The 144,179-nt window shown below is 37.6% G+C and overlaps 1 protein-coding gene and 4 long non-coding RNA genes across 5 annotated transcripts; 3 read left to right on the top strand and 2 right to left on the bottom strand.

Moving 5' to 3' along the window:
* Positions 1-19,263: 19,263 nt before the first annotated feature.
* On the top strand, positions 19,264-19,603 carry LOC119766612. The gene is made up of 3 exons (XR_005277010.1): positions 19,264-19,369; positions 19,435-19,506; positions 19,559-19,603. It is a non-coding gene; the product is annotated as an uncharacterized LOC119766612 (long non-coding RNA).
* Positions 19,604-24,058: 4,455 nt separating this feature from the next.
* Positions 24,059-24,620, top strand: LOC119767513. Its single transcript, XR_005277559.1, has 2 exons — positions 24,059-24,508; positions 24,573-24,620. It is a non-coding gene; the product is annotated as an uncharacterized LOC119767513 (long non-coding RNA).
* Positions 24,621-28,265: 3,645 nt separating this feature from the next.
* On the bottom strand, positions 28,266-132,101 carry LOC6037001 (GYF domain-containing protein gyf-1). Its single transcript, XM_038258265.1, is given in 7 exon segments — positions 28,266-28,440; positions 28,443-28,496; positions 32,288-32,443; positions 33,333-33,482; positions 37,299-37,654; positions 104,425-104,508; positions 131,251-132,101. Coding segments are annotated over 7 exon segments (912 nt in total). The 5' UTR covers positions 131,327-132,101; the 3' UTR covers positions 28,266-28,404.
* Positions 39,858-41,813, top strand: LOC119768010. The gene is made up of 3 exons (XR_005277851.1): positions 39,858-40,027; positions 40,312-40,572; positions 41,705-41,813. It is a non-coding gene; the product is annotated as an uncharacterized LOC119768010 (long non-coding RNA).
* Positions 40,645-41,431, bottom strand: LOC119768009. Its single transcript, XR_005277850.1, has 2 exons — positions 40,944-41,431; positions 40,645-40,790 (listed from the first exon to the last, which is right to left on the bottom strand). It is a non-coding gene; the product is annotated as an uncharacterized LOC119768009 (long non-coding RNA).
* Positions 132,102-144,179: the final 12,078 nt, after the last annotated feature.

Genomic DNA, 144,179 nt, shown 5'->3' with positions numbered 1-144,179 from the left:
TCAACAAGCTCGATGATTCCAGTGTGGCTGTGGTGATGGCGGATGGGAACTGCTCCATGTCAAGTGGAACCGGCGGCGGAACTGTGGTCGGCGTGAGCGGTGCGGGAAAGCCGAAGGACATCCATCTGGAAAATGTCCTGTACGTGCCGAAGCTTGAGAACGGGCTGCTGTCGGTGAGCAAGATCGCCGAGAAGGGGTTCAAGGTGCTGTTTACTCGAGACAGCGTGAAGATCATCGACGGAGAAGACAACGTAGTGGCGCTGGGTGAAAGATCTAGCGGCGTGTACGTCCTGAAGGAGTCTGCGGAGGTTGCGGCTGTAGCTGGAGGAAGCTGCCACACACTGAACTGCCAACATACGTGGCATCGGAGGCTCGGACATCGCGACGTAGCAGTGCTCGATCGCATGAAGAAGGAAGATTTAGTGTCCGGAGTGAAGATTGTTGACTGTGGAGGCAGAGGAAAGTGTGAGGAGTGCTTGGAAGGCAAGTCGGCCCGATTGCCTTTCCCTCAAGTGTCCGTGAAGAAGACGACGCAGCCGCTGCAGCTGGTCCATACGGATCTGTGCGGACCGATGCCGGACGTGACTCCAGGCGGGAACCGGTACTTTATGTGCATCGTCGACGACTACAGCCGGTTCGTGAAGCTGTATCTGCTGAAGGACAAGGCAGAGGCGAAGGAGTACATCAAGAACTACGTGCGGATGGCGGAGAACCAGTTTGGTCGGAAGCCGGCCATCATTCGCTCTGACCGGGGCGGAGAGTTCGTGAACAAGGAGCTAGCGCAGTTCTACCGGGAGGAGGATCCAGTCTCAGTTGACCGCTGGATATTCCCCGCAGCAGAACGGGACTGCAGAGCGTCGGAACCGCTACACCAACGACATGGCGGTGTGTATGCTGCTGGACGCGAAACTGCACAAGCGCTACTGGGGAGAGGCCGTTGCAACCGCAGCGTACATCCAGAACCGTACGCCGTCTCGGGTTGTCGAGAAAACTCCCTACGAACTCTGGTACGGCCAGAAGCCGGATTTGAGCAACCTCAAGATCTTCGGCTGTGAGGCGTACGTGCACATCCCGGATGAGAAGCGCGGCAAGTTCGACAGCAAGGCGGAAAAGCTAACCTTCGTTGGCTACGACTGCAAGGCGAAGGCTTATCGTTTCCTGAACAAGCGAACCGGCAAGATCATCATCAGCAGGGATGCAAGATTCCTGGAAATCGGAGCAGGGCTTCAGGAGGAGCCTCACGACAGAACCTTTGAGGTGGAGCCGCCGATGACCGATGCTGATGATAAGTCGCTGGTGGGGGACGACGACGAAGGCAATCGCAGCTTGGACGAGGAACCACTCTTCGAAGGTTTCCTCGACGTGTCGTTGTTCGAGGGTGAAGAACCGGGCCAGCCAGCACCAAGAAGGACGCAGCGCTCGAACGCTGGTCAGTTGCCGAGACGATTGGAGGATTACGTCGTCGGCAGCGCGAAGCTCGAAGTGGTGGAACCGAGCAACTACAAAGAAGCAACCACCGGTGCGGAAAAGGACAAGTGGCGGAAGGCCATGGACGAAGAGTACGAGTCGCTGTTGTCTAACGACACGTGGACGCTCGTACCGCTACCCCCTGGACGTCAAGCCATCGGATCAAAGTGGGTGTACAAGCAGAAGAGAGACTCGGCTGGGCAGGTCGTGCGCTACAAGGCAAGACTTGTTGCTCAGGGATACGCGCAGCGGTACGGTGTCGACTTCAACGAAGTGTTCGCGCCGGTCGCAATGCAGCAGACGTTCCGGGTGCTACTCACTGTGGCTGGACACCGCAAACTTCGAGTCTGGCACATTGACGTCAAGAACGCATATCTGAACGGGAAGATGGACGAAGAGCAGTACATGCGACAACCTCCCGGATACGCGGTGCCTGGAAAGGAAGCCCTGGTGTGCAAACTCAACCGTTGCCTTTACGGACTCAAGCAGGCGGCGCGGGTTTGGAACACTACGGTGAAGCGGATTTTGCTGAGCTTGGGATTCAGGCAGTCTACCTCGGACGCGTGCCTGTTCTCGAAGCGGCTGGAAACTGGTGAGTGGATCTACTTGCTGATCTACGTGGACGATATGATCGTGGTGTGCAGGGACAAGAAGCACATCGTCAAGCTGGAGGAGGAACTCAAGAAGGAATTCGAAATTTCGTCGCTGGGCGAAGTCAGTCAGTTCCTCGGGATCAAAGTCAGCAAGAACGCGGATGGCTACTACTCGATCAGCCAGCGCGCGTTCATTCGGGACATCGCACAGCGATTCGGTCTCGAAGGAGCAAAAGGAAGCCAGTTGCCGTTGGATGCCGGCTACTACAAGCTGTCCAGTGAAACCTTGGCCGACAAGGAGCAGTACCACAGCTTGGTCGGAGCGCTACTCTACGTGGCGATGAACTCGCGGCCGGACATCGCAGCAGCTGTATCGATTCTCAGCCGGAAGACCAGTTGCCCACGCGACTGTGATTGGTTGGAACTAAAGCGAGTCGTACGATACCTGATCGCAACGGAGGACTACGAGTTGAAGCTGGGAAGGAGCGTCAAAGACCTCACGCTCGTTGGATTCAGCGACGCAGATTGGTCTGGAGACTCGACCGATCGGAAGTCCACGAGCGGATTCGTTTTCGAACTCGGCGGCGCAGCTGTTAGCTGGGGAAGTCGGAAGCAGAACTGCGTGGCTACATCAACGATGGAGGCCGAGTACGTTGCGCTTTCGGAGGCGGCGCAAGAAGCGGTCTGGTTGCGCAGATTACTGTGCGAACTGGGCGAGGAGCAGAAGGAGCCGACGATCATGAACGAAGACAATCGCAGCTGCATCGACTTTGTGTCACAAGATCGTCAGAACAAAAGGAGCAAGCACATCGACACGAAATACTACCATGCGAAGGACCTGGTTACGGGCGGTGTGATCCAGTTGAACTACTGTCCGACCGACAGTATGGTTGCAGATGTGTTTACAAAGCCTCTCGGGGCGACCAAGATGAAGAAGTTCGCGGAGAACCTGGGGCTCACACAGAAGTCCTAGGACCGGAAGTTCAGCAATCAGCGAGGAGGAGTGTTGGCGGCAGACGTTGCTGAAGGGCGCTGATGCGCTGAACACCAGAAGTGAAAAAGGTTTTCACCCATAACACGATTTCTTGTCAGTTAGAATAAAACCACGCTAAAGCTAACAACGCGTTTTCGATTCATCCGGAATCCGGTCCTCGTACGTAGAAATTCCACACTAAGGACGGTTTTGGCCATTGCCAATTCCTACACTTTGTATCGATAGAATTGAATTTTCGTTGGAATTTAGAATCAACCCGGAATTACGTCGTCGGAAAATCCGCCGGCATCCGATCCGGTCCTCGTTTCATAAACAACCCTGTGTGCCATCGGAAAGGGCATACAATCCGATCTTTTGATACCCAAACATCTAGGTTTTCTATAAAACCCACGTTTTTAAATTACTAGGTAAAAATGATGTTATGGTTTCGTTTGAGCAACCTGCTAAAAATGTATGGACTTTCGTAATTTTTGTTTTCGTGGATCAAACTTACTTTTTGCTCAGGTATTTTAAAACGTGAGTTTCATAGAAAACCTAGATGATTGATGTTCAAAAGATAGGAAATTTGATGTCTTTTCCGATGACACATAGGTTGACCTGTGAATCGTGGACCGGTTCGGATGCCGGCAAATTTTCCGACGACGTAATTCCGGGTTGGTACGAAATTCCAACGAAAAATCAATTCTATCGATATAAAGACCCCCAAAACGATATTATATCCACTCCAAAATGTTTATTTAGCAACTCTATGGTAATATATTGACACTTAGTCTACAAAATTAAGTTTAGATAAGTTTTATCTGAATTTCCAGAGTTATATAAACACTTATACTAAGTAGTTAGTAAACTTTATATTCAATCTTAATTATATTTTTAATCAGTCGAGGATGCATTTTTGGAGTTGAGTGTCATCACAAAATGTGCATAGTGCCTAAGGGGTGTAAGTACTTTTTTACATACTGTAAGTAATTTTTTTCGTAAAAACGATCAATTTTTTGGTAAAATATTATTATTTAATCTAAAAATGAAAGAAACGTATCAAATACATTCTAATCTGATGTGTCTAAGTGATAACAGTAATTGTTAGCAAATTAACATGTTGTTTCATGCATTGTACCTTTTGCCCCAACGGGTTGTTCGCCTTGCTATTTGTCTTGTTGAGTAAAACGTACGGAAAATCAAAAAATTTAAAATCAATTTTTACATTAAAAAACAGGATTTTTTCAAAACTTGTTCTATCAAAGTCTTTGTCAATGTACCTGGAATAAGATGATGATAAAAAAAATCCGGCAGATTTTTAAAGTTTTCAGTGGGTTTTTAGGGCAGCGAATGACCAAGAAGGTTAAAGCTGCCAGAAATAAATGAATTAACAACAACAGTGGGTTTGAACGAACATTTCCTTAGCTTGTTACACTTGCCCCACCTTCCCCTACTGGTTTGCAATAAGCAACAAATTTATGACTAAGTGAGGTTAAAAAAAAAATGCTTGTGAAATCTATTATGCAAAAAAGAATTAACCAGTCCGTTCTTAACACGCACAGAAAACAGTTGAACTTACTTGGTGCGTCCGAATTTATCTTCAAATTAGTAATTAAAATATTGTATCTTCAAAATGAAGCTCTCCCTTTTGTTGATCGCCGCAGCGGCAATGATTTACACTTGCCGACCCTCTAGTTTACTGAAAATCCTGCACCAGCTACCAGTTTCAACCACGCCGCTTTACTGCATGGTTGAAAGCTCGACGGATTGTAGCACTCTCCAGGAAGCATTTTATGACAACTCGAACCGAATCCAGCAACAGGTGATCATTTCCTCAAACAACTCTATTCTCCGAGGGAAAAAGTGTACCCACTTTTTGATTGCTGTAGACGATAAGGGCTGGAAATTGGCGAAAAGAATATTCGCGAGGTTGTTCAATTACCGGGGCTGGAATAATCGTGGATATTTTGTTTTCCTAAGTGGATCCGATTTCAATGTAGAATCATTGCAAATGTACGGTGAATTGATGAAAAGTCTTGGAATAACCAACTCTGTGGTTATGTTATTTTGTCCCGCCCGTGTGGATCAATCGGACCGCGCACTGGACTCCAATCCAGAGGTCGCCGGTTCGAATCCCGCGGCGGGCGCTCTAAAATTCTTTGTGTAAATATGGGTATTCGGCGCCGTCGCTCCGTGCCATACTTTCATACACTTAGGAGCCCAGGGCGGCGAAGTCCTTGTAGATAAAAAGGAAGACACTAGTGGTTGGTACTAGCAATGGTGGCCGACAGCTATAAAGTCAACTTCGTTTTTTTTCGTGGTTATGTATCGGAAATTTGAATTTTATGGATATGAATATTTCTTTGGAAAATGTATACACTTTCAAACGGTGACGACCATGCTTGAGAATCTGCGCAAGGATCATCTTAAGAATGCCCAAAAATACGTTTTTAAAATAATTATCAGCAATATGCTACCATTGATCATTATATCATACAACCCTTTCAAAGTGGAGGGAACGCTCGCATTACTTCTGGATACTTTCGCCAATCATCTGAACGCCACAATTAACTGGCATGCGGAATATGGTCCTTTACCAGCCAAGGAGCTGAATCGTATTCTAGAAAACACGGACATTATTCCGAACCGCTACTTTCAAAGTCCCTTAATTGAACCTGTTTATGAAACACAGTACGATAGCATGGTTTTGCTCATTCCGGAAAAGCTGCGCGGATCTTTTTTCAAGCAGCTCATGATTCCATACTCGGTAGCAGTTTGGATTGTAATTATTGCCCTTGTCACAAGTTGTACTGTGCTGAATATCCTGCTGAAACGGCTTTTGCCCCACAACATTCTTTTGATGCTATTTTTCGGCACTGCTAGAGCGGAACATCGACTCCCTCGCGTTGAAAGGTTCGTGTTCATCGCGATGTCAATTCTCCTGTTTCTGTTGAGTGAAGCTTATCTTGCTAAAATGCTACGCCATATCATGAACGTTCTACACGAGGCACATCTTCAAACCTTGGAAGACTACGACCGTGCAATGATGCCACTTTGCACCGACTTTGCCGACATACCCGCCTCCTACACCAACTTCCTGGACAGTGTTTCTCCGGGTCTAACCAAACGTCTTACCTATCGCAACAAAAGCAAACACTGGTTCGACTTTGAAGAGTGCTCCTGGCTTCTAAGGGCATCTCCAGCGCTGGGTGCAAACATCGAAGCAAAGCAAATTTGCACCCGACGTCAACCCCACCGCGGTACCTGTCGCGGTAGCAAATTTGCTCTCAGTTCTTCAGGATTTCACTTTGCTACCCGCTATTCTGCTGTTTTGCTACGGAGGCAAATGGAATGATGCACGGAAAATCGAATCATGCACGGAAAAAAAATTAAATTGTTTTTTTGTGCAAAAAACAAAACAAATTAAATAATAAAAAAATTAAAAAAAAATTAAAAAAATAAAAAAAAAATTAAAAAAATAAAAAAATTAAAAAAATTAAAAAAATTAAAAAAATTAAAAAAATTAAAAAAATTAAAAAAATTAAAAAAATTAAAAAAATTAAAAAAATTAAAAAATTAAAAAAATTAAAAAAATTAAAAAAATTAAAAAAATTAAAAAAATTAAAAAAATTAAAAAATTAAAAAAATTAAAAAATTAAAAAATTAAAAAATTAAAAAATTAAAAAATTAAAAAAATTAAAAAAATTAAAAAAATTAAAAAATTAAAAAAATTAAAAAAATTAAAAAAATTAAAAAAATTAAAAAAATTAAAAAAATTAAAAAAAATAAAAAAATTAAAAAAATTAAAAAAATTAAAAAAATTAAAAAAATTAAAAAAATTAAAAAAATTAAAAAAATTAAAAAAAATTAAAAAAATTAAAAAATTAATTCAATTCAATTCAATTAGTTTTTATTAGTAAATAATCAATTCACAATTTCGTAATTCTTATAACCTAATAGAGTTTTGGAGTACCTTTCAACTATGATTTGTACTATAGTTCATTTTGATGTAATTGGATATTCTAACAATGGATTTGCCAACAGAAGGAAAAATTATTTTAAAAAACCTTCTAAATTTGCTAAGGAAAAGGATAGAGATAGAAAAGCTTAAAACTAGATCACAGTTTGTTTTGTCTTTTGACGTCGAAAACTTCGCTGCACAAGGCAGCTTATCCGTTGTAGATATACTTCATCATAAGCTCACTCAGAGCTTGGAATTGTTCTGCCTTGTTCCGGCAGGCACGAAAGCGCGTGAGCATCTCTCCAGCAAGAGCGAAAAACTCGGGAAGCGTGAAGAGATCATCTCCGGTAACATCTGCTTGTCCCGGTGAAGTACCGCTCCCAGAAGCGGCTACTCTAGCGTAAGAACCTCCCCAACCGGGAGGGAACGCTGGGTTGGTCGATGGAACCGCTCCGCCGCCAGCTGCTGCAGCGTTCGTGCTCGAAGTCTTTGGAGGTTGGCGGGACGCTGGCGCTTTCTTCTTCTTGTCCTGCTCCTCGAGGTACTTTTTCCGCGCGGCACAGCCACGGAAATTCGCCGTGTGGTTTCCACCACAGTTCGCGCACTTGACGCGCGCTTTGTGCTGCTGGGCGTTTTCCCCCAGCTGGTCTTTCCGCGGAAGATTGCACCTTTCGGTGAAGTGGGTCTCACCGCACTTTACGCACCGGGGTGGAAGATTGCAATTTCTGGAACCGTGTCCGAATTTCTGACAGCGGTGGCATTGGGCTGCGTCGGCCGGATTCTTCGTATAGAATCGCCACGTCACAAAGAAGCCGTCCAGTGCTTTGATCCGCCGTAGGTCCTGGATTTTGACGGACCCGCGATCGAAGTACAGGAGGTACAAGGTGTACGTACCTGTCACCGTAGTCGATTTTGAGAGCACCTTTATCTCTCGAGGCTTTACCTTGACGCCCGTCAGGTGTTCTTCCAGGTCGGAGATCGGGCGGTCCGGATATCCCTGAAGGACGATCTTCACTGGGACCTTCTCTGCAGGGTCAAATGTAAAGAATTTGAAGTTTCGCAACTTCAACTTCTTCACCACCAAGTCGAAATGCAGCTTCTTGTGGGTAATCACTTGCACAGAAGTTTTGCTGATTTTGAGACAATATTGGAGTCCCTCAAGCAACTCGTCAATATCGTCCGCCAACGTATCCAAAACAAAAATTGGAGGTGGTCGTCGTTCCTTCGGAGAGTTACACTTTTTCTGCTTTCCTTGCTTGCGCGCAAGTTCATCATCGTCATCGTCGTCGCCAGCACTTCTGCTGTCACTGGCGGTGTTGTTTTCTTCTCCACTCAGCATCTCAAATTCGTTGCTGGTGGGAACGTTGGAAGTGGTTGTTGTCGTAGTGCTGGTGGACTGCTGCTGCTGCTGCTGGTCGGAAGTGCTTCCGGATGCCCGGTCGATTGTCTCGTCCGTACTGGGGACTCACGTGGACGGTATGACACGTGTAAAAAGAAGGATCGGTGACGTCACCGGGCACGCTCCGTGCGCGATGGCGGTCGATGCGGCGTTGGTGTGTTTACCTTTCTGCACTCTGCCGGTAGATGAACTTCGCGGGTTTTTCGAGGCCGCACTCGAATTGCCACGGCCACGGCCGGCCCTTGGCATGCTGGAGCAGCAAACTCGCGGGTAAACACTGTTAATTACGGCGAAAAAATCGAAAAGTTTGAGGAGCTCCGAACAGTTGACTGTTGCTGGCTGGTGTTGCCAGTCCCGATGATTAAAAAATTAAAAAAATTAAAAAAATTAAAAAAATTAAAAAAATTAAAAAAATTAAAAAAATTAAAAAAATTAAAAAAATTAAAAAAATTAAAAAAATTAAAAAAATTAAAAAAATTAAAAAAATTAAAAAATTAAAAAATTAAAAAATTAAAAAATTAAAAAATTAAAAAATTAAAAAATTAAAAAATTAAAAAATTAAAAAATTAAAAAATTAAAAAAAAATTAAATTAAAAAAATTAAAAATTAAAAAATTAAAAAATTAAAAAATTAAAAAATTAAAAAATTAAAAAATTAAAAAATTAAAAAATTAAAAAATTAAAAAATTAAAAAATTAAAAAATTAAAAAATTAAAAAATTAAAAAATTAAAAAATTAAAAAATAAAAAAATTAAAAAAATTAAAAAAATTAAAAAAATTAAAAAAATTAAAAAAATTAAAAAAATTAAAAAAATTAAAAAAATTAAAAAAATTAAAAAAATTAAAAAAATTAAAAAAATTAAAAAAATTAAAAAAATTAAAAAAATTAAAAAAATTAAAAAAATTAAAAAAATTAAAAAAATTAAAAAAATTAAAAAAATTAAAAAAATTAAAAAATTAAAAAAATTAAAAAATTAAAAAATTAAAAAATTAAAAAATTAAAAAATTAAAAAATTAAAAAAATTAAAAAAATTAAAAAAATTAAAAAAATTAAAAATTTAAAAAATTTAAAAAATTTAAAAAATTTAAAAAATTAAAAAATTTAAAAAATTTAAAAAATTTAAAAAATTTAAAAAATTTGAAAAATTTAAAAAATTTAAAAAATTTAAAAAATTTTAAAAATTTTAAAAATTTTAAAAATTTTAAAAATTTTAAAAATTTTAAAAATTTTAAAAATTTTAAAATTTAAAAATTTAAAAAATTTAAAAAATTTAAAAAATTTAAAAAATTTAAAAAATTTAAAAAATTTAAAAAATTTAAAAATTTAAAAATTTAAAAATTTAAAAATTTAAAAATTTAAAAATTTAAAAATTTAAAAAATTTAAAAATTTAAAAATTTAAAAAATTTAAAAAATTTAAAAAATTTAAAAATTTAAAAATTTAAAAAATTTAAAAAATTTAAAAAATTTAAAAAATTTAAAAAATTTAAAAAAATTAAAAAATTTAAAAAATTTAAAAAATTTAAAAATTAATAAATTTAAAAAATTTAAAAAAAATAAAAAATTTTAAAAATTTAAAAAATTTAAAAAATTTTAAAAATTTTAAAAATTTTAAAAATTTTAAAAATTTAAAAAATTTAAAAAATTTAAAAAATTTAAAAAATTTAAAAAATTTAAAAAATTTAAAAAATTTAAAAATTTAAAAATTTAAAAAATTTTAAAAATTTTAAAAATTTTAAAAATTTTAAAAATTTGAAAAATTTAAAAAATTTAAAAAATTTAAAAAATTTAAAAAATTTAAAAAATTAAAAAAAAATTTAGGCCGTTGCAAATATTTTTTGAAGTTTATGTCCCTCGACTCTGGTCCAGGTCGAGGGGGGGGGGGGCAAAACAAAATAAAAATTGAAATAACAAGCTATGTTCTCAACAATTGAATGAAAAAAGTGTTTTAAAATGCATTTCACAACTGCCCAGTTGTTTTGCAATCATTATTTTTCAAAATATCCAATTATTGTAGAGATTTTTTTTTCGCCGAAAAAAAACTTTTTGCGGTGCTGTACATTGGAATTCCACAAAAATTGAAAATATTTTTGACCGAACCCAGACATGCTAAATATGGTTTTAAACGCATGAAAATGCATTTCTAATTGTTTTCAGTTGGATGGACTTATATTTCCTTTAAAATTTTGAAGTTTTTTGAAAAATGTATTTTTTTGCCGCCTGGTTTTTCGAACCGGGGTTGACATAAACTTTGAAAAATATGTGTAACAGCCTAAAATAATTGAAAAAAATATTATTTTTTTTAAATTAAAATTTTGTAAAAGATTAAAAAAATAAAATTCGAGCCAAACATTTCATTAGGGCACAAAAGCAAAAACCGCGATTCGAGAAAATCGCTTGCAAAAAATGGACAACTTGTTTCAATTCCTATTTAAAAAATAAGCTTGACTGATGGTATTTTTACTGATGATTCGATAAAACACATCATTATCCTCAATTCTGCTTTACTGCTTCTTAATTTATGTTGATTTTCACAATAAAACTCATAATTTTAAAAAATCTCGTTATTAGGCCCTTTTAGGCTTCCAACTGCTGTTCATAATGGGCCCTTTCTAAATGCAATTTCGAAAAGAACTAAAAGGGCACTAAAGCGCTGTCACCGGATTGTTGTTTTGAATGATGTTTATGGGACCTTTTGTTCAGTTAGAAATAATGAGGAATTCAGCGAACATTATGTTAATTGGTGATGTTTTGTGATCGAATGGTGAGAATAAGGCATATGAAACATAAAAATTCTTCAAAAGTGCACTGAACAGCATCCGCGGGACCGTATTAAATATTGTGTTTCGACGAAGTTTTTTTCTGCAGAAATCCTTGGTGAAACGTAAACCAAACATTGTTTTGAAGTGAATTAGTGTTAAGAATGTATGAAAAGTTCACTTTATATCATAGAAAGTTCCTCAACTACGAAAAACTAACGAAAAATAAAAGGGCACAATTGAACTTTTTTTCTGGTTCGGAGTGAACATTGTTATGGGCCCTTTTGTGTTTTTGATTTTTTCAATAGGAAATTGTTTGTTATCAATCTGATTCTTGGAGGGCATGTAGGGAGTGTACTAATGAATGGAATAGTGGAATAATCCCGAATGTTTACCTTTTGGTTTTGTGCCCTAATGAAATGTTTGGCTCGAATTTTGGAATTTTTTATTTTTAAATTTTTGAATTTTTAATTTTTTTAATTTTTGAATTTTTGAGTTTTTGAAATTTTTGAATTTTTGAATTTTTGAATTTTTGAATTTTTGAATTTTTGAATTTTTGAATTTTTGAATTTTTAATTTTTTTAATTTTTTAATTTTTGAATTTTTGAATTTTTGAATTTTTGAATTTTTGATTTTTGAATTTTTTGAAGTTTTGAATTTTTTAATTTTTGAATTTTTGAATTTTTGAATTTTTGAATTTTTAAATTTTTGAACTTTGAAACTTTTGAATTTTTGAATCACCCACAAGAGCAGACATAGAAAATCTCCGAAACACGCATTCAAAACTTTGCCCCCGGCTTGCCGGTACTTGTCGGGTATCAGAAAATGAGTACCCGACAGGTACCGACACATATTTTTCTTCTACAGATGAACTTGAGATCAAATTTGATACCTGCTTTGCTACGCGCGGTGGGAGACTCGGAGGCAAACTCGAGAGCAAATTTGGTGGGAATCAAATTGGGTAGCAAATGGTTTAACTTTCGACATTTTCGAAAAATGAAATTCTTTGAAATTTTCAATAGGATTAAAAAGTTTAATGAACTTTTAGCATTTCTAGGCATGAATCAACGCATAATTATTGATTTTGAAGGTAAACGAGAGCAAAAAATGATAAAAACCCATATTTGCCCCCCGCAGTGGGCTTGTTTCGGTGGCAAATTTGCTACCCTAGCGGTGGGGATGACGGAGTTTTTTCAAGGTGGCAAATTTGATCTCGGTATTCATGAGCCGGGTGCAAATTTGATTTGCACCCCAGCGCTGGAGATGCACTAACCACCCAGCTGGCCGACGTGTTTCTGAACTCTCGCGACAACTACGAGACGACTAGGTTGCGTCGAAAGATGTACATGCTGCCCCAAACCCTGGCCTGGCGCCAGCCACCCAAATTAATACGATTGCAAAATTGATACGATTGCAAAATTGATACGATTGCAAAATTGATACGATTGCAAAATTAATACGATTGCAAAATTGATACGATTGATTGATTGATTGATTTTACTGCGCCTTCTCCCGCCGGGGACCATTCGCAGGCAGGTTCGCCAGGATTAAGCAGTGGCTTGCGGAAGCCGGGATTCTTCATCAGTGGAAAGAACTGTCCAAACTGCGGTACGTTCAGCGCAGGTGGAATGTTTTAACCATTTTGGAGTTTGATGACCTGGTTTCGTTGTGGTACATTTTAGGATATGGGTTCGCAGTAAGTGCTGTTGTTTTTATAGGCGAGGTTTTCCCCAAGAAAATCAGCGAATTAAAAAAATATAAGCGTGGCAAGACGTTCAAGCAGCTAAATTCGAATCGTGTGAACGTAAATTCTATGACGAAATAATTATTTTAATTATAATAAATAACTACATCAAATACTCTTGTTCTAAGCTTGCTGCTTTTTTTTCAGAACAAGTTTATTTTTAATTTCAGTGTTTAAATTTAAATATTGCTAGAAAAAGTATTAAAAAAAAACTGCAGGCTGTAATAAATTATTATATGAAAATAAAAGCAATTGAGCACAACTATATTTTTTTCAGTTTAAAATTTTAAAGAAAACCAAAGAGAAGTTCATTGAAAACTAATTTAAATTCAATTCAATTCAAAAGAGTGAATTAACATGCGCAGCACCGTAAAAGTGTTTTTTTTTCGTAAAAAGATTATAAAGTAACTGCTATAATTCTGCAACAATATTTTTTGAAATTCGAATTACATGTTTTTGGGAATCCCGCTGGACTTAAACTTAAGCAATTTGAGACGACTTAAGAAGTTTGAATATTTTACATAAGTCTGTGACAACAGGTTTTTTCATTGCAATTGCCTGACACAATTTCGATATACAGTCCAGACTCGATTATCCGAAGGCCTTGGCAAAATTTCACTTCGGATAATTTTTCGCTGTCTTATTTTCGATTGTTCAGCTTTAGTATTACCCTTAAACCAGCCATGCCAGATATACAGATAAATCTGTATTTGATAGATTTTTCGATCCAAAAAATCACAAAAATCTGTTTATAAAAAAATGATTATACTTAAAAATTTCAACAATTTAGTGATTTCATTATGCTTTAATATGATTAAATAGCTTAAATCTACTGTTAAAAACACAAAAATGTCTTTTATGGCTTCGAACTCGACATGATACAGATAAAATACAGATTTATTTTTAAAGAAAATACAGATCTGTCATAAAATAAACTGGCATCGTTGCCTTAAACTACTCTAAAGTGATTTTTTATTTAAAAAATACATTTTTTTTATTTTACATGCAATCAACAATTCAAATTTGACTAAAATGAGGTCGCAGAATTCGAATTTGATGTTTAAAGTAAGAAAATAAAAAAAAACACGAAAGTTTTTTGCTTTGTTCGTGATTCGTGAACCTTCGGATAATCGAAATCCGGATAATCGAAACTTCGGATAATCGAGTCTGGACTGTAATTTTATACAATCCAAAATTGGAATTAGTCAAGAAATAAAAAAAAATCGATCGTTTCTACAAAATCAGATCTGGCCCACATGGCCAAAAGGTTGGAGTAGAGCGTCCAATTTCCAGGATTACAAATTTCCCGGGAAACGAGAAATTTTCAGCTAATTTCTCGGGAATTCCCGGGAAATTTTTAATTTTTTGAAAATTGTTATGATCTTGGTTTTAATTAATATTATGGAAAAAAAATGTATAGGACATCAACATTTATGGTTTAAATAAGTGTGAAGATCATGCTTGACTGCATGTAAAAAATCATTCAACTACAAGAAAATGTATTTTGGTATTTTTGGATGAGAAATATTTGTGTTGTGATTAAACTGTGACCATAATCCACAATCATAACATTTCTTTTAAACTTGCCTTTGTGACCAGTTCATTGAAATGAGAAAAAAAAACTAACTTAATCCACCTAAGTGGTTGATGCCTTCCTCACTTTTTACCAACAATGTGTAATATGAGTGGTTTGGACACATATTTCAGCTATTTTTTTTAGATCACGAAAAATAAGTACACAGATATAACATAAGAGGTCAAAACTCGAGACAGGGTTGCCAGATCATCAATGTTCTGGACCCGTTGGAAAGGTCTCTCAATTACCTAACCAACGATGGGTCGGATGATTGACCCAAACATCGTTTACATACATTTAAGTGAGATCCGGCTTCAAAAAAGTACATAAATGTCACTTAAGTGATCATAACTCGAGACAGGGTTGCCAGATCTTTAATGTTATGGGCTCGTTGGAAAGGTCTCTTAATTACCTAACGAACGATGGGTCGGATGATGGACCCAAACATCATTTACATACATTTAAGTGAGATCCGGCTTAAAAAAAGTACATAAATATCATTTAAGTGGTCATAACTCGAGACAGGTGTTCCGACGCGGCGCAGCTAATGTCACCGCAAAAGGTCCCCCGGCCGGTTGGCAAACGTAGCGAAGTTAGCTGCGGTGCAGATGTACGAAGAAACGTAGAACAGAAGGACGAGAGGAGAAGTTTGTTTACAAACAAGTAGTTGCGCGATCAGGTTGTGAATGTGAAGCCAGTTTGTGCGTTAATTGGTGGCAAATTAAGGAGTTTGTGCATTAATCGGTGGAAAGAGGTTGGAAGTAAGTCGGAGAGAACTATTTGAAATCCTGAAACTAATCCTAAAACTAACTACAAATAGGAGGCCCACAGGGAAAATTACTCTCACATCAGCCGCTCGTTTTAGTGGTCCATTTTGAGGTTATCTGTCCGTGAGTAAAAAGGAGTGAATTAGATAAAAATGCAATTAGTTAATATAAAAACTTACCTTATAGTTGCTCGCAAGTCCCGGCATTTGTTCTCTTTGGGAGATAGTTTTATTCAGAGTCAAAACTAGGGTGACCGATGTAAGTGAAAACTAAATGAAAATTGTACTGAATTCTAATTAAATTATTATAGCTTTTAGCAATACTTACCCTACAAATCAACGGTGTGTTATTTGCTGAAAAGAGCCCGAAATACGTCTCAACAAAATCTAAAAGATCGACCGAGTATCTACGATAGAGAATGGCCAATTGCCAAGTATGCGAGCAGCCGGACACGGACAGGATGGCGAACTGCTGCAGGTGCGGATCGTGGTTGCACTTCGAGTGCATTGCAACAAGCAACAGCGTCGTGTTGCAGGACCGTTCTGTTATCTGCCCCCGCTGTCAGTATCCAACCAATCCGGTGCCTTTGGTGCCCGAGAAGGCGAAAATCTCGAAGGCAGGTTCTGCTCGATCGGGTGCAAGTACTGTCCGGTCGGCTACCGGAGTACGAACCAGGTTGACCGAGCTGAAGTTGCAAAAGCTGGAAGAGCAGAAGAAGCTCGCGTTGCTGCGTCTGGAGATGGAAGAAAAACAGCAGGCAGCGGAGCTTGCGGTTCAAAAGCAGCAGCAAGATGCAGAGCGCGCGGCGAGGAAGCAACGGCAGGAAGCAGAACTCGCGGCCCTGAAACTGCAGGTCGAAACGGAAGCGCTCGAAGAGACTTTCCGGTTGATGGAGGAGATCGAACGAGCGGAAGAAGAAGACGACGGTAAGAGTGTGGCTTCGGAGCAAAGCTCACGCAGTAAGGTTAGGCTATGGCAGGAACAACAAGCTCTGAGCTCGACGCGTATAGGCCCGGCGGAGACCGCAGCTGGAACTGGTCAGCAGGGGAGAAACCCGACGACATCCAGGACAAGCACTAGTCAGGTGGAACGACCGGCTGGTGATGGAACCGTTCTGGATAGGGCGTTAGCGGGAATCTCCCTGAATGAGTCAGGAGTTCAGTCGACGTTAGGAGGGTTTATAGGAAGGGTATCAGATATCATTGTGCCGACACGTGCTACGAAGCCACTTGTGCCGGAAGTAGCTCCGGGACCAAGTACTGCGGATCTTTCTCCTCATCCCAAGCATTCTACCCCTCTTCCCCCCAACGATACCTCTGTCAAGCCCACCAGTCTGATCCAGAGTCTTCTGTCAAGTCTACCATTTGCGAAGCCGGAAGTATGTATGAATAGTGCCCAAGTGTATGCACAGAAAACGAACTCCGGAACTCAACCGGGTCCACAGCCGCCAGCTGGTGGACATTCGCAGTCGCAGACTGGGACTGAAGCAGTCCCAACAGGAGGCGATCTGACGCCCGTTCCGAAGTCTACTGGACAGAAGGAATCAACGCTGCCAGAGGGGTATCACAGCCACCAAGGGAATCGGAAAGCTGACTCCTTCGAAACCCCACCGGAAGTCTACTGTGGTCCGACGGCGCAACAGCTCGTGGCCAGGCAGGTGATCTCGAGGGAGTTACCCGTGTTTACGGGAAATCCAGAGGACTGGCCGCTGTTTATCAGCGCCTACGTCAACACGACGAATGCTTGCGGGTATTCGAACGCGGAGAACTTGTCCAGATTGCAGAAGTTTGTGAGAGGATACGCGTACGAAAGGGTGCGAGGTCGTTTACTACATCCGGCGGGGGTTCCACATGCGATCGCAATGCTGGAAATGCTGTTCGGCAGACCGGAGATCCTTATACACACGCTGCTGGAAAAGGTGCGTAGCGCACCCGCGCCGAAAGCGGATCGGCTAGAGTCGTACATCGACTACGGTTTGGCGGTTCAGCACCTGTGTGATCATCTGGAGGCCGGTGGACACGAAGCACACTTGAACAACCCGATGCTGTTGTTTGAGTTGGTGGAGAAGTTGCCACCAAGCGCGAGACTGGACTGGTCGTTGTATAAGGAGCGGTGCGAAAAAGTCAACGTCTCGGCGTTTGCGCGCTACACGTCGGCGTTGATGAAAGCGGCATCGGACGTGACGCTCAGCTACGGCTTCAAACAGCAACAACAGCATACTGCCCATGATCGCATAAATGTCCCATATGCAAAAACAGCAAGCTGAGAAAAACGCAAGGTAAGTTTGTCCCACACATAAGGCTACGTGTTAAGTTTTGACGAAAAAACTGGATTTCCTCCTGATTTCAAGAACAAAGTACTGGATGTTATAGGCTCTTTAGAAAGAGCACACGATTTTGAACCAAACTGCATTAATAACTCAAAAGTGATGAAAATGCATATGGGACATTTATGCGATCATGGGCAGCATACGCGATGTGCGAAACCGGACAAGGGCGGCAAGGATAAAGACTTCTGCGGTGCGCATTCTGCCGAAGAGATGCCACGGACGCTGATCAAAGAGGAAGCAGAGAAGAAAGTTGCAGCAGCATGCTTCGTCTGCAAGGACCTCAAGCACCGCATGAAAGAGTGTGCCGAGTTCGCCAAAAAGGCGCTCGAGGAACGCTGGAAGCTTGTCGATAAGTTTAGGCTGTGTCGCGGCTGTTTGGGAGCTCACGGGACAAAACCGTGTCGAACCAGCGATAAGTGTGGTATCGACGGGTGCCAAAAGCAGCATCATGTTCTGCTGCATTTGAAGCAGATGCCGGATGAACCGGAACCAAAGCACGCTGGGCCGAAGCGGGAGAATGATGAGTCGAAAGCGTTCGAATCAAACTCTGTCAACAACCATCATTACGGCGGGAAGACGACGCTGTTCCGTATCATCCCAGTAGAGCTGCACGCAAACAAACGATCAGTGTCAACCTACGCATTTCTGGATGACGGATCGTCGCGGACGATGGTGGACGAGGAGATTGCGAAGGAACTCGGCGTCGAGGGTGAGGTGCTTTCGTTGTGCTTGCAGTGGACAGCGAACGTCAAGCGCACTGAATCGGAGTCCCAGCGAATCACGCTGGAGATTTCCGATGGCAAAACGGGTGCCAGATACACGCTGAACGACGTGCGGACGGTCAGAAAGTTGGATCTGCCTCGACAGTCGTTGCGGTACTCGGAGCTGGCCAAGACATTCCCGCATCTGCAAGGCTTGCCGGTGAAGGATTACGACAACGCTATGCCACGCATTCTCATCGGCAACGACAACGTGCATGTGACGACGATGCTAAAGGTCAAAGAAGGGCAACCTGGAGAACCGATTGCGACAAGATCGCGACTTGGGTGGACGGTGTACGGGAAGCATGGCCCGAAGGAATTCAGGACGGAACCGGAGTCGGTGGAAGTCGAGAGGATCCAGCAGCAAAAGAAGCAAGCCAACCAGTGTCTCGAAACGCTGGAGAACTTCAAGGCGGTTCTTACACGGGTCGGGGCGCCCGATCGCGAGAAACGGGGGAAGCGTGGATTACGAGGAATCGGAGTGGCTCAGTGGAAGTCTAGGACGAACGAACCTGATCAGAGAAACATCCTGACACGAGAAGAAGGAGTTCTCGGTACGAGAGTCCAGACTGAGGAAGGTGACCTGCGCCGAAAAGTTGCAAAACTAGCGCGCTCGGAAGTGGAAGAGTGTAAGCTGAAATCGGAACTGCCGAACCAGCTTAACGGGTCGGGGAACTGTTCCGACGCGGCGCAGCTAATGTCACCGCAAAAGGTCCCCCGGCCGGTTGGCAAACGTAGCGAAGTTAGCTGCGGTGCAGATGTACGAAGAAACGTAGAACAGAAGGACGAGAGGAGAAGTTTGTTTACAAACAAGTAGTTGCGCGATCAGGTTGTGAATGTGAAGCCAGTTTGTGCGTTAATTGGTGGCAAATTAAGGAGTTTGTGCATTAATCGGTGGAAAGAGGTTGGAAGTAAGTCGGAGAGAACTATTTGAAATCCTGAAACTAATCCTAAAACTAACTACAAATAGGAGGCCCACAGGGGAAAATTACTCTCCACATCAGCCGCTCGTTTTAGTGGTCCATTTTGAGGTTATCTGTCCGTGAGTAAAAAAGGAGTGAATTAGATAAAAAATGCAATTAGTTAATATAAAAACTTACCTTATAGTTGCTCGCAAGTCCCGGCATTTGTTCTCTTTGGGAGATAGTTTTATTCAGAGTCAAAACTAGGGTGACCGATGTAAGTGAAAACTAAATGAAAATTGTACTGAATTCTAATTAAATTATTATAGCTTTTAGCAATACTTACCCTACAAATCAACGGTGTGTTATTTGCTGAAAAGAGCCCGAAATACGTCTCAACAACAGGGTTGCCAGATCTTCAATGTTGTGGACTCGTTGGAAAGGTCTTTCAAATACCTAACCAACGATGGGTCGGATGATGGATCTGGACATCGTTTACATGCATATAAATGAGAATCGGATTTATGTGAAAACACATTTTTATACATTACTTTTGAACTAGTTATCGAAACTTCAAACAATTCAATAGCGATGTATGGGACCCTAAACCAAGTCGAATGCAACTGGTTTGGTCAAAATCGGTTCAGCCAGTGCTGAGAAAACTCAGTGAGAATTTTGGTCACATACATACATACACACACACATACACACACACATACACACACACAGACATTTGTTCAGTTTTCGATTCTGAGTCGATATGTATACATGAAGGTGGGTCTTTGAGCTTTTAATAAAAAGTTCATTTTTAGAGCAGGATTATAGCCTTACCTCAGTGAGGAAGGCAAAAAATTCAGAAATTAAATATGTTTTTCATGACAAATACTGGTTTCAGCTCTTGAACAAATGGTTCAGCTTTTTAGTGTTGGTTTTACTCCAAACAACCCAATGTTTTCAAATATTTGAAGCAAGCTTTGAATATATTTTTGTATTTTTTTAAAACAAACAATAGAAAGTAATTCTTCAATGATTTTTTTTTATTATTATGCAACATAATTTAAATTATTCGATAAATTAACATCATTCGCATTCACGTTCGCATTATACGATAAATTAACATCATTCCACAAAAAGTCTTCTATTTTATCACATTTAACCCTCTAACACCTGTAGTTGCACCAGTGCTCCATAATTCTTTTACTTCAAATTGTAATTTCTTTAGTACTAGGTATTCAACCAATTGAATTAATTCTTTTTGCACAAATTTGATTTTCATCTCATTTGATCATGGTAAACAAAAACGTAAAAAAATCTCAATTTTAATTTGGAGATAATTATTGTTTTGATGAAATCAATCTGTTAAAAGCTTACCAAATTTTAGTAATTTAATACATTTTTTTTTTTTTTTTTTTTGAAAAGATCGAATTACGCAATTTCACAGCTTACTACTATACTGGAATTTTTCACCTACTTCAAGGTTTTGAGGTTAGGCTCGATAGTTCTTTTCTTTATTTGCAGTTATATTTTTTTCTGCAGTATTTTTTTTTTGGTAGGACAAAAGCACTAGGGCATAAAACCTACTATCTTTTCAAAAAAAAAAAAATACATTTAACATTTACATTATTTGCACATCTCAGTGAGCAAAGTTTGCTCTTTTAAGAGAGTGCTAATCTTGGCGTTCAAACGTTAATAAATAGTGTGTGGAATTTCAATTTGGTGGTGTTCAGACGAAAGTGTGTGTGATGGGCAGTGTAGGGTAACGGCTGGTGGTGGGCGGTGGGCGATGGGTGGTTGGCAGTGGGCGGTGGCGATCGGCGGTTGGCGGTGGGCGGTTGGCGGTGGGCGGTTGGCGGTGGGCGGTTGGTGGTGGGCGGCGGGCGGTCGGTGGCGGCGGAAACGACAAGAGCAGATTTTTTTCATATTGGTTAGTGGAGGATCAGGACAAAGCGTTCAGTAGATTGTTTTTTATATGTCGGCGTAAGTTCTTTTTGAATACTACTTTGGAGTTTAGTTCCTTCAGGTCATTGGGGAGTTCGTTGAACAATTTGCTTCCAACGTAGGTAACCCGGTTCTTGCAGAGTTCTGTGTTGGACCGGGGAATCCGAATATCCCCGTTTTGTCTTGTCATAGAGTTAATTATTTCGAACTCCAAATTGTGGTGGGTGGCATCATCCTTCAACATGTTCCACATGTGAACTAGTGTTTGCTGCATGTGTAGTCCCCGAACCGGAAGGACAGTTTCCGGAGCGTCAATATAGAGTTGGCGTGTTGGGTAGAGGTAGGGTTTTGCAAGAATTGACTTCAGGCAACGGTTTTGCAGTGTCTGGAGTTCACGTAGTCTGAAAGCGGCAGCTGTACCCCAGTTCAGTGCGAGATACTGCAATCTAGATTGTACAAGGGCGAAGTACAATTTCAACAACCAATCAGATGGTATAAAAGAGGCTAGTTTCCTGATGACTCCGCAGATTGGCGCTATACAACGTTTTAAGTGCTGGATGTGCGCTTCCCATGACAAGGTTTCGTCCAAGACAAGTCCAAGGTACTTGAAGTGGGAGACTCGCTCGACCACTTGGTTCCCAAACCTTATGGGACTCAGCTCTGGAACTCTTCGTTGACATGTATGGAACATAACAAATTTTGTTTTGCTTACGTTCAACGACAGCAGGTTCGATGCAAAGTACTGGTTAAGTATGGTCAGGTCTTCCAGCATGTTGTTCCTTATGGTGCGACAGTCTCGACTACTATAAAGTAGGAGCGTGTCATCAGCGAAGAGACGTATTTTCCAGTCAACTGTAAGCGAGACAGGTCGTTGATAAACACCAAAAACAACAATGGGCCGAGATTGCTCCCCTGCGGAACTCCGGTCGATATACGTCGAGATTCGCTTCTTGTGCCATTGACACTCACGTGCTGCATTCGGTTCGTCAGGTAACTCCTAAGAAGACTGTTTGCTTTTCCGCGAATTCCATAGAATTCTAGTTTTTGTAATAACAGCTCGTGGTTAATCGTGTCAAACGCCTTTTGGAGATCCAGAAACAGTGCACCACAAAATTTTCTCTCGTCCAAGCTGTCGTAGATGTCCTTGAGTAGCTCGCAGGTGGCTGTTAGTGTACTGGAGCCTTTTCTAAATCCATATTGCTGGTTGTATAGATGTTTGTGGGTATCCAGAAAGCTACTTAAGCGCGCTGCAACCATTTGCTCCAACAGTTTGTTAACCATGGATAGAGTTGAAATAGGTCTGTAGTTGTTCACGTCCGTTGGGTCACCAGATTTAAAAATGGGAACCACTCGAGCTTCTTTCAGGAAGTCCGGGTAAACTCCTATCTCAATCATCTCGTTGAAGGCATCTTTGAGGAGTTCAGCGAACAACAGATGATGCTTTTTGATGAATGAAGCTGGTATCCTGTCCGGTCCAGGTGACTTTTTCGGGTTCAATTGGCCAATCAGAACGATGACTTCTTGGGGTGTTGCAGGTCTCATATAAATGGTCAGGTCATGGCGGGTGAGGGTGCGGAAGTGGTTCACGTTTCTGTCACTTGGGATTAATGAGGCCAGGTTTTCTCCGACTTCACAGAAGTGCTTGTTCAACGTGTTTGCAGCTTGTATGTTGTCTTTCAATACTCCAGATTGGTCCCTTACAAGTATTTCCGAATCCTTCTTCTTTGATCTTCCAAGGACTTCGTTGATCAGCTTCCACGAGTTCGTCGGCGTAGATGTAGTAATTAGGTTGTAATAGTAATTCCTTTTGCTCTGGGCTTTTCTCTTGCTCAGCAGTTGCGAAGTGTGTTTAACAAGTTCTCGGAGGTGTGCATTGCTAGGGTGTTGTTTACTGCTTTTCAAGACTTGCTCCTTGATTTTGATCATCTGCCACAGCTCCAAAGTCATCCATGGACAGTTTCCCTTCACCTTCGCTTTTACAGTCACAGTCCTTGTAGCGGCCTCTAAGGCTTCCTTGTATTGGTTGATTGCAAACAGGAGACGCTCCGCAGCACTGACCTCCCCCGGAAATTGCGTAATCGAACGAGCAAACAATTCATCCAGCAACTCGTGATTTACTATGTCTGTGGTTAATGTTTTAGCCACCTTTTCCACTTTCATTTCCAGGGATGTCAGGATCATTGAATGATCACTCAATTCTGTCTCAACCGTTTCATTTGTTATCCTTCCTGGGATGCCCGTAGAACAAACCACGTGATCAAGAAGGTTTTGGCTGGCTGGTCTAGTGGTAATGTTGTTTGTGACTTGCAGATTGAACGAAGATAACAACCGAACGTACTCCTGCACAGTACTGTTTGCCTCCACGTTGCACGGAACGTTGGTATCTCCCAGAAGGATAACCTCTTGGTCAGATTGCAAGACTCCTAGTTTTGCTTCCAATTTGTCCAGAAAGTCGCCAGAAGGAAATCCAGGTGGGCGATATACTGCAATCAAGTTTAATTTCATCTTTCCCAGAGACAGCAGAAGGTGAATCAAGTGAAAACCGTTATGCGATTGAATGTCGACGATTTTCGCGTTGATATTACTGCGGACATATACAACTAATCCACCGTTTGACCTTGCTCGACAAGAAAATATGCTTTTGTAGCCCGCTAAGTTGTACATCTCCTGGTTGCCCTCCTTGACCCATGTCTCCCCTAGTACAGTACATCCCATTCCCAGTTGCATCAAAAATTAATATTATCAGAAATAATTGTGATATCATAATTTCTGATCTGATTAATTATACCTGCTGTTTATTCGACCGTATCAATAAATTTTAAGGTTAGGTTTTGGCTTTCGGTCTGTTTGGGGAATCAAAACACTTGTATGTTCTCTTCATCAAAAACACACAACATACTGTCAACAAGCGGACAGACACGGATAATCTGCATGCTGCATATGCCGGGATTTTGAACGAGATTAAGAACATATACACAAGGAAGAAAAACCAAAACAAAATAAATAAAAACAATAACAGTAGGGACAACACACACACTAACACATAATGCCAACACCTTAACACACTCACACACTAGAATGAGTTTTATTGCCATAGTTTGCGCGCCAATGGTAGAAAGTGTGTCGAATTTATCCGTGCCCCAAAAATTCTCGCGTTTCGTGTGGAAACGAACCCGTATGACGAGCGAATACCGGATAGCGGCTGAAACGTGAGTGCACGGAGAGAAAAATATTTGTAGATTTAGAAATATTTATTTGTTTTCTGAAACTACAGATTACCCCGCTACCAGACAGTTCTGTGCTTGACGGAGCATCCCCTAACGACAAACACTCCCATTTCGGTAAGCCTAGCATAAGTGTACATTTTTTATGTTTTTGTGCCTTACCCAATAAATCTACCCCTAGATTCCTTGAAAAAGGCCCAAAACGGGTCGAAACGTCGGATGAAGAGAACATACAAGTGTTTTGATTAATTATATATAAATCAAACAATACATTTAATTGAACAAAATCATGTTAAGTTTGTTCATTTATTATTTTTTCAGAGCATTTTCAAAAAAAAGTTCCAAAAATTTAAGAAAATGTATACTTTTGCTTGAATTTCGGGAATTCCCGGGAAATTTACAAATTTCCCGGGAAACGGGAAATATTTTTTTTCGGGAATTCCCGGGATTTTTTTTCCCGGGACGGGAAATTGGACGCTCTAGGTTGGAGTCCCTTGGCTTATAGAATTTACTTTGTGCACAACGGATCAACTGTTATCTTACCAAATAAATAATCTCATATCCACGTGATAAAATCATCGACTTTCCAGTATAGCAATTTTTCCTCACATTTTGAGAGCAATTTGTTGAAACCTGCATTGAATTCACTATTTTTGAGTTTTGACAGAAAGCATGTTTAGACATTCTTAAAGTAAAATAAAGAATAGTTTAACCCAGAATTACCCTGCCGACTGTTATTTCTCTTATTGTTTCATCAAATAAAACTCCAACTCGTTTTGTGTTTTTATCTTTATTTGAAATCAATTTGTATTTTTGATATTCCACTTGTTATTTCATTTTACTTTACACTAAGTTGTTGCTGTTTTCGATTTTAATTTTTAAATGTTTCACCTCTTTGTATTGTTTTTTTTCTGCATTTCATTTTTCATTTTTATTCATTTAGTTTTCAGCTATCATTTTTCTCATTTGCTTTTTGCTTGCTTGATTTTCTTTAATCATTAACGCTGGTGCGATGTTTTTTTTTCCATTGTTCAATCTTGCTTTAGTTGTTGCTGTTATGATTTTGTGTTTCACCTAAGTGATCGACGCCGCCTAGGTTGCTTTGTTGTTCTTTTGCTAGTTTTTGTGATGTTGGTTTCGCGCGTCGATTTCACGCATAATTTTGATCTTGCTTGCTTGCTCGCGCATGTTTTTTTGTTTTGCTTGATTGTTTTTAAAAATATGAATGAAACCCATCACAGAAGCTTGCTTGTGCTATATATTGTAGTATATATTTTTAATCATGATAGTTGTATATTCGCTTTTTTTTTTTGTTTTTTCAATAGATAAGTTTTGATACACTTTTGTTTTTACTTGTTTGTTTGTTGTTAAAGAGATTCTTTTTGCATGTTTTTTTTCCTTCTTTTTGTTACTATCAAGTGGATATATAGAGCGTTCGGAATCGACCATCCTCTCCGCAGGAGGATCGCAGGATCAATTCTTACACCGTGATTAATGTTCCGACAAGAAGCGTCCAACTAAAGAGTAAAGCGGTACCAAAATAAATTGTCCTTTAAGCACTCTTTTAATTTGTCCTTATTTTTTTTTTCACTTACTTTTTTGTTTCTGTAAACCAGTCTCCAGTTCCGTTCCGATTTTTTTTTCTCTCTTTTTCAAGTCAATTTGCGCGGGCGCGCTCGCGTGCACATTGATCGCTACCACTTTTGGTTACCTTTGAGCTAATGTATTAAATACCTTCTTTTTTTGTTGGTTGGTTTTGTTTTGCAATTTTAATCTCACAAGCACAACGCAAAACGTTCCGTTCATGGGTTCGCTTCCTGCTTTTCTTTTCTTTCGGTTGATTTCAAATAAAGCATATTATTGTCCGGAGTGGGACTAACTACTGGTACGGTTCTGCGCTCACAAAAGTGTGTTATTTATTTATTCCAACTTTTTAATTCTTCTCTGGCAAACTCGGCGAAGCGCGACGCAATCCAACGTTAAAAGAAAATATTTGGGAAAAATAAAATAGAAAGGCAAACACAAAGATATTTTTTTCAAGTTGTGAAATACTGACAAAGCGATAATGGCGATTTTTGTTCGATTAATTTGTTATATATGTTACACAAGGCGGGCGGTTTGCTCACAAAATTTAGCACTTATTTAAATTCTTAGCCTCACTTTTCCACTCTTCACTTCTTCCCGGTTCATTCCTATATTCACACATGGGTTACGATCGCAAATTTATGGCGCGCGCACATTCATCAATTCGCATTTCGTATCAATTTTTGTTCCGTTTTCTCGACTCGACTCAAGCACAACTTATATGCGGCATAATTAAGGGGGGTTTGCGTGCAGTTCTGTAAAACTCTCGCAGGAGGGGTTGGGGCTGAAAACAGAAATTGGGCGACCACGCTCGTGGGCAATAATGTGTTCTTACCAGGTATAAATATAATTATCGTTAATTGATATTAGAATTAAAGAATGCATAAAAGGCGGCACAGAGGCGATGTAATATGTATGTATATAATAATATTTTTGTTTGTTTGTCTTGTGTGTGTGTTCTTTTTAATGGTGTTTTATCTGTAAGTTTTTTTGTTTGCATTTTCCCATTTTTTGTTGTTGTGTTATTTTGTTTAATAATAATCAATAGTGTGTGTGTTAGCTTACAATTAAGAGTTGGGTTTTATAATTAATTTCAACACAAACTCGCTTCCTCACTTTATGGCTTCGGCTCCTTCTTTCCACGCTGGCAATCTCACATCTTCAATCGATCAATTCATTCGGCAATTTACTTTCCTTCCAAGAGAGACCAAGTTGTTTTTGAAACAAACAGCCAGATTCAAAAGATGGCACTGGAAATCAAACGAAATCAACGATATACTCAAATTTGCAGTTTAATTTTAATGATTTTAATTGTTTGCTAGACATTTTTACCTTTTATTTCTCTCTTTCTATGGACTTTGTTTTATTTCAATCTTTTTGTTGGAGGTTCTTTTTTTTTATTCTGGTTGGGCAGTTTTCAAGTTTGTTCTCCCCTTCTTTTGGTGCGTCTTTAAGTGTGAAAAATAGAAGCATAACTAAACAGTTCAAAACCACTCAGAATCGCTTCATTTTACAAACGGTCAGGCTATTGGAGTTACAAAGGTTTTAACATTTATTTAAGTTTTTTTTTATTACCACTTTTTAGTTCGGGGCTTCCTCCCCTAAACAGAAAACTAAACTTGTTCTTTATGCCGTCTTGCTTTTATTAGTACGCCGTGATAGTGGAAAAAACTGTGTTGTTTAGTGTGTTGTGTGTGTGTCTATGTGTAACTGTGTAAATGTATTCATAATTTTTAAGTAACTTCTTTCTATGTCCTTCGCGTAGCCTAGATTTTCGTGTTTTGTGTGTGTTCTGTTTAGCTTGTTTAAAAAAGTAGCAATATTTCACGTTTGGTTTGTTCATTTAGCATTTAGCAACCCTTTCTTTGCAAGAAACGTTGTTGGTTTGGTTCTATCTACCTATTGTTGAGTGATTTTTTTTCTCTCTCTGTGCAAGTTCAAGTTTTCAACTCCTTTTTTAAAACTGCTGCGCGCGCTGCTGGTGTCAATGCCTTCTTCTTTTGCTGTTCTGCGATTTTGGTTATATTGTTTCTTTAATTTGTATATTTGTTAATTTAAATTCTCTCTGCGTTATTGAACTTCCGCTTTCGCCCTAGCATGTTTGTTTCAACTTCCGTGTTTACATTAGTTTTCGGGACTCACTTCCGTTTGCTGCGATATCTATCAGGTGAGTGACAAAGGGGTGTATGAGAGAAAGAGATAGAGAGCAGGAGGAGCAGAATTGCATTTTTGTGTGCGGATTTTTTTCCTTTTCTTCTTCTTCTTCTCCAGTGGTGAACGAACAGGTAATGTGAAAGGTTACATCAGTTGTTGAGATTTTGGTGTGTCTTGATCGATTGGAGAAAAAACAGTACGTGTGTATGGGTGTGTGTGTGTGTGTGTTGCTAATAAAGAGAAGGAAGCTCGTTCGATGGTACCCGGGTGCGAACCTAACCGGATGATGCGGTGACGTTGACGTTGTCCTCGTCCTTTGGGTGGCGAGGGCGGCCTTGTTCTGGCGCACAATCTCCGCGCGTCGTTCCTGTAAAGTGAGAAATAACAATCATTTTAGGAGGATAGGATCTTTCTGGGATAGCACATCAAAACGAGCACACAAACATTATCTTGGTATTTTTTAGCAATTATTTGGTAGCTTTATATAATTATATAAATACGCAGTTTAACAAAATAGGCTGGGTAGTAAAAATATCAAACTTTTAGCTCTCAACGACTACAATTATCGTACCCGAAAACTCATCTCACAAATTTCAATGCTGTACTAAAATTTTCATAATTTGCAAATATCTAACGAAGCAAAATATTGTATGCATTTTAACTTTTTAAATCTCGTCACGAAATGAAAAATCTAGGTTGGTCAATGATGGATGACTTGTGTTGACCATTTTTTTTTATTTGAACATCATTTAAGTTTCATTTGACCCAATGTCACTCCTTCTAAGGGGTGATGTCAAGCAACAACTTCAAATTCGTTAAATTGAATTCGATACAGAGCATTTTAGAGTGACGATCAATATTCTTCAAAAATAATCAACGGCTTCACTGCCGCTCAAATCAAGTCCGTCCCATATGTAATTTCGTCAATTTTGAGGTAATGATGCAGTTTGGTTCAAAATCATGTAAACTATCAGAAAAGCCAATAAAATTTTGTACTTTGTTCTAGAAAACCGGAGAAAATCCACTTTTTCGTGAAATTCTAACACGTAGCCTTATTGCCAGTTGAAAAGGCTCAGCAACACAAATTTACGACCACATCAAATGTTTGGGTTGGATGACACTTTTAAGAAAAAAAAACCTTGAAAAAACAATTATCGGAGAATTTTGATATTTTCACAAATGTTAATTTTTTAAATTGAAAATCGGGCTTTTTGTCGAAAACATGAATGTAACGGCGCTCTTTATGGAAAATAATTATGCCATCCGTCCATAATTTTTTGCAGATTTTTCCAATGAATATTCCTCGAGAAATGCTAGGATTACGTAGATTAATCTTAAGTCAGTGATAACATCAAATCCTATACCTTTCCTCAGTAAGAAAGGCAAAATGAAGTCAGAAATCGTTTTTCACCATGGCAACGATGATATTTCGACGGTAACATTTCAAAAGGCATCATGTACATTTTGACACTTTCAGGGTTATTGCATATTCTGAAAGTACTCCTAATAAGCTACCTCTCCACAAAAAATGAGCAAAAGTTACTTCAGTAAAGTCTGTTTAATCATGATTTTAAATAAAGTAACATAAACAAAATCTCTGCCATCAGCAGTTCTTGTTTATATAGCCCTGTCAACCTGACAAACAAAAGACTACATGACCTCGCGACGAAAAAAAAGCAACATGAACAAAGCGTACATTCGGCGAAGAAAAGCAAAGATGAGTCAAAAACTTATACCTACAACTTTGCTACAGACAAAAAATGGTCAGAAAACTGCTTCTCAAGGTATAGAGTTTTGATCATTTAAAATGCATTTTTGTATAGATTCCACTAAAATTTATAAAAAAAATTGTAAGGACGAATGGATGATGAAAAATCGATCACAGATCGGAAAAAGACAAAAAAAATTGGACACGGCCTAAAATGAACAAAAGAAGATTATAATGATTTTTTTTATCATTTTTCTTTTTTAGATGAATTATAATTACAAATCATTTTATTTGATTTTTTTTATTTATGATAAATTTTCCATGAAAATCGTAAACTTACTTCATTTGTAATTTTTATTTTTAGATATCAGGTTTATCATTCAGCAAAAATGTGACCGTTTATTTACTTTTATTTTATTGTTTATCACAATGCCGTATTTATTTTTATATAATATCGAATTTGCAATCGAAAAACACTCAAAAAGATGAAGAAAAATCACATCTTAAGGAATTTTGGGGATTGCCTCAAAAGGCCGAAACTCAAAAGGCAGAATCTCGGAAGGCCGAAATTCAAAAGGCCGAATTAAGTCTTTTGCTCAGAAGGCAAAACGTCTCAAAAGGCCGAATGTCTCGAAAGGCAGAATGATTATGGAATTCAGAATTTTATTCATATTATAACGATTTTCATTGATAATGATGTTCAAAGATACAGTAAACCAACAAACTATGATACTTTTTGGAATTTTAAGCGAAATAAGTACATATTGAGTACATTCTGTTTATCTTTACCGATCATGTTGTTACCATACATACAAGTGAGTAGAGTAAAATTAATTAAAGCATTTCAAAAGTGTTTCAGTCTTGTTTATTGAATTATGGTGACAATAATCGAAATTTTATCATTCGTCACAAAGTATTTAAATGAATTCAAATAATTACAATTGTTTTTTTTGCGACAAATAAATTAAAACTTTAAAAATTTAATTAGCAGCAATGCTAGAAAGTTAAGCCTTCTTTATTTCGAAAGCTATTTTTGTTATATAACTATGGTTTATAAAAATAATAAAAGAAAATCGGGCGCGGTTTGCCTTATGGGATTCGGCCTTTTGAGCATTCGGCCTTTTGGGATTCGGTCTTATGAGAATTCTGCCTTTCGATTAATTCGGCCTTTTGAATTTCGGCCTTTCGGGATTCGGCCTTTTGAGATTCGGCCATTCGTAGGAGACCCAAAAAAAATGCCCAGCTGAAAAAATACTAGCATTTGAAAAAATATATTGCTCTTCACAAAAATCAGTACTGAATTTTATATAATTATGTTGTATAATTTATAAAGTCGCGTTATCTATAGAATTTTTTTTACATTTTTGAAATTTCGTCGTAATTTTGCCATCAACAAACCCCGTGGACACAGACCTAATTTTGTAATTTTAGTCCAACATATTTGTTTCACTACATATTCTTGTGATTTATATAGCAACAAAAATCTAAAAAATATGTCTGAATACAAGAAAGAATACAATTTAAATTTATGTTTAGGACGCTCGAACATCTGTCTTTTCAAACTTGTTATACTGTTTCAGTATTTGTATTTGTTCTGCATGGGTAATCATTACAGAAATTCAAACGTGAATTTACCCATTTTTTTCAAGAATGTCATGTAGTAAGAAAAAATGAAAGTTCACTTAAAACTAATTTAAGGTTTATATTGACCTTTCAGGAAAACGGGGTAACTTCATAACCCTTTTTTGAGCAATTCCAGCCCAAAACAGGAATTTTTTTGGGTACTTTTTTCTCGACCCTCTCCGATTTCAATGAAACTTTGTAGACTTGTTATCCTAGGCTTATATAAGCCATTTTTGTGTATATGGAGCCAGTTTGACTATTATAAGGGCGTAAGTGTTTTAAATATTTTTGTATTTCGTAATTTAAATGTTGCTGTATCTCGAAGCCGTTGCAAACGTGGTCAAAGACAAACTTGCAGGAAATTTGACGGGCCTTCCGAAAAAAAACACACTGAAAGAAAAAAACACGCCACTTCTATGAGATTCGCGCTGGCGCTGAACTAATAAAAAAATAGCGAGTCTCACTTATAAATACAAAATCAATAGATATGCTCGAGTTCCAGAAACATTTTTTAAAAATAACAGAATTCGTGAAATATTTGATTGGACCTTTTTATTGGAAAAAACTTAGTTTTCAACAAGAAAATAACAGCGATTTTTGTGTACGAAACAATCATTTTTTGTACATAAAAGTGTGTCAAATAAATTTCAAACTTAAACACATCAAACGACACACAACGAAAAGCTCAAACACAGGAAAAAAACCACACGCAACAGAAATTTATTTGGTGGCGTCACACACAATGAAAAAGCCTGCAGTTTTGAGGGAGCTGGTGGTCTCAACATAAATTAAACGAGAAACAAATAAAATAAACCGGAAAAACCTACGTGTTTGCGGAGCGTTTCCAGCTTTTTCTGGAGCTCCTTCTCGCGGTTCTGCTCGGCGGTGGACAGTTTGTTCTCGATAATGCGGGTCTTCTCCTCGGACTTTTGCGACTCGAGCAGATCGACGGTGGCTCGCACCTCGTTCAGCTTGTCCGTGTTCTGGATGGGATGATGATGGTGATGTGCACAGATGAGGATGGGCATGAGATTTTCGGTTTTTGGTCAACGGCAGCGGCAAAAGGCCAAACCCAAATGCAATCGATATCCCGACCGACCGCAGCATTATTGGGTGGCATTGGCGTCAATTAGTGTAATGGACGCAGCCAGTTCGCCAATTCGATATGATACAGGCCAGTGAGTACGTGTGTTTGTGTGTGTTTTATGTGATCAGCAGTGGATGATGATGGCGGTTGTTGATGACGATGATTATGGTCCAAATCCCACCAGGACCAGGAGTGACAATGTGATGATGGATGTTGTGGCGATACAGAATTAATGCACGTGTCGTGTAGGATGTCATTTTCGTGGTGGTGTTGATGATGGAACGAGGTGTGATTTTTCGTGACGAAGGAACAAACATGGAAAGAAAAAAGAAAAACGGAAATCGATAAGAAAACGAAGGTGCACGGTAAAATTAACCAAATAAACACAGACGACGACGACGTACAACTAATAAAACGAAATAATCCTACACTAAACGAACGAACCAAGTAGCAGCATTTATATGGCGCAACATCAAAATGTGCTTTCCTATGCTTTGACTTTGGCATGTGGGGAGGCGGCGCGCGCGTGAGTGCCGTCACGAAACGAGCCCCAAAATGAGCAAACAATCGCTTCCTAATGTACTCCCCCCGTAATACATAGGAGCAGGTTAGATGGCAGAATAATAATAATGACACACGTTTCCCGCTGAAGGAATGACCATTTCGTGACGACTAAACCGCGCTGTTTTGCTCTCCCCCTGCCGGTGATGGAGGTACTTAGAGTGAAAGAAAGAAAATTCGAATATTTTTTTTGCTGACGAAGGTTTCCCCTAGTCGTAACTTACATGTTCCTTTAATCGGTCCAGAATCTTCTTGATCTTGTCGTCCCGCAACGTGGCCGCGGTTCGCAGCTTCTCCTCCAGCTGCTTCTGCAGTTCCTCCGACTTGGTGTGTTCGAGGCTGTGCCGCGTCTTTTCGATTTCGGCCGCGTGCATCTGGAAAGAGGGAGAGGGGAGGTGAGCCAGTTAGTATCATAATGAAATTGATAATGCTGAAAGTTTGAAAGTGAAAAATCTAATTACAAGAAAAGTAGTTCTCTGAAAATAATTAATTATGATAGCTTTTTTATTTGCGGGTAAAACTACCAGATAAATCCCTTGAACATGATGCAGACATTTCTCTAATTTTCTTTCTATGTAAATATTTAAATCAGGTGATATTCAATAAACAGAGTGACCACTCAAATCCTATTTTTAAATTCCCGACTTTTCTAGATCCTCAAATTATAGGCATATGTTATCTAAAGAATGATTTCAATATTCGAACCAAAAACCCTTTATAAAAATAACAATCAACGAACAAAATGTCTAAATAAACTTTAAAATTAAACAATAAAATTGACAATTTTAGTAAAAATAGAAACATAACAATAAATTCCTAAAAAAATACTTCTGAAATTTAAGCACTTATTATTTTGATTCAGAACAAAAAAAAAACAATTGTTTTGAAAAATAACCGAAAGCTTTGCAATGTTTATTTTTGAAATTGCCGAAATGCCAAGAATACCGTAATCTGGGGTGAATCGGGACTACAGTCTGAATAGGGACAGCAGTTTTTAGAGCACCAAAAGCTTTTAAATTTGGAAATGGATGTACACATATTGTTGGCCAGAGTCTGTTCTAACCGAAACCAACCAGAAAAATCAAAATATTGTGCTCTAACATGGTTAAAACTGCTGTCCCAATTCGCCCCATGTGTCCCGATTGACCCCAGTTTACGGTACCTGCTTTTAAATGGAAATGAAAAAAGGGAAGGCAAAAAGTTGAAAATAACTGAATTTTAAAATTTATCTTTAATTTTATATGTTTTTATTTAAAGATATTTTTGAAGACGATTACAGTTGTTATATTTTCAATGAATTTTAAAATATCTAGGAATTCGTTTAAAAATGGTTTGGCAACACAGTAAAAAATTGTGTAAACTTCAAAGCTGTAATTTCTGAAGTTTGAATTTTACCTCTTTATTGATGTAATTTTACCTCAATTTAGACTGAAAAAGTATCATTACACCAGAAAAGTGGTAAAATTACCCATTTTCAGAGGTAAAATTACACATTTTTTCTGACATAAAAGATGTACCTTTTCCCAGATGTAATATTACCATGATCTTTTTTTTTACTGTGAAGTTACCTTTTAATTTTGTAAATTTCGAATACAGTCTACACTCGATTATCCGAAGGCCTTGGCAAAATTTCACTTCGGATAATCGAATCACAAAACAAAAAAATATTTCGTTGTCTTATTTTTGATTGTCGATCTTAAGTATGACCCCTAAGCTACTCTTGAGTGATTTTGAATTTTTAAATCGGCGGTGACGAAACAAAAAATGCATTTTGTAATTTAACATGCAATCCACCATCCAAATTTAACTAAAATTGGTTCGCAAAACTCGAATTTGATATTAAAAGCAAGAAAATAAAAATACACGAAAAATTTAGTCTGGACTGTATTGATTTATCGTGTTGTCAGTATTTAAATGTTTAATTTTCTTTCAATGAAAAATTTCGTTGATAATTTTCCTTTGCAATTTAAATATTTTTCGTATTATCGATGTTTTTTTATTCGAAACTATTTTTTTAAATTTTATTCGATATTTAAGTTTTCAGACACCTGAAAATCGAGCTTAATTTACCTAAACTCCTAAAGAGTTTAATGGAATCAAATGTTTGGAAAAATGACTCAATAAATTTAGCTCAGCGAAAAAATATTGCCAAACTCAAGATGGAATTGTTTTCAAAATATTTATGCAATGTGATAAAATCAAACACAATCATAAGCACCTTGGAAAATAAGCTTTATTTTCGTTACATTTTTTAATAGCTTTGTTTTTTGTTTAAAGTAAGATGATACCATTTGTTTGATAAACTTAGTCAAACATAAATAAAAAAAAAGATTCATAAAAAGTACTATGAAAATGTGTGACAAATGCATGCCATCATAATCATCTAATATTTATTAGAAATTTTTAAGTTGTTAACAGTCTTTTGATTCTCAAATGGATTGAAATAGTGAAAGGAATTTTAAATTTATAGTTAGTTGCTAAAGACAAATTTTAAAATTGAACAAAATATCGCAAAATAATTCAAGAGTTGGAAAATAATTTTCAAATTAGTAGTTCGGAATTTCCGACATTTTGACAAAAAATCACAAACTCCTGACTTTTTCCCGATATTTCGCGGATTTTGGAGAATTCCAGACCTTCTCGATTTCCCGACTTGAGTGGCCACCCTGAATATATGTAATTTTAAAGTTATCGCATAATTCGTCATTTTCCTAATTTTGCGCGTGGTGCATCGGAAAACTCAGTTTTCATTAAAAAAAATCATAATTCGGAAATGTACGGATCGACATCGTCAATTTTTTATATGTTATGTGAAATCTTCCGAGGAATCCGATAAAAATATTTTCAGACATAGGCTCTTTGGTACCAACACGGGAAAAACCCCTTTTTTAGTTTTCATAAGACTTTTTCAAATGTTTGGCTGGTTTTTCGGATCTCAAATTATTTTTCCTTGAAATTCAAATTAATCACCTTTCATTTGCTTCCATTTTATGAAAAATGTATTTTTTTTTTGCGTAAATTTACTGAAATTGTCATTTTTGGGACCACGTTACCGCAATGGCTAAAAATAGGGGTCCAAGGAACCCCTAGAAAAATGTTGAGCCCGATCGGAGACTTTTTGCGGCTTTTTTCAAATGGAATTGCTGATAAATTAACATAGAACACTTTTGCACGTCTTGTTTTTTTGCCTAAAAGCGTTTTAATTTTAGTGCAATTCGATTTAAATTTGCAACATGTCTGCTTAGTTAGGGGCCATCCATAAACTACGTGGACACTTTTTTGGAAATCTAAACCCCCCTCCCCCCTTTGTAGACAATTGTCCATACAAAAAAATCTTTTTTGTATGGAGCGTGGACAATCGCTTACCCCCCTCCCCCCCCTAAAGTGTCCACGTGGTTTGTGGATGGTCCCTTACCAATACGACGGAACAGCCATCGCGACCTCCGGAATTTATTTGATTTTTTCACTGAAAGAAGTTTAAATTTTTCAGTAAAAAATATTTAAAGCATTTTTCAATTTGATAATTCTTGAATTGATCGAACACCAATCGAAAAACGGCTTTGTTTGCATCTGACGCTTAATCTTTTGAAAATAACGTAAAATTAAAGTTTTGTAGCATTACATAGGTCCCACATAATGTAAAATATCCCACTGAAAAATATACCATCCAATTCAAATTTATTTTTTTAAATATTTTTTATGCAATTGCTATCTGTATATCACACCGGAGGTCGCGTACGTGTACTTTGTACACAGTTTGTAAGGGCACTTGTAAGAAAGGCGAAAACACGCGACTTCCCGAAGGATATCTGAATAACACGACAAATTCACCATTTTTAAAGTCATAACAAATAAAAAGTCAACATTGAACATACGCTTTCAGGAATTCTTACATATTTTAAATTTTATTTTGTTTAAAAAAATGTGACAAACAAAAAAAAGAATACTTTATTTGGAATAAAGTCTGGGAAACTGAGAACAAAATTCACAATATTTTATCAATGTTGATTAAAATAGGTAAAATTGATCCAAAACTGTATTTTTGGTGCTGAAAAATGTTAAAATTTGACAAAGACAAAAAAATAGTAAACCGTATTCAATATCAAAAATGATAATTTTTACAAAAATAGCCTTGACACTTTCAAAAACTCAAGAGATCCGGCGTCCCCATCTCCTCCCACCAACCCTACCTTTAGCTTCTCCTTGATCTCGCTGATTTGCGCTTCCCGCTTTTCCTCGTACTGTTCCATCTTCTGCTCGAGCACCACCTTCGAGTGCGTCTTGAACTCCTTGTCCAGTTCGTCCTTCTTGCGCGTGGCTTCCTCGATCTTGGCCATCTTGGCGGACCAGTCGGCCATCTTTTTGGCCTCGAGCGAGAGGCGCCGCTCCTCGGCCGCCTTCAGCTTCTCCTCGATCTCCTCGGCGGACATCGGCTTGCCGGGCGTCGGCGGCAGCTTCGGCAGCGTCACGTTGATGGTCGGCTCGGCCAGGATCACCTCGTAGCAGAGGCCGCCCTTGGACTTTTCCTGGCACCGGATTTCGGTCGCTAAAAGGGGGGAGAAAAGGAAGCAAAGAGAGGGTATTTTAGGGGGGTTGACCTTGCTTCGATTTGCGTTATTCACGAACTGGTGGGGTCTTGTTCATGCGACTTGACAAATATTTGAACCGAACCCCAAGCCAAGCGAAAAAGGGACGAAATTTAATACGCAGAGAAAGTGTATCCCGCTTGTACACGAAAAGAACCAATTTAGTTTGCTAAAAATAAACCTTATGATATGATGGCCTATCCGTAGTTCTAGAAAGTTTGCCGATTGAGTGAGCTAATCTGTTATTTATGTTTGCGTAAACGGACGATAATCTGCAAACAAGTTTCCTTCGGTTGTTTTTATTGAGGTTCTAAAAATAATATCGAGCCTTTTTTTCAGGAATTTGTCTTGAACTAGACCAGTTTGGTATGCCTACGAAAGAAATTTTTCGTCATGCATACAATTTTTTGTACACAGCAAATAATTATGGAAAAAACCGTAGTTTGTATATTAAAACAGCAATTCCATTTGAAAAGAACCTAAACCGAAAAAAAAGTTCTCCGATCGGGCTCAAAATTTTTCTGGGGGTTCCTTGGCCCAAATAATAAGACCCGTATTTTTTTGTTTGGCCATAAGGGTGACCTACATCGTGCTAGGGTGGTTCGAAAAATGGCAGTTTTCGTCATTTTTCGCAAAAAAAAACACTTTTTTCAAAAAATCATATCTCCGCGTCATTTCATCCGATTTTAGCAGTCTTAGACGCAAAAGAAAGGTTATTGTTTAAAGAAAATAGTAAGAAGTTTCAAAAATCTAGCTTAACATTTGAAAAAGTAGTATGAAAATTTGAAATGGCGTTTTGACCGTGTCTGGACCAACGAGCCTTTGTCTGAAAATATTTTTATCGGATTCCTCGGAAAATTTTACCTTAACATATCAAAAAATTGGCGATGTCGAACCGTACGTTTCCGAGATGTGATTTAAAAAAAAATAAAAACTGAGTTTTTCGACGCGCCACGCGCAAAAACAGGAAAATGACGAAATCGGCAGAAAATAAACTTTTTTCACTAAAACTGCGATAACTTAAAAATTTCAGCGATTACCTATACATGTTAGGGTACCAAAATTTTCGTAATTAAAATACGCAACTTTTGGTACCCAGACATGTATAGGTCATCGCTAAAATTTTAAAGTTATCGCAGTTTTAGTGAAAAAAGTTGATTATTTGCCGATTTATTCAGTTTCCTGTTTTTGCGCGTGGCGCGTCGAAAAACTAAGTTTTTATTTTCAAAAAATCGTATCTCGGAAACGTACGGTTCGACATCGCCAATTTTTTGATATGTTATGTGAAATTTTCCGAGGAATCCGATAAAAATATTTTCAGACAAAGGCTCTTTGGTCCAGACACGGTCAAAACGCCATTTTTAAGTTTTCATACGACTTTTTCAAATGTTAAGCTAGATTTTTGAAACTTCTTACTATTTTTCTGAAATAGCCAAACTAATCACCTTTCTTTTGTGTCTAAGACAGCTAAAATCGGATGAAATGACGCGGAGATATGATTTTTTGAAAAAAGTGGTTTTTGCGAAAAATGACGAAAATTGTCATTTTTCGAACCACCCTAGCACGATGTAGGTCACCCTAATGGCCAAATAAAAAAATACGGGTCTTATTATTTTGGCCAAGGAACCCCAGAAAAATTTTGAGCCCGATCGGAGAACTTTTTTTTCGGTTTAGGCTCTTTTCAAATGGAATTGCTAAATATGTAAATGAAGAAATAAATTTATTGAAAATATTTAACAAATTTATATTTTTCTGAAGTGTCAATACCAATACCTACAACTTTGCCCAGGACTTTATATCGAATCAATCAGAAATTTAGTTCACAATAATTGCTAAAAATTACATGACGATGAATCGCTCTATGTTATATTGTTTTATGGTTGTTGTGTACACCCCTCGTTCGTTGTACTAAATTAGAACACAAATGTCAAACGTAGAGCGTAACGTATTGAAACGACTTCGCTGTGAGGTGGAATAAATCTTTCCCTTTTATCATCTAGAACTCAAACCGAGCACATCTTTTCTTAAAAATCCGGACTTCTTCGTATTAATTGGCGACGAGGAAAAAAGAGTTTTCTCAGTTTTCCTCGGTGGAAATCGGTGTAGGCAAGCGCATCGGTTGGAGGAAAATTTGGGAGAAGTTTTACTTTGGTTACTGGGAAATCGGTGATAACTGATTGGCCCGTGAAGCAGCGGAATTTTTGTTTCGTGTGAAAAAGGCAGTCGGTGATAATCGATTGTCCCGGAAGACTACGGATTTGGTCCGTGTGAAAAGACAGTCGGTGATAATCGATTTGTCCAGAAAATACAGAATTGTCCGTGTGAACACGTCGGTAAGCAGCAAGTTGACGAAGGAAAGAACAAAAGGAATCGCACGAGGGCAGACAAAGAGAAGCCATTTTGTTTTCTTTCCCTGACGCGGAGCGTGGAAAAAGTGGTTTTTTTTCTGAGTTTTCTGTAACGGTTAAAAAAAAAAAAAAAGTGCAGTGTTCGTGGTGTAGAACCTCTTTTTATTATTGAAACTATAACATAATTAATTTTTAACGACTGCCTGTTTACGGCAGGTCTAACATCTTTGTTTCAAGAGTAATAAGAGTGTAATCTTTTGTTTAAACAGGGTCGATCCGAGGAGCCGGACATTTTGGTGTTTTCTGGCCGGGGCGGTGTGTTCTGCCTTTTGTGACGTGTCGGGAATCATCAACGAGGCGGTGGATTGTCCTTCCGGTGATTTCGGAACAGAACCAAGTGAATTCGACGTTGTCGGAAGCTGATAGGTGACCGGCTGGTGATTTCTGTCGCTACGGGTGAGCGGGGAACGAGCCACGTGTTGCGGTGCCTGGAAGCGCTGATTTTTTGAGGTTAAGTTGCCGCTGTGTGGGTGAGTCACTTCAAACCTATATATATTGATTTTGAGCCAGACTAATAGGTCTCTTTGTGCTTTTTTTTTTGATTTTTTAAAAAACTATTGATTGAAGTTTGTTGAAATGAGCCAAGGAGGAATGGTTTCATCCATCGAGCCGTTCCGCAAGGGTTCTTCGTTTTCGGACTGGATTTGCCGTCTGAAATATACATTCGACGGTAATGACGTGACAGATTCTAAAAAAACAAAAAGCTCACTTTATGAATTTATGCGGTCCTTATCTATTTACTCAACTTAAAACGATCTATAATGAGAAGGATTTGGCCAATGCCACCTTCAACGATATTGAAGCCAAACTTAAATTGAAGCTAGATAGGGTAGAACCTGACCTTGTTCAAAGATTCCGGTTGAGTCTGCGTAATCAGCAGCCTGACGAAACGGCAGAAGAATTTGTACAGGCCGTCAAACTGCAGGCGGATTTCTGTGGTTTCGGTGCCTTTCGTGATGTGGCCATCCAAGACCGCATTTTGGCGGGCTTAAGGGATGATCGGTTGAAGGAAATGTTGTTGAAGGAGGAAGGTTTAACGTTAGATAAAATGGATAAATTAATTACGACGTGGAATATAGCCAGGGATAACGCGCATGCATTGAACAATAACAACAACAACTTCAATTATTATAATCTTCCTGTCGGGTTTATCGATCAATATTCTCCACAACAACGTAATTTTCGTTCTTCTGGGCAAGTGAACAACTTTCGTAGACCGGTGCATGAGAGATTAGGTTTTCGTCCGTACATTAGGCAAAACTCACAATCACAAAATAACAACAATAATAATAACTACAGACGTGATGCGAACAATTTTATCATCGTAATCAAAATCATCGTTATTCTGGCAGATACAACACACAATACAATAATCGCAATGACAATCACACAAACAACAACAACAGAAACAATCAACAACAGAACCATTACAATAACAAAAATTTTAGAAATAATGAATCAAACAATAGATATGGGCAAGGTTCTCAGCCAGAGTTAGAAGAGGAATCTGTGGTAGTCTGTGAATATTGCGGGTTCCTGGCCATGTGAAACGCAAGTGTTTTACTCTCAAGAATTTGAAGCGTGATGTGGTCAAATTTGTAGATCTAGCGAAACCTGGAACCAGTTCAGAGAAGCAGCTCACGGACATGATGGGTCGATTGACAACAGCTGGCGACATGGCTGGAAGTGACAGCGATGATCAGGGTTGCCACAAATACAGATTTATCTGTATTTTACAGATTTTTGAGGTAATTAGGTCATACAGAATCTGTATATGGGTCATTCCATCTGAAGCGGAACAGCATTTGAAAATTACCCTCTCCGATCCTGCTCAAATTTGGCAGGGCTGTTGATAATATCAAAACATGCAAGAATCCCGAATTTCATCCAAATCGGACCACCCCCTCCATTTTTGTACCCTCCCAAAAAATCGACTTTTTGCCGATTTTTGAGCAAAACCCCTATCTTCAAACGGCGATAACTCAGGAACCACAAATCTTAGAGGGTCGGTCTTAGACTCAATTTTGAAGGAAATTGGACGTAGAATCCATTTCTGTGATCGAAATGTTGATTAGTTTATTTTTTCTACCTGTATTGCGCAATTGAAAACTTTAAACGGCCGTATCTCAAAACACCCCAACTTATTTTTTTTATTTGACCTCACCATCGTGTTCCCCGGCCAATTTTACATAAGAATCACTTATCGACAGAAATGAATATGTTTCGTTCCAGAGATATCGAATTTTAAAGTTTAGTGTTTTCGAGATTATCTACATCAGCTTCATTCGCCGCATCTGCTAGAAGCACACAAGCGGGCTGATCAATAACTGCTACCTGGTCATTTATTGAAATAATATTTCATCATAAATAATCTTTATCAAATTGGGCAAAAAATAACTGTATAACACTGTAGGAAACTGGAGTTTAATCGCGAATGTTTATTTGCTCAAAAAAAATAATTAAGTGAATTTCTGTGCTAACCCACAGGACAGAGCTTTAACGACACACAGTAAAGGGCAGAATTGGATTCCGACGGAGCGACTTTGGCATTCAATTACAGCTGATTAAAAGCGTTTTCAACTGAAATCGAGAGATAAATAGCTCAATAAGAAGTGAACAAGCAAGTTTCTATCAAAAGTTTTGCAAAATTTGTTGTTTGAATAGTGAAAATGAGCAAATTGGACGAAACTAGGAGCGAGGACTTAATCTGCCAAACATACGAGAATTTCCCCTATTAGCCATTTTAATAAATATTTGCGTAAAATTATAAAAATATAAAATTTAATCATCTCCCAGAACACCAGGTAGCAGTTATTGATCAGCCCGCCTGTGATGCGGCGAATGAAGCTGATGTAGGTAATCTCGAAAACGCTAAACTTGAAAATTCGATATCTCTGGAACGAAACATATTCATTTCTGTCGATAAGTGATTCTTATGTAAAATTGGCCGGGGAACACGATGATGAGGTCAAATAAAAAAAATAAGTTGGGGTGTTTTGAGATACGGCCGTTTAAAGTTTTCAATTGCGCAATACAGGTAGAATAAATAAATTAATCAACATTTTGATCACGGAAATGGATTCTACGTCCAATTTCCTTCAAAATTGAGTCGAAGACCGACCTTCTAAGATTTGTGGTTCCTGAGCTATCGCCGTTTGAAACTAGGAGGATTGGTCAAAAATCGCCAAAAAGTCGATTTTTTTGGGACGTACAAAAATGGAGGGGGTGGTCCGATTTGGATGAAATTCGGGATTCTTGCATGTTTTGATAGTATCAACAGCTCTGCCAAATTTGAGCAGGATCGGAGAGGGTAATTTTCAAATTTGCACTTTTTCGTGCACAGTTGAGATGGAATGACCCATATACAGAAATACAGATTTTAAGGAAAACATACAGATATACAGATTTTAACGAATGTTTAATTAAAATTAAATAATTTTCAATTTTGTTTGAATTGCTGAACGAGCCCAAACATTAAATTTTTGATTGTATGGCATTTTTACGCATTAAAAAATGATAAGGAATGTTTATTTTTCAAAAAATTGTTTGAAAATGTCAATACAGATTCCAAATACAGATTTTCGTCCCCCTTATACAGATATACAGATTGTTGACCCTCAAAAATACAGAGTTAAATGTGGCAACCCTGGCGATGATAGTTACTCCGAATGGAACTCAGGTGAATTGCAGTGTATGTGTGTGGAGTCCATTAATAAGATTAGTGAGCCATGTTTGATGAATGTCAAACTTGATGATATTTTGGTGTCGATGGAAGTAGATTGTGGTTCTACGGTTACTGTGATGGGCAAGAGCCAATATTTTACTCTTTTGACAAACCTTTGAAACAATGTGATAAGCAACTTTTGGTGGTGAATGGGAACAAGCTGAAAATTGAGGGAGAAACAGATGTGTTAGTTGAGCTTAATGGTTCTAGACATGTTTTGAAGCTTCTTATTTTGAATTCAAACTTTAAATTTATTCCACTTTTTGGCAGGAACTGGTTGGATATTTTCTTCTCTCAATGGAGGCAATTTTTTTCTAGCAATTTGATTGTTGATGAACAAGTCAATAGTTTAACTACACCAAAACGTGAAGAATTGATTGAGGAAATTAAAAATGATTATGGTGAGGTTTTCATTAAGGATTTTTCTACTCCTATTAAAGGTTTTGAAGCTGAATTGGTTTTGAGGAGTGATGTGCCCATTTTTAAAAGGCTTATGACGTACCCTACAGGTTAAGGGAGAAAGTTTTAATTTATTTAGATCGATTGGAGAAACAAAATGTGATTACTCCGGTAAAGTCGAGTGACTGGGCGTCTCCTGTTATTGTGGTAATGAAAAAAGATAATCAGATTAGATTGGTGATTGACTGCAGGGTCTCAATCAACAAGGTGTTGGTTCCAAATTCCTATCCTTTGCTGGTTGCATGTGATTTATTTGCTAAATTGGCAAATTGCAAGGTTTTTTGTTGTTTGGATTTGGAGGGAGCTTATACTCAACTTGCTTTATCGGAGAGGTCCAGAAAATTTATGGTTATTAATACTATTAAAGGTTTGTTTACATATAATCGTTTACCACAGGGGGCTTCTCCTAGTGCGTCAATTTTTCAATTTGTCATGGACCAAATATTGGGTGGCATTGAAAATGTTTTCTGTTACTTGGATGATGTGTTAATAGCAGGAGAGAATGTTGATGATTGTCGTCAGAAGCTGTTAATTGTTTTGGAAAGACTTGCGAAGGCAAACATTAAAGTAAATTGGGAAAAGTGCAAATTTTTGTGCCTGAATTAAATTATTTGGGACATATTATTGGGGAGAAAGGTTTAATGACCAGCCCTGACAAAATTTCAACTATACAAAAAGCTAAAGTGCCTACAAATGTACATGAACTAAAGTCTTATTTGGGATTGATTAATTATTATAACAGATTTGTGCCTAATTTGTCTTCAAAGTTGTATCATCTCTACAATTTGTTGAGGAAAAATGTTAAATTTGTCTGGAGTCATGATTGTGACACGGCATTTCAAGAAAGTAAACAATCTTTGATTAAAGCCAATATTTTGGAGTTTTATGATCCCCATAAAGAAATTGTTGTGGTGTCTGACGCCTCGGGCTATGGTCTGGGAGGAGTAATTGCTCATGTAATTGACGAGGTTGAAAAACCAATTAGTTTTACCTCTTTTAGTTTAGATGACGCACAAAAAAAGTATCCAATTCTGCATTTGGAAGCTTTGGCATTAGTTTGTACTATTAAGAAATTTCATAAATATTTATTTGGACAAGAGTTTATTGCTTACACTGATCACAAACCCTTGCTGGGGATTTTCGGCAAGGAGGGCAAAAACTCAATATTTGTAACGAGACTTCAACGCTATATTTTGGAGCTGTCCATTTACAAGTTTGAGCTCAGATACAGGCCTTCTGCGAAAATGGGAAATGCGGATTTTTGTTCGCGATTTCCATTGGAGCAGGCGGTGCCTGCTGAGTTAGATCAAGATTTTGTTCGGAGCATAAATTTCAGTAACACATTGCCAATAGATTATGTTATGGTTGCGAAGGTGACAAAGGACGACGTTTATTTACAACAAATTATTAACTATCTGCGTGATGGTTGGCCGCTTAAGTTTGACAAACGCTTAATGGACGTTTTTGCAAATCAGAAAGATTTGGAAGTAGTTGAAGGGTGCGTTTTGTACCAGGACAGGGTGGTAATACCACGTTTAATGCAAAGCGGAATTTTGACACTTTTGCATGCCAATCACGCAGGGATAGTGAAAATGAAACAGTTAGCACGAAAACATGTCTATTGGTTTGGTATAAACAAAGATATTGAAAGTTTTGTCTCAACTTGTGATGTATGCGCTAGCATGGCAGTGGTGCCAAAACCAAAAATTTTGTCTCAGTGGACTCCAACAACAAGACCATTTAGTAGGATACATATTGATTTTTTCCATTTTTCTCATAGCAATTTTCTTTTGATTGTGGATTCAAACACAAAGTGGTTAGAGATTGAGTGGATGAAGAAAGGTACGGATTGTGCCAAAGTATTGCAGAAATTGGTTGCATATTTTGCAAGATTTGGGTTACCAGATGTTTTGGTATCGGACGGCGGTCCTCCATTTAATTCTCATGCATTTGTTTCATTTCTTGAAAAACAGGGCATTAAGGTGTTGAAAAGTCCACCATATAATCCATCTAGTAATGGCCAAGCTGAAAGGCTGGTGAGAACTGCGAAGGATGTATTAAAGAAGTTTTTACTAGAACCTGCAATGGCTGAGATTGATTTGGAGAACCAGATTAGTTTGTTTTTGATGAATTATAGGAACAATGTAGTTTCTAGTACCGGGCAACTTCCTGCGGAAAAGGTGTTCAATTATAAACCTAAAACTTTGCTTGATTTACTTAATCCCAAAAACAATTATAAGCAGCATCTTCTCAAGCAACAATCCTCGCCTGATGAAAACCTAGATGATTGTCTTAGGGATGTGGAAGTTTCTAATGACTTTTTAAAAGATCTGATTCCAGGGGATGTTGTATGGTACAAAAACCATAATGCGCATATCCCAAACAAATGGATTAGAGCACATTTTCTAAAACAATTTTCCAAAAACTTATTCCAGGTGTCGGTTGGAAGCGCTCGGGTGATGGCCCACAAGATGCAGCTTAAACCCCATCACGAGCGTCAGGAGCGCCCGAATGTGCACCTGTTTCCGGTGGTGCACGGCGAATACGAGGGCGAGGAGGAAGCAGTTTGTACGACTGCAGCAGATATTAGTTCGGAAGAAGAATTTCGAGGATTTCCGGTGATGGCTGGAGGAAAAAGAAGAAAAAGAAGTGCGCTTACGGCAGAATTGCCTGAAGAGTATCCACGAAGATCAAAAAGGCTCAGAAATCCGATTCATGACTTGAATTATCAATATAATTAGTGAATTCAGAAGACTAGGATTTTTTTTAAATTAAATAATCATTAAAAGTGATATCAGAGAATTAGGAATAAAAAAAAAAAAAAAAACAAATTCGTTCAGATAAACTAACTAAATTGAATTGTATTCATTAGAAATCTTTCTTGCTAAAAGAGGGAGGAGTTGTTGTGTACACCCCTCGTTCGTTGTACTAAATTAGAACACAAATGTCAAACGTAGAGCGTAACGTATTGAAACGACTTCGCTGTGAGGTGGAATAAATCTTTCCCTTTTATCATCTAGAACTCAAACCGAGCACATCTTTTCTTAAAAATCCGGACTTCTTCGTATTAATGGTAACATAAATTCAGGAGAGGAATTCTTTAGTTTAGTTTATCTTATTTTTTGAAATGGAAGAATTATTACTTGTTTTCCTGAAACGGTAAAATACGGTCAAGGAACTAATGGAAACGAACCTATTTATTGGTACTTTCAACCAATTTGGGCAGCTAAAAAAACAAATTATTCTCTGTACCTTTGAAAAAAGCAAAGCAAAAGCTAAAGATTGAACTTTTACGTATAGTTTCCTAAATCATCATTTGTATGCAAAAACCCAAAGTCCGACCCAAGAGCTTTAGTTCAGCAGTCCTGAGCTCTCGTGCCTCGTCAGATCAGGCTTTAATTTAGCGCCATGAATAATTTGGGCTCGGTACACTATACAACGTCGTTCCTTGGCTGTCTGGCTCCGCTCCTTTGGAATAAATCACACAAAAGAAGATGCTCCGTCCCTTAATGAAGTCCAAACGAAGAGAATCGCACCGAGAAAGAAATGAGCCCACCTTCTTACCGTTTTGGGGCCAGCCGTGTCCCGGGACCGTTGCCAAAGGAACTGTAGTCCGTGTTATGGCATCACGGCGAGCTCGGCGGACGCATACGGATGCTGTCAAATAATTTTTACGACCGGATTTTGTCTGGGCCCCCCCAAGCTCGGGTTCGTAGGCCGTAAAATTTTCGCTTAGCTCACCTGGAACCGTCCCAAAAAAATAAAAACCCCCAACTTTCGACGTTCCGGCCACTTGGGATCCACTCCCCCTTGCCCCCTCTAAAGGTTGCGTTTATCGGATCAAGGATAAATTACATTTTATAAAATATTAAGCCACAAACGTGCGGAAAACCTTATGGGTGGGGGACCCCACACAAATCGGCAAATTGCTTTATGGCCATCCTTGCCGGCCGAATGTTGTGTGTGTCCTGTGGCAACTATTCAAAGTGATAGGATAAAACGCCCGTCCGGAGGATTGTGGTCGTTTATTGCCTTAGTCTTACTGGCTGATGGCGAAAGTGTTACTCGGACTCGGAGGAAACTAACCCAACTATATGTGGAACAAAAGTGGACTTCCAGAGCCATCAGTGACAATACAAGCTCTATACGGGTTCATATGGTGGTAAATTGTTATAAACGTCCCCGCGGGAGCAATAATGGACTTCTGGCACATACTTGGCAGGTCAAGAGTCGTTGTGTGTGCTAGAAGCTGAGAAAATGGTACAGGCAAGTTTGATTTGGACCATAAGCAATGATGAGGTTACAGGGAATACAACGCAACAAAGTGAAAGTTCTTGTGGTTATGTATTTTTAGCTTTGTAATATTTCTCGAATATTTAATTTAATATATTCTAATCCAACACTTACGCAGCAAGTCCCAAGCACTTTTCTTGTCAATATTAATGATTGTATGTAGTACGCGGACATAGCTAACGAAAACTGCAAACAACACAAGTCACGCGTAAAGTGCGTGAATTGTGGTGGAAGCCACAATGCGAATTTACGAAGCTGTACCATTCTGTAGTAATATCTTAGGTAGGACGAAAAAAAGAAAGCATTGTAGAATTTCGCAAGCTTTTTTGAGACTTTTATTTTTATTTTTGCAATCACTAGTATTTCCATACGAGGACCCATAACAACACTATGAATATTGCACCACATTTGAATATTATGCTTATCTGGTGTATTTTTTTAAAGGTCCAACGTTTTTTTTGTTTTGCATTTTGGATGTTTTGGGTACCCTTGACCCTGACTCAAGGCGGTTTCAAAAACGCCCAAAAAGCAATGAAATAAAAATTTTGTTTATTGATCCTGTTTAAAAATAATCTCTAGATATGGTATTCACGCCGGTATCTAGGTAGTATGGCCCCATATGCAGCCAATATTGGAACATGTCAAATATATTCAAAGTGATTAACCCCTGGGAATATTCGAAAATCTGTATCTTTAGATGAATTTTCTGATCGATTTTGTGTCTTCGGCAAAGTAGGTTATGATTAAGTTTTATAAGAAAAAAAAAAGTAGACGCACAGATTTTATTCCCGATTTTTTTATTTGAATTTTTATCGAATAATTTTTGGTTATTGCGCTAGTGTACTTTGTGCTGTTTGTAAGGACGTTTGTAACGGAAGCCGAAAAACGCGACTTCCAAACGGTTTAATGTTAAATTCTTGGAAAACGTATTTTTTTTCATTTTCTTTTTTTTAACAAGTTACAAAAGAAGATTTTTGCAGCAAGTGTCCTACATTTATCGTATAAATATGACGACTGCTGGAAAATCAAGTTTTGCAACGAGTTCTATACTTGTTCTATACAACATTTTAATGCAATTTCGGAAAACACACTTTTGAGTGGAATTGAAAGTTTAATGTGTATTTAGTCAATCCTTCGTTCAAATCAAAACAATGTTGAAAAGTATTACTTTTCAATCAAGTGCTGTGAAGATAGTTTTTCAGCATCGATTTCAGTGCTGAAAAGTAGAATTTTGTTTTGAAAGTGTCTCTATTCGATTCAGTTGCTTATGGTAGAGAAAATGTAGGCTGTTTCGTCGTTCAAGAGTGACAGCAAAAGTTTGTAGATTCACGAAGAAATTAAAAAAAAGGTTTCTGTAGGGTTTAGTATAGTGCAAAATCAGTTTACCAAAGAAGAAATTTTTGAAAAAAAATAATTTTTGGTAAAAATCATAGATATTGTGAAACAGAATTTCAAAAATCATTTTTAGATGCGAAATAAAATTTGCATTCGAAAATTGCTTCTAAAAATGTTCAAATTTTTGCAATTATGAAATAGTTTATGTCGGAAAAGCATACTGGCCAATTTTTTTTTGAAATGTTTAGAAAATTTCGTACATTTTATTACTTTGTTGAACGGACTGCTGATTGCTGAGATATAGTTCTCGTAAATTATTGGCTCGATTTCCAATATAAAAAAAATGTGGTGAAGGTTTCTGTGCTTTCCAATACAAAAAAATAATTCAAAAAAATCCCAAAATTTTTAAATGTCAGAAATAACTGTTTTTAGCCCCTTCAAAAACAAAATGCTGATTTTAGAATTTCAAAATTAAAAATTTATTGAAAGAGTAGAAAATTTTACAAATGTTCAATTTTTTAACCTTGAAAACCGGAAAAATAATTTTGGAGATTTCGCGAGTTAAATAGGGCATATAACATGACCTGGGCTTGTGAACCTTCAATTTGATTTCAGCGGTTCGTTCATCTTCACTTCGTCAACCTGTCTTTGACATTTTGCTTCAGTTTGTTAACACACGAAAGAATAAGTGCAACGCAAAGTCACAGTCATTTTACTCTCACCAGCTCTCTCATTCGCGCATCCCGTACACCGTCCCATGACTGCATTCAAATGATTGCTGTCACCACGCAGCACCGTAAAAGCAAGAACAGGAGAAAGGCATGGGCTTTCGTAATGCGCGGCTGCTTGAGCGTCGGGCTCGGTGTTCGTTCGTTTCTGCTTTGTGTGCGTTCACTGTCGATCTCTTCGTTATAACGTTATTGACAGACGCGCTTAGTCAGCTTTCAGCATTCACTTTGTTGAAGACACTAAATCTATCAGAAAATCTTTAGATAAAGACGCTTACTTTGACTTTTCTTCGGACTGTCTCTGGGCTACTCTCTGTTTAAACCAGTCATGATGTTAACAAAAAGAGGAATTTCCATTTAAACTCCCCTTTTTCTCGACCTTGGGAAACTTGAGTGTATTGGGCACAAAATTCGGCCATCGTCCTATTTTTGCCTGTACGACTGACCTCTACATTTTCTGGTCGATCAAAGATTTATTTTAGCAAAACATTCATCTGTTCAATTTTATATTTTATACAAAAGGAAAAATGCCCTACAATTGGGTAATCAATCATAGCATAGTGTCAACCCCCACATTTGAACCCATGTGAAATAGCACACCAGTTTCAAAACATATAGTACATGTTACCCTCCCAGAACATTTCGCAACATTCAACGTGTGACAAACACGACGTCTGTTTCCAAAGTTCGAAACGGAAACACACCAAACAGGCTTCATCGCAAATGGGGGAAAACTCGAAACAGGGGGCAGGTCAAAAACATGCGTTCTACATGCACTTCCCCTTTCGCAAAATCCACCATTTCGTAATCAACCCAACTTTCCCTCCCCCTTGTATTTCCAATTCCATCAGCCCCCAGACACACGATTGAGAATCAGTGAATTTACGGAATTTGCATAACTTGCCAACAGGAGCCAGGCCGCCCCGCCAGTTTTCGGCATCGGGAAGTGTACTTTTTTCTAAGGGTAAAATGATGATTTTTGGCATTTCCCGGAAGAAGCTCAACAACTGACGCACAACCCCAAATATTCGCCCCACCGATAAAGGAAGAAGTTTTGAAAGTGTTTTCGGTTGTCGCCGTTGAAGGCTGGCAAATTTCTTAGAAAATCAACGCAAAAGAAAGGAGTAGGCTGGCACGCGCTCTAGGTTTGTAATATCGGATGACACGTGGCAGACAGCTGTCACTGGCGCGCGCTTTAACCTCAAATTGCCGGTGAACCATTATTATTGCTGCCGGAGTTGCGGTTGGGGTTTTCGGTTTTGCGGTTTGGGGAGCCAGCCCCATAGAAGTTTCAAAGTGTTTTTGGTCGTCTGGTGCGATAGTCATGAAAATTCGAAGAACTGAAGCGTGGTATTGGTTTGTGTTTTGGAGGTTAGGTATTAGACATAACTGCATTTTGGCTAAACAGGACATCTAAATGCATTGGAATTTCAGTACTGTGTGTCTCGTATTGAACGAATGCTTCACAAAACAACTAAGTGACTGCAAAATTAATAGAGTGTTCGGACAATGTAGCCAATTTGTAGAACCAAAAACAATCTTGTTAACCCGACGTTAAATCGATCGATGCTCACACAAACATAGAGAATTATTTCTTGGCACTATTCCAAAACATTACCAGCTAGTGTTTTGTACTGCACTAAGCAACCAACGTGCCTTCAAACCAGAACCAGAATTCTACAGCAAACGACCATCCTTGGGCTGGGCATTGCAGAGTGCATTTTGGCGAATGTAAATAATTGTTTGCGTTGATTTTGGCAGTGAACTCGCACACACCCTATCATATGCTCCTCGAGAAAGTTTTTTTCGTCGCTGCACTATGCTGGAACCAGCAAGGATCGGATGTCCTTAGCCCCGCAGAAAAAAGAACTCGTTGGTGAAAAACCCACCCCGAAAACCGTCAGTACCGGGTCACGCGCGCGTGTAGAGGTCGTTATTGCAAGGTTCATTTCCGGGCTTTCCATGTTCTCGGGCAAATTGCCGTTGACAGTTATATGGCAATTTATTTGCTCCTGGTAATTGTTTTATTAACGACTCTCCACACAACCTCCGGACCGGCCAAACAATGTACCGTATCTGGGCGAATCGTACCGGTTGACCCAAATTGTCGAGGAGGGCAGGCCGCGCGGGAAGTGAAAGGCTTGAACACCCTGGAGATGACGCCCCACCACTCTAATAAGCTGAGGGGATTGCGTTTGCCACGGCTTGGGCGAGTTTGTCCTGGGCAGACGCTCATTGGATTGCCCTACTAATTAGGATTGGGATAATTTTTGTTAATTATAGCAATAACGTTCAATTGCTTATCGGTTGAGGGCAGAAATGTGGGATGGTTTCAAGAGGGCTGATATTGAATAATTGAAATGTCTATAACAGGGTTAGGACTATCCTTAAAAAACATGATGGTTTTTTTCAATAGTATTAAAAATAGTGATAGTTTGATATATTTACAGTAGCTTGACACATTATGAGGTCATGTCGAGGATATCTATGATCTATGGATAAATGCATTCTTGAACAAATAACAAAATTCTTTCTTGCACCCCCTCCCAAATTAACTGAAAGACACTTTTTTATCAAATTTTTGATAATGCTTGAAATTAATTCATAAAATATTTCAATAATTTCAATTTCTTTTTTGAATGATAGATTATTGCCCAAGGATCAAGATGCACTATTAATATTTTGACCAACATTTAAGGTTCTCCCATGTGGTTTTATGCCTAGAAATTGCTTTTTTTTTAATTGCTCATTTAATTAAATTATGGATAGACGATTTTTTAAGCATAAGCATAAGCATAAGCATAAGCATAGGTGCCCACCCGCAGTTGCTACTCCGTTATTTACCAGGACCTCTACAAGTTACATCCACGAGCCGTGGAAGATGAGTGGGTGCTATCTTTCCTCGCTTCGCAACTTCTCAAAGGCCCCTATCATGCTGATCAATACCGGCGCCGGCCACGACCAGTGGTAGAGTCACGGGGAAGTGGATGGGAAGGTTAGTCCGATACTTGAGTGATAGAGACCGCCCAATCGACTGCTTCTCCGACAAAGTATCACATGAGTTTTGAGGGGGTTAGTAGATGGGTATGAGGTCAGGATTCACGAGTGGCAGTGATGTGACCATGAGCATTTTGTTTATCGGTTGAAATTTTAAATCTTAGGCAGCCGGCTGCGGAAAGATACATAATTGATTATTTAAAAAGTGTTTTATTCGAACGCGTGCCAACCGAGCAGTAGTGCTATGGGCTGGACTTTTCAGTATATTTGTTCTGTTTGTACAATTTAGATAACGCGAGCAAATTTCAAACATAGTAAATAAAAGACGCTTTACTCTTCATAAAATCGATAGTTTGATGAGTTAATATTAAAACTGCCAGTTGGAATAAATTATTACGATCAATGAATATAAACGAAAACAAAACAGGACACCACTTAAACGATTGTAATGAAATTAAAACAATAACTTAAACGAACTAAACCGGCGGCGTGCCTTCCAATCAACGATGATAAAAGAAGGACTTATGAAAAATAAAATATCAAATAAAAGGCCCCGAAAAAAAAAATATTGCAAAGTAACCGCGCGGTCCCGCTACTCACAACCAAATAAAAAAAAAAATCAAAAACGCGCGCTAGTCATCTATCCTAAATGTCAGCGTGTCTTTCGATAAACGATTCTAAAGAAATGAGTTTTTCACCGTGAACCGCCGGTATTATTTGTATTTAGTGAATAAAGTTTAAATTATCTAGAACGTTCATTCTTAGACAGCCGGCTGTGGAAAGATTGAACCTGACTAACTGGAAAAAGGTAAATAGCAAAACCTAGACAGACGGACGACCTTGTACGCGTATTTTTTCGAAAATCATAGTTATCTTGCCCTGTAACCAAGTTATTAGTTAATATTATACACATTAATTCATTGACTCACATAACCATTCTCACAAAAAACTAACTAATTGTAATTAATGTTCAAGTGTCTAAATTTTTTGCCAAGTGTTAGGTTACAAATAAGGCGACATGGGTAAAAATGCATAAAATAGTTTGAACTCCTTTTTTATCATTTGCTTTTTATATCTTTTCTTATTGAAAAGCCAATTCTAGAAATAATTTGAATATAACAAAAGAACAACCCTGTCCAATTCCATTCACACTTCACACACATACAAGAATATTCCAATTGGAATTCGCTCACCCGGGCTTTGCAGTATTTTGGGGTCACCAGCAGCATACAAGTAGCCCGTTTCTCATACAACCCAAACTGAAAACAGTGCCGACGCCACTGCAGTCGCTCTCTCACTCTTTAACACTGAAAGCACACTTCTACATCGCGTTCTCACGGCCAAATCTGTCGAAGCGGTCGAGTCATCGTCAGACCAACACTACCGCATCTTGTCGGTCACGCAAACACATTTCTGCTTCTCTTTCTGCTCCACAGCAACACACACACAACTTGCATGCATGTTGTACTGATCGCCTCACTTCTTTCATCCAAGAAAAAATCACCGCCGAGCGCAAGAATTCAAATTGCGCTTCACTGAAAGAAACCAGCATAGTAATCTCAAGTGATTTTTCACGTGAGAGTCTCCAAAAATCAACACGATAAATTCACGTGCTTTTCCCATGGCCCTCACATGTTTTCATTTCAAATGGATGTGAAAATAATCTAAAGCCAGCTGATCGTTAGCGAGAAAACTTCCGCTCTTTTTCGCATGAATTTCACTTCAGGTTCAAATGAATTTCACATCGATTGGCCCCATTCGACATTTCCTATGATTTCGAAGTGAAAAACACGTTAGATTGAAATGCTTTGGTTTTAAAATGTGTTTGGGGAAAAAATCTTCATTAGTAAGATGGCCACCGACGATGGTAGAGCAAAGTTTGCAAAAATTTCCTGAATTAGTTCAAATATTTTGGTTTGAACTTGAGCTTTAGCGCTGGTGGTAAGAAAAAAGAAAGGAAACAGTTAGGTTTTACGAAATTAATGCAGATTTAGTTTTTTTTTATTTTCAGAAGAGCAAATTTCGGCTAGCGATCATATTTGGAATCTGCTACTGATTTGGAGTTACAAGGTTGCAAGCGAAGCTCGGTTCCGACGGTGTTATGCGGATCTATCACAGTGGCGCAAGTTTTGGCACACATTATCATCGAGGCGCTCAAATAGTATGCCCTGCTGGACCGGTGAACCGGTCAAGTCGTTTCGAGAGGGCTCAAGTTGGCCTAGCAAAAATGACCCAAGACGATAAGTATTTCTCGATCCGGCAGCAGACCGATTCGTATCCGATCCTTGATGTCCATTGTGAATCTCGAGAAGCTCCGCTTGCAACCTTTTAATCGGGCTTATGCTGGTCCACATACTTCAACGCAGCGTAACAGTAAACGTGTAATATTAGTGAAGTGAAATGTGTGTTGTTATGTGATACAAATATTTGAAAAATAAATTGATAAAAAAGTTGTGTTTAAATGAATTCGAGAAATAAATTTATGTGAAGAAAATACTTTTATTGTTTAAGACACCTAAAAAACACTAGAAAACCATTTGTTTTCCACTAAAAAATCATTGAAAATATATGAGAGAAGCTTTCCAAATTCATGTGTGTCGTCACATGAAGTTAACGTGTTTTTCATTTGAATTTACCATGTGTTGCTATGAAAATTTTGTATGTGATTTACACATGACATTCACATGCGAAGTCGAATGGGGCGGATTCAAGTGGAAAACATGTGATGTTACTATGTGCCTTTCTTTCAGTGTTTAAACACTAAAACTAGGCCGCAATAAAGAATTGCATTTTTTCCTTTTCTAATTATTTTTTCGAAATGCACACTCAAAAACGCGCAAAAAGCACTGAAAACGCGAGAATGGAGCATGTCGCACATTCATCTGATTGTATTCACATTTTTCACAATTTTACAAATTCTTGCAGATTATTCAACATCTCAACAGACTTTTCACTATCTTTGAATAAGATCTGCACCACTGCACAAAAGCTCCCACAGGGGAAGCGAGGGCAAGAGCTTTCAATCCAGCCATGCCAGATATACAGATAAATCTGTATTTTACAGATTTTTCGATCCCAAACATCCCAAAAATCTGTATATACAGATTTTTTTAGAACGGTTATATTTGAAAGTTTCAACAATTTAGTAATTAATTTATGCTTTAATATGATTAAAAAAGCTTAAATCTGTTGTTAAAAATTTCAAAATGTCTTCTATGGCTTCGAATTCGACAAGATACAGATAAAATACAAATTTATTTTTAAGAAAATACAGATTTCCCTCAAAATAATCTGGCAACGTTGTTTCAATCTTTCATCGACTGTCAAATCGTTAGCTCAGAGGAACGACGAAAAAGCTCCGCGCACAGAAATCAACACAAATCACGAATGATACATCAAAAAATGCCCGAAATGACCACAAGATTTACGCAAAACTATTTAAAAAACACACAAATTTAGTACAGCGCGTCACAAATCTTCTGTTTCATCACGTTTCTAACACTACTGATGTCAAAAAACACGATAGTTTTCGAATATTCCGCGGAGCGATGCGACGACCGACCAGCTACAATCAGTGCTGCCAACCCCCTCCAATTATGGATAGACGATTTTTTCTAGAAAAACAAAATTACACCACGAACATTTTTGTCTGAAGGAGAAAATGCCCAAATTGCTTTTTTTATTTTTCCCGTGTCTAGGAGGTCATTTTGAGCAACTTCTGTTTTATGTTTTTCGTGTCTTATTTTTAGTATTTAATATTATTTGCCTTTCTGGTTTTTTCATGTTTTTACAGTCACTTTTTAATTTTTTGCTTGTTTTTCACATTTTTTACTATAGGATGGCAACATTATCATAAACATTAAAATAATGCTTAGTCTGGGACGATGCAATGCTTTTAAAAGATCAAAAATTGGTTGAAAATAGGCGGGGTTGGGTTGTAGAGGGTTAACACTTCAGGGCCGAGATTTTTTGATGGATTTTGGTGAGAAAAATGTGCCAATTAAAAAAAATATATCGTAATTTACATGCATGCAATTTTCCAATTTTCAAATTTTTCTCTATATTTTAATGCAACCTTCTAATTGCAAGCAAAACTCTTAGAGGTCTGGATATGGTTAAAAATATTTTTCACACCAAACCAAAAAATTGCTTTGCATTTATCTTGCTTAATAATATCACTTTAAGGCCAATCCTACAACCTCCAATCATTATTTTTTGCCTTTTTGCTGAGTTTCATTATTTTCCAGTCACAGCTTGAGGTCGCAACGCAACAAAGTTTGTCAAAACAAAATCTGGTAGAAGACAAAATGTACTGCATACTTGTTTTGACATAAAAAGTAGGAAATATTAGTCAGAAACACGGCCAAAGTTGACTCCAGAATAAAACTTTATTTCGAAATATTTGTTAAGCCATTTGAAAAAGATAAAATCAATAAGGCAAAAATTTAAAAAAAATAAAAGAGTTCTACTTTCCTATTGGATAAAAATATTTTTGATAAATGTTCAGATCGAAGGTTTTAGACTCTTTTTTTTTAAATCATCATCCCGGTACGAGAATCGAACTCACGACCTCTGGATTGGAAATCCAGCACGCTGCTAGTCGAAACCCATCCCCTACCGGTCAGTATTCCCAGTGAGTATAATTTCTCTTTTAAGGGATCTGACTTTGCCGAGCCAGACAGGAATCGAACCCATCACCTTTCGCTTACAAGGCGAAACCCGTAACCTTACGGCCACGGTAGCTCGTAGAGGGTTTTAGTTAACTGTCTCTGATATCATTATCTATTATTAAGAAATCAGCATTTTTTTGCAATTTCAATATTCATTATTTATGATAACCGAATCCTTGACATTGTTATTCGATTACTCATGTTAGCATAAAGGTCCCATATGCAAAAATTGCAAGCTGAGAAAAACGCAAAGCAATTTTTTCTACTTATGAGGTTAGAGATAATTGACTTAAAAAGTAGTAAAATGCATATGGGTAATCTATGCCTTTGGCAATTTGCTAGTATAGAAATATTATAATTTTGAATATGATTTGAAATCAATTTTGTAATTGACATTTGTGTCATGAATTTTTTCAATTAATTGATACAATTAAGTTAATTTTATATTATTTTTAAACACATGCTCGCATAATGGTACCAAATGCATTTTCATCACTTTGATTTTTTTTTCTAGAGTTCTTTTAGAGTTCTTTTTTTTTAATCCTTTAACCATTGTATACCCTATATTTATAAGACCTTTTCGAATAATTAATGTGCCGAGTGTTTTTTTTCGACCTGCTGTTTTTGCATATAAGACATTTATGCAAACTTGAGTAGTTCGAAATTCTCTAGAGGGCAAGGGTCCTGATTTTCGGTTCAAAGATCAGAAATCACTCATTCATCACCAAGCGAATCTTTGCCTACTGGAGCTCGCAACCATTCGCAAGTGAACACTACGCACAGGCTGCCTGCGATTTGCTCAATCGCTTCTCCCAGCGACACAAATACTCCGCGATTTTCTTTGCCCACTCCGTCCGTCGACCCGAGCACTACCATAGTTTGTTGTAAATTTGTATTTGGCATGATGGAAATTGCTTGTAAATGTGTCTTTGATGTCGTGTTATCAACAAAATTACAAAACACTTTTGATAACATAGATTTTAACCAGTTTTATAAATGAGTAAAACAAAGCCGATCGCAAAAGATTTCTACTCAGCGACTGAGCGACATAACGCAATCGGTCTCTCTGAACCATTCGCTGTACTGCCCATAATTGAAAATTCGGCTATTATGCCAAATCAAGTATTCCGAGATAAACGCGTTTTAGTGTTTGTCACAAAATCTCCGTCAAGGCAATTTCCCATAAGATTGGCATATTAGCCGATTGGTTTTTCGCATCGGCAGCCATGTCTAAACACTATTTCAGTAAAATTCAGATTCCAGAAGATGCGTTGGAACATCCTCTACCACCTGGTGCTAATATCTTGTTTTTGCCAAAAGTGGATATTAGCCGTTTTTTCAATGGTGGGCAGTGTACTACTCGATTGAAGTGAGAGGGAGAGCAAAAAGAGAGTATGTATTCTGTAGCAATTGGTTTGGATGCGACAGACGGTAGAAAACGGTCAGAGCAGGCTTTTGTCGCTTTCGATTGGTGGTAGCGAGTGAAAGAGTCGTTTTGGAGCAATCAGGACCCTTGCTAGAGGGCTTTATAATGTTTTTAGTTAAAATAGGATATCATTTTACTAATTTTGTCACATTATTAGTCAAAATAACTAATTGTTTGATTGATTGCCAGATAACCACCTTTTTGGATATTGTAATTGGAATTTGTGATCTATTGAAAACAGCATCACTTTTGTTCGCTGTGATCAACTTCTATTTTTACCAAACAGAAAATGAATCGTCACACGCAAACTCTTAAGGAAAATTTGCTAGGCAATTTTTCATGATATCTAATATCAAGTTAAACTGTAACCAAAACGCACGACCGTCTCCAGCCGAAGCGACAAAAAGATGACAAAATTATATTACCATATTTCGACCGGCTTCTCTAAACGAAGACATGTTTGGAATAATTTTGGGCTCGTTCTGCGAAGCTGTCACCGCGCGCGCTTGTCACCCACGGGTTCAGGCTCAAAGATTAGAAAAGTTCACACTTCCATTAACCTCCGGAGGCCGTCGCCGAATCAGCGGCTGATAACGTTGAACTGCGAGAAGAATCCCCACCCTTTTTACGACCCGCACTTAACCTCTAATGTCCCCCAATCAAGGGGGGGGGGGGTAAGAAAGGGCGGATGGGGTCAACTTCCGAAAACCAATTGTCTGTGTGTCTCGCGCGGGTTCGAACCGGGTGTGTCATTTCTTTAAGCTGTCGAATTCCCACGCGCCGAAAGTTTTCCGAGATATGATTTCGGCACATGTTGAGAGGGTGGGGTTGTCGTCCTTTTCGCCGAACCTTGGGCTTTCTTTGTGCCATCGATATAGTCAATATAAATGAGGAAATATATATTTCACACGCCACCATGTTTTTTTTGCCTTTTCTTCTAAGAAGTCTTCTTAAACTGTTTGGCTCCCCGGCATACCAAATAGGCCGTAAAACGTGGGAGGATCGATATTTTTTCCTAGATCTGGAATGTGCGAGTTTTTTTTCTTCTTACTCTCCCAAGACCAGTAACGTTCGGTGGGGAAACTCTTCTAGGAAAAGCCCAGGATGATTATAAGTGCCACCACCCACCACCGTGGGGATTCGCCCCGAAGAGTCTGTGCTAGACAGGTTAAAGTGTGATGGGGGTTGACTGCGTTGTAATTTTGTGATCTTCGAACCCGAGAGTGTGATGTTATCTTTTAATGGGCTTACAAGGTGTCAATCAGAGGGGTTCTGGTTATTTCCTCCCATCCTGTTTGCCGAGTAGCTTACACCGGCTGAGCATGTTTTGTTGTGAATCGAGAGTGGACCACTCGAAACTTAATCAAAAATTGATTCTTGACAATGTATGAGGAAAATTGGCTGTCAGAGATTCTTATCTTGAGTAACATAGCCATGGATTATCTTAAAAGTTCAAATAGGCAGTAAATATCTGAAGTTGATTCAGTTCATTGAGAGTTATTGAAGGTAAAAGATTAAGATTTTTGAATTTTTGAAGCTTGCTTTTTAATATTTATCTCACACATGATCAAATCTTAAGTTTTTTTAAAAGTCCAATAAGCGATTGTGTTTCATATGTTTATAGGACCTAGTAATAAAAAGTCTAGCAATAATCGTTTTACCCCTCTACAACCAATTTATTATTGTTATGGACCGGGTCCGGTGGTTTAGTGGTTAGCGTGGCAGTCTCTAAACCCCAGTATGGCCCGGGTTCAATCCCAGACGGACTCGGTGGCATTTTTCGAGACGAGATTTGCCTGACCACGCCTTCTATCGGATGAGGAAGTAAAACGTCGGTCCATTTGCGTAAAAGAGGTTTTGGGTGACTCACCACACATAACCTTCGGACGCCTAGAAATGAGCAGAAACTTGCAACAGAGACCACAAAAGACCCGGGGGTCGTTAAAGTGGATTAATTTGCTTTTTTTTATGGTCCAAGATATGTCTGAACGAATTTGTTGCCATTTACAAGCTAATCATATAACTTTATATGTTATGACAAAAGATGATTCCATAACATTTACCTATACCCGATCTATCATACCTTGACGAAAATAAAGCGTTTACTGACATCAACTTCAAAAATGACGAGTTGTGTAATGATTTTAGGTTATGGAATAGGCACAAAACTATCAGAAACAAACATAAACTAAACATGATAAGTGGGAATAAAATTACCAAAAGTGAAAGAAGAAAAACATAAAACAGGAGAAGTTAAATGTTTCGTAGGGTTGCTCGAAATGACTTTTTGAACACAGGAACTTAAACAAATTTGACAATACATAAAAATACTACTGGTCCTTAACCAAACATGGAAAAATGTGGCTGCACATTTAATTCAAGGGGAAGCAAACGAAACTATTGCAACGTGGGATTTCTGCTCCAGCGCCTCTGACGAGACAGGAGAAACCGGGACCGACGTTTTACTTCACCATCCGATAGAAGCTCAGTGGATAAGGCGGGAATCGAACCCGCGTCTCATAGCATCATCGGGATCGGCAGCTACCCCTGCGCCACGAGACCCATGTGCAAATTCGAGGGCCGAACGTTTTAAAAGTTTATGTGGAGATTTAAGGTGGTTTGTCGCGGTTGCATACGAGTCCAAAATTGTATGCAAAAGGTGCAATCCGCATTAATGCATTCATTCTTCATACAAAATTTGTGAGAAAAAAAAACATTTCAAATCTAAAAAATAAATCAAATTGCTTGTATTTTTGGGACCTTTTTCGCATCGGTAGTCAAAACTGGTGAGATTCAAGGTTCAGAAGATGCATTGGATCTTTATTGGAATGATAATCTCGATATTGGATAAATTGATAATAGCCGTTTTTCTAGTATGAACAGTTTTTAGAGCGTCCAATTTCCCGGGGTTACAAAATTCCCGGGAAACGGGAAATTTTCAACAAATTTCCCGGGAATTCCAGGGAAATGTGAAATTAATCAAAAATGGATCTGATCCTGGTTCTGATTATTATTTTGCGCCAAAATTGTATAGAATAGCAATAGCAATGGTAAAAATAAGTGTGTCAATCAATTAATGCCTTGACTGCCTGTAGAATACATTCAACTTCAAGAAAATATAAAAATTTCCTAAATTTATAAGCTGTCTTCATACAAAATATAAAAATTATATAGTATTTTTTTTGTTAAAAAGTATGTATTTTTTTTTGATCACAGTGAATAAAATTAATCCATTCTCCAAAACCAGAAAGTTGCTTTTAAATTTGTCTCTGTGACAAGTTTAAGAGAATATATTTAAGAATAATATTGATGATTAAGTTGTAATAAAAAAAGGAAAAAAAAATTACCATGGCAAACAATTTTCCACAACAAATCTTACTGGTTTGAGCCCATGAAAAAATAGATAAGCATTGAATTTGGCTTAAAAATCTTTTTCCATTTTTACAATTACCATTTATTTAATCACAACTCAAAGTTTTCAAATCTTTTGAGCAAGTTTTTGAAAAATATTTGCATTTTTTAGACACCTTTTGTATAATACGAAGTAGTTTTTCAATGATTTTTTAATGATGCTGCCTTCGGTTAAAATAATTTTCATAGCAAAAAAAAAGTTAAGTAGTTTCATATTTAAACCTTTTACGACCTTGGTAGCTCTAGTGCTATATAAATTTTCAACTTTAAACTGTAACAAATTAACCTAATTCTTCTAGCATAACCCTCTTTCAGACATTTAATGACATCAATTCAATTTTCATCCAATTTGGTAATGGTAAACAAAAAAGTAGAAACAACTAAATTTTGATCTTGGCGGGAAGGGGTACAAAATTATAATAGTTTATTTTAATTTCATAATATCGTATTTTTTGTTGACCAACAAAAATTTATATCATCTGAAATAAACCTTGACATATTTTTTTCAATTTACTGTTATATTAGTGAGTTAAGTTCTTTCACTATTTTTTTATTTTAAAAATATGTATGTGCCAAAAGTTAAGAAAATGTATACTTCTGCTTGAATTTCGGGAATTCCCGGGAAATTTACAAATGTCCCGGGAAACGGGAAATATTTTTTTCGGGAAATCCCAGAAATTTCCGGGACGGAAAATTGGTCGCTCTAACAGTTATGCATGCAGGTCGAAAATTGTCGACAAAGAACAGTGTCATTTGTAGATGGTTCGCACAGGTTCAAAGCTAAAGTTAATCAAAATTTTATACAAAAGAAAATCTTACATAATAGAATATAATGAAGTTATGATTACATTCATGCTTCGTCCGAAACTATCCTTATCAAATGTAAAACGCTCCACACAAACACTTTGTTTGCACATTTAAAATTCATAACGTTTGACGGACAAAAAGTGACCCAAACACATACTTAAGCGCACTCCACCATACATCGGTCCTTCGTCCCTTCGCCAGCAGCGCCAATGTCCTGCAAGCTGGGTCCGCTCGCACGCTGCGGTTAACAGAGTGCAATGCGGCGTCGTCAATAAAGCTCCAAAGGGACACATTGGTGAGTCCGTTACGCTTTGTCCAGTCCCCATCAGCCAAAAGCAACAACGCTTCCATGGTCGTAAATTCTTTGTTTTCCGCCCGGAAAATCTAGGACCAAACCGCACCCCCTTAATAAGCATGTGGAGCCCGATGGCGCCCGAACCCGCTTGCAGACCTGGAGAAATATGGTTCATGATTAAAATATAAAATAATTTTACGACTATCATGGTGGTAACCGCTTTTCACTTTTGTTCACGGTTGCTAACTCTTTGGTGTTTGGACCAGAAGGGGGAGAAAGTCCTGGCTGGCAACTCGGCCGGAAGAACCTTTTTCCGTTTATTTTTCACTCTGCAGATTAAGTGCAAACAACAATGTTGTTGAGCGCCAATAATTTGCCAGGGGTTGGGTTTCTTGGGGCGAGAACTTTAAAACATTTTTTCCAGACCACTTTGGTGTAGCAAAAGAGAAGAAAAGAATGTCATTTTTCGCTGCAAGCTCTGCTGGGATTCATCCGGCTGTAAAAGCGGAAACCTCCGGAGCCCCCTTCCTCCGGCCAGTGGAAATGTACTTTTTCCACAGAGTTTCTTGCCCGAAAGTTCACACAAATAGCATTATTTGCAACATCAGTGCTAGGCCCAAAAAGGGTGGGGGCTTGAAAAAAAATAGAACAAATTGCAAGGATACAGCCAGCATTTGCGAGTCTGGAGCGGTTTATGTGCGTTTTTTTGCTTGCAACAGTTACATAGAACAAAAATGTTGATGCCAGCAGTGCCATCACACAGCACATTTACCTCCCCCCGGTTCCACCTCTCTCTTGTAAAACCCGGATGGGAGAAGTCATCAACAGACAAGAAAAAGCGCTTCCAGCGGATTCAGTTTTATGGTCGGAGCGCACTCTTGCTATACGACAGCTTTGTTTTAATTTTGCAACCCTCCCGAAAAATGGTGGGATTTGGTTGGTTGGTGGGGAAAACTGAGCAGACCGGATTCAGTCGATACAATTTTGTGGGCAGACGGCGGATGTAAGGATTCCACAAATGTGTAGCAATAACTTAGAATGAGTGTTCCAAAGTAAGGGGAAATTTGCAGTATACTAAATGTTTCAAGGAATTATAAATCAAAGATTTCTAAATATCTTTTGAAGTTTATGTCACCCCCCTCCCCCCCCCCCCTCTTCAAAATCTTTCCGAAAAATCAGGGGGCAAAAAACTTCAAAATTTTAATGGAAAAAGAAGTCTAATGAACTGAAAATAATTTGAAATGCAAATTATCGCATTTAAAATCATATTTAGCATATTTGAGATCGATCAACAATATTTTTTTTTGTGAAATTCCGTTGTACAGTACTGCAAAAAGTTTTTTATTTTCGACAAAAAAATATTTCACCAATACTTTGATATTTTGAAAAAGTAGAACTTTACAGCATTTTTTTATTCGATTCTGTTATTTTTGGTACAGAAAAGTAGGCTATTTCGTCGTTCAAAAATGACAGGAAAAGTAAGTAGTTTCACGACGGAATTGCAAAATAGTAGTTTATGCAACAAGTTGCAAAAAGAAGATTTTTCCAGCACGAGTCGTACATTTATCCAACGAGGTTTACCGAGTTGGATAAATACGAAAAGTGCTGAAAAAATCAAGTTTTGCAACGAGTTCCATACAATTTTTTTTTGCGGGATCGAAGCAACATACCCGCGTGTTCGGACGGAAAGTTTTTTTTTTTTCGCTGGCGTTTTTTTTTTCTTTTCAAAGAAGTGGATTTTCCTCAAGATTTTTTTAAAGTTTTCCGTTGGAATAAAGTTCCGGTGTAGTTCATTTACGAGTGGAGTTCAGTTCTGGTGGATCGCTTTCAATGTGGATTGGTTCCTGGTTCCTGCTGTTCTGGTGCAGTTGCTTTTACGATGGACTTCTGCTGCAGTGAAACTTTTCTGGCGGTTTTTCGGTTCCGGTGGATTAGAAGTCTTTTTCCAGCTGATGAGGAGGATTGTGGAGATAACAGCCTGTTTTCCAAGAGCAACAATCAAGACGTTGTGGAACAACACTTTCCGGTTATATCGAGTTGGACCCAGGAGTTTGTGAGATCTATCCATTTATCTATCATTATTTGATAGAAGTTTTTTTTTCCCTTATTTTATATAATATTCTATTGATCAAATGATATATCCATATTATCCCTTTCCCACCTTCCCTTTCTCCTATCCTCATTTCCTCCCCCTCCCAACCCCCCCCCCACCACCTCTAAATATTATTATCTGCCAAATTTACACTAACACACCACACCACAACTGATTCGGAGCGTTTGGTACGGTATGTCCACGCATCCTTCCTCCTGATGATTCTGTGAAATGTGATCCGTTCACAGAATCTGTCTCTGCGGTTAATGCAACGCAGTAGGCCTGGCTGCTTTAATTTTTGCTATACATTTTCGGGGTAACTCGGATGTACTGTAATCATTAATATTGACAAGAAAGGACTTGAGGCGTAATCTTACCACAAGTTCTTCCAGGATGCTTTCTTCGGGCTGGCTGCGCTTGTGTTCGATTAGATTAGATTAGATTAGAGTTCCATACAAATTTTTTTGCAATTCCGAAAAACACCCATTGAGTGAAATTTTATGTCAAACTTTCATGTATTTTGTCAATAAATCGTTTGAATCAAAAAAAATGTTGAAAAGTGTTACTTTTCGAAACAAGTGCTGAAAAGTGTTGCTATTCGATTCTGTTATTTTTGGTACAGAAAAGTAGGCTATTTCGTCGTTCAAGAATGACAGGAAAAGTAAGTAGTTTCACGACGGAATTGCAAAAATGAATTTTAAAACATTTATTTCATTCAACCATGGCTTGTAATTTTATTTTTTTTTCCACGTCTTTGGCCAGAGACATAAACTTTAAAAAATATTTGCCTAATTTCATTTGAAAAAAAAATCTCAAAATTATTAGAATATGGTTTAGTGTAATTTTCCAATTCCATTCTGACCCAAATTTTCATACAATCAAACAAATTACATAACACCCCGCGGCTGCTGCTGACCCCCAGGCCTTTAATCCCAAACTTTGTTGTAAAACATAATTACATTTTCCAGCCGCCGACATTCGCCCCTCCCCCTCCCCCTCCCCCTCCCCCCTTGGCAATAACATTAGCGCCGCTGCTTACACCCGTCTGCGAAATGTTTCAAAACGATCAGCATTTTCACTCCCAAATTGTCCGGCGGCGGCGTTGGTTTCAAAACTGCCAGAGTTTTAAAAACTGCCCATCCATGGCTTCGGGAAGGAAAGCATGAATATCAATTAGGCTGACATTAATTCCCGCTTTCGAAACGGGCGGCGCCCGGCATCAAACGATCCGCAAAAGTTAGAAAATGTGGCCAAAACGAGAGGTCGGGGAAATGTTCTTTTTTTTGCACATCGGATTGCAATCTACGAGCTTAAAAATGTGTTGGAATTGAAATTTGAACGGGGAAACCCTTAGCTTCCTTTTTTCAAAAATGTCAATTTCGAAAAAAAACTGTAAAATAGTATTGTTTCAAAAAATTTTGCTTTGCAAATATTTTTATAAATCGAAATTTTTCTATAATTTCGGAAGTGGCCAAGGGTTAGTACGCAATCGGTCCCCCGGCAAAAGGGGGAAAAACGCACCTATCGAACACTGTAATTAGAGTGGAATTAAAACACAAATATTGTGGCCATGGCGGGGGCGTCATTCTGGTTTGATATTGTGCGCTGCCCCCCTCCCAACCACCAATCCTTTAGGGCTGAACACTGAACTTCGAATTGCCAGGAAATAACAGGCCGGAGAGCTCGTGAAACATGAGTTTCAACTTTTATGTCGAGACGCCGCCAAGTGTTTTCCGCATTTTCTTTCCCGGTTTTTTATGTGCTGTCGACGAAAGACCACCCTCCACTGCTTCTAACGAAACTTGTTTGCGAAAAACTTGACGGGTCGGGCGCCGATCAGCAAACTGTCCAAATTTGACGCGAGTGGAGTTTTTGCTTTGCCAAGACTATTTTTTTTTTTTTTTTTTTTTTTTTTTTAATTTATATTTATTTTTATTTTCTTTTCCATGTACATTCATTCAGTTAAAATATTATTGAGTGTCCAATCACAAACGATGACTTTTCACCTCAATTTTAAATACTAGCAACTTTCATTTATTCATGAAATATTGTAGCTTTCGCTATTCAGTGATTTCAAATGTAGGAGGTCCTACATGTACAAAAGGGAAAAGGGATACCTTAAAACTAACTTATAAACTATATAAAGAGCGGATCAATGCAGCTGAAGACTGCAATGATTTTTGTCGAAATGCATCAATTATCTTATTGGACATAACATCCAAAGTGTCAACTTCGGCTAATTGATGAAGTTCACTGGTGCTGAACCAGGGAGGAAGTTTCAGAATCATTTTCAGAATTTTGTTCTGAATCCTCTGAAGTTTTTTCTTCCTGGTTAAGCAACAGCTTGTCCAGATCGGCACAGCATAAAGCATGGCAGGTCTGAAAATTTGTTTATAAATTAACAGTTTATTCTTGAGACAAAGTCTAGAATTCCTGTTTATAAGTGGATACAAACATTTAATATATTTGTTACATTTAACCTGGATACTTTCAATGTGATCCTTGTAAGTAAGGTTTTGTCAAAAGCAAGTCCAAGATATTTCACTTGATCCTCCCACTTTAAATTTACCTCATTCATCTTTATAATGTGATGACTTTTGGTTTAAGAAAATCAGCCCTTGGTTTGTGAGGGAAAATAATAAGTTGAGTTTTGCAGCATTTGGAGTAATTTTCCATTCTTTCAAATAAGAATTGAAAATATCCAAGCTTTTGTAATCTTCTTGTGATGACACGAAGGCTTCTACCTTTGGCGGAGATGCTTGTATCATCAGCAAAAGTGATTTCTGACATCCTGGGGGCAAATCAGGCAAGTCAGAAGTAAAAATATTGTATAAAATTGGACCCAAAATGCTTCCTTGAGGGACGCCAGCACGTACAGGTAGTTGATCAGATTTGCTATTCTGATAACATACCTGCAGAGTACGATCCGTCAAATAATTTTGAATAATTTTCACGATATAAATCGGAAAATTAAACCTTTTCAATTTCGCAATCAAACCTTTATGCCAAACACTGTCAAATGCTTTTTCTATGTCTAGAAGAGCAGCGCCAGTAGAATAGCCCTCAGATTTGTTGCTTCGAATTAAATTTGAAACTCTCAACAACTGATGAGTAGTTGAATGCCCAAGGCGAAATCCAAACTGCTCATCAGCGAAAATTGAATTTTCATTAATGTGCGTCATCATTCTATTAAGAATTATTCTTTCGAATAATTTACTAATAGATGAAAGCAAACTAATGGGCCGATAGCTTGAGGCTTCAGCAGGATTTTTATCCGGTTTCAAAATCGGAACTACTTTGGCATTTTTCCAACTACTGGGAAAATATGCCAAATCAAAACATTTGTTGAAAATTTTGACCAAGCTACTTAAAGTTGCTTCTGGTAATTTTTAATTAAAATGTAAAAATGCCATCCTCACCAGGGGCTTTCATATTTTTAAATTTTTTGATAATAGATTTTATTTCATTCAGATCCGTATTAAAAACTTCATCTGATGAAAATTCTTGTTCAACAATATTCTGAAATTCTATTGAAATTTGATTTTCAATAGGACTCAAAACATTTAAGTTGAAATTATGAGCACTCTCAAACTGCTGAGCAAGTTTTGAGCTTTCTCCCCATTAGTTAATAGAATATTATCACCATCTTTTAAAGAAGGGATTGGTTTTGAGGTTTCTTAAGAACCTTTGAAAGTTTCCAAAAGGTTTGGAATAAGGTTTAATTTGTTCGACATCTCTTGCGAACTTTTCATTTCGCAGGAGAGTGAATCTGTGGTCAATAACCTTTTGCAAATCTTTTGAATTCGCTTCAGTGCAGGATCACGAGAACGTTGATACTGTCTTCGGCGAACATTTTCAGACGAATCAAAAGCTGAAGATCGTCATCAATAATGGGAGAATCAAATTTGACTTGGACTTTAGGAATAGCAATATTCCTAGCATCCAAAATTGCATTAGTTAAAGATTCCAAGGCTGAATCAATATCAGCTTTGGTTTCTAAAACAAAATCATGATTTAAATTATTCTCAATATGATGCTGATACCTGTCCCAATTAGCTTTGTGGTAATTAAACACAGAACTATTGGGTCTGGTAACTGCTTCATGAGAAAGTGAAAAAGTTACTGGAAGATGATCAGAATCAAAATCAGCATGAGTCACTAAAGGACCACAATACTGACTTTGATTTGTCAAAACCAAATCAATTGTTGATGGATTTCTAACAGAAGAAAAGCAAGTTGGCCCATTCGGGTATAAAACCGAATAAAGACCAGAAGTGCAATCTCTGAATAGAATTTTACCATTGGAATTTACTTTTGAATTATTCCAAGATTGGTGTTTGGCATTAAAATCACCGATGATCAAAAATCGAGATCTATGCCGAGTAAGTTTATTCAAATCCCCTTTGAAATAATTTTTATTTTCCCCAGTGCATTGGAATGGCAAATATGCAGCTGCAATCATAATTTTCCCAAAAGAAGTTTCAAGTTCAATGCCCAAACTTTCAATAACTTTTAACTTAAAGTCACGTAACGTGCTATAAGTCATACTACGGTGGATAACTATTGCAACTCCACCGCCATTTCGATTCATTCTGTTATTGGTTATAACTTTATAATCTGGATCACTTTTCAAATAAGTGCCAGTTTTTAAAAATGTTTCGGTTATAACAGCAACATGCACGTTATGAACTCGTAAAAGTTGAAAAATTCATTTTCTTTCGCTTTTAAAGAGCGAGCATTAAAATTCATAATATTGATGGAATTACTTAGATCCATGATTAAACTTCAGGGTAAGAACAACATCATTCGCAAATTTTAATCCAATCTGGATAGCTTCCATCATGGATGTAGCATTACTCATTGTTTGAATCAAACCAAACAGTGAGTTTTGCAAAAAGTCATTTTTCAAACGTAACATCGCCGAGATCAGAAGATCCCAAAGCGTTGCCAGCAGAAAAATTTTCAAATGAAATTTGAGGTACCTGCCCAATTTGAAGATTGGTAGAGGATTTAAAATTCGTGGATGAACCCGAACCCGAAACGACGTTGGCATAAGAAATGCCATTGTTGTTACCTAACTTTTCCACGGTAGGGGTATTGTTCGAGTGAGACAGCACGAACGTTTGATTTAAAGATGCAGGTACAACCTGACTTTGAGAAAATTTCGGTTTGGATTTCGGCTGATGCTTAGCACGAGAATCCAAAACCTTTTTCTGATGGGGCAATCCCAGAAATTTGATTTGTGATTTCCACCACAATTTGCACATTTAAATTGGGTGACTTCTTTCACGGGACAATTGTCCTTGTCGTGAGAAGAATCCCCGCAAACCATGCATTTTGGAACCATGGCGCAATGATCAGTACCGTGACCGAATGCCTGGCAACGCCGGCACTGGGTCAGATTCTGGCCATTACCGCCATGTTTCTTAAAATGCTCCCACTTTACCCGTACATGGAACAAAAACTGAACTTTGTCCAAAAGTTTCAAATTGTTGATTTCATTTCTGTTGAAATGAATCAGATAAAATTGTGAAGTCAAACCAAAGCGAGAAATATTCCCGTTTGATTTTTTCTTCATTGGTATTACTTGGCAAAGCCAAGCAACACCTTAAGTTCGTTTTTGATCTCATCCACCGACAAGTCGTTGGAGAGACCTTTCAGGACCGCCTTGAATGGACGAGCATTCTTGGTCTCATACGTGTAGAAATTGTGTTTGTGGTTTTTCAAATAACCAACAAAAGTTTGGTGATCTTGTAAAGATTCCGTCAACAAGCGACATTCTCCTCTTCGACCAAGCTGGAACGAAACCTTCAAATTGCAAGTTTCCTTGCAATTCTTCAGTTGCGTTCGAAAGCTGGCCAAATCGGAGACGGAAGTCACTACAATTGGCGGAGCCTTTACTCGTTTCTCGACGGCAGAAGGCTCAGTACGAGGAGAAGGATCCTTGTCAACAGTTTCGGATAGAACACCGAAACTGTTTGTCAATGGAATCGGAGGATTGACCTCACTTTCAGAATCAGAATCAGGCCTCAGAAGAGGCTGTTTTCTTTTTCTGTTTCCGTTAGCCGGTTTAGCGTTCAAACGCTTCACCGACGTAACGACCAAATCTTCAGAAGATTTGCGTTTACCTTTGTTTTGACGCATTTTGCAAGCAAAGTTCTCTTAAAAAGATGGCTTCGTTTGTAAAATACAACAAAATTTCAGGTGGGGTTAGTCTTGAAAAGACTGTTTAGAATTTTGGAAAGTAACTCAGGTAGTCTTTAAAAAGACTGTGAATTTTGTTTGAAATAACTCTGAGCTTAGGTAGTAAAAAAAATACCGCAGCTCTAGTGTCCGTTCACCTCGAAGGTTCGCAAGACACTAACTTTGCCAAGACTATCATAACTTATTGGTAGATGGAGGATTAATTCAAATATTGTTCAGAATTGCCTTATTGTATTCTAATTCGTTAAAAAATCATTTCTGTGCTGGTTGAACTCTTTAAAGATGCTATTTCAATGTTTAGGTAACATGAAATAAAATCATGTTGTGTTTTAAAATGTCATGACATTTTACAATTTCGAAAAACACCCTTTGAATGAAATTTTACAATATTAAACAAAGTTTTACTTTTAGATACAAGTGCTAAAAAGTTCAACTTTTCAGCACCCTTTTTTTCAGTGCTGAAATAGTAGTTTATGCAACAAGTTGCAAAAATAGGATTTTTTCAGCACGAGTCGTACATTTATCCAACGAGGTTCACCGAGTTGGATAAATACGACGAGTGCTGAATAAATCAAGTTTTGCAACGAGTTCCATACAACATTTTTTGCAATTCCGAAAAACACCCATTTAGTGAAATTTTATGTAAAATTTTCATGTATTTTGTCAATAAATAGTTTAAATCAAAAAAAAATGTTGAAAAGTGTTACTTTTCGAAACAAGTGCTGAAAAGTGTTGCTATCCGATTCTGTTATTTTTGATACAGAAAAGTAGGCTATTTCGTCGTTCAAGAATGGAAGGAAAAGCAAGTAGTTTCACGACGGAATTGCAAAAATTATCACTTGTCAGCCATTGTAGCCAGCCATTTTCGATTTTGTTATTTTTGGTAGAGAAAAATATGTCTTCGTCGTTTGAGAATGACAGGAAAAATAAGTAATTTCACGCCGGAATTGCAATAAAATGTTATTTTTAATCGTAGAAATCAGCTGGAATTTTCAAGATTTTTTCTGAGTTAAATTTAAAATTTAACGATTTCAGTAAAGTCATACTTTTTGATTCTATTTTAGAGTCTGACACTTATTTTGACAAAAAATAACACTCAAACAGGGAAATCAAGTTTTTTTCGCGCAAACTTAACACGCAGTCTTATGTGTGAACAAACTTGCCTTGCGTTTTTCTTAGCTTGCGAAAAAAATAAAAGGGAATTTAAATTTTTAAACATAATCTCTATTAAAAAAATGCAAAATATCAATGTATTTACGATTTTTACGAGCAAAAAAAATAAAAAGATTAAAATAATAGTTTATGCAACAAGTTGCAAAAAGAGGTTTTTTTTCAGCACGAGTCGTACATTTATCCAACGAGGTTCACCGAGTTGGATAAATACGAAGAGTGCTGAAAAAAATCCTGGTTTTACAATTTGTTGCATAAACTACTATTTAAATCTTTTTATTTTTTTGCTCGTAAAAATCGTAAATACATTGATATTTTTCATTTTTTTAAATAGAGATTATGTTTAAAAATTTAAATTCCATTTTATTTTTTTCGCAGTGAGTGAAATTTTAAGTCAAATTTTCATGTATTTTGTCAATAAATCGTTTAAATCAAAACAATGTTGAAAAGTGTAACTTTTCGAAACAAGTGCTGAAAAGTTCAACTTTTCAGCACCCATTTCAGTGCTGAAAACTAGAACTTTTCAGCATTTAGTTTGCTATTCGATTCTGTTATTTTTCGTATAGAAAAGTAGGCTATTTCGTCATTCAAGAATGACAGGAAAAGTAAGTAGTTTCACGACGGAATTGCAAAAATTAAATTTACGAGCCATGGTTTCAACATTTTAACGAAAAAAGTGTTTTTTAATGCATTATACACCTGTCCAGATGTTTTGCCATCATTAGTTTCCAAAAATCTAAGTATTGACGAAAATTTTAATTTTTTGTGGGTTTTTTTTTTTTGGCGGAATTGGATTTCATAAAAATTCATTTTTTTTTAAAGAAGCCCAAACATGCTAAACATGATTATCAATGCAGAAAAATGCATGTTAGATTGTTTTCAGTTGATTAGAATGCTATTTTCATGGAAATTTTGAAGTTTTTTGGAAAAAAATGTTTTGCCCCCTGATTTTTCAGACCAATTTTGAAGGGAGGGGGGCGACATAAACATTGAAAAATATTTGCAACGGCCTTATTTCATTTTAAATACATAAATAAGCGTTACACAATGTATTCGAAATTATCCTCAATCAATCTAACATGTTTTTAAAATAATTTTCAATTTTCTTGAAAAAACAAGAAATAAAGTTTGTAATGGACTCAGGCATATAAAAAAACAAATTAAGTTTCATTATGGTTTGAATATGGAACTTTTTTTCAAACCTTCCGAATTAACAAAGGCCAAAATTAAGTTGTGCTTCCACCTTCCATAGCCTCCCACTTCTACGTACACCTCCCAAATTCCGTTCTATCTGGCCGAGCTCACCCGCTTTCCCTGCACGAGGCCGATCAAAAAGTGCACAAATAAATCTCCATTCAAATTAAAGCCCGTCTTGCGCCTCCAGCTTACTAAACATGGTGCCAAAGAACATAAATTACCCAGTACAGCGTATACACGAGGTACGCGTGCCAACGCCGGGCTGCGATCTTCCGTAGCCCGGAGGACGACATCAAGTTTTAATGCCTTCTCGAATTATTGTCTCCAGATATTCCAAGTTTCGAGACGGCGTCGCCGACGACGGCGCTCTTTACGCTCTATTAATTTCCGACTTTATTTCCCGGGAGACACAAAGAGGCACGGGTTGGTTAGCGAGGGGGGACGGGACGCGGACTCCGGAGTTGTCTCTGACCAGGTCAACCGGGGTGGAGCCCAACCCAACGAAGCAGAAGAAGTTGCTTTTAGGGAGTGGAGTAGCGTAATTCATGGTAGGACTTGGGAGTGTTTGTTTTAGGCTGAAGAAGTTTTCGTTTGAGCAAGTTTGGGTGTCTTATTTCATGAGTCTTAAAACTATACCTGGGACCATGAATCATGCTCCATTGAACATCAATTTATTTTAAAACTTTCTCCGCCAGTCCGATCACCACGAGTAGCCACCCACATTTTCGTTTTGTCATACCTTACGTGGAGTTCATGTGGATCTCGATGGTCAAGCTGATCCACAAGTACCAAGATGTAGCCCGCATTACCTGAAGTTCCAAATAAGGAGCGCATCGTTTGCAAATATATCACTGCTTCAACTTTACAAAACTGGTGAAACGAAGGTTTACTTCCTGATGTATTGTAGGATTCCTCCCTTCAAGTGTGGGCCACATATGTTTGCACAGGGAATTGAACTCTTTGCGTGAATATATGCAAGAAGACCCAACGAAGCTCTGCAACTTTTCCCCATCAGGCGTTATAGGGATACACAGACCTTTACGGGCTGTGGAACAAATGTACATCATGATTGGCAGAAAACGAGGAAGGGAGGTTGGGATCCGAGGTGAAGAGCCGCAATTTGAAATCACGAGTCTCTTCTGCACGAACTACTGTGTGCACGCTGGCGCTGAGACACAGCTTCCAAGTAGTGCTTCATTCGATTGTCTGCCGTCTACGCGTCCCTCCGTATTTGGAGCAGCAGCCTGGTATGACTTGTTTCACAGCGCTCCACTCTTCACGGGTGGTACTCCTTGGGGGTGTACTACTTCAACCTCCGCCACCTCCTCCTCCCGCTACAAGATCCAGACGGGCAATCTCTTAGCGAACTTCAAGGGGAAAGCTACCAGAAGCTGCGTGTGCTTGTGGAGACCTTTGCCCTGGAATTGAGATTATACCGGCCGGGGGAAAACTCAGATGTAATTTAATTTAATATCCGTACATCTCACTTCACCTTTGTTTTGTTTGAGGCATGCTGGAGGAGGAACGCCGGGACCTGCCAGACTCCTTCGTACATACAGAGGTAGACACACGCGCGTGCAAACCCGCCGTGAACCCGAAATTGAATGAAACACTGCACTTCCCTTTCGCTAACAACGCACACACCATCCTGAGGGGGTGGTCCCACGATACACATTCCTAATGCGAGCAGGCGTACTTACAGACACGTGAAAGCGCTCGACATGGAGTCCCCCAGCTGCCGGGGAAAAACTCACAGCCAACACGTCATTAAACTTTAACACACAATCTTCTTACGCGGTTTCGCGCGGTAATTCGATGCTTGCGTAACAGACAATAGTGAAGAATTGGTGCTGCCAGGAGTGGATGCGGTGCAGCGAAAGGTGTCAAAAGTTAAACGTTTTCACGTGTCAACGAGGGTGCGAAATGGTTTGACTTTACGCGTGGATTGTAAGTGGTTTAAACTCACGCGAACCGTAAGGTGTATTCAACTTTAATTAATCGATAGAAAATATTGTTGGAAGAAATTGTAGTCAACAGAAAATTCAAAATAAAACTAAAGATTTCCAAAAACTCAAGAATTAAACAAAAGAGCTCAAATTTATATAGTTTAGATGTTTTTTTTTGTCTGTACCAATTTTGGAAGACTGATATTCAAGTTATAGGTATTTGACGTTTTAGAAAATATCTTTTTCATGGATTTTTAATTATTTTATTATTATTTTATTATTATTTTATATGACATTTCTCCATCCATCTTGTAAATCCAATGAAGGCATTTCGAATCATTCCATTTGAGCAATTCTCTACCAAAACCGGAAATGGATTTTATTTGTATTTTTCGATTTGGCTCAAACTTTGTGGGGGCCTTCCCTATGACCAAATAAGCTATATTGTGTCATTGGTTCACCCATACAAGTCTCCATACAATTTTGGCTGCTGTCCATACAAAAATGGTATGTAAATATTCAAACAGCTGTAACTTTTGAGTGAATTTTCTGATCAATTTGGTGTCTTCGGCAAAGTTGTAGGTATTTTTGAGGACTTTTGAGAAGAAATAGGTACACGAAAAAAAATTGGCAGATTTTTTAACCAACTTTTTTTTTACTAAAACTCAATTTCCCAAAATAAGTATTTTTTGATTTTCGAGATTTTTTGATATGTTTTAAGGGACAAAAATCCGCAACTTTTGAGCCATAGAGAAAAAGGGTAAAAAAATCTGCCGCCGAGTTTGAATTTTTGAAAAAATAGTGATTTTTGGAAAAAAAATGAAATTTCATGCAAAAACAAGGGCCAAATATTGAATATCACAAAAAAATATTTTTTTCGAAAAGATCGAAAAATTTCACGAATGTTTCATGTATTAACATTGAAAATCGGACCATTAGTTGCTGAGATATTGTCATTAGAAAATGGTGGGTTGTTTTGGTGAGATTTAGAAAACTTAATTTTTCGTGTTTCTCTTTCTTAAAGCGGCTCTATCTCAGCAACCCGAGGTCCAATCTTCAATGTCTCTTAGACAATTTTATAGCAAATTGTCTGAACTTTTCACAAAAATATATTTTTGGAAATGGTCAGTCATGGTCACTATTTAAAAAAATCGAAAAACTGCAAATATTTCGCTAAAATCAAACTTTCGGTGGCTATAACTTGAAAACGGAGCCCTTTATCAAAAAATCTGTAAAGTACTTTTCGATTGCAAATTCAATTTTATTTAAAAAAAATAAATTCAAATTTGTTTGTGCATAAAATTTTGATTTTTTCCTAAAATCACTATTTTTTCAAAAAATCATAACTCGGCGGCAGATTTTTTGGTCATACTTCTCTATGGCTCAAAAGTTGCGGGGTTTTGTCCCCTAAAACATATCAAAAAATCTCGAACGAAAAAAAATAAGTATGTTAAGAAATGGAGTTTTTGTGAAAAAAAAAAATTTAAAAATCGGCAGTTTTTTTAGTGTACCAATTTTTTTCTCAATAGTTTTCAACAAACCCTACAACTTTGTGCCGAAGACACAAAATTGATCAGAAAATTCACTCAATAGTTACAGCTGTTTAAATATTTGCGTACCATTTTTGTATGGACAGCTGCCAAAATTGTATGAAGACTTGTATGGGTGAACCAATAACACAAAAAAGCTTCTTTGGTCATAAGGAAGGCCTCAACAAAGTTTGAGCCAAATTAAAAAAATACAAATTAAGTCCATTTCCGATTTTGATAGAGAGTTGCTCACATAGTTTTAATACCAATAAGTGAGTTCCGGCTTCAAAAGAATACATGAATATTCCTTAAGATAGGGTTGCTAGAAGTTTAGAACTTTAGACTCGTTTTAAAGGTTTTTCAATTAAAATTCCAATGATAAATAAATCGGATGATGGATCTTGATATAGTTTTCCTACCGATAAGTGAGATCCTGCTTCAAAAAAATTAAATACATGATATCACATCATAACTTCGGGCAGGGTTGCCAGATTTTTAAAATAATAGACTTGTTTAAAAAGACTTTTGTTACCTATCCAACGGTAGGTGAGATGATGGAGCCGGACTCAGTTTTCATACAAGTAGATAAAGATGATATAATAATAGATTCGCTTTAAAAGTATGAGAAATTCATGGGATTCACTTGATTCTAGAGGAAAAAAATACAATCTTAAAAGATTTGAAACAAGCAAAAATAGAGATTCGTGAAATAAACTGTATTAACTATTCATCTGAATTGAGAACAATTTCTTTATTGCACTAGTTTATTTTCACACCCTTTCGATCCCTCCGGTCTCATTTGTACAACGGATTCAAGGAATGAACAATAGCTTGTTTTCAACATTTTATATCTCAACCATTAAATAACCCGTTATCCCTCCCTCCCCCGACGCATCTCCAACGGATCAATTTTAATAAATTTCTCTGCTCCCCGACCCCAATTCATGCAAACCCGTTTCAATCTGTGAACTCTGTCCAATTTCCGAAGCCAACGGACTAAAAGTAGACCAAAGCCGTTTCCTTTTTCCCCATTTTCACTCTTCTCAACGTCAGGATATCACTGACTGCCTCGACTGGTCGCTTTAAAAATGAAAGCAAAATCTTGAAAACCGGAGGGGGGGGTGGGAAAAGCTGGGTTGGGGAAAAACAAACAATCTCAACCACGTACCGAGTTGATCACCTTTTGCCGGTCGAAGGTTCTGGCTTCTTTTTTTCGCTTTCTCCACAGGGGGACTTCCTGGGAGCTCACGACTGTGTCGTACGTTACAGTGCCTTTCCGGGGGGAGAGAGAGATATCCAGGATGCTCATCCGCAGTCTGATTGCGGATTTTCCCCGTTTTTTTTGTTCGAAGCCTTAGCCTTTCAAGTTGTTGATTGTTTCTGGAAGTGATGCCAGTTGGGGTTTTTTTGGAGAAATTTTGGTGATTTCCGGGAACACTAAGATAGGTTCAATCGATTTGTCAAGATTGATTGTTTCGAGAACATGTGGATTCATTGTAAAACGAAATTCCACGGACACTTAAGGGTTACCAACTTCCTGCCTTTTGTGCTGATAACACTGCAGATCACATCTCGATAAGCTGAACTCTTTCAAACGACCACACAGCAAGACAGCAACCGAATCACTTTTCCATTACGCAGATTCGAGTCGCAAGACCATCAGCATCGTGTATCTGATGGCTTTTCCGACGGATTTTTTTCTTCTTGCGTGTGTGTTGTGCAGATTTTCCTTCCTTATCCAGATGGCTTTTCCAACCCAAACCACACCGATTTCGGCGCTTCGATTTGTGATTTCACGTTTATGGCTCCGTGCGCCACAATGTAGCATGGTAGAACATGGATTCCGGGAGGCAGTCGAGGAGAGGCAGCAGCATGAAAAGGTCGCCTCATAAAAAACGTATTCCAGACAGCTGGACCCGCAAGGATTATGAATTTGTGATTTTGTGGTTTGTCGGAGAGCAAGCTGCTCTCGACCAATCGCGTTCGCCGCGTTCGTTTTGGGTTGGAAAGTATATGTTCTGTGATTAGCATACTTTTTTGCGTAATATTGTAATTAATATTTATGAGTTGTACGCGCCAGGTCGTTTCTTTTTTGTCTCCACTTTCAAGAAGAGATCCTTGAGATAACAACCTTTTGCGGTATTTGGAATGAATTTTAAGTTTCCTGGTGGGATTACTTTCAAGAAATTCTCTTTCGCCATAAAATTCAACAAACAAGGTGTCAAAAACCAGTTTGAAATTAACTCAATTAAAATGTTTCGTAGCCCTGCAAAGCGAAATGATGATCCTTAACCCACATACCTTCACACACACACTCGCTAATCCAACACAGAAAGCATCACTCAACGACCTAAGTCCGCCTAATAATCATTATTTTGAAATTTTACGCTTTTTTACGACTGATGTGTGACACATAAAAGGACTAAAATTTATTACTTTCACCCCCTCGAAAAGTCAACCGAGACAAGGCCGGCCCGTTTTCGGCACGTCGTCACCTCCACCTTCCCCCACCCACAGCAGCTAATCGCAAAGGACATGCCCGAAGAACATCGCATAATCTTACTGTCGCAACCTTAATGAAGAAATTGAAATTTCTCCCCCGACCCACGTGGCTGCGCCATCGGGGGATATCTTCAAACAAACCGTTGATCCCGTCCCCACCCCACCGGTGGCTTTCGATGTGACACGGCGGGAAAACTGCCATTAAAAGTGACTATATTGGGGAGGACGAGCACGGAAAGGTCGCCGCCTTATGGCGCGCCGAGGGGATGAGTGCAAATTAAAACATGCCACTTTAGAGTTGGGTGAGAGTGAAAAAGTTGCGGGTACGACAATGTAAATAACGTCTACCTTAACGGTACCCCGACTCCGGCGGGGGGTGCGGTTCCGGAATGTCGGAGCAAACACTTCCTGGGGTAGAACGTCTTCTTTCGGTTGAGCGGTGGGGATCCTTTCGGGATCGGAGAGAAAGTCTCCGGTGAATTTCGCCGGGATTGTGTTGTGGTGTGGATCGTGCAATAATGGCGTTCTGATTTAATTCTCGGAATGGATAGTGTTATGTTTACTTTGAATCGCTCCTAGTCTAAAATTCCCAAGACAGCACGTCGACGTCGTCTGAACGGAAACGTGCCTCTCGATTGAGCTAATTTATCCCGGAAGAAGGTTCATCTTCCGCATCCTTGGCAGGAGAAACAATACATTGTGTTTGCTTAGGATCCGAGTCATGTTCCAGGGAGTAGAAATGGAAACATTGTAGAGTACAGATACAATCTCGGGCGAATCTGTTTTCTGACGTGAACCCTGTGTAGTAGGGTGGCTCAACATGGTGAAATTATAAGAACATGGTTTCTGCAATGTACATGTTCTAATGCTGTGTCTAAAGAAATAAAATTTGTTCGTATTACAAATATCAGAGTCTGAATTATCCAAAACATATCAAACTATCAAAATATTGTGTTAAACATGACTAAAACAGCTCTCCCAATTCGCCCTAATTCTGATTCGCCCCAGATGATGTTGTTGTTGTTAATTCATTTATTTCTGGCAGCTTTAACCTTCTTGGTCATTCGCTGCCCTAATGATGATGATACTTCGTAAATTTAAGACACGCTAGACACATTTGTAAACATTTTCACGATGGGACCCATATTGGTACATTTTTCAGATGATATAAATAATAAAATAGTAAATATTTTTACCACAGATAGCATAACGAACGAACACACTGAAAAATAATTTGTACGATCAGAGTAATTTTTTGTTGTTTTGAAAAAGTGGCATTAAAATTTAGAAAAAAAAGTCCCAAAGTTTGGAGAATTGTCAGAAGGATTTGTTCTGCCTTGATTTAATACACAGTAAAAAATAATGTAAGTCGAGATGGATCTTCTACGGTCTTAGACGTCAACAGACAGAGCAAAAGAAAAAAAAAATAATGTAAATTTGGAAGGTGTACTTTTGGAAGGTTGAATATTACCGCTTTAATGTTGTAATTTTGCCTCAATTTAGACTGAAAATGTACGATCAGAGTGTGTAAAATTACACATTTCCAGAGGTAAAATTACACATTTTTTCTGACATAAAAGATGTACTCCTTCCCAGATGTAATATTACCATGATTTTTTTTCTGTGTAATTAAAAACAATCTAATTAACGATGAGCCAGCCAACTGTTTAGTTTTATTGAATTTTAAACTAACTGTACGAAATTTGTCCTAAAATTCTGCCGATGCCATATTGGCCACTACCTTACAGCACATATAACACCGACCAACAAAGTTTTCTTGCAATTTCGTCGTGAAACTACTTACTTTTCCTGTCATTCTCGAACGACGATATGGCCTACTTTTCCCTACCAAAAATAGCAGATTGGAAAATTAATACCTTTTAATACCAGTGCTGAAATGTTCTACTTTCCAGTACCGTAAAACGGGGTGACTTTGATAGGTTTGCGATTTTTCCGCAAAATGAAGAGTACAATTAAAATACGTAAGGAATGGTTTAGAAACATACTGACCGTGATAGAGAAGTGTTGAAAGTACCTCAAGAAGAACTTTTCATAAAATTTTGACAAGTTTAAAAAGTTAGTTAACTATAGTTATGTTATCTAATGTTGATGAAAGTCATTATCAGGGGCGCCGACTAGTCCAAAATGTTGGGGGGGCACGGTTGTTCGATAGGTAAGAGTGGCGATTAGATGTTAAAGTTTCTTGTATATCACGAATTTTAATAATTTTATAACGATTTTTTTATCATCCGGAATCCATTTTTTTTAGAAAAAGATAATTTATTAAAACGTGATTGAGAATGTTAATTGGGGAGATTTTTTTATATGTTTGGAAGGCGAATTCCTTCTCATTGGCATATTCTCACTTATTTTCTAGAAGTAACAGTCAATAATAAAAATAATCAGATATTTAGAAATTCAACAATACAAATATTCTTAAAATAAAAAAAAGAAAAGTAAAAAGAAAAAAATTAAAACTCCAGAAATTTTAAAATACAAATACACATTTAAAAAAACATCAATTTTTCAAATCCGCAATTTAGAAAAAAAATAACAAAATTCAATATTCCAAAATGAAAAAAAAAAAGTTTAAAAAATTCTAGGGATAAAAATACTCATGGCTTAAAAATCTTAAGAAAAAAAATAATCAAAAAACCAGAAATTAAGAAATAACAATAAAATTCAATGTTTAAAAAAAAACCAAAAATTTAAAAATTATGCTACATCAATCAATTTTTTAAGAATTTAAAAATTTTAGAAATTTAAGAATTTAAAAATTTTAGAAATTTAAGAATTTAAGAATTTAAGAATTTAAGAATTTAAGAATTTAAGAATTTAAGAATTTAAGAATTTAAGAATTTAAGAATTTAAGAATTTAAGAATTTAAGAATTTAAGAATTTAAGAATTTAAGAATTTAAGAATTTAAGAATTTAAGAATTTAAGAATTTAAGAATTTAAGAATTTAAGAATTTAAGAATTTAAGAATTTAAGAATTTAAGAATTTAAGAATTTAAGAATTTAAGAATTTAAGAATTTAAGAATTTAAGAATTTAAGAATTTAAGAATTTAAGAATTTAAGAATTTAAGAATTTAAGAATTTAAGAATTTAAGAATTTAAGAATTTAAGAATTTAAGAATTTAAGAATTTAAGAATTTAAGAATTTAAGAATTTAAGAATTTAAGAATTTAAGAATTTAAGAATTTAAGAATTTAAGAATTTAAGAATTTAAGAATTTAAGAATTTAAGAATTTAAGAATTTAAGAATTTAAGAATTTAAGAATTTAAGAATTTAAGAATTTAAGAATTTAAGAATTTAAGAATTTAAGAATTTAAGAATTTAAGAATTTAAGAATTTAAGAATTTAAGAATTTAAGAATTTAAGAATTTAAGAATTTAAGAATTTAAGAATTTAAGAATTTAAGAATTTAAGAATTTAAGAATTTAAGAATTTAAGAATTTAAGAATTTAAGAATTTAAGAATTTAAGAATTTAAGAATTTAAGAATTTAAGAATTTAAGAATTTAAGAATTTAAGAATTTAAGAATTTAAGAATTTAAGAATTTAAGAATTTAAGAATTTAAGAATTTAAGAATTTAAGAATTTAAGAATTTAAGAATTTAAGAATTTAAGAATTTAAGAATTTAAGAATTTAAGAATTTAAGAATTTAAGAATTTAAGAATTTAAGAATTTAAGAATTTAAGAATTTAAGAATTTAAGAATTTAAGAATTTAAGAATTTAAGAATTTAAGAATTTAAGAATTTAAGAATTTAAGAATTTAAGAATTTAAGAATTTAAGAATTTAAGAATTTAAGAATTTAAGAATTTAAGAATTTAAGAATTTAAGAATTTAAGAATTTAAGAATTTAAGAATTTAAGAATTTAAGAATTTAAGAATTTAAGAATTTAAGAATTTAAGAATTTAAGAATTTAAGAATTTAAGAATTTAAGAATTTAAGAATTTAAGAATTTAAGAATTTAAGAATTTAAGAATTTAAGAATTTAAGAATTTAAGAATTTAAGAATTTAAGAATTTAAGAATTTAAGAATTTAAGAATTTAAGAATTTAAGAATTTAAGAATTTAAGAATTTAAGAATTTAAGAATTTAAGAATTTAAGAATTTAAGAATTTAAGAATTTAAGAATTTAAGAATTTAAGAATTTAAGAATTTAAGAATTTAAGAATTTAAGAATTTAAGAATTTAAGAATTTAAGAATTTAAGAATTTAAGAATTTAAGAATTTAAGAATTTAAGAATTTAAGAATTTAAGAATTTAAGAATTTAAGAATTTAAGAATTTAAGAATTTAAGAATTTAAGAATTTAAGAATTTAAGAATTTAAGAATTTAAGAATTTAAGAATTTAAGAATTTAAGAATTTAAGAATTTAAGAATTTAAGAATTTAAGAATTAAGAATTTAAGAATTTAAGAATTTAAGAATTTAAGAATTTAAGAATTTAAGAATTTAAGAATTTAAGAATTTAAGAATTTAAGAATTTAAGAATTTAAGAATTTAAGAATTTAAGAATTTAAGAATTTAAGAATTTAAGAATTTAAGAATTTAAGAATTTAAGATTTTAAGAATTTAAGAATTTAAGAATTTAAGAATTTAAGAATTTAAGAATTTAAGAATTTGACCAAAAACGTTTTAAAATGGAATCCCAATACTCAATAATGCTGATTTCCTGTTTTTTTTTTTATTTTTTTCGGCATATTTTTTGAGGGTGCAGTTAAAATTTCTACAGCCTTTTTATTTTTTTTAAATCGAACATAAATGGTAGAAGGCGATACACTTGTGTTTTTTAAGATTATAATGTGAAATTGTCTCAGATTAGGTTTTAATTTGTCTGTTGCGCTAGTTTTCAAAAAATTACTTTTTTTTGAAACAATTGTATTTTTCGGCTAAAATTGGTATAGAACGGTTAGCGGTTAACAAATGTATTTGAAATCTTTTCAAATCGTTTCTAAAATTACCCAAAAAATTATCGAATTCATCAGCATTTTTGTAAATGTAAAGCAGTCAACAAATGACCATTTTGAAAAGTGTTTCAGTTTATATTCGCTAAATCCTGATCTACAATGGCAAATCGCAGAATGTTCCGTTTGAAAACATGATGATTGTTTTCGCAAGAGTTTGCGTAAGTTTGATTGTAGATAAGGTGCTATGGAAAAAGTACATTGGTTTTGTTTTTGAAACAACATGCACAGATAGAAATCTTATGAGCAAATCCGTTAAATCTATGTTGACGACATCCCTCAAATCATTTACCGATGACTCTGTGCTCTTGTACTAAGCTTACGATTTTCCTAGAGAGCACAGTGGTATAGATAAAATGTTGTCGACTTAAAAATGCATCTAAATCCAGAAAATTGTAAACGATTTTGTTCAAAAAATTTCAGCGATTTCGAAAACAACAAACGTTTTTGAACTATTTTACGGATTCGCTTACAAGAATTCTATCCGTGTGTACAAACAATGTTCCATTTAAGTTTTAGATATTATTTTCAATTATTTCTGTGTTTTTTTTTATATTTGATATAAGAATATTTTTCTTCCAAAATTTCTGGGGGGGCACAATGTATGGGCTGCCCCCCCAGCCAAATTTTAGGGGGGGCAAAAAGTACCGTGCCCCCCCAGAGTCGGCGCCCCTGGTCATTATTCTAAACTTCTCAAAGTGTCATGATTTTCTCAATGAACATGATTTTTAATCGGAAAAGGGAATGCATTTTCGGATTCTTTGGACAATTTCCCACTAGGAGAAGATTAAAAAAGTTTGTAAATAATAAATAATATGTGTTTTTGAAACACAATTTGAAAAAAATCTCACAATTTATAGGCAATTTCAGTTGAACAAATTTCATGTAAAATGTGAAAACTTGTGATTTGTGCTTCGAATTCTGTATAAAATGCAATATAAATCGATAATTTTACAAACAAAACTAGTTTTAACAAATTTCAGGCGAAATTCCGACTTTTTAACAATTTTACATAAAATTTATATGTATTTTGCTAAAAAACTTATAAACTTAGTTAACTAAATATAAACATTGATTTTTTTTTCTTCAAAACTATATCAGCTACTTTAGTGATGGTACATTTAGCGTACAAATAAAGTTTGAACATCTTAAATATGATTTTAAGAAGAAAAACTATGACTCACTCCGGAATTAAAACTAAGAATTTTTAACGTAACTTTTTTTCTAAACATTATTGAAAAAACTTTTTTTCCGAAATAGTGCATGGACTTTGTGTAGTCTACCCCAGTTAGAGCGTCCAATTTCCCGTCCCGGGAAAAAATTTCCCGGGATTTTCAGGAAAAAAATATTTCCCGTTTCCCGGGAAATTTGTAAATTTCCCGGGAATTCCCGAAATACAAACGGAAGTATACATTTTCCTACCTTTTTGGAACCAATGTTTTGAAGTCATACAAAAAATAATAATTAGAGAACCTGATTTGATTTGATTCGATTCATTTCAATCTACTGTTCATATTAAACTAATCAGCTTGTCTGTAAATTTCATGTCAAGGTTTAATTCAGATAACCCTCGGGAAGTCGCGTGTTTTCGCCTTTCTTACAAGTGCCCTTACAAACTGTGTACAAAGTACACGTACGCGACCTCCGGTGGGTTAAAATAGGTTGTAGAAAATAAAATTGGTAACATTCATTCCATAATAGCGTAATTTGTGTTGCCCAACATATAATCAAACAATATTCCTAGTTTTGAATGCTTCAGAAATAAATATTAACGATTTTTTTGTTCTATCATTTGGAAATAAGATATTCACATTTTTTGTTTACCAAATTGGATGAAAATTGAATTGATATAATAAAAATTTTCAATAGGGTTGTTGGAAAAGAGTTTTTTAAAAAGTTTTCGATAAATAACTGTGTGAAATTATAAATTTTAATTATGAAAATCATTAAAAAACAACTTCGTATCAAATGAAATTTACCCAAAGAATGCAACCATATTTCAAAAACCCGCTTCAAATATTGTAAAACTTGTGAGTTGTGATTTCATGAAATAGTGTTTCAAGTTAAATAGCGCTAGAAATTATCACATTTAAACTATATGGCCACTGAGACAAATTTAAAAGCAATTTTGTTGTTGTGGAGCATAGATTATCACTGTCAAAACCCTTTTGCTTTGATTTTTCGTTCTATAATATGATAACTCCCTCTCTCGACGGTCCCTTCAATATCGACAACGAGAGAGTCCACTGTATTTGGTACGATTTGAAAGACAGCATAAATAATTTGAAAATTTATAATATTTTCTCAAAGTTGCATGATTTTTTACAAGCTTTCAAGCCATTAATTGATCCATACACTCATTTTTGACCATTTAAGTTGCTGTTCTATACAATTCTGTTGCAAAATATTAATCAGAAACAGGATCAGAATATTTTTTGTTAAATTTCAAATTTCCCGGGAATTCCCGGGATTTCCCGGGAAATTTGTTGAAAATTTCCCGTTTCCCGGGAATTTTGTAACCCCGGGAAATTGGACGCTCTAACCCCAGTACATATTTTAAAAATAATAATCGTGAGAAAACCCTTACCTGTTGGAAAATATTCTAAAAACAAATTGAAATCCTATCAAAGTCACCCAAGATTACGGTACTGAAATGGGTGCTGAAATGTTGAACTTTTCAGTAATTAGTATCGAAAAGTAATATTTTTCTATATTTTTTAAATTTAAACGGTGAATTTACTTGATACATGGAAATTTGACATAAAATTCCTTTCAAAAAGCATTTTCCGGAATTGCAAAACTTGATTTTTTCAGCGTATTCATCCAACTTGGTAAACTTCGTTAGATAAATGTACGACTCGTGCTAAAAACCTTCTTTTTGTAACTTGTTGCATAAACTACATTCTGAATTCATACACGAAAAAGTTTTCCAGAATCATAAAAAATATTAGAATTGTTTTCCTCCATGTTTTATTTGCAGGATATGTAAAAAAAGTTTAAAAAAACTAAATTTAATATTTTAAGCCATTTTTTCATTTTTTCCAAAGAAAAAAGTAAGTGTTTACAGTTATGCAACTATCAAATATTTGCAATATCAGTGAATTTATAAACATATTTTTTCCTTAAGAATTTATGTCTTTCTCTCAAAATTTAAAATTTGCGAAAAGTTGGATTCTTGCCCTATTTGATTAAAATACAAAAATAAACGTTGTACAATGAAGGACAAAGTTTGACTATTTTATCAATTAGATTTTTGCAAAATGGGGTCCGTAAATTCAACAATTTTGGAATAAGAAGTTAACAACTATCTTGATTGCTGTCCGCCCTTGAATAGTTTACAATTGTTCAAGTTTCTTCAATAAAAATTTGAATTTTCAGCAATATATTTTTTTGCTTTTGAATTTTTAAAGTTTTTTTAAAACTTGAAATTAAATTTGCAATGGTACAATGAAAAAAAAAAGTTATTGAAAGTTAAAACCCAAGAGTTCCCCTTTGATGACTACAACGTTGTTGACATTAGAAATATTCTTGGAAAAGCTAGAAGTCCATACTTAGATCCAATTCATGATTATTTTACTCAGTTTTCAACGAAATAATGACAATTTGACAGTCAATGAATAATTATGTTTCTCTGTTGACTCCCTTTTTCAGATTTGGGCCGAAAATAGACCTTTTCCGAGATCAATCGTTCCCGATAGCAACGGCCCATAACATTGTGAAAATCACCGCCAATTCAAGCTGGCACCTCATGATAGCCTGGTTACGCGATTAGCCCCTTTAATGTCGTCATCCAGCTCGGGGTGCTATCACGTTCCGATGATGGTCCATGTATCTCAAAATATATCCGCTAATGTCTTTTCCGGACTCCCAAGTGGACCACACGCCCCGGTCAGTCTTCACCCTCAGAGCTGTTTCCGAAGAAACCCCCCTCCAATCATTCCAGCAAAAAAAGAAACAAAAACCGAAAAACCCATTTTCCTTCCTTATTGATGTTTCCGTGGATGTCACTTCTTTGTTTCAAACTAATTTAGCCTAATCAGATGGCGCCCCTGCTGTTGGGGCCACTGACGACAATACAGACACACACACACTTCAATATCTGACGAGGACAGGGTGGAAAAGTGGTCGGAAAAGCAAGACACAGCCGTTTCGGTTTTCTTTCTGTCCCCGTCTGTGTGTGCGGTATGATCGAGCTTTGACAAGAGTGCGACGGCGGCAGACGATGGCAAAAGTTCAAATTACATTTTTCTTCCCCGAAACCCATCAGGCCACTTGCCCCCACCCCCGTTCGTCTTCGTCACCACCAGAAATCAACCTTGTTGCCAAATTGTTGCTGCGTGCGTGTATACCAAAGGATGTGGTCGTTGTCGGTTCGGTGCTGTATTCTTATCTTGTTTTCTATAGAGAGGCTTTGGATACAGGGCCCCGAAAACAACCGCATCTTTTCCGAACAATTTTCTCGTTGGCTAGAACTCGTGCCAGGAAAAGAGGAGAGTGCTTTTTGGGCTTTTTTTTTCTTCGTTCTTCTGAGTTTTTTTTTGCAAAGACTCGAAAGAACTGCTGCTGTGTGTACATTTCCAGAGATTGTGTATTGATGTGTACCAAGTGTAATTGAGTTTGTGTGTTTTGACATTATAGCTCTATATTCTACATCGCTAGACTATTGGATCACCCAATATTGGGTGAAGAAAAAAAAAAGAAGAAAAATCGATAGAAACACACTTTCCCAAAATATGGTTAAATTATCCATTCATCTAAATACTGGTATTACAAAAAAAACCATTCAATGGAATTTTGAGTCAGATATCCATGTATTTGGTCAATATACCGTTCAAATCAAAACAATATTAAAAATTATTACTTTTTAATACAAGTGCTAAAAATTTCAACTTTTCAGCATCGATTTAAGTGCTGAAAAGTATTACTTTATATTTTGATATTTTTTCATAGAATTTTCTTACGTGAGGATCTTGGTAGGAACGTTTTTAAACGGTTTTTTTGGCAATGTTGTAGGAATTGAAATTAAAATACCTATTTCTAATTTCAAGTAGCGCAAAATAATTATCTCGCCGGATTCTCACCGGACTGATGTTATTTTTAAGGTGCGTAATTTTTTTTCATGTACACGTTTCTCATACAATATACAATTAACAATGCTTTTGCTCATAAAGGTAAGGGTCCATCCATAAACCACGTGGACACTTCTTTGGGAATCTGTTACCCCCCCCCCCCCCTCGTGGACAATTGCCCATACAAAAAAAAACTTTTTGTATGGATCGTGGACAATCGCCAATACCACCCCCTCCCCCTAAAGTGTCCACGTGGTTTATGGATGGTCCCTAATGTGCATGTTTTTGCATGCGTTTTACACAAATGTTTTACGAAAGTACTCAAAATTTCATAATTTGCAATATGGATATCAAGCGAAGCGAAATTTCGAATGCTTTTCACCTTACTAAAGTTTTTTTTTATCGGAAAATACAAAGAAAAATAAAAAAAAAATTGAAAATACTCCAACTTTCCAAATTTGCAATTTAGGTACAGTTTGTATTCTTTTTAACTTTATAATAGTTTTTTTAAATACTGAAATTTAAAAAAAAAACATATTTTTAAGAAAATACTCGGATTTTCAAAATTTGCAATATGGGTGTCAAACGAACCGAAATTTCAATTTATTAATGTTTTTTTGCTAAAAACTAAAATTCCACAAAATTTTGAAAATCTGTGTACTTTTGAAAAAAATACGGTAATTTGTGAAAATTTAAGCATTTAAAAAAAACTATAAAAAAGTGAAAAAGCATACCAAAATTCGTTACGTTGATACCCATATCTTAAATTTTGAAAATTTGAGTATTTTCGAAACAATACGGTATTTTGTGCACAGTTTTGTTTACTTATATTTTGAAACATAGGCCGTTGCAAATATTTTTAAAAGTTTATGTCGCCCTCCCCCCCCCCCCTTCAAAATTGGTCTGAAAAATGAAAATAGATGTCTAACCAACTTAAAACAATCTAAAATGCATTTTTCTGCATTGATAATCATATTTTGCATGTTTGGGCTTGTTTAAACATGTTTTGAATTTTCATGAAATTCCAATGTACAATACACCGCAAAAATTTTATTTTTCGCAAAAAATTAAATTTTCGTCAACACTCAAATATTTTGGAAACTAATGATGGTGAAACAACTGGACAGGTGTATAATGCATTTTAAAACACTTTTTTCATTAAAATGTTAAAACCATGGCTCGTAATTTAAATTTTTATATTTTTTTATTTTTTTTAATTCCGAAAAGCGTACATTTCATAAAAAAAAACAAAACAAAATATTTTTTGCAATTCCGTCGTGAAACTACTTACTTTTCCTGTCATTCTTGAACGACGAAATAGCCTACTTTTCTGTACCAAAAATAACAGAATCGAATAGCAACACTTTTCAAAATAAATGCTGAAAAGTTCTACTTTTCAGCATTGAAATGGGTGCTGAAAAGTTGAACTTTTCAGCACTTGTTTCGAAAAGTAACACTTTTCAACATTTTTTTGATTTAAATGATTTATTGACAAAATACATGAAAATTCGACATAAAATTTCACTCAATGGGTGTTTTTAGAAATTGCAAAAAATGTTGTATGGAACTCGTTGCAAAACTTGATTTTTTTCAGCACTCGTCGTATTTATCCAACTCGGTGAACCTCGTTGGATAAATGTACGACTCGTGCTGAAAAAATCCTCTTTTTGCAACTTGTTGCATAAACTACTATTTCAAAATTCTGCCTTCTTCGCTACTTGACTGCAAAAAAAGTTGGAAAAAGTCATTTTGTGGGAAATTTAATATACTTTGGAATCTGCAGTAACCCAGAAGGGACGTTTTTTCATTTAGAACAATTTTTTTCATTTTAAAAATTCATGTTTTTTTGTAACATTGCAGGGTTATTATTTAGAGTGTAACAATGTTCTACAAAGTTCTATAAAAAATGATATATGAACATACAGGGTTTGCTTGTGAACATCACGAGTTATCGCAATTATACAGCAATTTTTTTTTTTATTTTTTTCCTATTTCGTGTGAGTTGGCGGAGAATTACCCAGGTGGTGTTGTTTTCCAAAGTGTTTTAAAATATTTCAGAAAAAGTCTCTAGTGTCATTCTGTGCAACTGCTATGTCATCAGAGTCAGATGTACTTACATTCAATGATGAGAATCGCTTTTCATTCTTGTAGTATGGGAATCCGTGCCACCCAGTCACTAATATAATTTTGAATAATTGATATAAAAAAAAGTGCAACGAGCTATTTTTCTCAACTCTACCATCAAGCTTTCATGATTTATAGGAAAGATTTTCATGGCAAGTTCAAATCTTGATTGATGTAATTTTGGTTGTATTTCACATTTTTTTTGCGATGAAGGCTGAGAGAAACATTTTTAGCCAATTTTATTTATTAAATAAATTTAAAATACACAATGAGAAATTGTAAACATAAACAATAACTTTTCCAAAATAAGGCTCAATTTCCTACTCCTACTCCAAACATTAATTGATCTGTCAAAGAGTTGCCCCCCTCCCTCGCAAGCCCTCTGGCACATAAACTGATAGAATCCGATTAATATTCATGAACGGGGGGAGTGAAAAATTCAAATCCTAAATGAAGCTCCCATTACGGAAATTGAGAGGGATTTCCTCACGCCGCGCACCCAATACTAGCTATAGGACAAGCAATTAAACCAAATTGTACCGAGAAAGAGAGCGTTGGATTAGAGGGCATTTTCACGCAAAATCCTGGCAACCCTTCTTCCTGCCGGTGCGTGTGTCACTCGCAAGTGATGAGCTCCCTTTGCTCACACTCTCGATTGTTTCGCTGAATTTAACATGAGGATAAATTAGTTAGTCACTCTGGCCGAGTCCCGGTGATGAGCGGATTAATTATTGCGCGGACTCGTGAGCGAGTGCCCGTGAGTGAGGTGTGAAAATTTCAGTTTTTCCTACACCTTTGATTGGATGGACAGTGTTTAGGTGGGATGGTAGAGAGGGGGGCGATTGCATCAGGCTGATTTGAATTCGACTTCTGCTAAATTAGCTTCATTATGAGGTTGAATAATGTAATTGTGAACGCCCGGTTGGGTTGGGTAATCGAGTGAAAACTATGGTCACTAGTTTTGAAGAGATGTGTTTTGCTTGCGCAGCATTTGAATATTGATTTCTTTCGTTTGTGCTAGCGTTTATGGACTTTGCCAACTGATGATAGCTCAGTTGGTGCATAATGTCTATTGACCCAGAAAGAACTTTCCTTTGCAAACATCCTGGATGGCCAAGTTATGGTTAGATAGTTGGTTGGAAACTTGGACATTTAAATTGATTTAAAGTTGGCAGAAACTTCAAGGAGATTCATACGAATAGCTCAGATCAATAAAGCCTTTTTTTCCTTCAAGTTTCATTTGCAAACTCCACGGCAGGATGGGAAGCAATGTTTGGCAAGTGGGCAGAAATTAAATTGTTTATTTTATTTCCAGCCGGAGGTCATGTAGAAGAACGCAAGTGGCAAAAAACTTCGAAAGCAGTATTTCGAATAGTTTTTTTTTGTTTCGGTTATGCGAACAGGACACGCAGCACTAATATTCATGAGGAAAAGCAGCAGTAGCTGGGCTAGGGCAGGTTTTCTGCGACCCCCCAACCCTGGTGTATATAGCGCTGGCAACTGGTTATGTGGGAACCGGGAAAATCGTTTGCGTGACTAGACACACTGACTAGACTGGTGTCTATGGTGGGGAACTCTGCTACAAACCGACGGTGGCGCAGCGTGCAGGCATACCGATCGACCGGCCGGAGGGGATCATACAAAATTAAAGCACTCCGGGAAATGTGCAACCGTGCCGGGAATCGATATTGGACTAGTTAGGATATCTAAAAAAGGATAATCATTAGGAATCATCGATCGATAAACCAATTCAATCTAAACGGGTTCTGAAAAAAATTCGTGGAAATTAAAAAAATAAGCTTAATTGAGCAATTCTCTACGAAATCAGCCGATTCGACAATTTTTATATTGTGTATTTTTCGATTTGGCTCAAACTTTGTGGGGGCCTTCCCTATGACCAAATAAGCTATTTTGTATCATTAGTACGTAAATATTCAAACAGCTGTAACTTTTGAGAGATTTTTCTGATCAATTTGGTGTCTTCGGCAAAGTAGTAGGTATGGTTAAGAGCGAGTTTTTCACCAATGTGTAACAGGTCGTATCGAGGTGCTCCGATTTGGATGAAACTTTCAGCGTTTGTTTGTCTATACATGAGATGAACTCATGCCAAATATGAGCCCTCTACGACAAAGGGAAGTGGGGTAAATTGGGCTTTGAAGTTTGAGGTCCAAAAAAGCTAAAAAAATTAAAATTGCTCGCATTTCCGTAAAACTTCATCAATTCCAACTCTCTTAGATGCATTCGAAAGGTCTTTTGAAGCACTTCAAAATGTGCCATAGACATCCAGGATTGGTTTGACTTTTTCTCTTAGCTTTTGCAAATTACTGTCAAAAATGGATTTTTTTAAAACCTTAATATCTTTTTGCAACAGCCTCCAACACCCATACTCCCATAGGTCAAAAGATAGGTAATTACATGGACTATAAGCCTACGGTGTTAACTTTTTGGCCAATCGCAGTTTTTCTCATAGTTTTTCGATTTTTCTAGAACAAAAATTTTACAACGTTAGGTTTTGCTCTGTAGGCCGCCATAGCGGCACTTTTTGGTCATATTCGGAATCCTCGGACAATTTCACGTAAGTTAGAAGTATTGGAGTTGTAAATTTGATTGGAAAAAAATGCCATTTAGAATGAATGAAAATATTTTTTAACAATTTGTTGGATTAGGGGTAATACAGGTTTTCGCCTACTTGATACAGCATTTGACGTATTGATCACAGGGTAAATAAGATCTTTTTCTTTTTTCAAAAATGTTTTATTTAATTATTTTTCAAATCAAAATTACAACTTCAATACTTCTAACTTACGTGAAATTGTCCGAGGATTCCGAATATGACAAAATTGAGACCAAAAAGTGCCGCAATGGCGGCCTACAGAGCAAAAACTAACGTTGTAAAATGTTTGTTCTAGAAAAATCGAAAAACTATGAGAAAAACTGCGATTGGCCAAAAAGTTAACACCGTAGGCTTATAGTCCATGTAATTACCTATCTTTTGACCTATGGGAGTATGGGTGTTGGAGGCTGTTGCAAAAAGATATTAAGGTTTTAAAAAAATCCATTTTTGACAGTAATTTGCAAAAGCTAAGAGAAAAAGTAGAACCAATCCTGGATGTCTATAGCACATTTTGAAGGGCTTCGAAAGACCTTTCGAATGCATCTAAGAGAGTTGGAATTGATGAAGTTTTACGGAAATGCGAGCAATTTTAAGATTTTTTAGGTTTTTTGGACCTCAAACTTCAAAGCCCGTTTTACCCCACTTCCCTTTGTCGCAGAGGGCTCTTATTTGGCATGAGTTCATCTCATGTATAGACAAACAAACGCTGAAAGTTTCATCCAAATCAGAGCACCTCGATACGACCTCTAGAACAAACGGAGCAATATTTACAAATACTGCCTCTTAAGGACTATTGAGAAAAAAATGGGTTCACGGAAAAAGTTGCCGATTTTTTAATTAACTTTTTTTTCACAAAAACTCAATTTCCCAAAATACGTACTTTTAGATTTTCGAGATTTTTTGATATGTTTTAGGGGACAAAAACCCGCAACTTTTGAGCCATAGAGAAGTACGGTCAAGAAATCTGCTGTCGAGTTATGAATTTTTGAAAATATAGTGATTTTTGAAAAAAAAAAAACGAAATTCCATGCAAAACTAATTTTGAACTATTTTTTTGTAAGTGAAATTGAATTTGCAATCGATAAGTACATTACAGATTTTTTGATAAAGGGCTCCGTTTTCAAGATATAGCCACCGAAATTTTGATTTTAGTGAAATATTTGCAGTTTTTATATTTTTAAAAATAGTGACCATGAGTGACCATTTCTGAACTAATTTTTATTGAAAAGTTGGCCTTTTTCTAATGTCGATATCTCAGTAACTAATGGTCCGATTTTCAATGTTAAAACATGAAACAGTCGTGAAATTTTCCGATCTTTTTGAAAACAATATTTTTAATTTTTTTGAATCAAGACTTACTGTCAAATGGGCCAAACATTCAATATTGTGCCCATTTGAAATATTAGTCTTGATTAAAAAATATTGTTTTTGAAAAGATCGGAAAATTTCATGTTTTAACATTGAAAGTCGGACCATTAGTTGCTGAGATATCGACATTAGAAAATGGCGGATTGTTTGGGTGAGACTTCAATTTTTCCTGTTTCTTTTTCTTTAAGCCGCTGTATCTCAGCAACCAGAGGTCCAATCTTCAATGTCTCTTAGACAATTTAATAGCAAATTTTCTGATCTTTTTAATAGAAATATTTTCAGAAATAGTCACTCATGGTCACAATTTTAAGAAATCAAAAAACTGCAAATATTTTGCTAAAATCAAACATTCGGTGGCTATATATTGAAAACGGAGCCCTTTATCAAAAAATCTGTACAGTACTTTTCGATTGCAAATTCAATTTCACATAGAAAAAAATTAAGTCAAAATTTGTTTTGCATAAAATTTCGTTTTTTTTCAAAAATCACTATAGTTTCAGAAAATCATAACTCGACGGCAGATTTTTTGACCATACTTTTCTATGGCTCAAAAGTTGCGGGTTTTGTTCTCTAAAGCATATCAAAAAATCTCGAAAATCTAAAAGTACAAATTTTGGGAAATTGAGTTTTGAAAAAAAATACTAAATTTAGTTAGTTCCTAGAAAAAACCTGAACAATCTAAACAATTCATCAAAGGGTTCATATCAAGCTTTTCAACTAAAAAGTAATAAAATTTACTTAAATAATATTTATGCACGACATCTTTTTTGTTATTGCTGCTATTTTAAAAAAATATTTGAGAAAATTGATAAATTTCACGAATTTCACGCCGTCCACGAAATCGTCAAAAATCACTAACCCTATATTAGTAATAAAACGAGGGTATTCACTCGTTTAATTCTACAGTAGTTCATAAGATTGTTTGTATTCCTATTTGAGTTTGATAAATTATGTTGAGAAAAATCGTTACAGTTTAACGCAAACATAAAATTTCACGGGATTTCGCGGAAAAAGCCAAATTTCGCGGATTTCACGCCGTCCTCGAAATCGTGAAATTTCACTAACCCTAGTCATAGGGAAAGTCCCAAAGAGCTTGAGCCTAATAAAAAATACAAATAAAATCCATTTCCGATTTTGGTAGATAATTGCTCAATTTTCTTTAAAGTCTCTAATTTGGAAGGTGGCAAAATACACAAGAAACATGCCAAATACTGAACTTTTTCTAGTCAAGTGTCAACCCATATAACAACTAGCGAATATTTTTTTCAAAAGTCACTATTAGATTTAAAAAATATGTTTACGAAAATTATCAGGAGTAGGAGAACATATCGTTCTCGTTCTGACAAAGATTGGGATGATCTTTGTTAGATTTTAGGACACCTATACAAAGTTTTTTTTTTCAGAAAGTGGGTCTTGTTGGTCAGTTTAGAAGCTTTATCTAAACTAGCTTTTTAAAGCCGATGAGTCATAATAAAAAATAGGTCCTAAACATCCTTACCACGTCATCTGTGCTAGCCAGCCGTCGTGCGCAGCACATTTTATAAAGCATTTTATTTTTATATTCTTTCGGGAAAACGTGGAATCGGCGATAATGGCCCCAGCAGCACCGGCGCCGGTGGTGCCACTGGCAGCAAGAGAAAAATACATTTTCCTCCTAGTTACCGGTTCCATTATCGTTACGAGAGGACCACGGGCGGCAAAAAGGTGAGACAATATCCATAATAAGACAGGAGCAGTCGTCCGGAAAAAACGCTGATGAGCCTAGAAAATAGTTCTTCTGCTTGATATTTAATATACAGAGCCGAACAGCCTGGGTTGGGTTGACGAGCCTGCGGCCACGAAGCTAGCGCAGGTTAGCAACCTCAACATTTTCCGCGGTTTTCCCTCTCACTATCGCACGTTCGCCATTAGTAGTTTCCTAAAGTTGCCATGATCTAGCATTGCTTCTCGGACTCGGTTGAATAACAATCAGCCTCCCGGGCATGGTTCTCCCCCTCTAAACGTGTGTGTGAGTGTATTTGCTAGTCTCCCCCCAAAGGAATCGAATTTCCATTTTACCTTTTTATGGGGTCCCTCCACACCGGCAGCGGTTCTGTGAGAGTTTTTCCTCATCAGCAAAGGATACACGTTTAAAAATATCGCCCACATAACGCAACCTCTCCCCGCGCGTACTTGGGGAGGCCAAAACTTTGAAGGCCCCTCGCCACGTGTGCGTGTTCGTGAGTGTGTGTGATACCCAATTTATTAGGCTTGGTTTTCCTCCACAGAGAGAGAGTGAGACCAAAACGGAACAAACAAGGGGAAATCACGGAAAAACTTTCGAGACTGTGACGCCGCCGCCAACACCAGCAAGTCCATTGTTGCCAGTTGAAAAATGCGACAACAGTGTGGCTAATAGAGTGGCGCCTCACAGCTGTCTCGGTGGACTAGCGGCAAATGTCCGAGAGTCCTGAAGGGGTTTCTCCAACCCTCGGGTTCGAGCGCCACCGAGGAGACGTATAATTTTTGCCTGTGCCAGGAAACGCAGCTTTATCAGCTGGATGGCATCGGGCGGCCAGAGTGGGATACTAATTGCATCTGTGACACATATCGGGACTGTCATAAGGTAAGGGGTGGTTTCCGGGTTGATGTTGAGTCATTTTTAAAGCTGAGAATTTTTTTTGCAGATATATACGGAGAAAAATGATTTCAAAAACTCAAGAACAAGCGTTCATGAACCTGGAACCCACGAACAAAGTGTTCAAATTTAATAGTAGGGTATATACCCTTTCTAATCAAACACCTATCTTCGTCATATGAAGAAAATGATAAAGCAACCTCGATTGAAGCTCCAAAATACTATTTAGGCTATAAACTTACCAACAACAGCACTGCCCCAAGTAAGCACGTAAATTTATGCCATTTACTGCCCAAAAAGATCAAATTTAATGCACTTTTGATCATAATTTCTATTTTGCGAGACTATTTCCCAACATTTTGGTGGCACATAAATCCACACGCAAGATGATAGGTTAACTGCTTAACGAAAGTCGCCATCAATATCTTTTCACTTGCGCTAACCATTTCAAATAGCTTAAGATATAAAATTGCTTCCAACTACCGGCAACATGTTTTTTTTGCACATTAGTTAGTCATTCACTTAAAAAATAATCCCGAAACATGTAAATAATTAGCAAGCGACATAAAAAAAAACAAACGCGCCAAGTCTTTTCACGTTTGAATTTTGACGACCCATTCCAATTCCAAAAAAAAAGGCTGAAGAAAACCGAGCGAGGAGCGAAGGTAGATAAAGAACAAAGGGTGGCCAGTGATGCCAGGAAATTTTCTCGTTAAATGCTACTTTTCGTGAGTGTTCGTTAAGATTTCATCAATTTTGGCAGCACTAAGCAGACTCAAAAGAGCGCTGGAAGAAAAAAAAACTAAGCTGAAAATAGGAAAATGGGCGTGGCCCAATGCACTCGACTGATTAGAATGCATTTGGGAATTATTTTTTTTAAATGCTTGTAAAAGGTATAGCATAACTTTTAATAAAAGTGAAAATAAATAGAAATGTTCACAAAAATTTGCTTTACTTGTTGGTGTACTTGGTTTTAGTAAATTTCAAGGAACACTCCAGATTATCCAGCATCATTCAAACACGACCGCTTAATAGGCTTAAAATGGGTATATTTCCCCTACTTTTTGAAAAACGTAACATGGAATTTGAACTTTTTGTTCGTGGTTCCGATTTTCATGATCTTCGAAGCTAATTTTTCTCCGTGCAGATGCTACAAATTTATTAAAAATAATATGCGTCAGTTTTAGATAGATGATAGATTTAAGCTCTCTGAATACTGAGAGAATTGAATTTTAGTGAATTTCTAGCGAAAAAAATAAATTGTAAACCGGGTATAAATGCTATGGACTTAAGCAACCATGCGCACCCAATAATTTTTGCTAACTCCACAAAAAACTTCATAGTTGAATATAGAAATATCATTCAAACTGTTTAACATTTATCACAGATAACATAACAGCTTTCCGTGGTGAGTTGAATTATCCAGTCAATATTTATTAATAACTCACCGCTACTTAGCTTTTTTGGGACACTTACCTAGAAAGAGAGAAAAACATGATCAAAAATAGTTCTATAGATAGTAAAGTCAATAATAGAATGCATTTTATCCTGCAAATAATAATACAATTCAAATGGTTTTTCCCTGGTATTAAACAAACATTTTAAAGTGATGTTCAACATCAGTTTTGCGGCCCAGACAAATATCAATCAAGCGGGGGCCTGTATTAAATCAAAAGAACAAACACCCGATGAACTACGGCCGCTTTAAGCGGTCGCCGATGGATCGAGTAATTGGAAATGTTTTCCAATTAATCATCATTTTTTTGTCCAATTCTCTTCCTCTTTTCACCCTCCATTGCCAACATTTGCCATCAGTCCACATAATGGTCCCGGCTCCGCTCCTCCGGCTCAGCGATCAGCCTCGGATAACTCATTTCAGTCGAAAATTGGGAAACATAAATCACCGCCTGACCCCCGGTGCCGTCCGTGGGAGATGTGATTCGAGAAAATCCAAAAACGAGTCCCAACATGGGCAAACATTTTGGAAAATTGTCTCCTAGTTCGATGATTAAACACATCCACCGCCCACTTCCAACCCGAACCCTGAAACTCCACCTCCACGTGTGGGCTTGAAATACGAGAGGCTTCACACATTTCGGTGTCGGTGCAGGTTCCAGCATGTGCCAATATTTGTTTTAGAATTATTCCAACATAAATCATCCAGACGACACCGGGGGATGTCAGAAACGGCACGTCCGTCGCGACTGGATGATCCACGTTTCACCACTACTTCATCGCACAAGAGGCAGCACAATTGAATCACAGCGGGAAATTTAATTTTCATGGCGTCAAATCTAAATTGATCCCTGGCCGGGTGGCCGAGGCAGGCTAGTTCAGCTAGTTTCACGATGTTCAAATACAGAGTGTTGTACTAGACGTGTTCTCTGACGTACAAAGTTAGACCACATAACGTCTAAACAGGCTGACCTATAGGAAACGGACTTCCTCGACGAAGGACAGAATGTTCCGGGGGTGAACACAAAGGTCCCCGGGCTCCATTTGAATTCAATAGAGTTCAAATCAGACTGGTTAGATTCTGAACGTCTGCAGAAGGAGTTCATCCACATCATTCGGCATTTGCAGCGATTTTGAATTGAAACGGACTGTATTGTTGGCGTAACCAGCGGAAATATCAATGCACTAAGAGGTCAATCAATGCATGTGATGCAGTTCGTTGCACTGAAGTGTTACATAGAGGGATTTGATCGAAATTGGAAAGGGAAACCAACCCTTAAGCAGCTTTCAGATGATGGCCCTAGGCTAGGATTAAGGTGGAGTAAAACAAAAAATCGAAAATAGAAATATCACTCAAATTGTTTACCATTTCCCATTTGTTACTTTTCGATTTCATGCCTATTTTTTTTTAACAAAATGTAACACAACAGTTTTTATAAATCAATGACGTCAACAATTTCATAAATGCTTATAAAAATATAATATTTTTTGCTAAATGCATTCATAAAAATATTAAATTTGTCCACCAGTTTTAATATATAGTCTCAAAATTCAAAATTTCCCAGAAGTGTCTAATATGATTAGGGTGACATTCTGCCTCAATTCCTTAGGAAACAATATGTAACTTAGTCAAATCGGTAAAGGTTTAAAGGCTTTAGATCGTTAGTAAAAAAAAGATCTTTTCATACATTCGCTTCATTTAATCGCTAATAACACCGACCAACAAAATTTCTGCGCAGGCTCAACTCGAGGGGAAGTATGAAGTTTAGGGTCCCCAGCAATGCTTGAAAAGGGATCAATCACTGAACGGGACTGCTCGATATTCGATAGAACTTTCTGTCAGCGATCATTTCCCAAAACGATATTTGATCGCTGACACACAACGCCTATCATGACCGTCGTTGCTTGGCGACGGTCAGTGAACGTAAACACGAAGACGAAACGAACGAAAAATGCCTCAAGCTCAAGCAGCCGCCCGAACGAGACAACATGCTCTTTCTCTTTCTCTCGTTTTTGTCTCTCTCTTCCTAATGTATGCTGTGTGGTGACAGAAATCATATGATAGCTATCATTGGAGAGATGATCGGAATCTCGGTAGAATGTCAAACGACCGCTCTCGAAGCGATTTTTCTCCTGGAGGGAAGTCAATGATTGTGTGAGTGACTTTGCGTAGCACTCATTCCTTTGTGTGTGAAACGAACGAAAGTAGACTGTAAAAATCAGGTTGTCGTGGTGAAGACGATTGGAGTGTTCTGTCAGCTATCACAAACAAAGTCGAAATTTCACAAGCCCTGGTCCCCAGAAACACGCGCACTTTGAATTAGTCAAAAATATTTAGTCCAGGAAGAATGGTTTTTCTCCAAAGTTAGTATGGAGAATTAGTGCTGTTCGATACTCCCACACATTGCATGCAATTTTTTGCTTGTATGCAACCGCGATGAACCGCCCTAATTCTCTTGGAGAAAAACTATTCGGCCCAGACTAAATATTTTTGAAAAATTCGAAATGCACGTGTTTCTGGGCACCCCAAACTTCATGCTTCCCCTCTAGTTGAGCCTGCGCAGTCATTTTGTTCAATTTTTGTAGGTCAGTGTAACTAATCGGGGTTAACTCGGATCGTTTTGCAGTCTTTAACAAAGTTGTTTGTTATAAAATTTACATAAGAATATCACACTTGACAACGATCCGACACATTTTTTCAAATGTTGGCTTTTGCTCATACATTTTTTGCAATTTTTCCCATACAAACTCCAACGATCAATAGCGACCTTGAAACCTCAACCGATTCGGCTTAAATTAGCCACAGTTATTTAGTTTACCTAACGAATGAAATCAGGGGGGGGACACCAGATTTTTTAAAGTTTTCAATTTTTTTGTCACCCTAGTGTATTACTAACATTTTACAAATATTTAAAAAAAAATACAATGTTTATTTACAAGTTTGTTAAAAAAAAAACTTAAATTTAAGTATTATTTTTCGCCTGAACTTTTTTAGGACCACTTCGAATAAAATTTGAAATTGCCTTAGAAATAATTTGGCTCAATAATTGCAAAAATGACCAAAAAAAATTACGAAGTAATCGTACAAAAATGTCCTTATTGAATCATTGATTACTTTTAAGATTCTACTCGAATCGCTAAACACTTTTCGAAAAGGAAAAATGCAGTTTAAAAAAATATATAATTAATTATAACATTTTTTGGTAGAGTAAAACCCACCCAACCTTATGATTTTTTTTTTAATTTGAACCAAAAGAAAATTCGTAAAAATAAATTATGCACTTATGTACTCACAACAAATCGCATACTTACTGATAAATTTCACCTTCTTGGACGCTTTTGGCTGCTTTGTTCGGGCTTTGGTCGGTTTCTTCATGGGTGCAGATCGTCGATTGACTGCAGCGTCCACAAGGAAATAAGGATTAAGTACAACATTCAGTTATTAAGATTCCATAAGTCATCCAGAATAATCCTTGACAGTTCCATTCAATTGGTGCTTATTCTCTTGGCATGGTACCACAACAGTTTTACAAACAAATAAAACAGGACGGGATTTGCGGGAATCTTGTGGGGTTGCCAAAAGCAGAAATGATATACGGGCAAATAAATCCACCGAAAAGTTAGTTTGTTTCTGCTAATCTGTCACCGCCGGGGCCGACCCGCGGCAGGAGGTCGACCGAAAACCCGTCAAATGAATGAAAAATGGCAAAATAATGAATAATGCAAATCCGCTAAAGAGCGCAGCAGAGTGAGTAATATGTATCAGCAGCAGCTAGCGGGAGGCACGTTACGGAGGGACACTTAGGGTAAATGGTTCGAATGTTGAAATAGGTGCCTTTTGAAAATTATGTTTTGTTCAAAATTCAAAAACATCTCCAATAAAAGGGAATGGTAAGCTAAGGTGTCAATATTAAGGATTCAACCATAACTCTCAGCAGGATTCTAAAGGCAAAGGTAGCAACAAAGTGAAACTCCATATGCCGGTATACACTTCACTATAGCAGGAAAACTCGTTGATGGGTGAATCAAAAAGGATTAAGTACGAGCATTCTATTGAGTGTGTGTGTGTTCAGAAGGTGGCGGGGTGTGTCCTTGTATTTAACTAGGTGCATACATGCAAAAAGTCCTGGGAAAGAGGTATGTTTACAGAGGGGGTGGGGGCTGGGTGACGCCTGACAGACGGCAGCATAATAAAGATGGGGTGAAAAATCACTGCAGGAAGAAGGTCGTACTGTTCCGCCTCTATACGGTGTGACTCCATATGGGCCACGGAAGCTCTTAAGCCGACTTTGCACTTGATTGGTTCTGTCTTTGTGCAAGCGTGTGCATATTGTTGTGGAATCGATAAAGGGATCAAATGACTCGGTAATCAATCGCTGCCATACAATATCGGGGACTCAGCTCGATAATTATTGTTATTTTTTCTATTAGGGGGATTATCCGAGAGCACGTCGACTACGATTTGCAAACAACAATTCTATTGTGTTTCAGAACAATAGTTTTAGTTCTATTCAGAAATACCCTTGATACACAGCGATTTAATTTAAAAAAAACTTAACTTAAAATTACTTGAATCACATTAAATTCATTTAACTTCAAAAATAGTTTGAATCGAAGTCCCTTCCCATAATCTACGAGGTCCTGAATCCACCGCAACGTTATCGATGCCTTGCAGGCCGGCGACAATATTGTGTGCGAATCCCAGTTGCCAGCAGCGGCATAAGCTCTTTGACAGCCTTTCATGACTGGTTGCGCTGGTGGAGGTTGGTGCAAGTGGCGAATGCAATCTGTCCTTTCAAAGGATCGCATATTTTTTTATATGAAAGGATTTTCACACACACACAGTGACCAGCGCGCGCTGTAAAGCTGTAAAGCTCACTTTTGCAGTGGCACTCGTGGTCGTATAACTTTGCTCTTTTATGTGAATGGCGCAAGTTGCAGCTTTTATGATATTTTTTTTTACGTTTATTTGTGGGCATTGAAAATCCCGTCATTTTGCGTGGGTGACAGACTGAAAAAGTTGCTTAAATTGAAAACGAAGATTTTCCTGCAAGATTTTTATTTTTACATTTATTTTGCAATTCCGTTGAGAAACGTCTTGCCTATTCTGTCATTTGTATCATACTTGAACAACTCTTGAAAATGAGGTTAGCAAGCCATTAGCTGCTGAAAAGAAAATTTTCTGCGAATTTTCCATTTTCAAAACCAGTTTTCTCATTAACCATACTTCACTCAGAATATGGCACAAACAAAGCCGCGTTGTTTGTTTGTAATGGGTTTTCAGAAACAAAACCAGGACGGAAAAATCTGTTTTTTTCCCTCAAAGAGGGTGCACACTTGTACTTGCTGCTGCACTAGTTGCACTAATTGTGGGGGGAGCTTTTTTAATTAAGACCCTTTATGCGTACGAGTGCGGAAGCTTGCCTTCCGAGAGCTATACGGTAAGCATCACTACAGTTGGTATGGGTTGTAGGAAAAATCTTGTTATGGAGGGCTTCTTTTCAAAACTTCTGCAAACTGTAATTCTCTACACGTGCTGATGTAACGTGCAATGTGAAACAATCTATGTGGTGAGTGCACCACGAGTTATATCATTTCCAACCGAGTGCAATCAAATTCAGACCGATGAGAGCCATCAGAGAGTTGAAAGTTTATAACCGCATCTGCAGAAGCTGAAATCTTGCTCGGCAACAGATTTCCGTCTTCCGTTGTTGCTATCCCCGGGGGAAACATTGAAAGGAATGGCATGTCTGGGGATAAAAGTGTATCAAATTGAGTTTTGTTGCACTTGGCTGAACCTGAGTGGGGTTTTTGCACTTTGCGATTGGATTGAATAAACGGGAAAACCAGTTCTACACGGAGAGACCGGCCAGGGCAAATCTAAGAAAATCTTGGTTAATTTTACTAAAAGTATGGGTTAATTTTTTACACAGCTTTTTTTCAACAATCGATTGTTGATTTTGTTAACCCGAAATTGCTGACCACCTGTAACTAAAAGTAGCTAAAAAAATAGTTGGAATTGCCATTTTTGTTGGCTAAAGGGCCGAAAAAAAATTCTAGCAGTCGACTGCTAGAATATTTTTTTCAGAAAATCAACTATTTTTTTTGTTTTCAGCTGAAATATTGTGGAATATTCCGTAAAAAACAGGCTGGACCATACTTTTCAACTATTTTTTAACAATTTTTTTTCGTTGTAACAACCGAAATATTTTTGCATGCAGCAAATTATTAGTGGTTTATAACAAAACATTTCTTAATTAAACATAATTTATGTTAGTTTCTATATATATTTTCTTTGATTATTTAACGATACAGGCTGGGCCGAATTTCTAGCTATATTTTTAACTAATGTCTTACTTAAATACAGAAAAATATTCATACATGTCGTCAGGAATTAGCTGTTGTTAGCAATATTTTTATTGAATTTGCAGTAAATTTTATAATAATGCCTCACAAATTAATGCTGGTTGTTTTTATATTCGCATTTATTCTGCCTAAAATTTTAACTTTTTGTACTAATTTGCTTTTTTTTGCATGAAGTTATTAAATTATTGTTAAAAAGCATAAAAACTAATTTGTTTTAACTGTTATTATAAAACATGTAAAGTTTAATTAATGTTTTAAAAATTATAATGATGAAAGGATTTTACAAATTTTGTTAAACATATTTAAAAAAGATGTTTAATTTCTCGTGAATTCCTTGAAAATAGAAACCGAGCAAAATTTTCACCAAGTTAAAGTTTTAAGTTTTAAGTGTTGTATTCACTTACCATCACTGTGAAATTATCCGATAAGTCATCATCATCTACAACGGTCTCATGTTTAGTTATTTTTCTTGTGGTTGGACACAGAATTCACACCAAAGCGAACCTTTTGCTGCAAATAGACATATGAAATTTATTAGTAATTTTATACAAAATTCTTAAATCGGCTATAAACTGAAAAAGGAACCAAAATAAATGTAATTATAATGAGGAAAGAATAAATACCAATAATGCTACTTACCAAGCTTGCATTAATTTAACAATTACTTTTGGCAACAAACTTTCGCTGTATTTGATTCAATTTATTCAACGTACTCCGATTCCTGAAAAAAATATTATGAGTTTAACTTACCAGTTTATTGAGCAGTCTTCTTTAAACAGCATTTTTAAAATATTAATATCTTCTTTTGTATATCTTTTATAAATTTTAGTTTTTAGACATTTCCCATAATCGAATTTTTATTTTGATATTATGTGTACGCATTTCTATGTATTTTATTATGGTTGATGATTCTGAAAAAATAATGGTTCATTAAAATTGTATCCATCGTAAGCACGAAGGAAAAAATAAATTGTTGTGTAAAATTAAACCCAAACTTACTTAGGTTAACCAACATTTTGTTAAATTTGCCCGTGCAAGTGTTGTCGTGCAAGAGCTGGCCCACCTCTTCCTTCCACTGCCCCTCTCTATCCACCAAACATTATCATAAAGTCCCCTCGCATCAGAGGTCCCCATTGCGAATGTCTTCGTCTTGCTCTTCATAGTTTATCACCTGCAAAGTTATCATCAACAAACTTACTCACCAATTGCACCTCCTCAGTTGCAGCAGTGTGCACTTCGATTTACCACTTCAACTTAGCCAAATAGTGTGATTTTCACCTTTCACATCCTCTCACTTCACAATTAACAACACAAACTCAACAAATCGACCGCTCTCGTTCGAATCCTGACTTCAAATGACAGACGTAAACAAACCGAAGTTCATCTTTTAAATATTCAACCAATTGTTAATTATATTCAACCAACAAAATTTTTGATTTTCCTAAAACCAAAGCTAACAGTCGAGCACGTTCATTCGAGTTCGGGAAATCTGTTAGCTTTTTGCCTCTAGCATTTTCAACAAACAGGTTATTAAATTATTACTGAATTTTAGTTATTGTAACGGAATATTGGCAGTGACAAGTGCGTTTTTGTTAAAATTTACGAAAGTAAAATCAACAATTTTAATTGTTAAAATTTCTGGGCACAGTCTCTCCGTGTATTAAAAGTAATCAACTGGATTAAAACAAGTTTTGGTATTTTAAGGAATTAAGATTGGACTTTTAATCAAGGATCCTGATTTTCGGTTCAATGAACAGAAACCACTCACTCATCGCCTATCCATTCGTCGCCTATTCCAACCCGCTAGCATTCATGAGCGAATGAGTCTCGCAAGCAGCCAGCGAGTGGCCCGAACTGTTCACTCAGCGAACAAATACATCGTGAAAATATTTGCCTACTCCGTCGCTCGACGACACTCACACACTACCATGCTCAGCGAAGAGCCACTCTCACAAAATGCCAGCGCGGCAGTCTTTTTGTCTTCACGCCCTCAGTTTGCCATCAATTTGATTTTTTCTTGGTGGTAGTTTCTTTGAATGGTGTCTATAATGTTATAAAATCAAAATAAATGCACAATTTAATTGATAACATTGATTTTAGGCAACCCCAATCAATGAGTATAACGCAGCGCATCAGAGAAAAAATGTGTTCAGTTCAGAGTGATCGGCGACGTTCGGCCTGCCTGAGCCGTTCGGAGACTGAGCCGATCAGAGAGAGGAGGAGAGTAGAATAGAGAGTGTTCGGGAGCGAATGGTTTGAAAGTGACAAACGGTAGGAATTCATCAGGGCAGTATCGCGTCGCCTGCTATTTGTGCTCGCGAATGGAGTGGTTGATTTTGAGCAATCAGGACCCTTGCTTTTAATCTCTTAAAGCCAAACAAATCATACAAAACTAAAAATAATTTGATGTGCACCACGGACGTAACAACATGTAAATAGTAAATATTTTGCATAGTAAAATTTCCATACAAACTTCAGATTGAGTTCAGACAAATTCAACCTTATCCCACCAGTAGTCATGTATTTTGGCGTTTCTTACAAGTGTCCATAAACCACGTGGACACTTTTTTTTGAAATCTCAAATAGGCAAAACTCTTTTTATAACAGTATTTTAACATTTAAAAACGATAATTCTAGAATTTTTGATAACATTTTTGCAACAATTCTCCACAAATTATCATACAAGATTTATAAATTTCTAATTAAGTTGAATGAAAAAAAGGTTTCTTTCAAACAAGAATATTTTTCCAAAATTACAAAAAAATCATCAAGATATTTCTTAACAAAAAAAATACTAAAATGTGTTAATTCACAGTAAAGGAGGCCAATGCAAATATTTTTGAAAGTTTTTGTCCCACGGCTCTGGCATCATCATCATCATCATCATCATCATCTGGCCTTGAAAAAATAATCCAGAAATTTAACATATCAATGCAAAAAGGCATATAAAATATTATACAGCAGTACAGTCGGTTTGCAATCATTAGTTTAAAAAATATAAGTTTCAAAGAAAAAAATGTTTTTGTACAACGAAAATTCACAAAAACTCTAAATATATTTGAATTAAGAGCGAGTCCACGAGCAAAGCATACCCATCTCGCATCGACCTCACCAATCTGCCTGAAATTTTCAGAGGTTGTTTGTACATATAAAACTAGCACATATACCGTTTTTTATCTGGCTGTATAAGCGCCAATGTATTTTTTATGGTTTAAAGCAACGATATTAAAGTATTACAACAACTGCTAGTAATGTTTCAGAGACGGCGAAAAAGAATTCCACTTGGTGCAGGTGGGATTTGAACCCACAACTGATCAACGGTACTGATCCGCGTTACCAATTATGCTACTGCGACCGGTGACAAATTTGTTGTCTATTGGTGTACAGCACAATCGAATGTCGCGTATTGGATTTCAAAGCTTTCCCATACCAATTGTTTCTCTTTCTATCCTTCTCTTCCACACTACCGTCGTTGCTATTGTATCTCAAATTCTCGCTGAGAAGAGTCTATTTATAGAACTAACTTTGTATTCTACGCCTCCAGTAGGAAGACATATAGCTTCTCAGCCGGAGGTTTAGAAAGTGTCAGCAACCGCCGGCTCTCCCGGTGGCGATCTGTTAGGTAACCCTAAAATTTCTTTTTTACATGTACCGTTTTTTATCTGGCTGTATAAGCGCCAATGTATTTTTTATGGTTTAAAGCAACGATATTAAAGTATTACAACAACTGCTAGTAATGTTTCAGAGACGGCGAAAAAGAATTCCACTTGGTGCAGGTGGGATTTGAACCCACAACTGATCAACGGTACTGATCCGCGTTACCAATTATGCTACTGCGACCGGTGACAAATTTGTTGTCTATTGGTGTACAGCACAATCGAATGTCGCGTATTGGATTTCAAAGCTTTCCCATACCAATTGTTTCTCTTTCTATCCTTCTCTTCCACACTACCGTCGTTGCTATTGTATCTCAAATTCTCGCTGAGAAGAGTCTATTTATAGAACTAACTTTGTATTCTACGCCTCCAGTAGGAAGACATATAGCTTCTCAGCCGGAGGTTTAGAAAGTGTCAGCAACCGCCGGCTCTCCCGGTGGCGATCTGTTAGGTAACCCTAAAATTTCTTTTTACATGTACCGTTTTTTATCTGGCTGTATAAGCGCCAATGTATTTTTTATGGTTTAAAGCAACGATATTAAAGTATTACAACAACTGCTAGTAATGTTTCAGAGACGGCGAAAAGAATTCCACTTGGTGCAGGTGGGATTTGAACCCACAACTGATCAACGGTACTGATCCGCGTTACCAATTATGCTACTGCGACCGGTGACAAATTTGTTGTCTATTGGTGTACAGCACAATCGAATGTCGCGTATTGGATTTCAAAGCTTTCCCATACCAATTGTTTCTCTTTCTATCCTTCTCTTCCACACTACCGTCGTTGCTATTGTATCTCAAATTCTCGCTGAGAAGAGTCTATTTATAGAACTAACTTTGTATTCTACGCCTCCAGTAGGAAGACATATAGCTTCTCAGCCGGAGGTTTAGAAAGTGTCAGCAACCGCCGGCTCTCCCGGTGGCGATCTGTTAGGTAACCCTAAAATTTCTTTTTACATGTACCGTTTTTTATCTGGCTGTATAAGCGCCAATGGTTTTTATGGTTTAAAGCAACGATATTAAAGTATTACAACAACTGCTAGTAATGTTTCAGAGACGGCGAAAAAGAATTCCACTTGGTGCAGGTGGGATTTGAACCCACAACTGATCAACGGTACTGATCCGCGTTACCAATTATGCTACTGCGACCGGTGACAAATTTGTTGTCTATTGGTGTACAGCACAATCGAATGTCGCGTATTGGATTTCAAAGCTTTCCCATACCAATTGTTTCTCTTTCTATCCTTCTCTTCCACACTACCGTCGTTGCTATTGTATCTCAAATTCTCGCTGAGAAGAGTCTATTTATAGAACTAACTTTGTATTCTACGCCTCCAGTAGGAAGACATATAGCTTCTCAGCCGGAGGTTTAGAAAGTGTCAGCAACCGCCGGCTCTCCCGGTGGCGATCTGTTAGGTAACCCTAAAATTTCTTTTTTACATGTACCGTTTTTTATCTGGCTGTATAAGCGCCAATGTATTTTTTATGGTTTAAAGCAACGATATTAAAGTATTACAACAACTGCTAGTAATGTTTCAGAGACGGCGAAAAAGAATTCCACTTGGTGCAGGTGGGATTTGAACCCACAACTGATCAACGGTACTGATCCGCGTTACCAATTATGCTACTGCGACCGGTGACAAATTTGTTGTCTATTGGTGTACAGCACAATCGAATGTCGCGTATTGGATTTCAAAGCTTTCCCATACCAATTGTTTCTCTTTCTATCCTTCTCTTCCACACTACCGTCGTTGCTATTGTATCTCAAATTCTCGCTGAGAAGAGTCTATTTATAGAACTAACTTTGTATTCTACGCCTCCAGTAGGAAGACATATAGCTTCTCAGCCGGAGGTTTAGAAAGTGTCAGCAACCGCCGGCTCTCCCGGTGGCGATCTGTTAGGTAACCCTAAAATTTCTTTTTACATGTACCGTTTTTTATCTGGCTGTATAAGCGCCAATGTATTTTTATGGTTTAAAGCAACGATATTAAAGTATTACAACAACTGCTAGTAATGTTTCAGAGACGGCGAAAAAGAATTCCACTTGGTGCAGGTGGGATTTGAACCCACAACTGATCAACGGTACTGATCCGCGTTACCAATTATGCTACTGCGACCGGTGACAAATTTGTTGTCTATTGGTGTACAGCACAATCGAATGTCGCGTATTGGATTTCAAAGCTTTCCCATACCAATTGTTTCTCTTTCTATCCTTCTCTTCCACACTACCGTCGTTGCTATTGTATCTCAAATTCTCGCTGAGAAGAGTCTATTTATAGAACTAACTTTGTATTCTACGCCTCCAGTAGGAAGACATATAGCTTCTCAGCCGGAGGTTTAGAAAGTGTCAGCAACCGCCGGCTCTCCCGGTGGCGATCTGTTAGGTAACCCTAAAATTTCTTTTTACATGTACCGTTTTTTATCTGGCTGTATAAGCGCCAATGTATTTTTATGGTTTAAAGCAACGATATTAAAGTATTACAACAACTGCTAGTAATGTTTCAGAGACGGCGAAAAAGAATTCCACTTGGTGCAGGTGGGATTTGAACCCACAACTGATCAACGGTACTGATCCGCGTTACCAATTATGCTACTGCGACCGGTGACAAATTTGTTGTCTATTGGTGTACAGCACAATCGAATGTCGCGTATTGGATTTCAAAGCTTTCCCATACCAATTGTTTCTCTTTCTATCCTTCTCTTCCACACTACCGTCGTTGCTATTGTATCTCAAATTCTCGCTGAGAAGAGTCTATTTATAGAACTAACTTTGTATTCTACGCCTCCAGTAGGAAGACATATAGCTTCTCAGCCGGAGGTTTAGAAAGTGTCAGCAACCGCCGGCTCTCCCGGTGGCGATCTGTTAGGTAACCCTAAAATTTCTTTTTACATGTACCGTTTTTTATCTGGCTGTATAAGCGCCAATGTATTTTTATGGTTTAAAGCAACGATATTAAAGTATTACAACAACTGCTAGTAATGTTTCAGAGACGGCGAAAAAGAATTCCACTTGGTGCAGGTGGGATTTGAACCCACAACTGATCAACGGTACTGATCCGCGTTACCAATTATGCTACTGCGACCGGTGACAAATTTGTTGTCTATTGGTGTACAGCACAATCGAATGTCGCGTATTGGATTTCAAAGCTTTCCATACCAATTGTTTCTCTTTCTATCCTTCTCTTCCACACTACCGTCGTTGCTATTGTATCTCAAATTCTCGCTGAGAAGAGTCTATTTATAGAACTAACTTTGTATTCTACGCCTCCAGTAGGAAGACATATAGCTTCTCAGCCGGAGGTTTAGAAAGTGTCAGCAACCGCCGGCTCTCCCGGTGGCGATCTGTTAGGTAACCCTAAAATTTCTTTTTGTACATGTTTTATCTGGCTGTATAAGCGCCAATGTATTTTTATGGTTTAAAGCAACGATATTAAAGTATTACAACAACTGCTAGTAATGTTTCAGAGACGGCGAAAAAGAATTCCACTTGGTGCAGGTGGGATTTGAACCCACAACTGATCAACGGTACTGATCCGCGTTACCAATTATGCTACTGCGACCGGTGACAAATTTGTTGTCTATTGGTGTACAGCACAATCGAATGTCGCGTATTGGATTTCAAAGCTTTCCCATACCAATTGTTTCTCTTTCTATCCTTCTCTTCCACACTACCGTCGTTGCTATTGTATCTCAAATTCTCGCTGAGAAGAGTCTATTTATAGAACTAACTTTGTATTCTACGCCTCCAGTAGGAAGACATATAGCTTCTCAGCCGGAGGTTTAGAAAGTGTCAGCAACCGCCGGCTCTCCCGGTGGCGATCTGTTAGGTAACCCTAAAATTTCTTTTTACATGTACCGTTTTTTATCTGGCTGTATAAGCGCCAATGTATTTTTATGGTTTAAAGCAACGATATTAAAGTATTACAACAACTGCTAGTAATGTTTCAGAGACGGCGAAAAAGAATTCCACTTGGTGCAGGTGGGATTTGAACCCACAACTGATCAACGGTACTGATCCGCGTTACCAATTATGCTACTGCGACCGGTGACAAATTTGTTGTCTATTGGTGTACAGCACAATCGAATGTCGCGTATTGGATTTCAAAGCTTTCCCATACCAATTGTTTCTCTTTCTATCCTTCTCTTCCACACTACCGTCGTTGCTATTGTATCTCAAATTCTCGCTGAGAAGAGTCTATTTATAGAACTAACTTTGTATTCTACGCCTCCAGTAGGAAGACATATAGCTTCTCAGCCGGAGGTTTAGAAAGTGTCAGCAACCGCCGGCTCTCCCGGTGGCGATCTGTTAGGTAACCCTAAAATTTCTTTTTACATGTACCGTTTTTTATCTGGCTGTATAAGCGCCAATGTATTTTTATGGTTTAAAGCAACGATATTAAAGTATTACAACAACTGCTAGTAATGTTTCAGAGACGGCGAAAAAGAATTCCACTTGGTGCAGGTGGGATTTGAACCCACAACTGATCAACGGTACTGATCCGCGTTACCAATTATGCTACTGCGACCGGTGACAAATTTGTTGTCTATTGGTGTACAGCACAATCGAATGTCGCGTATTGGATTTCAAAGCTTTCCCATACCAATTGTTTCTCTTTCTATCCTTCTCTTCCACACTACCGTCGTTGCTATTGTATCTCAAATTCTCGCTGAGAAGAGTCTATTTATAGAACTAACTTTGTATTCTACGCCTCCAGTAGGAAGACATATAGCTTCTCAGCCGGAGGTTTAGAAAGTGTCAGCAACCGCCGGCTCTCCCGGTGGCGATCTGTTAGGTAACCCTAAAATTTCTTTTTACATGTACCGTTTTTTATCTGGCTGTATAAGCGCCAATGTATTTTTATGGTTTAAAGCAACGATATTAAAGTATTACAACAACTGCTAGTAATGTTTCAGAGACGGCGAAAAAGAATTCCACTTGGTGCAGGTGGGATTTGAACCCACAACTGATCAACGGTACTGATCCGCGTTACCAATTATGCTACTGCGACCGGTGACAAATTTGTTGTCTATTGGTGTACAGCACAATCGAATGTCGCGTATTGGATTTCAAAGCTTTCCCATACCAATTGTTTCTCTTTCTATCTCTTCCACACTACCGTCGTTGCTATTGTATCTCAAATTCTCGCTGAGAAGAGTCTATTTATAGAACTAACTTTGTATTCTACGCCTCCAGTAGGAAGACATATAGCTTCTCAGCCGGAGGTTTAGAAAGTGTCAGCAACCGCCGGCTCTCCCGGTGGCGATCTGTTAGGTAACCCTAAAATTTCTTTTACATGTACCGTTTTTTATCTGGCTGTATAAGCGCCAATGTATTTTTATGGTTTAAAGCAACGATATTAAAGTATTACAACAACTGCTAGTAATGTTTCAGAGACGGCGAAAAAGAATTCCACTTGGTGCAGGTGGGATTTGAACCCACAACTGATCAACGGTACTGATCCGCGTTACCAATTATGCTACTGCGACCGGTGACAAATTTGTTGTCTATTGGTGTACAGCACAATCGAATGTCGCGTATTGGATTTCAAAGCTTTCCCATACCAATTGTTTTCTTTCTATCCTTCTCTTCCACACTACCGTCGTTGCTATTGTATCTCAAATTCTCGCTGAGAAGAGTCTATTTATAGAACTAACTTTGTATTCTACGCCTCCAGTAGGAAGACATATAGCTTCTCAGCCGGAGGTTTAGAAAGTGTCAGCAACCGCCGGCTCTCCCGGTGGCGATCTGTTAGGTAACCCTAAAATTTCTTTTTACATGTACCGTTTTTATCTGGCTGTATAAGCGCCAATGTATTTTTATGGTTTAAAGCAACGATATTAAAGTATTACAACAACTGCTAGTAATGTTTCAGAGACGGCGAAAAAGAATTCCACTTGGTGCAGGTGGGATTTGAACCCACAACTGATCAACGGTACTGATCCGCGTTACCAATTATGCTACTGCGACCGGTGACAAATTTGTTGTCTATTGGTGTACAGCACAATCGAATGTCGCGTATTGGATTTCAAAGCTTTCCCATACCAATTGTTTCTCTTTCTATCCTTCTCTTCCACACTACCGTCGTTGCTATTGTATCTCAAATTCTCGCTGAGAAGAGTCTATTTATAGAACTAACTTTGTATTCTACGCCTCCAGTAGGAAGACATATAGCTTCTCAGCCGGAGGTTTAGAAAGTGTCAGCAACCGCCGGCTCTCCCGGTGGCGATCTGTTAGGGTAACCCTAAAATTTCTTTTTTACATGTACCGTTTTTTATCTGGCTGTATAAGCGCCAATGTATTTTTTATGGTTTAAAGCAACGATATTAAAGTATTACAACAACTGCTAGTAATGTTTCAGAGACGGCGAAAAAGAATTCCACTTGGTGCAGGTGGGATTTGAACCCACAACTGATCAACGGTACTGATCCGCGTTACCAATTATGCTACTGCGACCGGTGACAAATTTGTTGTCTATTGGTGTACAGCACAATCGAATGTCGCGTATTGGATTTCAAAGCTTTCCCATACCAATTGTTTCTCTTCTATCCTTCTCTTCCACACTACCGTCGTTGCTATTGTATCTCAAATTCTCGCTGAGAAGAGTCTATTTATAGAACTAACTTTGTATTCTACGCCTCCAGTAGGAAGACATATAGCTTCTCAGCCGGAGGTTTAGAAAGTGTCAGCAACCGCCGGCTCTCCCGGTGGCGATCTGTTAGGGTAACCCTAAAATTTCTTTTTTACATGTACCGTTTTTTATCTGGCTGTATAAGCGCCAATGGTTTTTATGGTTTAAAGCAACGATATTAAAGTATTACAACAACTGCTAGTAATGTTTCAGAGACGGCGAAAAAGAATTCCACTTGGTGCAGGTGGGATTTGAACCCACAACTGATCAACGGTACTGATCCGCGTTACCAATTATGCTACTGCGACCGGTGACAAATTTGTTGTCTATTGGTGTACAGCACAATCGAATGTCGCGTATTGGATTTCAAAGCTTTCCCATACCAATTGTTTCTCTTTCTATCCTTCTCTTCCACACTACCGTCGTTGCTATTGTATCTCAAATTCTCGCTGAGAAGAGTCTATTTATAGAACTAACTTTGTATTCTACGCCTCCAGTAGGAAGACATATAGCTTCTCAGCCGGAGGTTTAGAAAGTGTCAGCAACCGCCGGCTCTCCCGGTGGCGATCTGTTAGGTAACCCTAAAATTTCTTTTTACATGTACCGTTTTTTATCTGGCTGTATAAGCGCCAATGTATTTTTATGGTTTAAAGCAACGATATTAAAGTATTACAACAACTGCTAGTAATGTTTCAGAGACGGCGAAAAAGAATTCCACTTGGTGCAGGTGGGATTTGAACCCACAACTGATCAACGGTACTGATCCGCGTTACCAATTATGCTACTGCGACCGGTGACAAATTTGTTGTCTATTGGTGTACAGCACAATCGAATGTCGCGTATTGGATTTCAAAGCTTTCCCATACCAATTGTTTCTCTTTCTATCCTTCTCTTCCACACTACCGTCGTTGCTATTGTATCTCAAATTCTCGCTGAGAAGAGTCTATTTATAGAACTAACTTTGTATTCTACGCCTCCAGTAGGAAGACATATAGCTTCTCAGCCGGAGGTTTAGAAAGTGTCAGCAACCGCCGGCTCTCCCGGTGGCGATCTGTTAGGGTAACCCTAAAATTTCTTTTTTACATGTACCGTTTTTTATCTGGCTGTATAAGCGCCAATGTATTTTTATGGTTTAAAGCAACGATATTAAAGTATTACAACAACTGCTAGTAATGTTTCAGAGACGGCGAAAAAGAATTCCACTTGGTGCAGGTGGGATTTGAACCCACAACTGATCAACGGTACTGATCCGCGTTACCAATTATGCTACTGCGACCGGTGACAAATTTGTTGTCTATTGGTGTACAGCACAATCGAATGTCGCGTATTGGATTTCAAAGCTTTCCCATACCAATTGTTTCTCTTTCTATCCTTCTCTTCCACACTACCGTCGTTGCTATTGTATCTCAAATTCTCGCTGAGAAGAGTCTATTTATAGAACTAACTTTGTATTCTACGCCTCCAGTAGGAAGACATATAGCTTCTCAGCCGGAGGTTTAGAAAGTGTCAGCAACCGCCGGCTCTCCCGGTGGCGATCTGTTAGGTAACCCTAAAATTTCTTTTTACATGTACCGTTTTTTATCTGGCTGTATAAGCGCCAATGTATTTTTATGGTTTAAAGCAACGATATTAAAGTATTACAACAACTGCTAGTAATGTTTCAGAGACGGCGAAAAAGAATTCCACTTGGTGCAGGTGGGATTTGAACCCACAACTGATCAACGGTACTGATCCGCGTTACCAATTATGCTACTGCGACCGGTGACAAATTTGTTGTCTATTGGTGTACAGCACAATCGAATGTCGCGTATTGGATTTCAAAGCTTTCCCATACCAATTGTTTCTCTTTCTATCCTTCTCTTCCACACTACCGTCGTTGCTATTGTATCTCAAATTCTCGCTGAGAAGAGTCTATTTATAGAACTAACTTTGTATTCTACGCCTCCAGTAGGAAGACATATAGCTTCTCAGCCGGAGGTTTAGAAAGTGTCAGCAACCGCCGGCTCTCCCGGTGGCGATCTGTTAGGTAACCCTAAAATTTCTTTTACATGTACCGTTTTTTATCTGGCTGTATAAGCGCCAATGTATTTTTATGGTTTAAAGCAACGATATTAAAGTATTACAACAACTGCTAGTAATGTTTCAGAGACGGCGAAAAAGAATTCCACTTGGTGCAGGTGGGATTTGAACCCACAACTGATCAACGGTACTGATCCGCGTTACCAATTATGCTACTGCGACCGGTGACAAATTTGTTGTCTATTGGTGTACAGCACAATCGAATGTCGCGTATTGGATTTCAAAGCTTTCCCATACCAATTGTTTCTCTTTCTATCCTTCTCTTCCACACTACCGTCGTTGCTATTGTATCTCAAATTCTCGCTGAGAAGAGTCTATTTATAGAACTAACTTTGTATTCTACGCCTCCAGTAGGAAGACATATAGCTTCTCAGCCGGAGGTTTAGAAAGTGTCAGCAACCGCCGGCTCTCCCGGTGGCGATCTGTTAGGGTAACCCTAAAATTTCTTTTTTACATGTACCGTTTTTTATCTGGCTGTATAAGCGCCAATGTATTTTTATGGTTTAAAGCAACGATATTAAAGTATTACAACAACTGCTAGTAATGTTTCAGAGACGGCGAAAAAGAATTCCACTTGGTGCAGGTGGGATTTGAACCCACAACTGATCAACGGTACTGATCCGCGTTACCAATTATGCTACTGCGACCGGTGACAAATTTGTTGTCTATTGGTGTACAGCACAATCGAATGTCGCGTATTGGATTTCAAAGCTTTCCCATACCAATTGTTTCTCTTTCTATCCTTCTCTTCCACACTACCGTCGTTGCTATTGTATCTCAAATTCTCGCTGAGAAGAGTCTATTTATAGAACTAACTTTGTATTCTACGCCTCCAGTAGGAAGACATATAGCTTCTCAGCCGGAGGTTTAGAAAGTGTCAGCAACCGCCGGCTCTCCCGGTGGCGATCTGTTAGGTAACCCTAAAATTTCTTTTTACATGTACCGTTTTTTATCTGGCTGTATAAGCGCCAATGTATTTTTATGGTTTAAAGCAACGATATTAAAGTATTACAACAACTGCTAGTAATGTTTCAGAGACGGCGAAAAAGAATTCCACTTGGTGCAGGTGGGATTTGAACCCACAACTGATCAACGGTACTGATCCGCGTTACCAATTATGCTACTGCGACCGGTGACAAATTTGTTGTCTATTGGTGTACAGCACAATCGAATGTCGCGTATTGGATTTCAAAGCTTTCCCATACCAATTGTTTCTCTTTCTATCCTTCTCTTCCACACTACCGTCGTTGCTATTGTATCTCAAATTCTCGCTGAGAAGAGTCTATTTATAGAACTAACTTTGTATTCTACGCCTCCAGTAGGAAGACATATAGCTTCTCAGCCGGAGGTTTAGAAAGTGTCAGCAACCGCCGGCTCTCCCGGTGGCGATCTGTTAGGTAACCCTAAAATTTCTTTTTACATGTACCGTTTTTTATCTGGCTGTATAAGCGCCAATGTATTTTTATGGTTTAAAGCAACGATATTAAAGTATTACAACAACTGCTAGTAATGTTTCAGAGACGGCGAAAAAGAATTCCACTTGGTGCAGGTGGGATTTGAACCCACAACTGATCAACGGTACTGATCCGCGTTACCAATTATGCTACTGCGACCGGTGACAAATTTGTTGTCTATTGGTGTACAGCACAATCGAATGTCGCGTATTGGATTTCAAAGCTTTCCCATACCAATTGTTTCTCTTTCTATCCTTCTCTTCCACACTACCGTCGTTGCTATTGTATCTCAAATTCTCGCTGAGAAGAGTCTATTTATAGAACTAACTTTGTATTCTACGCCTCCAGTAGGAAGACATATAGCTTCTCAGCCGGAGGTTTAGAAAGTGTCAGCAACCGCCGGCTCTCCCGGTGGCGATCTGTTAGGGTAACCCTAAAATTTCTTTTTTACATGTACCGTTTTTTATCTGGCTGTATAAGCGCCAATGTATTTTTTATGGTTTAAAGCAACGATATTAAAGTATTACAACAACTGCTAGTAATGTTTCAGAGACGGCGAAAAAGAATTCCACTTGGTGCAGGTGGGATTTGAACCCACAACTGATCAACGGTACTGATCCGCGTTACCAATTATGCTACTGCGACCGGTGACAAATTTGTTGTCTATTGGTGTACAGCACAATCGAATGTCGCGTATTGGATTTCAAAGCTTTCCCATACCAATTGTTTCTCTTTCTATCCTTCTCTTCCACACTACCGTCGTTGCTATTGTATCTCAAATTCTCGCTGAGAAGAGTCTATTTATAGAACTAACTTTGTATTCTACGCCTCCAGTAGGAAGACATATAGCTTCTCAGCCGGAGGTTTAGAAAGTGTCAGCAACCGCCGGCTCTCCCGGTGGCGATCTGTTAGGGTAACCCTAAAATTTCTTTTTTACATGTACCGTTTTTTATCTGGCTGTATAAGCGCCAATGTATTTTTATGGTTTAAAGCAACGATATTAAAGTATTACAACAACTGCTAGTAATGTTTCAGAGACGGCGAAAAAGAATTCCACTTGGTGCAGGTGGGATTTGAACCCACAACTGATCAACGGTACTGATCCGCGTTACCAATTATGCTACTGCGACCGGTGACAAATTTGTTGTCTATTGGTGTACAGCACAATCGAATGTCGCGTATTGGATTTCAAAGCTTTCCCATACCAATTGTTTCTCTTTCTATCCTTCTCTTCCACACTACCGTCGTTGCTATTGTATCTCAAATTCTCGCTGAGAAGAGTCTATTTATAGAACTAACTTTGTATTCTACGCCTCCAGTAGGAAGACATATAGCTTCTCAGCCGGAGGTTTAGAAAGTGTCAGCAACCGCCGGCTCTCCCGGTGGCGATCTGTTAGGTAACCCTAAAATTTCTTTTTTACATGTACCGTTTTTTATCTGGCTGTATAAGCGCCAATGTATTTTTTATGGTTTAAAGCAACGATATTAAAGTATTACAACAACTGCTAGTAATGTTTCAGAGACGGCGAAAAAGAATTCCACTTGGTGCAGGTGGGATTTGAACCCACAACTGATCAACGGTACTGATCCGCGTTACCAATTATGCTACTGCGACCGGTGACAAATTTGTTGTCTATTGGTGTACAGCACAATCGAATGTCGCGTATTGGATTTCAAAGCTTTCCCATACCAATTGTTTCTCTTTCTATCCTTCTCTTCCACACTACCGTCGTTGCTATTGTATCTCAAATTCTCGCTGAGAAGAGTCTATTTATAGAACTAACTTTGTATTCTACGCCTCCAGTAGGAAGACATATAGCTTCTCAGCCGGAGGTTTAGAAAGTGTCAGCAACCGCCGGCTCTCCCGGTGGCGATCTGTTAGGTAACCCTAAAATTTCTTTTTACATGTACCGTTTTTTATCTGGCTGTATAAGCGCCAATGTATTTTTATGGTTTAAAGCAACGATATTAAAGTATTACAACAACTGCTAGTAATGTTTCAGAGACGGCGAAAAAGAATTCCACTTGGTGCAGGTGGGATTTGAACCCACAACTGATCAACGGTACTGATCCGCGTTACCAATTATGCTACTGCGACCGGTGACAAATTTGTTGTCTATTGGTGTACAGCACAATCGAATGTCGCGTATTGGATTTCAAAGCTTTCCCATACCAATTGTTTCTCTTTCTATCCTTCTCTTCCACACTACCGTCGTTGCTATTGTATCTCAAATTCTCGCTGAGAAGAGTCTATTTATAGAACTAACTTTGTATTCTACGCCTCCAGTAGGAAGACATATAGCTTCTCAGCCGGAGGTTTAGAAAGTGTCAGCAACCGCCGGCTCTCCCGGTGGCGATCTGTTAGGGTAACCCTAAAATTTCTTTTTTACATGTACCGTTTTTTATCTGGCCAAAATATGAGCACTCTAGGTCAAGTGGGGCAAATCGGGACACAAAGTTTAAAGGTTTAAAAGGCAAAATTCAATTAAATTTCAAAATTTAAAATGCATCTGAAAGGGCTCAAAAAATGCAACAAAATGCAGGGTAGAGCATCCCGATTGGTTAAATCTAAAGGGAGTTATTGACATTTTAGTGAAAAAATAGCATAATTTTCAAACTCAAATAAAAAAGTGTTCCATCCAGATATCAACTCGGTTCGACCTGCGGCTTGTAGGGGACATCTGGGACTACCATCTGAGACTGAGAACGATTTGGGTAAGGCAGTTTAACATATTAAATAGACACTTTTACTTTTAGTGATTTTTGTTGTTGTAAATTTTTGCTCGGGGGTCCCCTTAGTTCCCTTTTTTTTTTATTTTTTTTTATCTTCCCGTTGACCTAGAGTGCACATATTTTGGCCAGATGCTAGTTTTATATGTACAAACAACCTCTGAAAATTTCAGGCAGATTGGTGAGGTCCAAACGACGTCCCATACAAAGGGGTATGCCCTGTTCGTGGACTCCAATTTAACACCTTCAAAAATTATTAAAATTTGTTCAAAAATTTTTTTACCCAAAAACATTATTTTAAGTTTTCATATGACATTTTCAACTATTTAGCTGGAATTTTTAGATGCAAACTATTTTTCTCTAAAAGCCCTACTAATTACCTTTTATTTGCGTCCAAGAATGGTGCGGAGTTATGATTTTTTTTATTAAATGTGGTTTTGCGAAAATCATCGAAAATCACCGTTTTTTTTACCAATCTTACACGGATTAGGTCACCTGAATTGCTAAAAAAAAATACGATTCTAATTATTTCAGCCGAGGAACCTCCAGTCCATTTTTGGGCCCGATTACATTTCCAGAAAAATTGAAACAAAAAGTATCACAACATGCTTTCTACACGGAGAAAAATCAGTTCCTAAAATCGTAAATACAATTTGGAACCATGAACAAAGTGTTCAAATTGCATTGTACGTTTATCAATTTGAACATTTTGTTCGTAGTTCAGAATTTCATAAACGCTTGTTAACGATTTTGGGAACTGAGTATTCTCCGTGTAGTTATGTTACTATCAAAATCAAACCTTAGGTCAAAAAATTATAATTTTGTCGAAAGCTCAAAACTACCAGATTAGAAAAAAATAGAAATAGTCGTTTTGTTACGCAATGTTATCCAAGTAGTTTACAACTGTACAATTTTTAAAAAACAAAAATTTATTTCCTAGGGAAAAAAACCCTGATTAGGTGGAAAAACTCTGAAGGGGGATACAACTGTTCAATAAAATTTATATTGATCTTATCGGGATAAGTCATGCCAGGTTTACAGAAAAATCTGTACATTACAGATTTCCTTTGTTCATATGTCTCAACAATATTGTGAATACAAACGGATGAGCTGTTCCTTTTAATTCCGCTATTAGTTAATATCTGGACAGATACTTATTTCGTCTACTACATGCCAACTTAATCAGAGTTCTGTTTACAACTAGTCAACAAATTGCAAATAAAATATTGTTTCATCACGTTTTGGAACGAGTTGAATACAAACATTTTTGTAGTTCCGGAAAAAACCCCTTTGGGTTGGTATTTCCCGGCAAGATAACTATCAAACTCCAAATCAATATCGAAAAATTTTATTTTTCGATACATGTTCCGCTTGATGCATTACAGATAATATTTTTTTTTTGCTATTCCGTCGTGAAACTACTTACTTTTCCTGTCATTCCTGAACGACGAAAAAGCCTACTTTTCTGTATCAAAAATAACAGAATCGAATAGCAACACTTTTCAAAATAAATGCTGAAAAGTTCTACTTTTCAGCACTGAAATGGGAGCTGAAAAGTTGAACTTTTCAGCACTTGTTTTGAAAAGTAACACTTTTCAAATTTTTTTTGATTTAAGCGATTTATTGACAAAATACATGAAAATTCGACTTAAAATTTCACTCAATGGGTGTATTTCGGAATTGCCAAAAATGTTGTATGGAACTCGTTGCAAAACTTGATTTTTTCAGCACTCTTCGTATTTATCCAACTCGGTAAACCTCGTTGGATAAATGTACGACTCGTGCTGAAAAAATCCTCTTTTTGCAACTTGTTGCATAAACTACTATTTCCGCATACAATAATTAAAAAAAAACTGTAATAGTAGTTTATGCAACAAGTTACAAAAAGAGGATTTTTTCAGCACGAGTCGTACATTTATCCAACGAGGTTCACCGAGTAGGATAAATACGAAGAGTACTGAAAAAATCAAGTTTTGCAACGAGTTCATACAACATTTTTGGCAATTCCGAAATACACTCATTGAGTGAAATTTTAAGTAAAATTTTCATGTAATATGTCAATAAATCGTTTAAATCAATTTTTTTTGAAAAGTGTTACTGGTGACAGTAGTACTTTTCAGCATTTATTTTGAAAAGTGTTGCTATTCGATTCTGTTATTTTTGGTACAGAAAAGTAGGCTATTTCGACGTTCAAGAATGACAGGAAAAGTAAGTAGTTTCACGACGGAATTGCGAAAAATAGAAAAACCACCAGAGCCAAAAAAAAAACACATTCCAACTTCCCAACCAACACTCGAATGAGTCACCTCGCCGCCAGAAAGGCTTTCCACTGTGGCTGGGTGGTGGCCAGCAAGAAAACAGACTGACCGGCTCCACACACTCTGCCGATCGACCGACCCCTCAGCTGGTGGCGGGTTCTGCTGACTGTCGCCAGCCAGCCAGCCCCAGCAACAGTCGACGGCGGCGTCGCAGCGACGTTCTCGAGGTAAAATCGATGCATTTTATGAGGCTCCTCCGTGGCTGCTGCTGCTACTGCTGCCTGCTGTCCCACCAATCAACCTACAAATTCTGGCTTCGTCAGGCTGAGAGGAGGTGGGGGGCAATTCAGGTAAGTTTTTCCGTTTTTTTTGCGTTCGTTAGGGGGGTGGTAAATAAAATGCATAATTTATTTCCCATTTTATGCCTGGGGGGGTAAATATAAGCAGACGAACTCTCGACGGATGCGTGGGCTGAAGCGCGTAAAAATGCCACCCTTTTTTTCTGTAGAACCTAACTCCATCAACCTTCTTAAACAGGTTTTGGCAGTTGGCAGTTGGAGTTTGGAAGAGGGGAGCCACCATCATCTATATTTAACCTGATCGAAACGAATGTCAATCCAAGTTGATTCGTGACACTCCCAGGTTGGGAGGTTGAAATTATGAGACTGAAACAAGAGGGAGGAAAACTTTTCCAATAGGATGAAGTGTTTGCTCCTTGCTTTGCTCATCCCGATAGATACTGTAATTGGGGACGCTCTGGAAGGAGGTAACATCTTCCGCAGCTTAGTGGCTGATGGCTCGAAAGAATCCAACTCGTTTCATATTTCGAATGCCACGCCAAAGAAAAGTGGATATATAACCGGTCTTCATGGCGAGCATCAGATGGAACTGCAAAGAGCAACTCTCATGACAGATGCTACCGGAAACTCTCAACAGTCTCAATAGCTCTGATCCAAAAGTTCCCTGATACATAACACGGCCAAAGGTACATACATGCGATTGCTAGCGTTCATTGGCACATATCCTGAGAAGCACACACAATCGTACAAACACACATTCGCTCGCCTCCATGTACTTGTGATGTGAGTGAGTGTGTTTTACTGCGAAAAAAGGTAATAACTGGAGGGATTCCTTGTCGCCTTTAGGTGTCCTGTCCGCTGGCGACTGACTGCCTCACCCCCTCTTTATCCTGATCCACCACAAAAGGCGAGGCGAAAATGGGGGGATGTGCATGAGTCATTATCCTTTTTTCCTACAATGCTGGTGAATGTGCATGTGTGTGTGCATAGAATGGGGACCGTCATCAAGGAAAAGTTAAATAATGGAAAGAATGCACCACCACTCCGACCGGTAGGGCCAAATGAACTTCAAACATGCCAGCTTGGTATGCTGCAGCTGAGGGAAATATATTGGCAAAAAATAACGCGCAGAATGCAGTGTTTGAGGGAATTATGTAATTATAAAGGAACTGGAATTTTTTTCTCGAATGTTATGGGTTAATCCATAAATCAAGTGGACACTTTTTAAAAATTAAGAGCGAGTTTTTCACCAGTTTGATACAGGTTGTATCGAGGCGCTCCTATTTGGATGAATTCAAATTTACAACTCGTTAACTTCAAACTTACGTGATGTTTCCCGCAAATATGGCTTACAAGGCAAAAGTTAACGATGTAATAAGTTCATGAAATTTCCAAACTTTTGACCTAAGGTAGTATGGGTGTTGGAGGCTGTTGCAAAAAGATATTGGAATTTTAAAATATTCATTTTAACACTAATTTTCAAAAGCTATAAGAAGAAGTCAAACTAATCCCACTTGAGAGAATAAAGATTGATAAAGTTTAACGGAAATGCGAGCAATTTTAATATTTTGCATGCTTTTGGACCTCACAAAAACATATTTTTTTTCATATTGAAGCTCGGGTTCAATTGGTTAATCTTAATTAATTTCGCTCAAAATTTGAACAAAAGCTTAAAATAACTTAAACCCAAAAAAAATCGTATGGAGCAGGGGTTCATTTTTTCTGGGCATCCTAATGTACAACTTGATCCTGCAAAGTGACTTTTAATGAACTTAATCTTAATCTTTACCATAATTTATCATTTTCGGCAAAGATGCTCGAATAACCCAAATCACAGTTTGTAGAGCATAGCATGGGAGCTTTTTTGTGATTAGTTTTTTTTACGAATTTCTTATCAATAAATTAGACACTGAATTTCACTAAATTTTCTAGTATTGGAGGATAGTGGAACGTTTCAAATCGAGGACATTTTCTTTTTTGTCCAATTTTGTAGTAAATATTTTTTTAAGTTCAACTGTGACATAAACTTCGAAAATAAGCAAATAGAAATAGTCTGTTTATTTTATTATTTATTTTTTTATTTTACTTTTATTTATTTTTTATGGTCAAATTAACACCTAAACCGCTCGAGAAAAAAGGGGAATTTGTATGGAAATTCCTCTTTTTTCTCGAGCTTGGGAGTTTAGGTGTTAAGGACAAAAGTGCTATAAAACTAAATTATTTCATTGGAAAACCATCTGCAATGAACTTTCTATCGTATATTTCGCATATATTTTCATATAAATTGAGTCTGTTTTTATTTTTAGTTTATTTCACAGATCGGAAACAGACAAGCATGTTGTTGAAAGTTTTTTTTTATAAATATTTCTTTTATGTTCTGCAAATTTTGGGAGTAGCAAAGTGGTGTTTAAAGAATTTGGCAATACATAATCAGAGCCTAAAATCTCATTCAAATCTTCTGGGATTGGAGAAATAATATTCAAATACAGTAAAATTTATTACATTACAATGTCTGTAAATTCGTGCAAACTACTAATGTTGGTAAAATATTACTCAAATACAGCACACGGTGTATTTTTCCGAGAACATTATGATAAAAAATTCGGCAAGTCCAATATTTGGCACCATTAAAGAAGGGCTCTCTCCCGACATTTTGCGGGGTCCGGCGAAATATTTCGTCGGGGGGTCTAGAGCAACTTTTTTTGAAGATTTTATAGGATTTTTCTTCACAAAAGTCGATGGAAATCGATAGGTTCATTTTCATATCCATCAAATTTCTTATAAATGTGCCTCAAGAGACTCTGAATTACATATATGACCTCAAATAAAAAGTTTCCAACCCAAATTACTCTGATTTCTAGCTTTCGTAAAATAAAAAGTGACTTTCTCCAAAATTTTTAGTTTTAATTCCCATTCAAAAGATGAACACTGCCTACTGTGATATTTTTAAGGATAAAAACATTTTGCTGAAACATAAAACTTATATTAAATTTGATTTTGATGAAATTTATGGAAATTATTTTATTAGAGTCATAAAAAATACTCATTAGGCGGTGTTCATCGTTTGAATGGGAACTAAATCCTGAAATTTTGGAGAAAGTCTCTTTTTACTTTACGAAATTGGGTATATCTCTGCATATATTAAACCAAAATTGATACTTTTTTATAAAAAAAATTGTTCAGAAAATTGTTCTCTACAATGTGATTGATTCGAAAATGTTTTAAAATATTATAGTGTTGTATGGCAGAGGATTGAAAAAAATAATGTTGGGAACATTTTGGGTAATAAATTGCTTTTAAATGAAACACTCTAAGTTTAGCAATGTTTTATGCTCGAATTTGTACCCGGGCAAACTGTTACTGTATTTTTATAACAAATTGTTTCTAGCTTGGATTTTAAGGTTATTTCAAAGAAAGCTAGAAAACCTGGGTTGGAAATTTTTTAATTGAGGTCAAATATGTAATTTCGAGTCTCTTGAGGCAAATTTATAAGAAATTTGATGGATATGAACATGAACCCATCGATTTCCATCGACATTTCTGAAGAAAAATCTTATAAAATCGAAACAAAATCTGCAAAAAAAACGTTGCTTTAGACTCCTCGACGAAATATTTTGCCGGACCCCACAAAATGTCGAGAAAGAGCCCTTCTTTAATGGTGCTAAATATCAGACTTGCCGATTTTTTTTTTATCTTAAGTTTGTTCTAGGAAACACACCGTGACAGTAGTTGAATTCATCTCATCAGAATTTCCGTGAATTTCTGTAAAATTTTTAAATTTCATTTTGTCAGATTGTTTCGATTTCACGTGATCCTACCGATTTTGACCACTAAAAACGTTAAAAACATCTAAGTGTGAAGAAAACCAGACACAACAGCCTTCCGTGTGAAAAACGTTTAGTTCATTATATGATTCGTGGAAGGTAACAGACCCCTCCCACCCCTCTCTATTCCCCCCCCCCCCATTCCACACCAACTCGACATGCAAAAAGCATCAGCTGATACGCAGGCAGCATATCTTATGCGGCCTGGGCTGAGGCGGCGGCGATGAAAAACCTGTCACTTTGTCCGTCTAGCTCCGCCACCACCCGTCAGGACTCCCCAACTCCGGATGACATAATTCGTGAATGCTTTATGAATGCCAAGAAGGCTTCCCAAAAATTTCAGGCTCCACACCAAAGTCGTGACTACCTTTTTAGACTTTTTCTTTTTGAATAAGAAAGCGAAGAAAATAAGAAAGAAAGAGCCTTTTTCCTCACGGCGGCGCCGGCCAAGACGTTGCATGTCCTGGGCTCGCAGCAGCAACTGGAACGGATGAGTCATCCACTTTTCCGGTGGATGGTCTTCTTTTTCGTGTACACCGGTTGGGTGGGATGATGACTTTGAATCGTATTAAAATTTCACGTAACACAATTCGGTTCGAAGCAGCAGCGTTTGATGTGAGGCACGAGCTTTTTTTGGAAATCTCAAGTCACGTACGGACCCCTAATTGGATTGTCAACTTGGCTTAACAATATGCTTGCAACAGAGACGAACCTTGAGTGATTGTTTCTTCGAGGGAGGAAAACTAAAGATTTGGGATTTGGGATGATATTTTTTTGGACGGGTACCATTCCTCCGAGAAGCACCATGGAACTGACAGCGGATTGGCCAACGGGACGTCTTACCTGCCGGCAGGATCGGGGCTCGGCACGTGTGGCAGAAGCACTGCATCACCGAATCTCGGACTAATCCAATCAACATTTTGTCTTCGAGTTTTGTGTGTAAACTAACTGTGTGAAAGGGGATAAATCCACTCGGCGGTGACTCAACTGCGTTGGCTGGCTATTTTTCACCTCAGACTGTCCAGGCTGTGGGGCACCGTATGTGACTTTAGAAGGTTCTTCACGGACACACACGTTTTCTTCTCGGCACACGGGCTTCACGTTACTGTTCTTCAACGACTGCGGCACAACTGAACACGCTACTCTCCAGGATATCGTGGGGAGATCCTTGCGTCGCACGTACACACAAATACACTCTGAAGAATTCTCTCTTCTCTCGATGTGTACCAAACACGGATACAACTATTTGACTGCAGTTTTCCACAAAAAATGACTACTGATTTAAATTTGGATCCAACAAAGATTCAAATCTAACACAGATGGTATCTTTTCGTTTTCAACGTTGAAGATCCAATGTTCTTGCCGAATAATGAACAAAATTTAGAAAATCCGTTGCCGTCAATGCTCGTTCCAACACCACTCTGGGCGGGGCACATACATCCGATGCGGAAAGAAAACTTTATCCTTCTTGCGGCTACAGCAGGAACTCTGCGCTCCAGGCTCTCTCTACTCCGTTCCGTACTCTGCGCTCACTCTCCACTCGCGTGCAGTGCTTTTTTCGTCCTCTAGAGGGGGGGTTTCCACGCCACGCCACGTGTCTGTATCCTTGCTATCCTCCTCCTAGCTGTCAGCGAGAGACTTTCGTCGTTCGTCGTTCCGCACACGGCTGCTTCTGAACAGGGACTGCGCCGAACTCGCGTGCCGGCATGTCGATTAGGGGTCGTCCTTTTTCCCTATGCTTGTTGTGTTGTTGTAGTTGTGCACGAGAGAGTGCTACTCTCTCCCTCTCTCGTGCACGCATTTTCCCTCCCAACTTTCCTTCGGCATTCCTTCGTCCTCTGCTTCCACCGCCGTAGTCCTTGTTCTTGCAGTTTCCCGGCTCTTGACAGTGGGAGGAAAAAAAGGGAAAAATCAATATTCTCGCCTCAATATCCTTGGGAGACACTGACGTTACTCATACACACCAGCAACTAACGCGGCGCAGTCTAATGGTTGAGAGAAACGAGAAAATGAGCGAGCTTTTGCCGAATTTTCCGACATGCTCTCATCTATTTTTTTCTCATTTAGGATTTAGTCCTGACTCCGATAAACCACAAATACACACTCACTGAAATTGTATGAAATTTGTTGCTGCACATTGGATAAAGGAGCAAGGAGCAAGTAGCTGCAGGAGAAAGTGAGGCACCGCTGTCATTGTCGGCGCCGCCGGTTCATAGAGTATTCGCCCCATCGTGATGCCATGTGGTGCTTTCGGGCAGGACAGGACACAGGTTACAAGGCGACATGGAAAATGGTTTGTGTGACTCGAGGGTGGTATGCAGTTTTTGCTTACATAGGACTATTGAAGAACCAAGAATTTACATATCCATAATTTGACTGATTTGAAAATTTATCAAGCACAAATTTAGTTTTTGATCTGTGATCAAATCCTTTATATTTCATATTTATGAATTCGACATTTTCATTTCAAATGGAATTGAAAAGACCTACCTGTACAAAGAAAACAAATGATGATAATGATTATCAGGGTAAGGTGACAGATTTTGTTTCAAAAAGTGTGTCATATTACATCAAAAATTTGTGAGTTTTCATCAGTTTGTGATAAATTTTCATCAGGTTCACATTTTTACACATTTTTTGAGTAAAAAACTTTTCATTCTTTGCTTTTTAATTTGACTTGTTTAAATATTTACGTAAACTTATTTACTATCCAAGTTTCTAGCACACTGAAAAAAAAAATCTATTTTCAGTTATGAGCAATGTAATTATGCTTATATTTGTAAGCCCATACATTCAATTGAAATGCTGTCAAAGACAGACTTATGGAAAATTGGACGAGCTTTCCGATAAAAATATTCACGAGACTGAAAAATCAAGTCTGTCATATAGAAATTGCCAAAAATCACTAAAAAACCTATTTTTTCAACATTTTTATTTTTAAAACCGCTGTATCTTCACAAGGATTGAACATAGAACAATGGCCAATATGGAGATTTTTATGTAAAATTGTCTGGGGAATCGATTCCCATTATCGGTTTTGAAAATTTTGACGTTTAGACCACTTTTCAAAAAATAGTAGTTTATGCAGCAAGTTGCAAAAAGAAGATTTTTTCAGCACGAGTCGTACATTTATCCAACGAGGTTCACCGAGTTGGATAAATACGACAAGTGCTGAAAAAATCAAGTTTTGCAACGAGTTCCATACAACATTTTTTGCAATTCCGAAAAACACTTTTTGAATGTAAATTTAAGTCAAATGTCCATGTATTAGGTCAATCCACCGTTTAAATCAAAACAATGTTGAAAAGTATTACTTTTCAAAATAATTGCTGAAAAGTACAACTTTTCAGCACCCATTACAGTGCTGAAAAGTAGAACTTTTCAGCATTTGTTTTGAAATGTGTTTCTATTCGATTCTGTTATTTTTAGTAGAGAAAAGTAGGCTGTTTCGTCATTCGAGAATGAACATGAGCATGAGCATGAGAGACCACCCATGGTTGTCCTTCTCCGTTGCTGAACAGGACCGTAATATCCTATCAATACAACCGACCATACGCTTGAACGATCTAATGGTGTTTCCCTTATCAACAGCATATATGAATGCGCTGAAAAGATAAAACATCAAGATCATTAAAACTAGATCTGGAGCAAATAGGTAACAGTCGTTGGCCACCAACGGCGCCCGCCATGTCAGTTTGTAGATCTCGGGGGATTGGGACGGGAATGTTAGTTAGCACAGGTTGCTACAAAGGGTGGGTTCTATACGATATCCACACCCCCACGTGTGCCGGAAAACTACTTCTACTTGGGATATTGTTAGTGGGTAAGGGTAATGGCCAGGATTCAACATAGAGGATGATGATGCGACCCAATAATCAATAAATTTTGTTTAATGGTGTGATGTATTATGCATTCTCAAGGCAAACAGTCGGAGTATGCGGATGAGACTATTCCCGGTTATTTGGTGTTGAGTTTAGCATAAATGATTCAATCTTAGACAGCCGGCTGTGGAAAGATAAAACCAACTAAAATGCGAAAACGCGAACCGCCCGAACCGAAATACACACACAATCGGGGGGGAAACAAAGACTGAAACGGCAACGAAAATCCGGCGTGTTGACCGCGACGCGCAACGTTCAAATTCTCCAAAGCAATTGTCAACATCGCGAAATCGTCCGGGTCGAAATACACACACAATCGGGGGGACAACAAAGACGGAAACGGCAACGAAAATCCGGCGTGTTGACCGCGATGAGCAACGTTCAAATTCTCCAAAGCAACTGTCAACATCGCGAAATCGTCCGGGTCGAAATACACACACAATCGGGGGGACAACAAAGACGGAAACGGCAACGATAATCCGGCGTGTTGACCGCGACGCGCAACGTTCAAATTCTCCAAAGCAACTGTCAACATCGCGAAATCGTCCGGGTCGAAATACACACACAATCGGGGGGACAACAAAGACGGAAACGGCAACGAAAATCCGGCGTGTTGACCGCGACGAGCAACGTTCAAATTCTCCAAAGCAACTGTCAACATCGCGAAATCGTCCGGGTCGAAATACACACACAATCGGGGGGACAACAAAGACGGAAACGGCAACGAAAATCCGGCGTGTTTACCGCGACGCGCAACGTTCAAATTCTCCAAAGCAACTGTCAACATCGCGAAATCACCCGGATCGAAATACACACACAATCGGGGGGAAAACAAAGACGGAAACGGCAACGATAATCCGGCGTGTTGACCGCGACGCGCAACGTTCAAATTCTCCAAAGCAACTGTCAACATCGCGAAATCGTCCGGGTCGAAATACACACACAATCGGGGGGACAACAAAGACGGAAACGGCAACGAAAATCCGGCGTGTTGACCGCGACGAGCAACGTTCAAATTCTCCAAAGCAACTGTCAACATCGCGAAATCGTCCGGGTCGAAATACACACACAATCGGGGGGACAACAAAGACGGAAACGGCAACGAAAATCCGGCGTGTTTACCGCGACGCGCAACGTTCAAATTCTCCAAAGCAACTGTCAACATCGCGAAATCACCCGGATCGAAATACACACACAATCGGGGGGAAAACAAAGACGGAAACGGCAACGATAATCCGGCGTGTTGACCGCGACGCGCAACGTTCAAATTCTCCAAAGCAACTGTCAACATCGCGAAATCACCCGGGTCGAAATACACACACAATCGGGGGGAAAACAAAGACGGAAACGGCAACGAAAATCCGGCGTGTTGACCGCGACGCGCAACGTTCAAATTCTCCAAAGCAACTGTCAACATCGCGAAATCGTCCGGGTCGAAATACACACACAATCGGGGGGAAAACAAAGACGGAAACGGCAACGAAAATCCGGCGTGTTGACCGCGACGCGCAACGTTCAAATTCTCCAAAGCAACTGTCAACATCGCGAAATCGTCCGGGTCGAAATACACACACAATCGGGGGGACAACAAAGACGGAAACGGCAACGAAAATCCGGCGTGTTGACCGCGACGCGCAACGTTCAAATTCTCCAAAGCAACTGTCAACATCGCGAAATCACCCGGGTCGAAATACCAGTAGGCTGTTTCGTCATTCGAGAATGACAGGAAAAGTAGGAAGTTTCAAGACGGAATTGCAAAAAAACAGTTTTAGTAAATGATTTTTTGTATTTTTTTAGGAGGGACATACCATCCTGCATTTTTCGTGAGTCTTTTTGTCACATTTTAGGCTATTATCACAAAAATTTTAAACGAAAAAAAAAACCGTGACATCACCTTAAAATTTAACTTTTAAACTTAAAAAATGCTAAATCTCATAGAATTGGCGTGTATTTTTCTTTCAGTGTATTTTTTTCAAAATGCCCGTCCAATTTCCTACAAGTTTGTCTTTGACCACTTTTTGATACGATGTAACGGCTTTGAGTTACAGTAATTTTTAAATTACAAAATACAAATAAATTTAAATTACTCACACCCTTCTCAAATGTCATTTTCGAGTGAAACTGGCTCCATATACAGAAAAATGGCTTATATAGACCTAGGATAACATGTCTAAAAAGTTTCATTGAAATCGGAGTGGGTTGGGTACAAAAGTACTAGAAAAATTGCTGATTTGAGCTGGAATTGGTCATTTCTTTTCACGTTTCTTTTTCTTTTCTTTTATTAGAAAGTTCACAAAACTTAATAAAACAGTATTTTCAAGCTTAAGCAAGGTTGGGAAACAAAAAAAACGAAATTTACACAGCATTTTAACTTTAGGTAAATTTATCTCGATTTTTTTTAAATTTCTTTAATGTAGTTTTCCGTGTAATATAAATTTTAGAAAAATCGTAATTTTTGACAACTTGGCAACATTGTCAAATAATTTCGACTCTTCATTGGTCATAGCTCAAAAGAAGACTTTTTTAATTATAATTTTGTTTAGAGTGTACCTTTATCAGGCATTTCGTTGTCAACATATCGATGCCTCTGTGCTCTCTTGTACTGAGCCTGCTGGTTTTACTATCTAGTTAGCATAAGATAGCACAGAGGCATCGATATTTAAATGCTTTTTTGATGTATGGAGCTCGTTGCAAAATTCGCACTATTCGTAATACCCGTCATTGTAGATTAAATAAATATTCGTTTTTGCACTTAATTTTGTTTAAAGATTTTTAAAGATTTCTAACGGGTTTTAATACGAAATTTTCATTAAAACTAGAAGTATCAATATTGTATGAGTTTAAATTTTCCATAAATAGAAATTTCAATCAAACTTATTTTGTTTTACAGAAATGATTCATCCCACAAATAATTGGGTTCGCAATCCTCTCATTTGTGTTAAGTTATCGCATTTGTAATTACTACATACACCTCTATCGATACAATTTACTCCACATCAGCTGGCCGACACTATTGTAAATAGCAAATACATTACATATATGCATGCGTTTTTTACACTCTTTGAATCATGTGCACACAAGACGATGAATTCACACAAGCAAATTTGCACACTCACAAGGAACAAACACAATCGCGCATGCACGAAAACCACCATCCGTTCCTCTCCTGTATAAATCGCCTTTACACCGGTGCGATGCCGGCGCCTGTGTTTGCGTGACGTGACCTTCCGTACTGGCCACCTTTATTTCCCTTAATTCTTGATTAGTTCTTTTTTTTTTTTTTTTTTTTTTGGGAGGGTGGTCCAGCCGCACATCGTTGATGTTGAAACCTCTAAACTGGGCCCTCGTCCTGTCACGTCCGTCAGTAGTCTTGTCGTACATTACAACTAGAATCAGATCTGCCAATGAATTAGTACACTTCGACCAAATAAACACTGACGCTGTATGGATCTGACTCTAGAATAAATGCACAGTTGTGTGTTATTCATAAGTCCAAAATGTTCAATTATTCATTTAAGTCCCAATATTCATTTGCTAACTACTTTGGATTGAAAATCTAAATTTTAATCTAAAATCCTCTAAACTTAATGTTCAAAACTAAACGTTCCTTTAACTGTTGTAGTACTACTTCTATCAAAAACAATAAACAATTGTGAACTGATATACAAATAGGATAGAAATCGCGATTTGAAAACGAAATGACCATTTACGTCAAAAGATCCGTAGTTCCTCGATTCGCAACAATGGTCAATACAACCATAATCCGAAAACCGTTAGTTCAACAGATCAACGAATTTTGTCCGATATCATTACATTATTGATTGATCGAGACTCTATGGACAATTTGACATAAAAGAATGCCTAGTATTCTATATCAATCAAAGTTTATTGACAGCATTACTCTAACTTAACAATTGCAACTAAATTTATCATCAAATAGATTTGGAAGGCATACAGATTTATTTTAAATGCTAATGCTAAGAAACAAATCAACTGTACTATCCTAAAGTCCCACCTAAATCCCACATTGTGATAGTGAAAAAGTCACAGAAGCAGCGGTGTCTTGTGCAATTGTGATATTTTCACTATCGGAGAACTACCTAGTTCACGAAGACAGCTTATCGGTCAACGCTTAAGCCCTGGGGCTACGCCAAAGCGAGTTCTCGTAGCATGAAGTGGTGTCCATAGTGCTTAAAAAAAAGAATGTATACCCAAATTTTAACTAATGCACTAGGATCAAATCATGCCCCTTGACTTTACAAGGCCCAGGGCCCTTAATTCTTGATTAGTTCTTGAAACTAAATTTCGTGGAATTTGTCAAAATTCGTCATCCAACTCCAAAAATAATCCAGTAGAAAAACCTAAAAGTACATTTTTAAATAATTCAGAGCGAAAAGTTCGGATCGATGCAGAGCCGGTCCTGCGTCTTCACCTTTCGGCAATCAACTTGGAGCTGCCCCAGGTGTGCTGCACCTTTGATGAGAGCCGCTCAACGGAACCGGCAAAAGCTCTAAAACTTTTTTCGTCTTCCCATGGCGTCACCCCATCACCAACCGTCCCTCTGCCAGGGGCAGACTTGCGGAATCGATCGATTGGCCGGCGCGGCGCCCTGCCAAGTCAGAGGGGCTCCAGCTGGATTGTCCTCGTCGTCGTCGACGGAACACGTCACCACGTCATTATCCTTCCCTCCCAGCGTCGGCCTCCTCTCCGCTCAAATTAAAGAAGCACCGTATAATAATCATCGTCATCAAGTTAGACATCATCATCATTGTTCGTCGCCGCCGTCATTGTCCTTTGCGGGTCCCAACGACGTCTAGGATTCTAGCCTAGTAGGGTGGTTGGGACGGGGTGTGGTGGGGACGCTTCATACTTCATGCATGGCATGATGTTCTGCAAACGGCAGCCAACAGCCAGCGTTGCCAGTGTTGAGTTTCTGCTGCGCTGCTGATATTGCAAGAGCTAGAAGGCTCAAGAATTGTACAGGGAGACTGGTGGTGATTCGAATGCTTGCTGTGGCACAATTCTTGATTGGATGGAAAATGGGAAATTAGGTAGGATACAAGCTATTAGAAACGGAACGAAGTCGGTCATCGATTACGATGGTGGTTGCGGGCTTGCATATCGTTTAATCAATAAAAATTAGTTGGCAATTTTCTTCTTGGTTTTTTTAAATTTGCATTTTAGTTTTCTTTTCATAATTTTATTGTCATCTGGGGCAAATCGTAACATAGGGGAAGGTGGGGCAAGACGACCATATGAGGCAAGAGGAACAATCGCTCGTAAGGCCGTAATTTTTACAATTTTGATTATTTCCAGCATGAGGAATTGTTGCTAGCAATGCATTTAGCTGATTCTACTACCACATAACCGCCAAAACGACGTAGGATAAAACTCTATTCAAGTACTCTTCCAAACTCCTGAAGAAGTTTTGAAGAGATTTTTATCCTACCGCGGTCCAAACTGCTATGCTGTAGCTATCTTGAAGAGCTCTTATAGAACTCCTGGGATAAAATGTTACTTGGGCCGTTTTAAGCATGTTTCTGCACAATATTTTGAAATGTTTGAGTGATTTCGGCAAAAAAGAGATACAGCATCAATTTTCAAATTTAAAGCATTAAAATTATCTAAAAACGACTGTCCCTATTTAGACTATTGTCGCAATTCGCCCCAGTTGACGGTACTTTTAATGTGTCGGTTTGTTTTATTATTGTATAAATCTATTAGATCAAGCTCTAACAGCCAATTTTCAACCGATGAGCACCATCAAATTTTAAAAATTATTTACTTTGCTTTAGGCTGGTACAAATTTTATTAAAGTTTTTGTCTCCACCCTTCAAAATTTGCCCGAAAAATCAGAGAACAAAAAAATGCATGCAAATGTTGGAACTATGGCTTTTTATTTCAATATTCATATTTTTTTATTTTTATTTTTGATATACCCCTCTGAGGAAATCAACAATTTGTTTAAATATTTTCTAAGTGGCCATATTCCAATTTGTTATTTTTATTTTATTTTTCTATATAAGGTTTGAACTATGGGAAAATTTTGACCAATTTTATAAAGGACAATATTTTGACAATGAAATGTGGTCTTTTTTTTTAAGTGAAAAATTTAAAAGTTGATTCTTTTAATCATTGAAATACAGCAATTCCTCACGAAAACAGCATGATTCGAAAAAAAAGTTCTCCTATCGGGCTCAACACTTTTCTGGGTGTTCCTTGGCCGAAATAATTCGACCCGTTTTTTTTTGTTTGGCTATTAGGGTGACCTACGCCGTGTTAGGGTGGTCCGAAAAATGGCAATTTTCGTCGATTTTTGCAAAAACCACATTTTTCAAAAAATCATAACTCCGCACCATTGCAACCGATTTTAGCTGTCTTGAGTGCAAACGAAAGGGTATTAGATAGACTTTTAATGAAAAATAGTTAAAAGTTTCAAATATCTAGCTTAATATTTGAATAGGTCAAATGAAAACTTAAATGATCTTTTGAAGGTCTCGAGACCAAAGAGCCTATGTCTGAAAATATTTTTACCAGATTCCTCGGAAAATTTTACCTGACATATCAAAAATGGTGAAGTTATGTTTTCAATATTCCGAGATACGATTTTTGAAAATTAAAACTGGTTTTGCGACGCGCCTCGCGCTGAAACGGGATAATGACGAAAACGGCAAAAAAAACAACTTTTTTCACTAAAACTGCGATAACTTTAGAATTTCAGTGATGACCTATACATGTTAGGGTATCAAAATTTTCGTAATTGAAATACGCAATTAGGTCACCCTTATGGCCAAACAAAAAAAGCGGTTCTAATTATTTCGGCCAAAGAACCTCCAGAAAAAATTTGAGCCCGATCGGAGATTTTTTTTAATCATGCTATTTCGTGAGGAATTGATGAATATACTTTCAATTATTGGTATATCAATAATGAAAAGAATCCAACAGTCTGGTCGAAAATGTTGTACACAAGGGTCCTGATTGCTCAAAATCAACCACTCCATTCGCGAGCACAAATAGCAGGCGACGCGATACTACCCTGATGAATTCCTACCGTTTGTCACTTTCGAACACTCTCTCTTCTACTCTCCTTCTCTCTCTCTCTGATCGGCTCAGTCTCCGAATGGCTCAGGCAGGCCGAACGTCCTCGATCACTCTGAACTGAAAACATTTCTTCTCTGATGCGCTGCGTTATACTCATTGATTTGGGTTGCCTAAAATCAATGTTATCAATTAAATTGTGCATTTATTTTGATTTCATAACATTATAGACACCATTCAAAGAAACTTCTACCAAGAAAAAATCAAATTGATGGCAAACTGAGGGCGTGAAGACAAAAAGACTGCCGCGCTGGCATTTTGTGAGAATGGCTCTTCGCTGAGCATGGTAGTGTGTGAGTGTCGTCGAGCGACGGAGTAGGCAAATATTTTAACGATGTATTTGTTCGCTGAGTGAACAGTTCGGGCCTCTCGCTGGCTGCTTGCGTGTCTCATTCGCTCATGAATGCTAGCGGGTTGGAATAGGCAACCAATGGATAGGCGATGAGTGAGTGGTTTCTATTCATTGAGCCGAAAATCAGGACCCTTGGTTGTACATAACGAAATATTTTATTATTATTTTTTGTCGTTATTTTGCATGATCTCTGATAAATCTTCACTTTTAAAAATAACCCTGCAAAATTACAAAATTATTGAATAACATGTCTTTTTCGAAATTTCAAAAATTGAAGGGTCGTACCACCCCTCCATCATCTTATATATATATATATAAAATTTCGACGGTTTTGTTCGAACGCGAATCAGTTCAATACGGAGCGACGGATCGAGGTGCTTTTGTTGCGTTGGGTTCGTATAAGCCCAAGGAAGGTTCTTACGCTAACTAATTGACACTTTGGCCACTCTGGAACAGATTCCGACCATCGGCAAATTGTATGGAGAAAGTTACGTTAAATCATATTTTGGTCACAGGAGGCTGAATAAGCAAAAACAAAAACGTCAACAAACGAAAAAGGAAAAGACGAAGTTTGTCGGGTAAGGCTTGTTTTACATATTTTCATATGTTGGACAAAATTTGTAAGACGTCATCCAATGTTAACTGATTATATTCAGCATTTTAAAATATGTAATATTTAATTGGAACCAAGCAATAATATTAAAATTTTATAATTAGCTCATAATACGAAATCAAAATCAGTTATCATCGCAAAAAAAACATGTCTCACCAATACCAAATTAGGTCATTGAGATTTTTTTTAATGTTATCGAATTTTCTTGTGATAATTTTTGATAACAGAATGAGAAATTTTTCGAACAAATCTCTGTTATTATTTTGTGTTATCATAACAGCTAATAATCTGGGTGTTTTTAATAACAAGTTCTAACTTCCTGACAATAACAGAACTTGAACTTTACCAGTTATTTCTACCTGCTCGGGATGCCACAACTGAAATGCAAAAAAAAATGATTTTAATCCTAAAGTTTTCGTCAATTTCTGATTCAAGGACACACAATTCAGTTTTTCATGGGTGGATAAAATTGACCTTCATAAATTTTGTTCTAATGGCCTATCTACAATCACTTTACTTAGAATAGTTAAGTTGCGTAGAACAGATAAATTGCTTAGAAATAGTACGTAACTTACTGTCGTCATCTACAATCAACTTAGCAAACTTGCTGGGCTGTTATACGTTGCTATGCAGTTGTTTGTTTACCTTTGATATAGAAACGTCAACTTGCCGTAGGTTTTGAAATTTTCCAAACCATACGTCAAGTTACCAATTTGCTTACTTTATCATTGTGGAAGATCAGATTCCTTTGCATGGATTCAAATTCCTACGCTAAGTACAATTTTCTAAGTAAAGTGATTGTAGATAGGCCATAAATGGTGTACATTCGATTGCGCAGGATTTTTAATGAACTTTCTTATTTTTGTCATATTTAATTTTGGCTCCTCTTTCGAAAATGTTTGAGCGTCTTACAGAACATTAAATGTAATTGTCTAATTTTGCCAATAAGTTGTTGAAAAGTTAAAAAAATAAAAGATGCTGAGCTTTAAGCTCTAACTGAAAAAATGACATGAATTTGTTTTTTTGCAACAAACATACATGAAATTGAAAATTTAAAGTCCTTCATAAATTGTCTGAACAACATTAAAATTCCACACACGATTGAGCATCCTTCGAAAGCGAATGCGACAACCAAGGAAAATCCTCCTCGCACACACTCCCTTTCCCAACCTCCTTCAACTCCATATGCCACACATGCTTTGTGGGCCGGCCCTAACAACAAAACCACCATCACACGGGCATAAACGATTTATGGGTTTGGATGTCGAATGTAACAGCAACAGCAGATATCTCATTTTGCTGCAACAGCCGTCCGTGGCCCGCTTTCCAGAGCGACTCGAGACGCTTTTTGCGAGCTTTCGCTAAATAGAGGAGTCGAAGCTCGTCCCCCACCCCCCACCTCAACAACCTCACCGTCCCACCGCGTCCGGGTCCCTAAATTTACCTATCTTTGTTATTACCATTCGCAAACAGCCCACCCCAACAACAACGAAAAATCCTCTAAATGCCACCACATCGAGCTCCAAAAACGTGGGGAGGATCCCACCGAAAAAAGTTGCTCCGCCGGCACGAAAAACCATGACTCATCCGGATTCTCGAACCGGCGGCCTTGTGCGCTTGTGAGCTATGTACGTGGCCAGGACCTCTGTTCGTTTTGCTGCTGGTGGCACGACAACCATGGCGTCGAAACACACACACACACACACACACACACACACACACACACACACACACACACACACACAAATACAGCCATCGCAAAATTAAGCTTTTTGGGAGAGCTGGGGGTTCACGTGCCGTGTGCGGCAGCGGCGGTCTACTGCCTTTG

The sequence above is a fragment of the Culex quinquefasciatus genome, chromosome 2 (genome assembly GCF_015732765.1).
Source record: "Culex quinquefasciatus strain JHB chromosome 2, VPISU_Cqui_1.0_pri_paternal, whole genome shotgun sequence".
NCBI classification, from domain to species: domain Eukaryota; kingdom Metazoa; phylum Arthropoda; class Insecta; order Diptera; family Culicidae; genus Culex; species Culex quinquefasciatus.
This window is presented reverse-complemented; position numbering and strand designations above follow the sequence as displayed.